General features: G+C 34.0%; 15 protein-coding genes and 1 long non-coding RNA gene across 17 annotated transcripts; 9 read left to right on the top strand and 7 right to left on the bottom strand.

The window, feature by feature from the left end:
- Positions 1 to 12,876: 12,876 nt before the first annotated feature.
- LOC112801898 (mediator of RNA polymerase II transcription subunit 33B) lies at positions 12,877 to 22,816 on the top strand. The gene is made up of 10 exons (XM_025844847.2): positions 12,877 to 13,890; positions 15,404 to 15,723; positions 15,839 to 15,930; positions 16,332 to 16,692; positions 17,470 to 17,680; positions 18,382 to 18,496; positions 18,659 to 18,820; positions 18,999 to 19,665; positions 21,032 to 21,238; positions 21,460 to 22,816. The coding sequence occupies exons 1-10, from the start codon at positions 13,136 to 13,138 to the stop codon at positions 22,578 to 22,580; spliced, it is 4,011 nt and encodes a 1,336-aa protein (XP_025700632.1). The 5' UTR covers positions 12,877 to 13,135; the 3' UTR covers positions 22,581 to 22,816.
- Positions 22,817 to 24,041: 1,225 nt separating this feature from the next.
- On the bottom strand, positions 24,042 to 24,581 carry LOC112803723 (uncharacterized). Its single transcript, XM_025847199.1, has one exon. It carries the CDS (start codon positions 24,579 to 24,581, stop codon positions 24,042 to 24,044), a length of 540 nt encoding a protein of 179 aa, XP_025702984.1.
- A 5,804-nt stretch (positions 24,582 to 30,385) lies between these two features.
- Positions 30,386 to 35,025, bottom strand: LOC112801897 (elongation factor Ts, mitochondrial). Its single transcript, XM_025844846.2, has 8 exons — positions 34,680 to 35,025; positions 34,271 to 34,443; positions 34,037 to 34,126; positions 33,463 to 33,637; positions 33,146 to 33,330; positions 31,954 to 32,079; positions 31,160 to 31,248; positions 30,386 to 30,924 (listed from the first exon to the last, which is right to left on the bottom strand). The coding sequence occupies exons 1-8, from the start codon at positions 34,957 to 34,959 to the stop codon at positions 30,882 to 30,884; spliced, it is 1,161 nt and encodes a 386-aa protein (XP_025700631.1). The 5' UTR covers positions 34,960 to 35,025; the 3' UTR covers positions 30,386 to 30,881.
- A 16,022-nt stretch (positions 35,026 to 51,047) lies between these two features.
- On the top strand, positions 51,048 to 57,916 carry LOC140173232 (uncharacterized). Its single transcript, XM_072196021.1, has 11 exons — positions 51,048 to 51,282; positions 51,447 to 51,707; positions 52,255 to 52,381; positions 52,458 to 52,540; positions 53,166 to 53,613; positions 53,736 to 54,150; positions 54,283 to 54,439; positions 54,769 to 55,400; positions 55,707 to 55,817; positions 57,046 to 57,086; positions 57,220 to 57,916. The coding sequence occupies exons 1-11, from the start codon at positions 51,048 to 51,050 to the stop codon at positions 57,914 to 57,916; spliced, it is 3,207 nt and encodes a 1,068-aa protein (XP_072052122.1).
- A 108-nt stretch (positions 57,917 to 58,024) lies between these two features.
- LOC140173231 (uncharacterized) lies at positions 58,025 to 58,900 on the top strand. The gene has a single exon (XM_072196020.1). The coding sequence runs from the start codon at positions 58,025 to 58,027 to the stop codon at positions 58,898 to 58,900; it is 876 nt and encodes a 291-aa protein (XP_072052121.1).
- A 204-nt stretch (positions 58,901 to 59,104) lies between these two features.
- Positions 59,105 to 61,943, bottom strand: LOC140184599 (uncharacterized). Its single transcript, XR_011881685.1, has 6 exons — positions 61,814 to 61,943; positions 61,525 to 61,690; positions 60,254 to 60,454; positions 60,032 to 60,159; positions 59,449 to 59,518; positions 59,105 to 59,338 (listed from the first exon to the last, which is right to left on the bottom strand). It is a non-coding gene; the product is annotated as an uncharacterized lncRNA (long non-coding RNA).
- A 9,202-nt stretch (positions 61,944 to 71,145) lies between these two features.
- On the bottom strand, positions 71,146 to 72,576 carry LOC112803722 (uncharacterized). The gene has a single exon (XM_025847198.2). The coding sequence runs from the start codon at positions 72,574 to 72,576 to the stop codon at positions 71,146 to 71,148; it is 1,431 nt and encodes a 476-aa protein (XP_025702983.2).
- Positions 72,577 to 73,989: 1,413 nt separating this feature from the next.
- Positions 73,990 to 76,765, top strand: LOC112801893 (eukaryotic translation initiation factor 5). The gene is made up of 2 exons (XM_025844842.3): positions 73,990 to 74,202; positions 74,853 to 76,765. Exon 2 carries the CDS (start codon positions 75,203 to 75,205, stop codon positions 76,529 to 76,531), a length of 1,329 nt encoding a protein of 442 aa, XP_025700627.1. The 5' UTR covers positions 73,990 to 74,202; positions 74,853 to 75,202; the 3' UTR covers positions 76,532 to 76,765.
- Positions 76,766 to 79,810: 3,045 nt separating this feature from the next.
- Positions 79,811 to 83,278, top strand: LOC112801895 (uncharacterized). Its single transcript, XM_025844845.3, has 10 exons — positions 79,811 to 80,027; positions 80,105 to 80,239; positions 80,333 to 80,435; positions 81,058 to 81,128; positions 81,233 to 81,337; positions 81,778 to 81,811; positions 81,929 to 82,029; positions 82,178 to 82,237; positions 82,293 to 82,493; positions 82,954 to 83,278. Exons 1-10 carry the CDS (start codon positions 79,869 to 79,871, stop codon positions 83,041 to 83,043), a joined length of 1,059 nt encoding a protein of 352 aa, XP_025700630.1. The 5' UTR covers positions 79,811 to 79,868; the 3' UTR covers positions 83,044 to 83,278.
- Positions 83,279 to 83,881: 603 nt separating this feature from the next.
- LOC112801894 (eukaryotic translation initiation factor 5) lies at positions 83,882 to 86,449 on the top strand. The gene is made up of 2 exons (XM_025844844.3): positions 83,882 to 84,048; positions 84,599 to 86,449. Exon 2 carries the CDS (start codon positions 84,929 to 84,931, stop codon positions 86,249 to 86,251), a length of 1,323 nt encoding a protein of 440 aa, XP_025700629.1. The 5' UTR covers positions 83,882 to 84,048; positions 84,599 to 84,928; the 3' UTR covers positions 86,252 to 86,449.
- Positions 86,450 to 88,721: 2,272 nt separating this feature from the next.
- Positions 88,722 to 90,142, top strand: LOC112801892 (heavy metal-associated isoprenylated plant protein 21). Its single transcript, XM_025844841.3, has 3 exons — positions 88,722 to 88,866; positions 89,034 to 89,109; positions 89,789 to 90,142. The coding sequence occupies exons 1-3, from the start codon at positions 88,795 to 88,797 to the stop codon at positions 90,082 to 90,084; spliced, it is 444 nt and encodes a 147-aa protein (XP_025700626.1). The 5' UTR covers positions 88,722 to 88,794; the 3' UTR covers positions 90,085 to 90,142.
- Positions 90,143 to 96,505: 6,363 nt separating this feature from the next.
- On the bottom strand, positions 96,506 to 99,610 carry LOC112801891 (actin-1). Its single transcript, XM_025844840.3, has 5 exons — positions 99,150 to 99,610; positions 98,368 to 98,443; positions 97,802 to 98,195; positions 96,946 to 97,559; positions 96,506 to 96,848 (listed from the first exon to the last, which is right to left on the bottom strand). The coding sequence occupies exons 2-5, from the start codon at positions 98,425 to 98,427 to the stop codon at positions 96,783 to 96,785; spliced, it is 1,134 nt and encodes a 377-aa protein (XP_025700625.1). The 5' UTR covers positions 98,428 to 98,443; positions 99,150 to 99,610; the 3' UTR covers positions 96,506 to 96,782.
- Positions 99,611 to 101,976: 2,366 nt separating this feature from the next.
- LOC112801889 (uncharacterized) lies at positions 101,977 to 104,354 on the bottom strand. Of its 2 annotated transcripts, none has more exons than XM_025844838.2 (4): positions 104,060 to 104,354; positions 103,799 to 103,868; positions 103,570 to 103,665; positions 101,977 to 102,237 (listed from the first exon to the last, which is right to left on the bottom strand). In XM_025844838.2, exons 1-4 carry the CDS (start codon positions 104,219 to 104,221, stop codon positions 102,167 to 102,169), a joined length of 399 nt encoding a protein of 132 aa, XP_025700623.1. In that variant the 5' UTR covers positions 104,222 to 104,354; the 3' UTR covers positions 101,977 to 102,166. The 2 variants fall into 2 exon arrangements, with proteins under 2 accessions (XP_025700623.1, XP_025700624.1); XM_025844839.2 differs by lacking the exon at positions 101,977 to 102,237 and adding an exon at positions 102,639 to 102,696 and having other exon boundaries at positions 104,060 to 104,301.
- Positions 104,355 to 109,657: 5,303 nt separating this feature from the next.
- On the top strand, positions 109,658 to 113,105 carry LOC112801888 (pyruvate kinase, cytosolic isozyme). The gene is made up of 4 exons (XM_025844837.3): positions 109,658 to 110,089; positions 110,191 to 110,458; positions 111,281 to 111,742; positions 112,022 to 113,105. Exons 2-4 carry the CDS (start codon positions 110,201 to 110,203, stop codon positions 112,832 to 112,834), a joined length of 1,533 nt encoding a protein of 510 aa, XP_025700622.1. The 5' UTR covers positions 109,658 to 110,089; positions 110,191 to 110,200; the 3' UTR covers positions 112,835 to 113,105.
- Positions 113,106 to 113,222: 117 nt separating this feature from the next.
- On the top strand, positions 113,223 to 115,704 carry LOC112801887 (uncharacterized). The gene is made up of 7 exons (XM_025844836.3): positions 113,223 to 113,866; positions 113,966 to 114,051; positions 114,170 to 114,248; positions 114,357 to 114,416; positions 114,755 to 114,876; positions 115,040 to 115,111; positions 115,273 to 115,704. The coding sequence occupies exons 1-7, from the start codon at positions 113,525 to 113,527 to the stop codon at positions 115,373 to 115,375; spliced, it is 864 nt and encodes a 287-aa protein (XP_025700621.1). The 5' UTR covers positions 113,223 to 113,524; the 3' UTR covers positions 115,376 to 115,704.
- An 18-nt stretch (positions 115,705 to 115,722) lies between these two features.
- Positions 115,723 to 124,228, bottom strand: LOC112801886 (katanin p80 WD40 repeat-containing subunit B1 homolog KTN80.3). The gene is made up of 19 exons (XM_025844835.3): positions 123,896 to 124,228; positions 123,547 to 123,726; positions 123,253 to 123,383; positions 123,005 to 123,122; positions 122,631 to 122,857; positions 121,480 to 121,582; positions 121,195 to 121,265; positions 121,002 to 121,076; positions 120,778 to 120,921; positions 120,455 to 120,674; positions 119,863 to 120,285; positions 119,302 to 119,361; positions 119,115 to 119,230; positions 118,610 to 118,735; positions 117,576 to 117,650; positions 117,347 to 117,459; positions 116,730 to 116,846; positions 116,555 to 116,623; positions 115,723 to 116,419 (listed from the first exon to the last, which is right to left on the bottom strand). The coding sequence occupies exons 2-19, from the start codon at positions 123,572 to 123,574 to the stop codon at positions 116,356 to 116,358; spliced, it is 2,280 nt and encodes a 759-aa protein (XP_025700620.1). The 5' UTR covers positions 123,575 to 123,726; positions 123,896 to 124,228; the 3' UTR covers positions 115,723 to 116,355.
- Positions 124,229 to 143,733: the final 19,505 nt, after the last annotated feature.

Below are 143,733 nucleotides of genomic sequence, written 5' to 3'. Positions count from 1 at the left end.
TCATGGATGCATACTCTGGTTACAACCAGATTCTAATGCACCCAGAAGACCAAAGCAAAATAGCTTTTATAACAGAGCATGGAAATTTTTGTTACAAAGTAATGCCTTTTGGCTTGAAGAATGCAGGGGCGATGTATCAAAGACTAATGGACAAGGTATTCCGACAGCAAATAGGTCGGAATATAGAAATTTATGTAGATGATATGGTAGCAAAAACGCCTGCACAAGGATCACATTGTGACGACCTGGCAGAAGTTTTCAGCCAAATCCGGGCATACAACATGAGGCTCAACCCGAACAAATGTGCCTTTAGAGTTCAAGGGGAAAAGTTTCTTGGCTTCATGCTAACCTCACGAGGGATAGAGGCCAACCCAGAAAAATGTAATGCAATACTAAACATGAAAAGCCCAAAGACATTAGAAGAGGTCCAACAACTAGCAGGGAGAGTAGCTGCCCTGTCACGCTTCCTACCTGCAGTGGCAAACTGATCTTATCACTTCTTCCAAACATTCTGTAAAGGTAAAAAATTCACATGGACAGAGGAATGCGAAAGTTCTTTTATGGAGCTCAAAGATCTCTTAACATCACCACCAATACTCCAGAGACCAGAAACAGGTAAACCATTGTATTTATATTTATCAGTATCTAACCATGCTGTAAGCTCGGTCCTAGTGATTGAAACAGGAAAAAAGCAAAACCCAGTGTACTTCATTAGTAGGGTATTACAACCAATAGAAACAAGGTACCCCAAAAATAGAATAGCTGGCGTTGGCATTAATTACCACAGCAAGGAGATTACAACACTACTTCTAGAGTCACACAATAATAGTACGAACAGACCAACCCCTAAGGTAGATATTAACCAGACCTGACCTGGCCCGACGATTAATCAAATGGTCCATCAAACTTTCGGAGTTTGACATTCAATACGAATCAAGGAAAACTCCAAAATCACAAGTACTTGCTGACTTTGTATCAGAGATGACCAATGAAACACAACATACAGAAGCCAATTGGAGTATGCATGTGGATGGAGCATCAAACAGAGAAGGCAGCGGAGCAAGGATACTTCTAAAGGAAGGAGAGAAGGTGATAGCCGAGCAATCACTACAGTTCCACTTCAACGCAAGCAACAACCAAGCGAAATATGAGGCTCTGCTAGTAGGATTGAAACTCGCCCAACAACTAAGGATACCCCGGATAATAGTTTACTGTGACTCTTCACGAGTAGTGATCAAATCAAGGGCGAGTACCAGGTAAAAGATCCTTTGTTAGAGAAATATTGGCTCATAACAAAGGATCTTATCTCAAAATTTAGCAAATTTGATATTATCCATGTAAACCAAGAACAAAACACCAGAGCCGATGTGTTATCTGAATTAGCCACAACAAGGCAAGCAGAAAACACGCCGGCGCTGTCTCAACTAACACTCCATAAGCCAAGCTTTGAGCAAGACACAATCTTAAGCATCATGCAGGTACAAGATTGGAGAACACCTTTTTCTCGATTACATCAACACAGGTGCCGTATCAAACGAGGAGCCAAACTTGCCTCTCTTCCGAAGAAGCGCAAGCTTCTACACAGTAGTAGGAAATACCCTATACAGATGAGGACACTCCCAACCAATCCTCAAATGCATCAGCAAGGATGAAGCTGAAAAAGTTATGGTAGAAACACACGAAGGGGTTTGTGAAAACCACATCGGCGGACGAGCGCTGGCCGCCAAAATATTACGAACAGGGTACTACTGGCCGACAATAAAAAGGGATTGTATTTCAAAAGTCAAGGCATACGACAATTGTCAAAAGTACGCCACCGTTTCAGAGATCCCAGCCGAAAAGCTCCACACCATAGAGGTAAGCTGGCCTTTCGATAGGTGGGGTGGGGATTGGACATCCTCAGACCTTTTTCGAAAGCGCCAGGCCAGGTAAACTTCCTTCTAGTATCAATAGACTATTTCTCCAAGTGGATAGAAGCACAACCACTAGCACACATAACGACATATAAGAGATCTTTCCTATGAAAAAATATTATATGTAGATATGGCATACCAAGAGAGATAATCTCGGATAACGGGAGACAATTCACAGATTACAAACTCGCTTCTTTCCTAACAAATTTCAAAATTATGCATCATTTTAGCTCAGTTGAACACCCACAGACCAACGAACAAGTTAAATAAGCTAATAGAGTTATCTTGCAGGGATTAAAGAAAAAGCTCGGTGAGGCAAAAGGCGAGTGGGCCGAGCTCATTCCAGAAATCTTGTGGAGTTACAATATTACGATACAATCCGCCACAGGAGAAACTCCCTTCAAACTAGTGTCTGGAGCAGAAGCACTAATCCCAATAGAGATCGGCATACCAACGTTAAGATCTGAGCTATACAATCCACAAAGCAATGTGCAAGCTAGGACGGCGGAACTAGACCTCGTAGAGGAAGAAAAAGATATCTCAGCCATAAGGCAACGAGCAACAAAGAGTTTCATCGAAAGAAGAAACAGCAAAAAGATCGTACTAAGGTCTTTTCATTAGGGAGACCTTGTACTCGGACGAACAGAGGAAACATGAAAGCCTCCAACGCACGAAAAATTAGCAGCAAACTAGGAAGGACCACTCCGAGTAACCAGAAATCTCGGAAAGGGGGCTTACAAGCTAGAAACCTTCAAGGGAGAACAGCTCCCAAGAACATGGAATGTAACATCATTAAGGAAATATCAATCATGATTATCCACTGTATTACGCGGATGAAGGTACTTTTTTCCCCTTCGAAGGTTTTTTCCCACACCACATGGGTTTTACTCGAAGAGGGTTTTAACGAGGGCCGACGCCCCAAATTATTGTACAAACGCCATTGCTATTGCAAAACAAAACTTTAGTGTTATCATAACCTTGATAACTAACATATCTTATAATAAAAAAGCTAACAGTCAAAACAAAACCAAGCTTCATACTCAAAAACCAGCAAACATAAGCCGAGAATAATACTCAAAAATATCCAAAAAGCAAAACAAACAGAGCTAAACACATGTCCAAGGCCAAAGAGCCATACATAAGTTTACTAAACAAAACATAAATAAACAGACCAACGCTGGACTCCTCACTATCATCTCCAGCAGCAGCCTCATCATCCATAAGCTGGCCATTCACAGCCACCTTGGTCTCATCAAGCTTTGTCACATCAGACTCAGGAAACAACACCCTGACCTGAGACACAGCACGTTCAAAGCCTTGCGTAAAGGCCTCATAGACCTCGGTCTCCAACTTTTTAACTCTTGACCCCAAGCGATCATTTTCAATCTTAACAGTCTTCACTTCTTCAGCAGAAGTAAGTTGAAGACGCCTTTCCTCAGCAAGCTCTGACTCCTTCAACCAGCTCGACAATAGTCTTCTCCTTTTTCTCCACAGCCGAGGATAGCTCGGCGACATCCATAGCAGCTTTATTTTCCTTTTCAAGAGCGAGCTCTTGAGCATGCCCAACGGCCACAATCCTAGCACCAATCACCTGCAGCATACAACAAAAGAGAAAACAATACAAATAAAAAATAACCAAACAAGAATACACATACCTGCAAAAAGCGACTTGTCCCAACATGACCAACTTCATTAATCATTTTCAGTTCATCAGGAAAATAGCAGAACTCATTAGCCATCACAGAGAAAGGATACAATTTTCCCCATAAAGATCGAGCATGCACGTTCCCCAGATAACCGTACAACCGCTTTTGCGACTCATACGTCGACTCCACCATCTGAAGCTCAGCAGGTGAATCCCTTTTAGCCTGAAGAGCTTCAACCTTTTCTCTCACATGACCCCTTTTTCGCTTGGGTCTATGGGACGGATCAGGAAGGCCTAAAACGACCTTCTCAGCATTAGTAGTTGATCCCTTCTTCTCAACTTTCTTTCTTTGATTGAAAAACGACTTCAGCCCAATAGTAGTAATAGGTGGCGCCTTATCACCTGCACAACAATCAACAAGATAAGAACACACGAGGACAAGACAGCAACAAAACAATAACAACTAATTTACCTAGGTAATTCAGAACAGCTCACCTATCAGTATCCCATTTTAACAACTCAGATACAGACAATAATCCTTTCGGACCTAACATTTCAAACAAAAACTCCATCACAATCTGATCATCGATAGACCTATCATCCACATCCAAGACTTGCATCGGATTGGGACACCATGACAAAGGAAATTTTTCCATAAGATACTCGTTCAAGTAAAAAGGAAACTCTTCAGGCACACTTCTAACCTTAACAAACATGGTTTTGAAATCCTTAAAAGAAGACTTGTAAAGACCAAAGATGACACGACGAGGATAGCTACTCAGGTTAACCCAAAGACCTCGACTAACTCCTTTAGCATGAAAAGTAAAAAGAACAACCAAAGAGATGGAGGCTGTTCAAGGAATTCCATCAGCACCTCAAAAGCTTCACAAACCCCCCACGAATTTGGATGAAGCTGACTAGGAGCACAATTCAACCAGAAAAGAACACCACACTCAAAATTGGTGAACGGGAGCCTAACACCTAACTCAGTGAACAAGCAACTGTACATGTAAAAAAAGGACCAATCATCACAACGATGGAAAACACGGTCACCATCCTCGCAAGGGAGTATTTCTATCCTAATACCACTACCACTTCTAACCCAAACATTGGAACCCAGTAACTCAACAGCTTCTCTATCACTAAACTGCGAAACAAAACCCCTAACCCTATCATCAACTGTAATGTCCTGAATTTTTTTTAAAACCTTTTATATTTGATTTTTTTATTACCATCCAACTCTCAAATTTTATCAAAATTCCTATACTACCCTTATTTCTTTTACCAAACCCAAACCTTAATTAACACCCAATTATCCCTTTGCCCCAAAGAAACCCTAGCCCCTTTCTTTTTCAGCAACACACACACACACACACACACACACACACACACACACACACACACACCTAACAGCAGCAGCTGGGAATGAAAGAAAAAAAAGAACCGATTGGAGAAGGGGGAAGGGAGAGCATGGAGAAGGGATCCGAGAGAGGAAGGGTACCGCGCTGTCACCAGCCACTGTCGTGCACCACCACCGCCGTCAAGATGCCGAGTCACCATGTAAGAAGAGGAAGATGTCGTCGCTGCTGCCATCATCGAGGGAGAGAGTGCGCATTGCGAGCCAGAGGTGCCGCAAGGAAGAAGATGAGCCGTTGTGATCCGCCACTGTCCAGCCACCGTCGAGCCAGGGTCTCCGTCGCACCTCACTACCCGTCACCGTCGAAGCTGCACCGTCATCATCGTGCCTTGTGTCACCGAAGGAGCCATCTCAGGGAAGGAGGCTTGACTATCGACTTTAGTAGTCATCTCGTCTGAGCTAGTTGCTCTTTTTATTTAGCTTGAATTTGTTTCGATTAAATACTCCATCCTTTTTTTCATTGCTTCTATCAAAGTTCCTTGATTTAGATTTCTTTATTAGGATGTGATTGACTTTTTTTTGTCACACTTCATTGTTTTTGTAGAGCTTAGTTACAATCTTATATATCCTTCCAAGTTCTTGCAAATGCCATCTATGATGTTTGCTTTTCGCTTCGTAAGTTTTGTATCATTTTGAGTAAACTTGACCTTGTTTCAGTGTCACATGTAATTCCTAGATATAACAAGCAATACGTTAATTTTTAGGACATGACTCGTAGGCTCGGAAGGCGAAACTTGTAAGTGTACGACGTCATAAGAAGATTATGAAGCAGGAGTGTTACGAGGAGGAAATTAAGGAGATATTGGTACAATTTGAAAGGTTAGTCCTGATGATTAACGTTCGAATGTACTTTGGAAATGATGAACAAAGTGAAAGGTGCTATGTATGTTTGAGTCATCAAGGGAATAAGAGTAGATGAAGGTTTGCCGCGTCGTTTTAATACAAACCTACTTTGTAACTTTTGCACCCCACTAAAAATTCTTTCTCGTGTTTGGTAAAGTGTTAAAATCACATAACATTTTGCATACTATATTAATTTTTTAGGGCAAAAATTTTTATAAGGGGGGTAGAATGTAATGTCCTGAAGTTTTTTTAAAACCTTTTATATTTGATTTCTTTTATTACCATCCAACCCTCCAATTTTATCAAAATTCATATACTACCCTTATTTCTTTTACCAAACCCAACCCTAATTAACACCCAATTATCCCTTTACCCCAAAGAAACCCTAGCCCTTTTCTTTTTCAATAACACACACACACACACACACACACACACACACACACACACACCCACCCACCCACCTAACAGCAGCAGCTGGGAATGAAAGAAAAAAAAGAACCGATTAGAGAAGAGGGAAGGGAGAGCACGGAGAAGGGATCCAAGAGAGGAAGGGTACCGCGCTGTCACCAGCCACTGTCGTGTACCACCACCGCCGTCAAGACGCCGAGCCACCACGCAATAAGAGGAAGAGATCGTCGCTGCTGCCATCGTCGAGGGAGAGAGTGCGCGTTGTGAGCCAGAGGCACCGCAAGGGAGAAGAGGAGCCGTTGTGCTCCGCGACTGTCCAACCACCGTCGAGCCAGGGTCTCCGTCGCACCTCACTACCTGTCACCGTCGAAGCTGCACCGTCGCCATCGTGCCTTGTGTCACCGAAGGAGCCGTCGCAGGGAAGGAGGCTTGACTGTCGCTAAAACCCACCACTTTAGTAACTGCTTCGGTCCCATTCACCCACCACAACCTCCTCTATTTTTGTCTGTGAAACAACACTGCCCTTGTTCCAGTTTTAATTCCAATTCTGCCATTTTTGAATATGTAATTCCTCCACCCTTGCTTTGCTGCCTTTTTTTATTTTTTTTGCTGTGATCTTCTAATTATTATAGCATATATCTCTGTCTTAGTTCTGTCGTAGTTTTGCCAAGGTATGTTTGAAAATTAAAGTTGGAGCTGCTGCTGCCTCCGTCCAAATTTTTGTGCTCTTTCGTACCCTTTAGTTCGGTACTCCAGATTTGGTATCTTCAGTCCCTTGAGACTAAGTTGTGAGTAGACTTTACATTTATAATTATTTGGTTTTACATCTATAATTATTTTGATATATGCTACTTGAATTTATGACTATACTTACAAGTTATTAACAAAGGATTTGAATTGATTTTAATAATGGATTTATTAGAATTAAATATTATTTTTGTGAAATTCGAATTTTTAATCTGCACATGAGACTATATATATGTTTGATGAAGTTTTGTATTATTTTAGAATATTCGATTTTATTGAATATGTGTTTTGAAACATTAAAGTATTGTGAATACTCACTCATATACTATGAATCTGTAAAGTATATTTGACATTTCATATGATTGAAAATGATTTTTGATAAGAGAGTATTATTTAATTTGATTTGATATTGTATATATTTGAAAGATTAAAGATTGGTTGTATTTGAAATTATATGTTTTGAATTGGTTTGGGAGACTCGTATTAGAAAACTGTAGTTAACAGCGGTTATGACGTTAACCTAGATGCATCTGGCTCAGACATCAGCTAGTAGGGGCGTTACTAGCCTAATGTGTAGGCCACACGTTGGATCTGTTATTCCGTACAAACACACTAGAGGAAAGGGCTACCCTTGGAGGTGGAGCCGCCCAAGTGTGGACTTTTGATTTGATTTTTGTATGAGAACTCCCTTATTGATTCACTTATTCATATAAATTATTATTTTCTAACTAAAATTATTTTCATAATAATGTTTAGATTGTCTCATGTGAATTATAGATGTAATGTCTAGTCACTGAGTTGTAAAACTCACTCCTTTTTTAAAAAATATTTTTTCAGGAATAAGTATTTGATTATGTGAGCCTTTCTATGCAAGAGTAATGATCTGCAATGGATTCTATTTCTTGTTGAGATCTTAGACATCATCTGCTCCATATGTCACAAGCAGGATCCATCTATATTTATTTATTTTATTTTTGTTAAATTATGTAATTATTCATTCTAGAAAGTGTAAATTTATCAAAAATTATTTGTAACCTTTTTATTTATTTTATATTCGAATCTGTTAGGCTTGCTAGGGAACTCTTTTTCTTGAGCGCCAGTCATGACTCATTTTGGGCTGTGACATTAACCCAGCCGTATAAATCACCTTCATTAGTGCAAACCTTTTCGCCTTCCATGAAGCAAAAACAAGAAAAACAAACAGAGGAAGAAGAGACAGAAAACACATATTAACGCTCACCTTTTTTGCTCATTTTTTCTTCTTCAGAAAAACAAACAATGTCAAAAACAACAAAGAGCAAATGTAGGAGGCATGCTCATTACAAGCACATAAGGCACATAAGGCAGTTACATCCGAAACGTCAACTCCCCATCCCAACCATTCAAAAACCCACAATCAAAACCCCTCAATCACACGGTCAGGGACTCCTTGGAAGACGCAGCGCATGTCAAATCAATCACTCATTAAAGTGCGAAGAACGAAGCAAGCATTTAAAGCTGCAAACGTTTCAAATCCAGCCATAGAACTAAGCCGAGCTTGGGGGGCTGAAGGGCACAGACGCAAAAACAAAATCCTTGGCCGAGGTATATGACAATACCGAGAAAAAAGCTCGCCTTCGTTCTGTTCAAACCAAGGCAAGCTTGGGGCTATGATACGTCCCGACATACCTCGGCCACCTAATAAGCTCGGAACGAAATCAGATAAGATCAGACCCACTTATCCGAAAATAAGAAACGTGCTTAAACAAATCTGATCACCAAAACAGAATATGATAACCAACCCACTAACTCGGACTTATCCACGGAAACGGTAAAACAGCGTCTATAAAGCCGAACTAGTATTCTCGGCTAAATGATCAGATTCTATTTTCAGTCTTCATATTTACTTAATACACTTACTAGAGATTATTACTGACTTGAGCATCGGAGTATCTTTTGAAGGTATTCCCGCCGCGGTGTTCGATCCTGGACGACTTATAGCTCTTCCTCTCTGCTGGCAGCTTGCTCAAAATTGCTAAAACTCCACCATCTCAGTACACGGACGAATCAGTATGTATTTAGAATTATATTATTTATTCTGTTTTAAAAAAATTAAAAAATAGAAAGGTTAATATTTGCATGTATTATATATAATATTTTAAATAAATTATATTTTTAAAATATTTTGATAAAAAATTATATTATATAATAATATCTTTAACAAAATTAGTTAATTAATAAATTTTGAATATAATAATCTAATTCTCTGTCAAGTAATATAAAATAAAATTTTAATTATTTTATATTTTTATGTTACAGTTTAAAATATTATTTTAATATAATTTGTTAATATTATAAAAAAATTTTGCATAATAATTATTCTTAATGAATAAAAAACATTCATATATTTTGTATTAATATATTTTATATTTAATTATTTAAGAATGAAATATTTTGTTATCATTTAAATTTTTGTATATTAAAATATTGTCATTTAAAGTATTTATTTATGTATTAGAATATTCTGTATTTATTTATATTAGCCTTTGATTTTCATCTAATAAAATCTAATAGTCTATATAAACATAGCACATCCAATAAACACATAATTATTGTGTTCATTTTAGACATATCCAATAGCAAAGTTCAAAGATACCTTGAGTTTATGATTTGGCTTAAAGTTCAAACATATCATGAGTTTATAATTTGACACTTTTTTAAATGAGTTATGCTACACATACAAGTTTTTTTTGACTTTTAAGTTGGGCCAAATCTAACAAAAATTACCTTCACTCACTGGAACGTGATAACATATGCGTCACTCAACCATTTCCAAAGCGCGTTCTCACTCACCATTATGGAAGACACTTCTTCTTCTTCACGTTTCTCCTTCTACTCCTCATCTTCCTTCTTCTTCTTCTCCTTCTTCTCTGTGTTTCCCATCCTTTTTCTTCGCGTGTTTCATCTTCATCGTTGTTTTTTTTATTACTGTTGCTGTTGCTGCATTTTTTTCTATTCCTCTTTCTATTGATTTTGCAACATTATGTATTTTTTTCTTCTTTGTTTGATTTTTTCTCCAAAAAAAATTATAAAAAAACGAAATAAGAATATGAGGAAGAAGAAGCAGTAGAAGATGAAGAGGAAGAAGTGGAAGAGTTATGAATTATACAGAACTTATTAGAATAAAAATACACTCAAATATTTTCGTGTTACACCCAAATTTGCTACAAATACAAAAAAATATTTTCTCTAATGCTTTGTTTTTTTCTTCTTCTTTTTTTTCCTTATTTCTTTCTTTCTTTTAGTTAAATGAATGTAAGTTTATCCTCTTCCAAGTAATTTTGTAGCATTATATATTTCTTTTTCTTCTTTGTTTGATTTTTTTGTTTTTATTCTTGTTAAGAGAGTAAAACAAGAAAAAACTTGAGAAGGTAAAATAAAAAGAAAAAAATGAATAAAAGAAGAAGAAGAAGAAGATGGTGATAATGATAAAAAAAAAGAAGAAACATTAGAAGATGAGAAGGAGGAAGAAGAAGAGTTTTAAATTATATGGAACTTATCAAAATAAAAATACACAAAAAATTCTTAAAATATACCAAAATATCTTCGTGTTATACCCAAATATCTTCGTACTACACCCAAATTTGCTGTAAAAAAATATTTCCTCTAATGTTATATTTTTTCTTTTAAATTGAACCACACCTTAGCCTTGGATTCAAAACAATAATCAATTTCGTTCTGATTCAATAGACAATCTGAACCTGAATTATTTATTATCTTCAATAATGAGATAACTGATGATGAAAGAGAAAGAGAAAAAGAAAAGAGGAGAAGAAATTTCAATGAAAAAAGAAGGAGGAATAGGAGGAGGAGGAAGAGGTGGTGTTAATGACGACGATAACGAGAGAAAAAATTACGAAAAAAAAGAAGAGATACGGAAAAAAATGTAAAAAGCGTGTGAATATAAATAACTTGTACATTTGTATGTGGAGAATAATTTTTTGAAATAATCTAAAAAATACACTTCATTTGAGGATCAATAGGTTATGTATTTTGATTCAATCCGACAATATCGTTCGTTATGATCTCCCTGAAACAATAGTCAATATGTACAATAATAATACAAGTCTGCCTTCTACATAATAAATACCAACAAAATAACATTTAGTTAAAAGACATATGCAAAAAAAAAAAAAAAAAGAAGAAGAAGCATGAGAAATCACATCTTGAATGTCAAGTAGTCCATAGTTCTTTATGGATGTTCTCTATGGATGTCTTTGGCATAATAAGAAGTGTATTAGTAAAAGTGGATCTGCCTTTTTTTAAATTGTATTATTATTTTAGAAAAAAAAATATACCATTAATCATTATAAAATTAAAATAGTGGAACTCACAAATAATAAATATTATAAATTTAAAGATAATTAAAACATTATTTTACTAGTTTACTAACATTGTCACTTTAAAATTTTTTTTCAACAAAATCTCACCACCAAAAAGAATTAGTGCCAACATACAATAAATTTCTCACAATTAACTTGTTGGCTATCTACCAAATCTAAAACATAGCCAGCAAAAATAGACAACATTTTAATATCATTTTTCACTTAGATGTCAAAATAAAAAAGTTTTTTAAAATTAATACATAATGTGACAATTTTTTTCTAATTTCTAATTTACCGTAGATTATGATTATGATTATAATTACGATTATGATAAACATATGTTTTGTTTTTTTTGTTGAATGATAAAATTCATGTTCTAGAAATAAAAGGTGGAAGTTTCACGGAACAAGTGAAAGCCATAAAATACATTTCTCATTAATGCTTATCATCTTATGCAATTGTCACCTAAAAAGAACACTTTTGAACTATTCATCAATCTTTATTGATAAAAAAATTGCTTCATAGATACTTAACTTGACAAGTATTATCTATTCGATATTTACATAATTATTTTACTGTAAAATCCTACCAAAACAAAAGTATCCAAATTCACATAATTTTTATAAAAAAAATAATAAAATAAATAAAAATAAAACCTTTAGAGCAGTTAATAAGAATAAAAACGAAGGAGAAAGACCAAGTTCAGAATTAGTGATAATGCAGAAGAACATAACGATGATGTCGAAACTTAATGCAGAAGTAGACTGGATATGTATGTGGTAGAATCGTGGTGCGACAACTCTGGCGATAAAAGTGAACTTCTAAAATATTAGATGAGTAAAAACGACGACAATGCAGAAACAAAAATAAAATACAACAATGCAAAAAAATCTAAAAGTGTGGTGCGATGGTGGTATAAAAAGACAATTGTCCTATTTAAAATTGTGATTAAAAAAAATATATATTAAAATATAAAAAATAACTTTTTAATTATTAAATTTTTTGGTAATTTAATTATTAAATTAAAAAAAGGCCAAATTATAAATATTTCTATGAAGATTAAACAGGTCCAAATTATAAAAATTTCTATGATAATTAATGTTACTCCCACATAAAAAAAAGTAATGAATCCGTTGCCTAATTTTTTATTTGTGCCACATTCTTAGAATATTGATATGTCACAGCTTGTATTATTACTTGTTGCTTCCTGTCATTGGAATTTTGGACAATTTTAAATGTTGTTGCTGTTATTAAAAGCATTGAAAAAAAAATATTCATATATCTTTAGTTATTTCTATTATTTAAAAAATTATTATTTTTGTACTCATCATATCGGACATAATCCCCAAAAAACATAAATATCCTATTCAAATCGAATCAGGTTGAGATTTAATCCAAATCTAATCCGGTCGGATCCACACACACTCCATAATATATTTTCCTTCCTCAAAATAAAAATAAAAAAGGAGACTATTTTTAAAAAATATTAATAATAAAAAACAAAGAAATAAAATTAAAAAAATCCGAGGTGAAGCGGCCGGACAGAGCGACGTCGTTTGAGGGTTGTCGTACGGAACACGCCCCCAAAGTTGACTCTTCAAACATCGAAATTCAGAGTCAAAACCATAAAAAAGAAGAAGAAAAAAAGAGGGGGAAAGAAAGGAAGAAGAAAATAGTAGCACACAGTGAATGATTCTTTGTGTAAGTGTGTTCAGAACACAACTCGAACACGAATAAGAATAAGAAGAAAGAAGAGAGAAGAAAGAATTGAAGAGTGTGAAAAACAATTCTAATTGTAATGGCGGAGAGTGGGGGTCGTAGTGTTAGTGCCAGTGTGTGGGAGGGTGTATTGGAGCTTACCAAGTGGGCGCAGCATCACAACACGGACCCACTATTATGGTCCATCCAGCTCACCTCCGCCCTCAACGCCGCCTCCGTCCGCCTCCCCTCGCCGGAGCTAGCCTACCGTCTCGTCTCCCACATCTGCTGGGAAAATCACGTGCCTATCACGTGGAAGCTTCTAGAAAAATCTATTTCCGTTAACATCGCTCCTCCGCTACTCGTCCTCTCTCTCCTCTCCTCCGCCGTCATCCCCTGTCGCCGCCTCCACCCCTCCGCCTTCCGCCTCTACCTCGACCTCCTCAACCGCCACGCCTTCTCTTCTCTCTCCTCCACAATAACTTCCCCTAACTACCGTACCGTTATGGATTCCGTTGACGCTGCACTTCAGTTGTCGAAGGTGTACGGTACTTGCAGCGAATCTGAGGATGGCGGCGCTGGCGGCGTTGTTATTGTTAGGTTCGTTTTTACGGTTGTGTGGCAGTTGGTGGAGGCGTCGTTGGAAGATGAAGGGTTGCTTGAGCACAAGCCTAGGTGGTGGATGAATAATAATGGAGGTTTGGGTGGTGACGGTGGTGGTGATGGCGGGAGCTACTTTTCCGAGCAGAAAGAGGGTTTGCAGCGGGCGAATACGGCAATGGCTATTGAGACAATTGCGAGGTTCATGAGTGACAAAGTAACTTCGAGAATACTTTCGCTGGTTCATCGAAACATGTAAGAAGCTTTTAGTTTTAGTTAAATTTGGAGTAAATGGCCAAATTAGTCACTGAAAATCATTCGTTTTTCAAATTGGTCTTTTAAAGATTTTTTTTTATTAAATTTGTTCTTTAAAGATTTTAAATTAGTCACTTTGTTGGTTGATGGTGTCAAAATTTGCTAATTGACACATTAAGTGACATTCCAGCACACATATGGAGTCTGAATTGACTATTAACGTAATAAGTTTATGAAATTAGATCAAAATAAAACCTAATTGTAGAGAAAACTTGAGACATTGAAATCTTTCAATTTGGAGTTGATTTTATCTAATTTTATAAACTAATAATGTTAATAGTCAATTAAGACTTCTAGGTGTGATGGGGTGTCACTTAACGTATAACATTAGTAAATTTTGACATTATCGACAAAGTGAGGGAAGGACTAACATGACTAATTTAAAATCTTTAAAGAACAAATTTGAATAAAAAAATCTTTCAGGACCAATTTGGAGAACGAGTGATTTTTTAGGGACTAATTTGATTATTTACTTGTTAAATTTGCTTCTTGTTTTTTGAATTTATTTCATGATTTTGGGGTTTAGTCAGTAGTAGTGGTTTTAGTCAACAGAGTTAACTGTAGTTGTTTGTGGTTTGTTCATACTTTCTTATCACTTGGCTTGGATTATGGGAATTTTATAGTTGCGAGTCATGTTTAAGGGAGTGCTTTCGTATAGATTGAAGCCTTCTTTCACTGTAACTAAAATATGAAGAGTTGGTTGATCATGCCTTTCTCCTTAGGTAAGGTCAAAACCAGTGAAAGGATGGCTTTGCCCCATAGTTAGTCTGCTCAATTAAGCTTGAGCTAGATGATACAAGGTTTAAATGGTTAATAGATTTCAAATATGGGTTTACACAGAGGAAGCTGAAGAAAAATATTTTGTTATATTCATTCAGAGAGAGGCTCTAGTGTTAATCATGACTCAAATTTTGGTGGTGTGTTAGTGCTTTGTTATCTCTTGGTTTGCATTCTAGAGTTTTCCATTAATGTGTCTTATTTAATCGAAATGCTAAATGGCTCGACAATATTGGTGGTACAAAATGATGTGTGAATAAAAAGATAAGTAATCAAGTTGTGTTGTTTGGCCACGGAGAATTTCTCTGTCATCAGCTAATGACTGCACTTAATCCTGATTGGTCGTCATACCTCTGTACCATATGCATGAATTTATTTTCGTGCCACTGATCAATGGTCCATCGTTAATTACTATGCGAGTAATTGATGAGCTCAGCCTTGTCTTGTTGTAGATTGAAGCAAGCCTGTATTCCAACCTAATCTTTTATGTTGATTCAGATTGTTCATCTCTGCTTCCTGTTTGTTAAGTAAGGTGAAATTAGGACTGGAAAAGATTTATCTCCAGTAGTGAATTAGGTCGAACTAGATTACCGAGGCTTAGTAGATTTCTTTTATTCTAGTGGTTTAGGCAGCAAAAAGAGAGAGGGCACGCTGATCTTTAATGTTTGTATTGTAGGCCAAATCATTGGGTGGCTTTTGTTCAACAACTACAGAGGCTTGCGGCAAATTCATTAGTTTTGAGGAACATGAAGCATGTTACTCCTGACTCCCTTTTACCTTTTGATTTGAAATCTAATAAAGGGTTTAAACTATTGTCTCCTGAATGCAAAACAACACGTAAATTGGAACTTAATGCAGTCATGGCAGCTGCTGCTGGATCTGTTCAATCCTGTAATGACACTTGGTCTTTGCTTTGGCTTCCTATTGATCTTGTTCTTGAAGATGCAATGGATGGAGATAATGTGGCAGAGACTAGTGTTGTTCAAGTTCTTTCTGGTATGAGTAAATCATGAATATTGAACTCTTCTAGGCTTTAAGATAGTTTCCATCCATATGACTCCCTCTCTTTCAGTATAATTATTTCTTGGTAAGTGGTATTTGCTTATTGCAGGTCTGGTGAAGGCTTTAAAAGCAGTTAATGGCTCTTCATGGCACAAGGCTTTTTTAGGATTATGGATTGCAGCACTACGACTTGTTCAAAGAGTAAGTACTGATCCTATGGATGTTGATAATCTAAAATTAGCTGGTTGGCAGGGATTTCTTTATATGATGAAAGGGATTTGTAGAAGGAAATGCACAAACATGATTTTATGATTTTGTGGATGGTGGGTGTGGATGGGGAGTTTGTGTATGAAATGCTAGACTAACTCAGTCATGTCTAAGATGGGGTCATATGATATATTTGGTCTTCCGAAAAAAAAAAGGAAAGGAAGACAAGACAGTATGTCATTTGGATACTACGTTTTTGTTTGTTTGGTTGGCAGGTTTAAATTTAATTGATTTACTGGCTCTGGACTGAATGCCAGTCACTGACCATGCGAATCTGCATGCAATTGGAATCTATCCATTCATATAATTCTGTTATCATTTTGGTGTTCATCTAGGAGCGGGATCCAAGTGAGGGTCCAGTACCCCGCCTTGATACTTGCTTGTGTATGCTATTATGCATTACAACCCTTGTGGTTGCTAATATCATCGAAGAAGAGGAAGGTGAACTGATGGAAGAAGCTGTACGTAGCCCTACTAATCAAAGTAAGGACAACCAGGCTTTGGGAGAGCGTCGTGAGGAACTGGTAACCTGTTTACAGCTATTGGGTAATTATGAGGGTTTACTGAATCCTCCTCAATCTGTTACCTCGGTAGCCAATCAGGCTGCTGCCAAAGCTGCTATGTTTGTATCAGGGCATGCTGTTGGTAATGGATACTTGGAATCCATGAACGTGAATGAGTTGCCTACAAACTACTGTAAGTAATTACTTCCAGAATTTGAATATGTAAAAAGTGTTTGTTACCTAAGGAACTCATGACAATAGTTGCAATTTGCTCTGTATCCTTTTGCTTGAGATATGTCCAGACCCTTCTCAGTTTCATTAATTTAATGGTTGGAATTTTATCTTGGTTCTGTGGGATTCTTTTATAATTTTGCTGTCAGTGTTTGTACTTTTTCGTTTCCTTCTTTTCATTTTCCCTTAGATGTGGTAGTTTGACAGTTCCAAAAAAATTAACTTGTAGGGGAAAAAACGAAGTTGAAGAAAATAGATACAATGTAAGATGAGAAAACAAATGAACAATAATCTTTTGATAAAAATTATTTTATTATTAACAAGTCTCATGTACTCACTAATGAATGTAAATTAAATATGTTATCCTTTTCCTAAAAAAATTATTTATGAATTGTTGAAAAAAACTTTTGGATACTCATTAATAAATTTCTTACATTGATCTCCTTATGATGAATTCAACTAAATTATGTATCTTTTTCTTAATAATAACTCAATCTTAGTAAATAATGTTCTCTTAATGTAAAATAAAATTAATATGTGGACAAACAAAATGAAACAAACTATAGGGTCAAACATATAACTTCCTATATATTTTGTAATAAATCCTAAAATATCAATGGGGGCATATGCCTACCGATACATCTAAATCCGTCCCTGGTAGTTACACAAGTCCTTTTCATGTTTGTATCCTCCAATTTTCACCACCTGTGTGAAACTTACTTTTTGCTTTTTCTTGTAGCTGGTAACTTGTGGCATCTGATTGTCGAGGCCTGTATTGCAAGAAAACTGATTGATACTACAGCTTATTTTTGGCCTGGTTATGTGAGTGCGGCTTACAATCAACTGCCTCACAGCATTCCTAACCATTTACCTAGCTGGTCATCATTGGTGAAGGGATCACCACTAACTCCTCAGTTGGTTAATGTCCTAGTGGCAACTCCTGCTTCCAGGTATTCTGCTACCTAATGTCAGTTTTATTTGTCCCTTTCTAAGGGATTCTTTGTATCCCATTCAGAGGAACTAGAGAGGTCTTTTGATACATGTCTATATATAGGCATATAGCTATTAGGAAGGTGACTGATCCTGTGGTTCTGTATTTCTTTTGTCTCATCAGTAAATTACTTTATAAAAAATATTTAGTTCCAAAATAATATTAGAAAGATGATAATGTGATAAGTCAAATACATAATATTGAACTAATACAGAAGTATCATAATTATATTGCATCTAATATAAAAGAAAAAAGAAATACCAAATTTGTTAAATTGTACCTTTTATTGATGCAGCCTGTGCAGGGTAGTTACTAGTCTATTTGCCTAATTAGACCTAGAAATCCTGGATATAAGGGTGTATTTCGTGTGGAAAATACTTGTTTTGTGGTTAAGAAAGATGGATATATAGATATTAGTTAAGACACATACACCTAAAGTATGCACTTACTCATGGGGACACATGCTTGAAAGTGGTAGTGGGTCTGATCAGCTGTAGTATTGCCTAATAAAACTGGCCTTCGGTTGTACCTTTCCATTCCTGAAATCATATGTTCAAGCACGCACACACCCACATACTCACATACACATACACGATGCTTTTTCTTGTATATTTACTAGTGGTAATACAACTGAATTTAAGCTCGTGGATTTAATGGAAGCTTAGCGGAGATTGAGAAAATATTTGAGCTTGCAAGAAATGGCTCGGATGAAGAGAAGTTATCTGCTGTTACTGTTCTTTGTGGGGCATCGCTAGTACGTGGTTGGAATGTGCAGGTAATCCTGAAGCCAATTTTTTTTTTCTGGATTTAGACAGCCTTGCAAGCCATAGACTAATTTTCGATCCCCCCTTCCCCTTCTCTCTCTTTGTGATATAGTTGTTCACTTTGTTCCCTTCCCTTTATTTTTATGTTATTACAATGATTGTGTTGTCTGCAGGAGCACATCATATTTTTCATCATAAACTTGCTGTCACTTGCAGTTCCTCCCAACTACTCTGGAAGTGAAAGCCATTTGATCAGCCATGCACCATTTTTGAATGTCCTCCTGGTAGGAACTTCATCCGTAGACAGTGTTCAGATGTTCTCCCTCCATGGTGCGGTATGTCCAAATTTAATTGCTTCTGTTTTCTGACTTGTGCATGACAAATAGGCTACAATAACCTTTTTACTTAAGAAAAGTAGGGGAATATCAAAAGTCTTGGGAAACCATTATTGTTGCTGCATAAAGCACTCAGCTTGTTTCTTGACTGTGTATTAGTTTTGCCATCTTCTTTTAGGTTCCTCTACTTGCAGCTGCACTAATGCCAATATGTGAGGTTTTTGGCTCATGTGTTCCTAATGTGTCATGGAGTTCTGCAAGTGGAGAAAAGAACTCTTGTCATGCAGTGTTCTCTAATGCATTTATTCTACTACTAAGGTTGTGGAGGTTCAATCATCCACCTATTGAACATGTAATGGCGGGTGCAGCATCTCCAGCATTTGGATCAAAGTTAGGTCCTGAGTACCTTCTATTGGTTCGGAATTGTGGCTTAGCAGAGTTTGGGAAATCACCAAAAGATCAGATAAGCAGCAGGAGATTTTCAAAAATGATTAGTCTTCCTCTAGAGCCCATAGTTATGGATTCTTTTCCAAAATTAAAAACTTGGTATCGACAACATCAAGAATGTATCGCATCAACCCGATCTGCTCTTGCTCCTGGAGGGCCTGTTTATCAGATTGCTGATTCACTACTAAGCATAATGTTCAGGAAAATAAATAGAAGTGGTCAGTCGTTGACTCCTTCAACTTCAGGAAGCAGTAATTCATCTAGTTCTTCACTGGATGATGCTTTGATGAAACTCAAGGTGCCAGCATGGGATATTCTTGAAGCAGTTCCGTTCGTTCTTGATGCTGCTCTTACAGCTTGTGCTCATGGAAGAGTTTCTCCCCGTGAATTGGCTACAGGTATTCATGTCTTTTAAATTGTGTATAATTGTGAGCTATTTCAGGATTATAGTGATTCAGGCCTTAACAAGTGAGAATGCAGAATTGAGGGGTAAGGGTGTTTTGTGAAAGGATCAAAGATGGTTGAATCTGTCACATTGATGATACATGGAGAATTGAATATAATCCAAAGATGGTTATATTAATAATATGAATTATTATTGTTATGATGATGATTTTTTATTGCATCATGGGCACATTTGATGTGAGGTCAAAAGTGACTGAAAGTGTAGAAGTGGTGGCTGTAAAAGGTCTTGTACTATAAATTTAATAATTGATTATTGCTCCTTTAAGGAACCATGCTTTTTTGTGTTAGACATGCAATGCTTCTTTGAGAGCCTATCTTGTCATTCATTCCACACTCAGTCACAAGAAGTAGGTAAAGAGATGTGAAGCTGGCCATATATTATGTCGTATGTTACTGAATTCTTATCTCCTAAAGTTGCTTTGGCTTTTGGATTTTGCTCAACTGAATTCTTATCTCTAAAGCTGCTTTGGCTTGTGAACTTGTTAATCTGGGTTTTTTTTCCGGCTCCTATCATATTCAGCCATATTGATATTCTTCAATGTAGGTGTAGATACAAAACCGATAGGGAAACCTTCAGAAATCAGGTCCTCACATCATATGGTTAATATATTTAAGCCTAAAATTTCTAGGATTCTAGGTTGGTGTTGTAACAATTGTGACCATAAGCTTCTCTCTTGTTTGGTTGACTGGGCACTGTTTTTCATGTTTTAATATACTATCTTTTTGGCCATATCTAGGACACTTGAGCCAAAACCTTTTCTTCAAGCATTCACATAATTTATTTGAAAGGGAGCCTTAAAGCAATGCTTAAGTTGTTTCTGTGTGACTTTAGGGTCGCAAGTTCAAGCTCTAGAATCAACCACTGACAATAGGTAGTCTACAACTCTACATTACACCATTTAGATGTAGTAATTCCCCTGCCTTACATAATGCAGGATGCTTGTGCATCAAATTGATCCTGTATTCACGTAATTATTTTCTCTAATAAGCCTGCTTCTTTCTGAGTTGGCATGGAGTAACTTGTTTGATTACTTTCTTTTAATATTTAATATAAGAACTTACTATTCGGGCATGTGATTAAATTTAGTTGAAGTAGACAAGTAGTTATAGTCAGGTGAAGTATATATATTAAACCAATCTACTGTAATATCATTCAGTTATTGAAATCCATTTCTCTGTTCGCTACTCTCATTTCCTAACAGTTTGCAAATGCAATATACATGGTTGGCAATGCTTATTTGTTGATTAAGTTTGTTAATATAAGCTCTATAATTGTTATGAGCTTGCTTTTTGTCCCAGGTCTCAAAGATCTTGCTGATTTTCTTCCGGCAACTTTGGCTACAACTGTAAGCTACTTATCAGCTGAAGTTACACGTGGCCTATGGAAGCCGGCTTTTATGAATGGAACTGATTGGCCTAGCCCTGCAGCAAATTTATCAACCGTGGACCAACAGATCAAGAAAATTTTAGCGGCCACAGGTGTTGATGTCCCAAGCCTTGCTATAGGTTAGTGTGATCTTTACATACTCCCCTTGAATTCAATTAATTTGACACGTAATTCTCTTCGGTAGTAGTTCATGGATGATGAATGAATTATCAATTAGCAAAGAGATGTATGATTATCCTAGAAATATCCACTTTTCTTGAGTTTGCGCACAGCTAAAATTTGTTTTTATTCTCTACTAAAATCAATCTGTTGACTTTATATTTTGATCTGTTGCATGTAGATGGCAGTGTTCCAGCTACACTTCCTTTGCCCTTGGCAGCTTTTCTAAGCCTTACCATAACATATAAACTGGACAAAAATACTGAGCGCATCCTTGTGTTGATTGGCCCGTCGTTGATTGCCCTTTCTGCTGGTTGCCCCTGGCCATGCATGCCCATTGTAGGTTCTTTGTGGGCTCAGAAGGTAAAGCGATGGAGTGACTTTTTTGTTTTCTCTGCTTCTAGAACCGTCTTCCACCACAGTAGGGATGCTGTAGTTCAGCTCCTAAAGAGTTGCTTTGCATCCACCCTAGGGCTTGATTCTGCCTGTCTTTATAAGAATGGTGGTGTTGGTGCCCTCCTTGGTCATGGCTTTGGTTCTCACATTTATGGCGGGATGTCCCCAGTTGCCCCTGGGATTCTCTACTTAAGAGTTCACAGGTCTATTAGAGACGTCATATTCTTGACAGAAGAGATTTTATCTCTTCTAATGCTTTCGGTGAGAGAGATAGTAACCGGCGAGTTGCTGAAGGGTAAACAGGAGAAGATAAAGAAGACCAAGCATGGAATGAGATATGGACATGTTTCTCTTGCTGCATCAATGACACGTGTCAAGCACGCCGCACTTCTGGGGGCTTCCTTTCTTTGGATATCTGGTGGTTCAGGTTTGGTTCAATCTTTGTTAACCGAAACTTTCCCTTCCTGGTTTTTATCAACTCTAGATTTTGAGCAGGAAGTTGGAGAGTCTGGAGTAAAGGTTGCCATGCTGAGAGGCTATGCACTGGCGTGTTTTGCTGTGCTAAGTGGGATGTTTGCTTGGGGAATAGACTCTTCGTCGCCCACATCGAGAAGGCGACCAAAGATTCTTGGGATCCATTTAGATTTTCTTGCCAACGCCATGAACAGTAAAGTATCACTGCGCTGTGATTATGCGACCTGGCGTGCTTATATGACTGGGTTCATAAGCTTGATTGTAAATTGCGCGCCTCTGTGGATCGAGGAACTTGATGTGGGTGTGTTGAAGAGAGTGAGCAAGGGATTAAGACAGTTCGACGAAGAAGATTTGGCACTGCGCCTTTTAGAAATCAAAGGCACAAGGGCCATGGGTGAGGTGGTTGAAATAATATGCCAAAGTAGGTTCTAACTGGTGCTCAGCGCTGCTGACCAAGACTTGATTATTTTTGCAGTTAGGGTATGTTGATATAATTCTTTCAGGATTATAGTATTTGATTTTCCACTTGCTGCTACTTTGTACATAGCCATGTAAATCTCATATATAGTGTCCCTTGAATTTGTACTGTTTTATATTTGCATCTCTCAATTAAACACGAAGTCACGAATTATTATTACATTATATATTGTTAGCAGATTTTGTTGGTAGTCATAGTGTAACGGCATTTTGTAGGGAATATTTTGTCACATGAACGTTTAAATTAATTGATGTCCCAAAGAAAAAAGAGTAAAAGAAAAAGAAAGAACCTTTAAACATTAATGTTAGGCAACTTGTAACTGTAATCTATCGATTACTTCTTTAATTTGTTCTAACCATTAATTACCATTCTGCCTTATTTAAAGTCTATATCTAATTGAGACACTATTACTTTTCTCTGTTCTTCGGTCAGAAATGTAAAATAATCCTGAGTTGTTGCTGCTGCTTTGCCCTTGTTTATTTATTCAGCTGCCCTTGTTTATTTATTTTTATTTTAAAGAAAAAAAAAACCTTGTTGTTCATATCCTGATCCAATACTATGGCCCCGGTCAAAACACACCAAAAGCTCCAATCTAAAGATTGGCCTTCGCTTCCCATCGACCTCCTCATAAGATGTCGGATTCAACGCAGACTCCTACTCAAAGAAGTCGGGCTTGAAGGATAGTTGGCAGATAACACTTATTCAAATAAGTAACTGCCCCTAAAATCTCTAAACCCATCTCCAGGAGCCATATCTTAACTTTTCTAAGATAAAGGGACGGTTATCACCTTAAAAAGTGGAACTACTCCAACGGTGGTGGTTATTGGATCACCATTATAAATACACTGACAATCTTCAGGTATCTCTAAGTTCCAATACTCTTTAAACATGCATAGACCATTTGCTGATTTAGGCATCGGAGTGTCTTTGCAGGTAGCACTCCCCATTCTTTCACACATACAAGTCGGACGGCGGCTTCCAACCCAAACCAAGTCGAAAACCACCTCCTCTTGACGCTTGGGCCATCCTTACAAACCCAATTCACTAACCTTAGATTACCCACGTAACACTTGTATTAAGAGAGCAGGTTGCAGTTTCTCAAATCAGATGTGGTAATAAAATTTGAATACCACATTAGAAAAAAAAATGAAAAAGAAGATACAAGTTGAACACTAGTGCCTTACAACTTACAATTCTGCTTAGAATTAAAAGCAAAAGCCTAGAAGGAATTGAAAGTTTTAGAGTGAAATCTAACAATTGAATAAAAGAATGGACTAATACTATCTGGTTTAAATATTAGTATTAGCAATACATACAATTCCAATCATAATTAACCTCTTTCCCACATATGATAATTTCCTTCACCACCACCACCACTTTCTTTCATAAACTCCATCTGGCATCTGCTACCCTATTCATCTTGAACACACAGGTTCTTCTGCTATGGTTTCAAGTAATGGCTTCTTTGACCTGCACAAGGACAATCTGTGCATAACCTCAGGGCTAGAATACTCTTCAATATCATCCAAATTCAACTTTGGTTGTGATGGTGATTCCATTATTCTCATATCATTCTCCCTCGAATCAGCATCATACTCTGGCATGATCATCCTAACCTTTCTACCACCAGATGCCCTTTTGGCGGCGGCATTTGCCGTGATCAACAAGGCACCCATATCAGCTGCTGAGACTGCTGAGTTTAGTTTCTTCATTGGAATCATTACATAGACATTGCTGAACTCAAGTTCTTCATCAGCATTCAGTGCTGAGAACCTTCTTCCAATCTGAAGAGATCTTGTGTTCACAACAAAGAAGCTTGGCATCTCAAGCATAAGCTCTGCTGCTTTGATTGGTTCTTGGAACTGCTGGATTTCCCCACTTGGGAAAATTACCTTTATGCCCCTCGAGTTCTTGCTTCCTGGTCCTGCTAAGGTGCAGGATATGTAGTTCCCCATGTTTGTGATTCTGCAATTTCACACACACCAAGAAGAAAATAGTTTGAAGATGGGTTTTTTGTTTTTGAGGTTTTTGAGGATCAAGTTATAAACTTTGGAACAAACAAGGTGTGTTTTTGAGACTTCCAAGTTTCAAAAAGGTGTTATTTATATCAGAGCCTAAGAATGTGTGTATAGGGTGTGAACAAGTCTATTTAGAAGTTTCATATATATTATTAGAACCTTTCAACCGTAGCCAGTGCCCAGTTGTTATTACAAGGTTGACATAGTGAGAGTCCGCGTTGGGATTAAAAATCCAACCCACAAGAACAATTAGTGATTAAAATAATAGAATGGGTTTAGATCAATGGAAGCTTCATTGCCATTTTGTGGTTTGTGATAGCCTATAGGGAGAGATATTTTATTGGTAATATTGTCACGCTTCTTGTTTAATCAAATACACTCATTAAAAAATATGTATTTATGTTTCTATACTCTAGAGTGAATTTTAAGTAAAACTAATTGTTAAAAATGACTTAACCATAATTGATTTTGAAATGAAATCATTTATGTTTAATAATTTATCTAATGCAACTTTAAAATTCCAATATTATATGTATACTTCACCTCAATCACATAAGCAAGAAATGATTTTGACTTCTATAATCAAATAACATGGGAAATTCAAAAAAAAAAAGAAAAAATCAATTTTGAGGTGTTCAAGTTAGTAGTAGTAGGTATTAGGTAATAGCGTTTTTGTTATCTCAAATAATTCTTTGGAGTGTAGGGGTAACCAACCATCAGGGAAGAAAAAAAGGAAAAATCAAATACATCGTCACCTTTATTCAATAGATACTTATTTGGTGGAGTTTATGATGAACATTACTTCACTTTAGTAACATTTAAAAATATTAAAATTAAGGTTATATTTTTATAATTTTATAATATTTTTATTTTTAAAATTTAAAAGTATTTCAGATATTAAAAAATACTTTAATTTTAGTAATATTTTTAAATACTACTAACATTGTTTACAATGATACTATGTGATCAAGTCATTTCGATAATCAAGTTGAATATTGATTCAATAATTTATTGATAGAGTGAAAATTAATTGAAGAATAAGACGGAGATGAATAAAAACAAATAAAAATTTTGATTAAATTTAATCATAAAAATAATTTATTTATCTAGTATTTTACAATTGCCTAACTTCCGTAATCACCATAATAATAACTAACATACTATGCATCTACTTATTTATGCCAATTTTTTTCCTTTCAATAAATATAAATTTAAGTGGTTAACATTGTGTTTATTGAAACAATTAAAAAAATTAAAAATTTTAAGTATAATTAGCTTTAAATAAAATTAATAATTAAAAATTATTAAATAATTTATAAATTTAATAAAATTATTATCTAATAATTTTTAATTATTAATTTTATATAAAGTTAATTATACCTAAATTTTTATCAAAAAAAAAAAAACTAGCATTTGTTTAGTTTGTTTTAGCAAGCCAGACAATATGATGGGTGGCTATGTAAGACTTGTGTGTGAATCAACGAACGCGTAAGACACAAACAAGTTGTGGAACTCGTAGTCCTATCTATCTCATCATTATTCATTATGATTATTGTGCTCATAGTCATAGGTGGTTTAAAGTTACCTTGACAACACAGGTCCCATTAACTCAGTTTAGTCATAGGTGGCTTGAGCACAAAACAAGGAAGAATATTCTATGTTCTGTTCCTAACCATAAAGTTGCATGTGAACTCACGGAATTGACCAATGACCATTTTACAATAAAAAAGAGTTCCAATTCTAAGTTTTGCGTGGCATCTATTATTTTGCAGTGTGAGTGTGAGAGACGGTGTCGGTTTGCTTGTGTGTTTGTAAGAGGTAGCAACTCATCAGCTTCACGAAAGGGTTGCCTCCATATTCCAACTTTCCTAACAGTAATTCCAGACTATCAAATTTTTATGTAATTAAATCCAATGAAATCATGATATATATATATATATATATATATGCAAAAATTTTTTGGATTTTTTCTTTTTTTTTCATTTTTTTATTTGATTTTTTATTTTTTTTCTTTTTCTTTTTTTTTTCATCATTATTATTATCGATATTGTTTTCTTCTCATACTTATATATTTTATTTTATTTTATTTATTTGTATATTTTTAAAAGAATTATGATGAAAAAGAATAAAAAAACAACACAAAAAATGATGATGGTGATGAAGACAAAAAAATATTCTGAAAATTTTTATATAAAATACATAAATAAATAAAAATAGTTGAAATTTATTATATAAAGCACCGTAATTATACCACGATAAACACATAATTTAAATTGATTTCCATATTACATTGCAAGACAATTATTATTTAGGACTTAAGAATATACAATTTAACTTTAAAATAAATTTATTTATATAAAATTCTCTATTTTTAAAATAAGAATATAGTAGTCAGATACAGAGAAATTTTGTATTAATAACAAGAAAAAAGAAGAATATATTGAGAGAAAGAAGAAAAGATAAATTATGAAAAAAAAGAAGTAGAAGAAGATATGTTGGAAAAAATTTGTTGTAAAAACTGAAAAATTTCGGTGTTATTTTTAGGAAATTTCAGTGCTATTTTTGTTTGTGATAACTTTTGATTAGATAAAAAAAATTGTGTCACTATTAAAAAATTGTGTCAAACTTAAAAAATTTTAGTGTTATTTTTTTGATAAATTTACACAATTAAAAACTCTCAACTTTCTCTTTTTTATTATCGTCATCGTCACTTTTTTTTTTATATTCTCTTTCTTGTTTTTCCGTCTTATAATTTTTTTTAATTTTTACCTACTTAAGAAGAATAAAAACCTGAAAAACAAAAAGATTAAATAAGAAGAGAAAGAAATAATAAATACTATAATAACACATGAAAGAAAAAAGAAGAAATAAAAAAAATTAAAGTAAAAACAACAGTAATAAAAGAATTATGAAAAAAAATATTATTTACACATTTTGTATAAATAATTTTACTGAATTTAAATCAATTTAATTAAATTTAATTGACAAAATACTGCAGAACTTCTTTTCTAATACATTCTTTTCTTCTATATAATATACATGGAATTAGAGCATGATTGAAAAGAATATTAATATGGTTTCTTTATTGTGATGATTATATGTTGAATATCTATATATGGTTTATTATTGGATGCCAACTCCAATTCATTCTCGTGAGTGGAAGGCCTCCCTGGCAATGTCACGGAGGAGGACCCATTATTTCAAGTCATGATTGATTAGCTTCTAAATGTTCCGTACACTCTTGCGGTGATAAGGTTTTTTTTTTTCTTTTTACAGGTACATAGCAGTAGCACAACCGCTTTTCTTTTTAATTTTTAAATATTTTTAAAAAAATTGAGTGAGTTGTGGGGTATGATGGAAAGGAAATCTCAGGTTGCCTTCTTAAGGGATCAATTATATTGCTTATAATGTCGTCACGTGATTCAGTGATGAGCCCATGCCACCAATCCATCACCAAAGTTTCGGAATTAGTTTCCCTGGCTTTTATAAATCAGAATAAATCTCATCAATTTATATATATGTACACGAATTTATATATGAGACACTCTACTATACATATTGAAGTTGTATAGAGAGAATATCTTTTTATAGTTATTTTTTATTATTTGATTGATGTTCAAAATGTGAATCCTAACTCCTAACTTTTTCAATTTTTTTTTATCTCATAAAAAAAATCTGTAAACTTACATTTTACCATATATATATATATATATATATATATATATATATATATATATATATATATATATATATATATATATATATATGTGTGTGTATGGTGAGGTCTCTGGTGGCCTAACAATAGGTGGCTAAGTATGGCCAAAAGGTTGACTAACCTTTTAATAAATGACACATGGCAAAGAATTTATTCATCATACATTTAAAGGAAATGTTGAGTGTAGTAAGTGCCATAAATTACTGATGGCAAAAAGGAAAATGCAATGCAAAAAACTGCTTTTGTCTTTTGGACCTTATAATAATTAAACCAAAAAAACTCTTGTTACTTTTAATTTTAAAAAAAATGATGATAATAAAAAAGAGAGATAGTTCACAAAAAAGAAAAAAAAACATATAAGATGATGAATTACTTTTTTTTAAATATATTATATTTGTGAAATATACTAATTTAATTATACATTTTTATTCATTTAAAAATAATTTTATCTATCCATAATAAATTTAAATGTTACTAAGATTTATTTTTATATTATTATATTATAATTATTTGAAAATAAAAAGATTAGAATATATTAAAAAATTATACCTTCGTAGCTTTTTGTTATCAATTATTTTAATTTTTTTTCTTTTTGTTTTGTTTTATAATTTCGTCCACTTTCAATTTTTTTTCAATGTAATTATTGCTCTTGAAAAATTATTTTAAAAACAAAAACATTAATATCTTAAATATGTAATATATATTCGATTTGTTTCTTTTATCTAGTTAGTTTAATATTTTTTAAAGTATTACCTAAAACTAAAAAAATAAATACTTATATGTAGTTATTTTCCTATAAAATTAATAGTTGAAAGCTATTACATAATAATTTATTCAAAATTTTAAATATATCAAATTATCTAAAATAACTATTAATTACATGTAAGTATTAATTTTTCAAGAGCAATAACTACATTGGAAAAAAAATTAAAAGCGGACGAAATTATAAAACAAAGCAAAAAAAAATTAAAATAATTGATAACAAAAAGCTACGAAGGTATAATTTTTTTAATATATTTTAATCTTTTTATTTTCAAATAATTATAACATAATAATATAAAAAATAAATCTTAGTAACATTTAAATTTATTATGAATAGATAAAACTATTTTTAAATGAATAAAAATGTGTAATTAAATTAGTATATTTCACAAATATAATATATTAAAAAAAAAGTAATTTATCATCTTATATGTTTTTTTTTTCCTTTTTGTGAGCTATCTCTCTTTTATTATCATCATTTGTTGTTTAAAATTAAAAGTAGCAAGAATTTTTTTGGTTTAATTATTATAAAGCTCAAGAGACAAAAACAAATTTTTGCATTGTATTTCCTTTTTTGCCATCAGTAATTTATGGTACTTACTACACTCAACATTCCCTTTAAATATATGATGAGTAAACTCTTTACCATATGTCATCTATTGAAAGGGTAGTCAACCTTTTGGCCATACTTAGCCACCTATTGTTAGGCCACCAGAGACCTCACCTATATATATATATACCACAATACATCCAAGCGAGGAATAATAATAATTGGTACAGCACTGGCAAAAACACTGTGCCAGCCTTTACATAAGAATATAGGGTTAGATTGCAAGTCCTTTTCGTTATGAAAACCTTATATGCCTTTCGAAGACATGAAATCCAATAATGACAACGACTCAAATACTTGTATAAGAAACATCTCTTTCTGGTTTCTTTTCCTTCGTCACTCAGCTCAGATTTTTTTTAACATCTTCATGAGAATTATTAGAACTCTAAAAGCATGAAATTCAAATGCTGCTTATAAATGTTTGTAAATAACTGTTTTTTGTAGTAGTTAAAAGGCCTACGAAAAAAAAGGGGGGGGGGGGAGAAGAAAATATATTCTTAAAATAATAAGTATAGGTCCACCCTGACAGAAAATAAAACATGACAACCGCACATGGCACATCTTAACAGAACTAGATAATGGTGTAATGTGCTGCATGTCAATATGAAAGGCATGCTTCGAAGATCTAATCTTAATAATGAATGAACCATGAAATGCTTAATAAAAAGAATAATGTGATTAAGAAGTTGAAACCTTGTATAGTTATATTACTTCATATAAAGATATAAACTAAACTAAGTCTGCTTCTAAAGAAGCTTTTGCCTTTTGGTTCAATCTAGAGAGTAGCTCAACATATCAATTTATTAGTAAGCTTTGTATCTTAAATTAAGAAGCTCAACTAAGGATACACAAACAAAACTTTGTAATTTGAAAATGGTACCAATGTGGTTTAACTACGCTTTCTTACTTGGCCTTTACGGATTATAGATCAGCAGAGTGCACTAGAATTTCAGAATATACTTATACAATCTTAAGTTCTTATGAAACCCACTGAAGTTTTCCACTGTGGAGCAAAATTTTCAACAGATGGAACATTCTTGGAACTTCCCTGGATTAACACATGGAAGACAAATGGTTGGATGAGCATGCACAAAACATGATCAGCTAGAGGGTAAACACCGTAACAACAAACCAGATGCATCATCTTGAATTAGGCAGCTTGAGCAACAGGCTCAGATGAATCTGTTTCTTGCCTGCAAATCGTGGATAGCCATTAAGATTAGTTAAAATCAATTAACAGGGAAAACAGCCATCCCGTTGCTAGAGACAAGTCCAACAACGGCCACTCAAAGTATACCCTGTTACTATATCATCCATGGATACCCCCAAAGCAAAAGTTGTACAGCAATTTTATTTATTTATTTGCATTAAGTAGTAGATAGTATACACTAAAATAAGAAGAAAAGAAAATTCGTGGGCAGGTTTCACCTTGCAATTCCTTCCCCAACTTCCATTCTGAGAAAGCTCACAACCCTCACAGGTGAACCCACCTCCTTGGATAGATTATCCAACACCGTCTGCAGAGTGCAAAAATTATTAGCTAATGAATGATCAAATAAACATACACTCCATAGATGGATCCTTCTCCATTCTTAAAAGACACAAAATATGTAAAATATTGAAAATAGAAAATACATAGCTAAAAAATAGTTTTTGCTCCTTTTATTAGATGGCTGAAATTATGGTCATGTTGGATCAGTTGGGTATAATTGGATCCAGATTAAAAATACTAGATTTTATTTCATCCATCCTCCATGAAAGGATTTAGGACTTGAATGATGTTGACAGGAACAAGTAACCTATGAAAATTCAGAGGAAGAGAACGAAACTTTTATGCACAAAGTCCACCATCATTTTTTTCCTTATTATTTTACACTGTAGTTGGCCAAGTCATAGTTTTCTTTTATAACAGCAAGAGTGAAATAATGAAATAAGTAACCAAAGTTCTCCTATTTTGCTAACAGAGTCATAGACACAATTATAGTTGCAATGTAAATGGTAATTGCCAACATATAATGGCATTTATCCCACTTTAATGTTAAACTGTAAAAGAAGATGGTGAAATTCTCTTTGGCTTTTAGTTTTTCAAAAAAGAGGATACTAGATTCTGACCAAACAGATGCATGGGTAGATTTTGTTTCTTTCACCAATCAAAATCATAAAGTGACCATAGCCTCAACTTTCTTAACAATCCTTATTAAACATAGAGAAACCTCACGTACCTTAACATTCATTGTATCATTCACAATAAACTTTTGCTCCATCAGCACAACTTCCTCAAGGTACTTGCGTAACCGTCCTTCTACCATTTTTTCTATGGCCATTTGGGACTTACCAGAGGCTTCAGCCTGAAATATTGAAAACCAGACCACAATCTTAACTTCAAGCTTTTATTCAGATTTTATAACGCCGCAAAGGAAAGCAACAGTCAGCAGGCCAACTAGAAAATTGAGATATCAGATATCCAACATGAGACAAGTATTGAGCAGATGGCATCTGCTGAACAGAATTTCTTGAATTCTGAATTCTAAAGGGATGTTAAAAAATTGGTTCATTCAAGAAGTTGAATTGGTCCAACCCACAACACTTGCTGAATCCACTAATAAAATGCTCTAACTCTTCAAGGCATCAATGTGAAACAACAACAACAACAACAATAAAGCCTTGTCCCACTAAGTGGGGTCGGCTACATGAATCAAACGACACCATTGTGCTCTGTCATGTATCATGTCTACAGAGAGACCGTTTACATGTAGATCTCATTTGACCGTTTACATGTAGATCTCAATGTGAAAGAGAAGAAGAAAAAATCAGAGTGACAAAAAGGATCTTTAGTCATCTATACTATTGTGCTCTGTCATGTATCATGTCTACAGAGAGACCGTTTACATGTAGATCTCATTTGACCGTTTACATGTAGATCTCAATGTGAAAGAGAAGAAGAAAAAATCAGAGTGACAAAAAGGATCTTTAGTCATCTACACTATAAAGGGGTTCTCATTCTTTTGTGGGTGTAGCTGACCATAGTCTGTAGAGAGACTGGTTAAGATGTCAGTTTGGCCAACTGAATCCAAACTATGCCAGTTAGATCTATTTACACCATACTAAACTACAAGCCAGCTTAAAGCACCAAGACCCGACCATACAGACTTAAATTAACCCTCTGAATGAAACCTAGGGCAGTTGCAAAAGGCAAGCTGCATCTATGCGATCACTGAGGTTTTCATACCAATTGATACAATAATTGAAGGGCTCGTTGACCTAAACTCAATTCATTACACCAAAATAATAATGAATTTCCATGTAATTCTTTAAAGATTAAAACTTACAACAGACCAATCTTATGGCTAGCAATTATAAACCATTTTATTGAGCATGGACCTATACTTGACTCCAAAAGAAATCAGAAAATACCTGAGATTTAAGAACTTCTCGTTCATTTTCTAATGCATCCAAGGACACAAGTTCTTTTGTTAAGAATAATGGTTTCGCTGCCACTACATGCATGGCCAATTCTGATCCAACACGTTGAATAGCATCCACTTGTGTTTTACCCTCATCTACTTCAAGAGACAAAACACCAGCAATGCGACCCAAACCTAATTAAACCCAACTAAGTTAGGATCCTTTTAGAGTCAAGTTTCTTAGCAGAAGATATAAAATAAAATTGTAATAGTTTTATTTCAAAACTTTTATGTCAGCTGTTTTGCATCCATACAGTTGTCCATTACCTGGTTGGGGACTGGTATGGAGATATGTAGATATAATACCCTGAGATGGTGCAGGCATCACATAACCTCTTCGAAGTTTAACATTTTCCCCCATCATTGCAGCTACTTCCGTAATCGCATTGTGAACACTTGTTTCTCCATTGATTTTGGGATGCTCAAGATTCAATGTCATCTCCTGGTGAAAGTAAGTGATTTAAATGATATGATAATGGCTTTCATTTCAACAGCAGATTAAGAATGACTAAAAGAAATCACATCAGATAACTAAACTATATACACAATAGGTAAGTTCACTGGGTCAAAAACTCAAAATATCGAATTGATTCGAATATTGGCCTATTGTTGTATGGTTGTTATGGTCTTGAATTGAACTAATAAAGATATGTTCGGTATTTTTTGAAATTAATCCATCCCAGAAATGCATCATGGTACACACATTCTCAAAAGTAAGAAAGCATTGCAAGACCCCTACAGCACAATAGACAAAACATAGGAAAAGTCTTTTACAGAATAATATCAATAAACAGAATTACTGATAACTAGGGTTTAGCGAGAGCAAATTTTGGTTACTTACCTCCAAAGACCCGGGTCCAACCTGAAAGGCACCAGAAACCAGTGGGGAAGTGTTTTCGACCAGCAAAGCTTTCTTTGCCAAAGACAATGCCTACAAGAAAGTAAGAACCCAGGAATCAACTATACAGTAAATTCATATAATTCATATAACAACACCTATAACTCACAAAGAAGTGGTCAATGTTAGAAAAAACCACAGCGAGTTCGAAGCAATTCACATTCCAAAGAAACTAACCAAATGCTGAAAAATCTCATTCCTCGCAACAAAGTCAGTCTCGCAGTTGAGTTCAATCAGTGCGGCCTTGGAGTCGTTTTGAGCAAGGGCAAGCAACCCTTCAGCTGCGGTCCGAGACGATTTCTTCGAGGCCAAAACCTTTCCCTTCTTCCTCAGTTCCTTCTGAGCCTCCTCTACACCATCACGTTCATTTCATGAGATCACTCATAACCAGTTCGTTATGGTCGTTACAGTTTCAGTTATTCCGTTATAACTAACTACACGGGGCCAGAACACAACGCAAACAAGCAGATAGAAGTAACCATACGCATTCAATTCGTTAATTAATCTTAATGTTTTATCACAGTAATCATATCTATTAATCGAATTCAATTATCAAAAGAATAATGATAAAAAATGAGATAATTACCAATATTCCAATCAGAATCGACGAGTGCGGCTTTGACGTCTTTGATGGGAGCGCTGGTTCGTTCTCTGAGTTGCTTGATGAGGTTCATTTGGTCGGAGGCGGAGACGCTGAAGCCTCTGAGAAAGGTGAAATGCGAGAGAAGCGAGTTCGATTCTGAGCGCTGAGATTGTGCGAAAGAAGGAGATTTGAAGGGGGAGAGAGAGTGGTAACGGCGCGGAGCAATAGTGGAAAGGTGCTTCGTGGTGATAGAGAGGCGTTTGGCGGCTGCGGAAAACGCCATAGTTGGAAAATGCGATTGTTGAGAGCTGAGACTTGAGAGTAGGGCCGTCAAAATGGGCTAAACCCATCGGGCCAGCCCGTTTATCCGTTTAAATGGGCGGGCTTTGCCCCTAAAATTAAGCCCGTTTAAATTTCGGGCTAAACGGGCTGAGCCCGATTAACCCGAAAAAATTGACGGGTTAAACGGGCTAGCCCGCGGGCTAAACGGGTGGCCCGTTCAATTTTTTTTCATTTTTTAAAAAAAAAGTAACACTTTTAGCTAATATTTTCCCGATTCGACCCGAAAATCCGACCCATCAACTAAAAAAATTTTTTTTTTAAATGGTTTTTGACCTAAAAGTGGTATTTTTTGTCAAAATATTTTTCAAAAAATAAAATAAAATGATAAACGGGCTGGCCCGTTTAACCCATCGGGCTGACTATAAACGGTCCGGGCTAAAAAATTTTGGCCCGCGAATAAAGCGGGCTTAAATGGGCCAGCCCGTTTAACCCATGGGCTTAATGGGCTGGGCCTAAATGGGCCGGGCTAGCCCGTTTGACAGCCCTACTTGAGAGTGAGTTGCCAAAGTGTCGAGTTACCTAGCTACTAGCTAGGGCGGGCGCAGAGGGAGGCAGAGACAGGGGGTGCAATGTCCGAATTGCCCACGATGGATGTTCAGTCATCACTGTTCAGGGCATAGTTGTCAAAATCGAACTGGTGATCGAACCGATCAAGTTATTGGGTTATTGGGTCATTGATTCAACCGGTGAGTTACTGGTTGAACCGGTTGATTCGGTACTATGCAAGGTTCTGAAAATCGGATTGGATCGGCCGGTTCGACCGGTTTAACCGCGAACTGGCAATGCAAGCGGTCTGGTCCTCTTGTAAAAATCGCAATTGAAAAAACCGCTGAAAAACCGATGAACCGGTCCGGTGACTGGCCGGTTCAAAAAAATGGCGTCGTTTTTAATTTAAACAAAAAAAAAAAGAAAGAAACAGATCCACTCCACCCAACCCCCCCTCTCTTCCCCCAATCATTCATTCATTTCACACTCACTCCCTGGAGAACTCTGAAGCAAAGGAACCCTAGCCCTCCATCGTCGCCGCCGTTCCAGTTCCTTAACGCCGCCGCCGTTACCAGTTCCTCAGCGCCGCCGCCGTCTCCAGTTCCTCAGCGCCGCCGCCGTCTCCAGTTCCTCAGCACCGCCGCTTTTTCCTCTTCCCTGTGTCCGGAATCCAGTAAGTCGGCAGGTCCTCTTCGGCTCTTCATCTTAACTCACCAAACCAATTACCAAAACCCGAGGCTCTCTCTGCATTTTGCAATGGTTCTGCCGCAGTGCTGCCGCCGTCCGTGCTGTCGGCGCCGTCCGTGGCCTGGCCCTCTCTTGTAGCTCGGCGTCCTGCTTTCCCGTCATCCGTCTGACCTCCGTGGCTTCTCTGTTTTGTTGGCTTGAAGCAAATTTCTGCCGTATCGCCGCTCGCCGTCGTCTCCCCGGTAGCCGTCGTCTCCCTGGTCGCCGTCCGTGCCTCCATCAAAGGTTAGTGTCTCTGTCTGTTTTGTTCGTGTCTCCGTCTTCTCTCCCCAGAGCCTCTGTTTGTTGATTTTTAATGTGAAATTGTGAAATTGATAATTTTTGCTGATTTTGTGCTGCTGCTCTTTCTTTGATTTCTGAAATTTTGGTTAAAATTTTCTTGCTGCTGCTAAAAATGAAAATGAAATCATTATTGGAAATTTTGTTTAGGGATTAGGGATTATTTGTTGCTGTTTGTAATGTTTGTTGAAATTTCAGGTTTAGTGTGATTAGGGATTACTTGTTGCTGTTTGGTACTTGTTGCTGCTGTTTTAGTGTTTTTTAACTTTTGAATCAACTGTTTTTGAATTTTTGTTGATAGATTTATCGATTTTAGTATTTAGGGTGATTATTTGTTGCTGTATTTTAATTTTAGTTGCTGATTGTTCTTGATTTCTGACTCTTTTTAGTATATTGTGCTGATTGTTCTTGATTTCTGGCTGTGTGAATGTTCTGATTTCTGGCTCTGTGAGTGTTGTTTTGTTTTTGTTTTAAGGCCTTATTTTGTGCTCAGTTTTCATTTTGTAGGAAATTTTTTGAGGTATATAAGAATTAAGAAGGAAGATTATCCCAACAGCTACTATGTTGATTGATTCTAGTCCCCCACAAGCTTAAAGAGAGGAACCCTTTATCATTGGTTAGTATAAGAAATAAATAATCTGAAAACTGTTGTTATTCCATTGTATTCAATTTGTGAACTTCCTCTGTTCAGTTTGTATAAGAAATAAATAATCTAAAATCTGTTAAATTGTTGTTCAATTTGTGAACTTCCTCCTGTTTAATTGTATTCCAAATTGTTAATTTGTGAACTTCCTCTGTTCAATTGAATTCCAATTTGCAATTTGTGAACAAATGGTTTAATTTCTGTTATGTTTAGTTTATGTGTGCTAACTACCTGTATTGTTTAATCAAGTTTGTAGGTATTCAGAACCTTATAAAAAGAAATGAGCAATTATATAGCTCAGAAAATCCTCCCAATGGTGTATCTTTACCTTTTATTCTGGTACAGGTATACCCGCATCCCACTGTCTCTTGTTTTTTGTTCAGTAGAACATGTTATTTTTTCCCCTTGGATCTTCATCTGTATAAGAATTCTTATTCTATATTTTGTTGTTGTTAACTCCCTAATTGGCATGTAGCAATCGGCTGAAATTGATTTTTTAGAATGTTGTTAGCTTATAATATAATGATAACATGTCTATTTTATTAGGTGAAATTGATGCTGATTTATTCAAAGTAGCGGTGGTAGTAATGGTCTTTATATCAAAGGTGGGAATGAAAGTGAAGATCATCCCACCGAAGCAGATTTGTAACAAGTTCTTGCAGACTTTGATGATTGATAAACCATGATGTTGGGATTTAATATTTAGATATGCTTTTATTACTATTTAACTTTTGAGTTTGGATTTTGATAAGATCATATATATGTATTTGGTTGAAGATATTTTATGTAGTGTTTTAAATTTCAAAGATATTTTAAGATTTATATTAGACTATAATTATATTTTAGGATGTGTATTTATAATTTATTTATTATTCTATTCTAAAACGGTTTTTTCGGTTGAACTACCGGTTAGACCGGTTAGACCAGTAAACAAGTGAACCAGTGACTAGAGCGGTTTGATGACCGGTCCGGTTTTCTAAACCTTGGTACTATGTAAATAAAAAATAAAAATAGTCAAAAATTTAAAATTATAATTTAAAATACATTTTTTTACTAATATTTTAAGAATATCAAGCTATTTTAAAATAATATAGATCATAATATGGACTAGAAATAATAAGTATTTTATTATTTTTATTCTATTATAAATATTTTTATTTTATTTTTATATTAAAATAACTATTATTTTAAATTTTAATAATTTATTAATTAGTTTATATCTATTATATTATTATATACTACAAATATTTATTAAAAAATAATATTAATAGATATTATATAATTATGAAAAAAATAAATTTATAACTAAATTTAAAATAAAGTATATAGAAGTAAATTATTTGATAAAAGATATGTATATATATTATAATTTGTATGAATTACTAATGAAAGTCATCACAGCCTAGTGGCTATGCATAGCGCGGGTTCTTAAGAGGGGAGGGGTTTGATTCCCATATCTATTTAATATTTTATTTAAATTTAGTTCCTAACCGGTTCGGTTGGACCAAACATTACCGAGTTCGACCGGTTTTCATCGGTTCGCAACGGGTTTAACCGGTTCATAGCGGGTTTATACCTTATTCGGTCCAAATATTAGACCAAACCGGTTGAGGATCCAATTTTTCGGTTGAATTGGCCGGTCCGGTCCGGTTTTGATAACACTGGTTCAGCGTACAGTTCATAATTTTTCAATTTTTTCAATGTGGAGGCTTAAATTTTATTTCGTGTATATAATTATTTGTTGGTCAGTAGACAGTGAGCACACATTTTTAAATAAAATTTAAATTCATGATAAATTAGTTATTACATATATTATGGTAGGATATTTTGTTGTGTTTTTACTTTTTATATATAAATTGTGTCAAGTTAGTAGGTTTTATGTGAAATTTTCTTTTAAACTCGTAAGTAAATTATGACAAGATCTCATAACGAGTTGCTTTTGTAATATACACTACTTTATAATGTTATTATTTATGAGTTAGAATAAATATTACAATTATTTTGATATAGATTCATGGATTAATAGTGCGAAATTTTCTTTAGACGATCTAAATGGTAATCACATACAAAAACAGGAAGATTTTATACAAAAATGTCAAACGATAGACGACAACTTCTTTCGAATTGACACGGTGGGGGATGTGACGGTGAGGTCGAGCACAGAACAATGGACGAGGGGGTGATTGCAGAGAGGTTAGATGGAGTATGGATGACGCTATGGATCTTTGAATTGAAGAAAGGTTATGCAAATGAAGATTAGCAATGTAGGATTTCTCTCTGTATATGGCATATGAAATGACTAAAAAATATAGATGAGAAATAGACTATTAAAGACAATTAAATAAATTTATAAATTTCAAGAATTAGCGAAAACGGAGTAAAAATTTCTACTCGAGTTCCCACACTTGTCTCGAAGAAATTTTATCCCCCGCCTTCATTCTCCAAGAAAAAATTCTCTATAATTGGATACTTACTCGAGCCATATTTTGCGGGAAATCTTGTCTCAAGAAGTTTTCACATTTCTGAATCCAACCTTCTACTAAGAGCAACCATCCTTATAACAAGGGAGAGAGTCGTTACAAAACTATAAGATGAGCTTCTTGTTGAAAGTGATTATGTATTTAGCTCATCTATAAATATCTTCTCATTTTAAATAGTTTTTATTCTAAGTTAGTTCTACAAAAATACAAGTTGATTTTAATATCGAAATTTTTTACAGATAGCTTTAACTACATTTTTAGGAGTGTCACCAAAATAATTCAGAGTCACCAACCATCTTCATTTCATGTTCAATTTCCATTACTAATTCGTGTAAATATCTTAGAATAATAATATTTTTAGTAAATCATGAAAGAATAAAATAATTTTAATAAATAGTAACATCATCATCTTATAATAATTTCAGTCCAATTATATAGTGTTTTTGGTAATTAAATCCAATTAAGTTAGTCAAAATTTAACAAAAATCATTTTCATCACACCAGTGTGTATTACACACGCATTTCAATAACGCAATTTCTTCGTCTTCGTCTTCTCCTTCTATTTCTCCATTTCCTCCTCCTCCTCATCCTCTTTCTTCTTTTTCGCCCACGCATATTCTTTTTCTTCTTTCATTATTGTAATCTCCAATAACACCAATATTTTGCTAACAAAAACCAACATTTTGAATTGAATTTGAATTTATATAATGGACAATATTTGGTTTATTTAGTATTATACAATAGTTTCGATTTGATAATATTTTTCATTCCTTCTAGATACAGGTGTTTCTGAATTTGAATTTTTATAACGAACAAATGTTCGGTTCATTTGGTATTATACAATGATGTCGCTTTAATAATATTTTCGGTTCATTTGTAGTCTAAGTGTGTTGTTGATGAATAATTTGTCCCAATAGTTGGAATGACTTTCAAGACAAATTGAATGGAATGGAATGAAATCTAATACAATTAAATAAAGTGATAATAAATAATTTCATTCTTTTTTGCTAAAAAAAGATTCAATCATTAACAAAAACACATTAAATTCATTTCTGAATCTAAATGAATCTCAATTAAACTAAGAAATAAATCGAAATTACTTAAGGAATAAAAATTTTGGTCAATACTTATCAGCAGCATCAATTAAACCTTAATTAACACACAAATGAACCGAAATAAATTAAGAAATGAAGCGAAATTATTTAACGATGGCAGTAGAAAAAATCAGAATTAATAAAGATGTTCACAAAATGTTGGTATTATTGGTGATGACGATAACGAAAAAGAAAAAAGAAGAAGATGCAACATCTATTAATATATAATAGGAGAGTAGTAGTGGGTTAGTTGTTTGACACGTGCAACTGTATACATTCGACAAGTGGTATATCTCATCAAGTGACACATAGCACTAAATTTCTACTGCCTATTTTGTGAATAAACAATTTTAAAGTAGTGCGACAAAGTATTCCTCCCGGAGCTTTCAATTTCAAACTTCTCTATATAAAGGTACCCAAACCTTTGTCATATCAGGTTTTGTTACACCAAAAAGTGTTTAGAGGAGAAAGATTACTTTACAAAAGTTAGTGGAATTCTCTCAGCTGATTGTTTAGCTTTCCATACCTGCATAAAGATGGTTGAGGTTTATGATATGTTAATGGATATTAATCCAAGAAAACTTGGATGGACATTTGAGGTTTATGTTGTCCATTTATGGGAACTCCCAAGCAAGTTTAAAGATAAGGAGATCAATGGCATAGAGATGACTCTGCAAGATATTAAGGCAAGTTGTTGTATTTAATTTTTTTATTTAGTTTATGGTTGTTTTAGACTTAACTTTCTAAGCATGATGTTTTCTCACTATTTAGGGTGGGAGGATCCAAGCTTCAATCCCCAAATATTTGGTCAAAAACTGGAGAGGAAAAATTGTACAGTTCAACATGTATGTCATGAGCAACTTTATTGTGGTGGATAAAATGGAGAAAGTCAAGACAATAACTAATAAATGGACTATAAACTTTTCAAATAGAACCTGAGTTGTTCCAGTAGTTCATCCAAGCTATCCACTTGAAGCATTTTGTTTTCAGCGTATTTCGGAGTTGCTGGCTGCTGACAAGCTTGATGACTCAATCTTAATAGGTTAGGCTTCAATTTCTGAGAATTTCTCAATAAAAAATAGTCCAAAAAGGGTTCAGTTTAACGTTTATACTTCTTTTAATCTCTTGATGTGGTGTAGATGTCATAGGTGAAGTGGTTGGAAAGGAAGATCCAAGGGAAATGATAACTAGCAAAGGAAAGGAGACTAAGCGTTTGGCTATTTTAATAGAAGACCTTGAGTAAGTTCATAAAAATGTGTAATCAAATGTTAGTCTTGCTTAGTTATTATCTCATTACCATACAAACTGATCTTGCTAACTGGTTTGCAGAAACAACAGTATTGGGTGTGTGTTGTTTGGACAAATGGTAGACCAGATTCTCCCACATCTCGAAGAAGAAAAGGTCGAACTACTGATAATAATTGCGCAGTTCTTTAGACCCAGAAGGTGGAATGGTAAGGTTTTAAAATATGAGCAGTTTTATGTTTCTAACTTGGTCCGATTTGAACTTTTTGTGTACATATGACTCACAATAATTTTATGCCTATTCTAGAAAAAACATCAGTGTAGAGTCACTTTGATGTATCAAGGCTACTTATTAATCCTGACATTAAAGAGGTTAAAGACTTCCGTAATAGGTTGGTGTGACTTTTCACCATGTATGATTTTGCAATTACAAAAATATTTTGATGACACTGTTTAACTTAAAAACCATGCTAATGTTCAAGCGGCTTTCTGAAAAACCATCTGGCTCAGCTAGAATTAGTCAGCTTTTCTCACATGGTCCGAGTTCCGGTATCAACGAGCTTAAAAGGGGTGATGTGGTGGTCAAAACAATAGAAGAAGCATTGAAGTCAACTCAGGCAGGTATAATATATTCAAGAAACAATTTAAACAATTACCTAAATCATGTATTTATATTTTGATACAATTGTCTCAAAAACAATGACTCAATGCTACTCAACTCATATGATCAGGAAGGACCTATATGGATTGCTGGTACTATTGTCTCAATTAACTCTGGCGAGGATGATTGGTTTTATAAATTGTGTCGAAAATGTTCGAAAAAAGTAAAAACTCCAATTGGTAACAGATATGAGTGCGGTAAATGTGGCCATACTCATGAAATCACTTAGGTGTGTTCTTAAGTACTAAATATTTCAGAGCAGATTTATTTAAATTGTATTGATTTCCTACCAAGTATTTCAGGTATAAAGTTGAGGTAATGGCATACAATGGAACAGGAAGTATAACTTTGCTAATGTGGGATAGGGAAATCGTTCAACTATGTGGGAAGCAAGCTGACCAAATCAAAGATGAAGTAGTAAGTCTAATGTGTTTTAATTTTCAGTTTGACAACTGTTTATCCATATACATAAAAAAAGATATTGAATTTTAATTGGGATCTGCTAAGGCTAATGAATCGGAAGGTTGCCCCCCAACCTTAGATGGTATGATGGATAGGATGCTACTTTTCAAGGTTAATGTCAAAGCTGCCAATATCAAGTAATATGACCAGGTTTATACAGTCATGAAAATCTGCGATGATGAGGAGATTGTAGAGATAAATCACTCTAAGAAAATGCATAATGTCACATCTGCTACTATAACTGTATGTGTTTAGGTTATATTTAATGCAAAGCAACTACGCAATTGTTATGTTATTGGGTGGCCTATAAATTCTAGGTAGGATTTACATGTGCCTCTTTGTAGGAGACTGGGTATAGTGATTCAATCGACATGTCGGCAGTTGTGGCCATTCGCAAGAATGATGCCGATTCTATGCTTTCTTTGGTGAGTTTAGACTTAAGTAACTATCCTTAAAAATTTGTGTTGACTGGCTACATTGTTTAATTGAAAAAAATTTTCATATATATGAATAGGATGGTGTTGAAGACAGTGTCACAAGCTTAAAGTACAAAACCCCGGCAAAAAGACCTTCTATTGGGACAAAGCAAGCTCTGCCTATAAACCTTGATAACGAAGATGAAATGGGGTTTTCAACAAATAAGTTTACTCGAAAGAATGGAAAGAGGTAGAAGAATCAAATTAGTGAGACTGAAAATTGACCTTGATGCAATTGTGCTTATATATTTTGGAATTGAGTAGTTGTTTAATTTTTATCAAAGGAACTGTGAATCATGTCCGGAGATAACATGATAATGTATTGAGGATTATATATTTTGGATTTGAGTAGTTTTTTGGTTTGTCTTAATTAGTTTCATTAATGATTTAGTTATAGATTTAATGGGCTAATATTAGGAGGATGGCAGCATATACCTAACTATTAGATGTTTTGTAGAAAAAATCTTTATTGATGGATTAATGCAGTACTTTTTAATAATAGCCTACTTCTATCTGGTGGTAGTGAAATTAAGTTGAAAGTACTTTACATTACACATCCAAACTATCCACATGCTTTAGCACACACCAATATTGGACTTTCAAAATAAGCAGAATGATTAATGTTTGCCACATGCAGCTGAATTATGTATAATCATAATAATATATAAAGCACAACTACTGAACTTAATATTTATATAAATACCATGGACTCACACCTCTTAAATTTGTTTTCACTATGCCTTTAAAGATTTGTATTTAACAAATAATGGGATTTATAAATAACCTAAAGTTATACATGGACCTGATAAATATCAGAGTATCAAGAACATTGTGAAATTACCTGTGCAATTAAATGACTATATCTTACATCTAGGTGTATAATGCAGTGGATGCAGTACCTGAACAAATTACATAAACATAATACACATCATATATCATATATTTAATAAAATACTAACTGTTAAGGGAATATGAAAAATTAATAATCACAAATAAGATGATCATCATAGGAGAAATCCATTCTTTAATATAGATTATATATGTATAAAAATAGCTTAGCCAATCACAAATAAGAGGCTCATCATAAAAGGAATTCATTCATAATTATATAATAAGTTTGTTGAAAATATTGTCTATCTGTAAGGTTTAGTTGACTGATATCCAAAAGTAAAATTTTATATATTTATTGATTTGACTAATAGAGTGAGTGTTATTATTTGGTGGTATAGTTATTCAAGGAGGAGTATAATGAGTATTGATTTTATATCGATGGCACTCATGTCTTACTATAATTGATGACTAATTTACATCAACAACAACAGGATCCCTTAATTGTGGGTTTGAAAGATTTTTCCTAAGAAACATGGAGGATAGAAATCTTATGAAAGAAGAGTTTAAACAGCCATGCATGGACAGTGGTTGCAATTTTACATTGATACACTATTTGTCAACAAGCAGCTATTTATAACTTAAAAAAAATACACAATAACAACATATATAACAGTAGGTGCTTACACTAATTTGTATAACTTACAAGGACTGGTGTGAGGTCCCGATATTGTTCACAATCAACAATCAATTTATGCCGTCTATTTTGACTTATATCACAAAATAATAAAAACCAATTCATATGAGTGCAAATTCAAAAGTTTCTTTATACTAAATGGTTAGTTGTCAATATCATTTATTGATATTTGTGTGACCAGTATATGATAAAAAGATACGATACAGATTGACCTATTGACATAAAAATAAATTGGAGATCTCCTTCAAAGGCATGCCCATCAGAAACTTTCCATGAAATAATTAATTGTGAATCTCATAAGGCTTCCTAGAGATGTGTTGTGGCAAAAAAGACAAGTAATATCAGTCAAATTGACTCACTACTCAACAAAATTCAAGGTTTTCCAACTCTTAGAACATGCTCATCACATAGATATTAAGTTATGGCAAGATAGGTTACTATTTGAAAGAATAACAACTAAAACCAATGCCATGTCAAAAAATATAATTTGTTGTTCCCTATTTTGAAATTAACATATCACAAAAAAAGGGAATCATGGGAGGATTCCATACTTTATCTGTTATGTATAGTGAAGTTTGTGGCTATATAAAAAATTTATTTGGCTAATACCAAAAATAATAGTTTCTATTGGGGAGTGATTCAAGTAGTTATTTTGCTAATATCACATAAGTTTGTATGTAGCTTGGAAACAAGTATACAAAATAGGCACTTGTGCAACAATCAATTATATCTTATTTAATATATAAGTAGGCTGAATGATAAATAAGAAAGTGCAAAATGAAGCCATAACTTTCTTTCACTTAAGGCTATTAGCATGAACAGACTTAATGGACAAGTATAAAAAAGCTGAAGAAATAGTCAATGATATGCGTAGTTCAGATGGTGAAAAAGTAATTTTCATGGATTGTAACTACTATATAGTATTATACAGAAGGTTTTTCGTTGAAGTATATCAAATTAAAGTAGTGGGTCAAAGTATAAACTGTGGTTTCAAGATATTACATATAATTATGGGGTTAATTTTTTTAGTTGTATCCAATTTCAATCCAATGTAGTGCTCTGAGTAGGTGGCATCAATTTGTATTTATACTTGAGATAAGTATACAGAATAGACACATGTCCAAGAGTCATTTCTACCTTATATAATAGATAAGGAAGATGAAAGATAAACAAAGAAGTGCAAAACGAAGCCTCTTTTACTATTACAAGAGAAGCGCTCCTTAGCAGCGCCCAATTTCCAGCGTCTCCCCAAACAGCTGTAGGTTGATGGAGGAGCTGCGGTTTTTGTAGCGGATCCTGTGTCCGTCAAAGACTGGACTCCATAGCTGCGATTTTATGCCTCAAACGCAGCAAATCATATAAAACTCTTTTGTGACAAAACAACCAAGGATTGGAGGAAACCAGATCCAATTTCCCTCGTTTACGCGCGAACCCAAAAGGGGGCAAAGGCGCCAATCACCAGGATCCAAGACTCACTCCCGCGGTATACATTCCTTCCATCAGCTGCAGCCGCCAATCGTTCTGGGTCACAGATTTGTTGAAGCTGCCGCATATCTCCTGCGTGCGAAAGGAGGGTGGATACGCACGTCTGTTGTTCGTTCCTCCGCTGTGCACGTCTCGGTGTCCTCGCGAGGCTTCTCGTCCGCCCCGGTGTCATCATCCTCAACCTTCTCCCCATACCCTGTTCTGCGCCGCTCGACCGCACCCTCTCCTCGCTGTCAGGTCAGCTCTCTTTACCTTTTGTTGCTCTTCCAATTTCATGTGTTGGTCTGGTACCTTCGTTTGAATTGAATAATTTTGATTGTAGATTGGATCTGTCTGTACCAAATTTGTTTACCCATCAGTTCCCAATTTGGTCCCTAAACTGGTTCGAACCTCAATCCCAATTCGGTCCCTAATCTATTCCCAATTTAATTATTCCCAATTCTTTGCTGAAAATATATGGATGATAATGGCTGCAATGTGAGGATGGATGTTAGGCTAGCTATATAGTTTGATTTGCTACTCAAAACCACCTAAAGCCATGTGATTAGTACCAATTATCCAAGAACACTCACAGGTTTTCCTTTTGTGGTATGTCAATGGAGCATGAAACCAAGTAAAAAATTTTTACTAGGAAAGAATCAAGCAAAAATAAAACAGAACAGAATAGTTATAAAACATAGTTCGGTGTTCTCTTTTTTTCCCCTGCTGATTGTATTTTCCGTCACATGAAACTGTTAGATACAACCATGATTGGGTTGAAAGAATTCTTAAAATGCATCAGATTTACAATGAGTTATATCTAAGCGTTATCTAATATCTAAGATCATGTGTGCTCTTTGTTAACATTTGTAGTAAAACTTCATGGCTAAGTTCATGTATGTAAGTGTGTTTTTATTTTAAAAAGTCTGACTCTGAATTGTATCCACATAAATATAATTCTGGCTGTGAATTGAGTATTTTTGCTGCTATTTTATCTTAACATATAACATTATTTAAATCACTATAATCTCTTTGGTTCTGGATACAAATCATCAGCTATGTCCATAATTGATGATTATGTTGCACTTTTATGATAGCTTAGAATTGCTTGCATAATTGTTAAGGATGATTTGTGAATATAAGATCCTTTTTTCTTGTCCATTTCACTACTTACATTTTCCTTCCTCAGGTCTCAGTATATAAGAATGATGAATGCTGTTTCATATAACTGAAAACAGGGTATTGAAATAAAACTTATGTATGTTTAGACGTTTTTGATAATAATAGGAAAGTTACATTTAAATATCAAAATTAAGTAAAAACCAGCAATGAGTCTTTATGGCAATTTTGTCCATTCCAAAATACAAAATGAATGAAAATAATAACCAATGAACACTGAAAACTCATAAGGCACTGATTAGCCTTTTATACTCTTCCAACCCTTTCCACATTTTAAAGTAACTGCATCATTCAGGGTGATTCCTTCCACTATCAGAATAGCCTCTTCAGAATCCTTGTTAGCTACAAAATTCACCAAAATAATAATTATTTTTACTTTAAATAATCATAAAGAATAAATATCCTTAAAAATATAAAAGAAAAATGATAAACTTGCATGACTTATAATACCTGGATTATAAGATTTTTAGCCAACTATCTAAATCTTCATCACATGCATCCTCATTTTTCATAGATACTAAGACCAAAATTAAATTTCATAGAGAATATAAAGGTTAAGGTGCTTTGTTTCTCATAGACCCATCGAATTAAACTTTTACAAAAACCTGTAACAAGAATAGCTATTTAATAAAAGAAACACCTTCAAATAAAAATGCTTATAGTCATTAACCATAACAATGCAGGAATACTATTCAACTAAAAGAATACAATTTAACTTATACACCTGTTGTTTTCAAAAAGTATGATATTTTAACTAGTGTTTTCTATATATTAAAAAAGAAGCACTACCGAATCAGTTAGCTAAACGATGATTTTTTTTTCTCGACCTTTTAAGAGGATTTTGGCCTGGGTTATTCAGTTCAAACTATTGGCTTACTTGTGTATGCATGTTGGTCATTTCTTTCATTTAAAAGGGAAATAGGGAATACATGTCAATAAACCTCATTAATTAAAGATGCAGGTTTTCCTGAGCAAATATACCCAAAAAGAAAAAAGTCCTCAGGTTTGGTAATGCTTAATTTCTATAAAACTTGGTAGATATTCCCGGTTTAGTGTGTCTTACTTCTAGCTTATTGTTGCTAGCGTGGGTGCATGTATTTAAGTAGCATTATGTTTAGTCTTCAGATTTTCTCAACTCTCATTTTTTTATTTATTTAACTGTAAAATTATTAAAATTCCTTTTTCTTATATGCTTATGTTTAGTTCTTCGATACTTTTGTCTCAAGTATGATTTTTAACTCTAACTATAACGTCTCTCTTCTTTTTTTTTCTATAAGGTTTTATTTTTCATTTCCGTTTTTTGGCTTTGGGACCAGCATTTCTTTATTCCAGTAATTTTTTTCTAAAGTGCAGAATTTCCCAATGAGTAAGCAACTTTTAATAAATATTCTTGTGTGATGAGTATTGTTCTGAAGGATATTATCTGTGTTTTGTGTTTTTTATTTTAAGAGTTATTGTCAGCATTTATTTTATAAGCTGAAATTTTTTTTGAATTTTCGGTATTCTATTATATCATTGAAGTATACATTGATAAGAGTTGGATTTCAAAGCCACAAATTGGTCCAGAGTATAGGGACGGTTTGAACAGATTCTTAGATTTCACATTTGCCAATGCATCATCCGATGGGATGATACATTGTCCATGTTCGAAATGTGGGTTCCGCCTTCTCCAAACTAGGGAGGATGCGTATGATCATTTGATAATAAAACATTTCCCCTCTACTTATACATTTTGGGTACATCACGGGGAGAGACGCGTGGCAGAGATCACTATTGAAAACCGAGAAGTAGAACCGGATAGAAACCTCAAAGACCCAATGATTGACATGGTTCAGGAGGCATTCAACTTCCCAGGACTTCATGGCGACGAACACGATTCAGTGAATGAACACGCTGGCGGGGATAGGGAGGAGTTGCCATACTTATCAAATGAAAGTAGTCGTGAGGTCCGCAACTTGCATGACCTGCTCGAAGATGGAGCGCAGGAGCTATACCCGGGATGTTCAAGGTTCTCTAAGCTGTCTTTCTTGGTAAGGCTATATCTTATAAAATCCTTGTGTGGAGTGAGCGACAAGGCCTTCGGAATGATACTGGAGTTGCTGGCGGATGCCTTTGAGCATGCAAAGATTCCGAGCACTATGCACGATGCCAAGAGGATCATAAGAAAGCTCGGTATCGCATACAAAAAGATAGATGCATGTCCAAATGACTGCATGCTATACCAGGGCAGCGACGAAGACTTGTCTAAATGCAAGCGATGTGGGACATCAAGATGGAAACAAAAGTTTAATAAAAACTCCAGAGTGAGGATCAACAGGGTTGTTAAGAAGAACAGAAAATCGCAAGCGGCGAAGACTCTTCGCTACTTCCCCCTTATTCCATGATTGCAGCAGCTCTACATGTCTGGTAAGACAGCCGCTGACATGTTGTGGCATAAGAGTGGGCATAGCTCTGACGGTATTTACCAGCATCCACGGGATGGCGACGCATGGAAGGCATTTGACAGAACTTATTCCGACTTCTCCAGCGATCCGTGCAGTGTTCGCCTAGCCTTGGCTAGCGATGGCTTTAACCCTTACGGAAACATGAGCTCGACGTACTCAATTTGGCTAGTGGTTCTTATTCTGTACAATCTGCCCCCTTGGATTTGCATGAAACCCTCCGCTTTTATCCTCTCCATGATTATTTCTGGGCCTAAAATGCCTGAAAATGATATAGATGTCTACTTACAGCTCTTGATCGATGAGTTGAAGCTGTTGTGAGTTGGTGTTGAAACGTATGATGCTTACACGAAAAAAACTTTCATGATGTATGCTGCGTTAATGTGGACAATCAGTGGCTTTCCTGGTTTAGGCAACTTGTCCGGGTGGAACACGTACGATGGGAGAGCTTGTCCTGTATGCAATTTGGATGCTGAGACTCACCGACTCACACACAGTCAAAAATGGTATTTCATGGGCCATCGTCGCTTTCTGAATCCTACCCACAGATATAGAAAGGACCGGGATAGATTTGATGGAAAGATAGAGGATAGAGGTCCACCTGTCAAACTGTCTGGTGGAGACATTGTAAGACAAATACAGGATGTGCATGTCCACCTTGGCAAAGTGCAATCGGTTACCGGAAAAAGGACACGTGGACAGCAAACCGCCGTACATCACGAGTCCCCCTTGGAAGAAGAGGAGTATATTCTTTGAGCTACCATACTGGGAAAACAATGGATTGCGTCACAACCTTGATGTGATGCACATAGAAAAGAATGTGTGCGACAACATAGTTTTCACCATAATGAACAAGAAAGGTAAATCTAAAGACCACCTTAAGGCAAGAAAGGACCTCCAATTGATGGGAATCAAGCATGATCTGTGGCCACGGGAAGATGGAAAGTACCCATCCGACATCTTCACTATGACCAATCCACAGAAAGATGTCTTTTTAAGGACTATCAAGAATGTGGTCTTTCCAGATGGGTACTCTAGCAACATTTTCTGCTGTGTTGACCTACGACAGCGCAAGATGTCGGGCTTGAAAAGCCACGACTGTCACATTATGATGGAGCATCTCATGCCAATTACGTTAAGGAATGCTTTGCCTGCCCCAGTATCCTCTGTCTTGGTGGATTTATCATCCTTTTTTCGCAGAATATCCAGTAAATCCATTGACCCTGAACAACTTTCTCTCCTTCAGGATCATGTGGTCCATACTCTGTGCCGCATGGAGAAGATTTTCCCCCATCTTTCTTCACTGTCATGGTGCACTTGACGGTACATCTGGTCAAGGAAGTGCGACTCGGTGGCCCAGTTCAATATCGGTGGATGTACCCAATTGAAAGGTACCTATGTCATCTCAAGCAGTTCGTGCGTAATAGATCACAACCGGAGGGCTCTATCGCAGAGGGATACTTATCAGAGGAGATTCTCATGTTCTGCTCAAGATACCTTGATCAGTGTAACGTTAATCAACTGAGAAAAATGTGATGAAAGATGTCAAAAATATGCAATGGCAGCAGGAAGGCAACAACCACTAATCCCACAAGCAAAAGGTAATTCAAGCGTATTTTCAACTAATAATCAATATATATATATATATATATATATATAGCAAGTCATGTAGTTTGTGTAATCAAATTAATGTCTTCCACCAGAGACAGCAAGGCATGCAAGGATGGAAAGAGCACTCAAATTAGCTAACAAGAAGCTAAACAAAGTATCTCAGACTCAAATAGGTAAAGCCGACTTATTGATAGTAATCCCCATTATTACTTGATTCAATATTTGATTCACAAAATTAATATGATGTGTAGTTTTTATTACATCTAAGTGTATGCCAATTTCTAATGATAACTTAACCTATTTAGTAAAAGGAACAAATTATACAATTACATCCAGTAAATCTACCATGGATTGGACTCCAATGAAAGTTAAAACAATCTATCCGAATATGAGTGATAAATTATTAGGACAAAAGTTGTTACGATAGATATGGATAAATGCAGATTCAAGGGATGGTGCAAAACATGTCTTTATATGTGAACCAATCACAGATACCAAAAATAATGTTCCAGCCACAGTCGAAGGGAGAACTATTTCATATAATTCCATGGACCAATATGCCAATACAAGGTGAGCAACGGAAAATACTACACATTATGTTTTAGTGCTTGATTAAACAAGTTAAGTGAAGCATTCCTGACAGCAGGTGTTTATTTATTAATATTATCACAGGGGTTGGTGATCACAATATATTTAGCAATGGTAGAGCATCGCAGAGAACAAAATCAGGTACCATTTAAAGCTTAAGTTATGAAATTTTAATTACCAATCATTAGTTTAAAACCTTTTGCATCGATTTAATTACCAGGAACAATTTTGTTAGCACATTATTAATAAGATTGCTATAAATAACAAAATATGAACAAACTATCTATTTATGTAGGTAGAAAGGCAAACCAAAGGTGTAACAAAGACTTTAATTGCAATGAACCTACAAACAAGATTATGAAGCAATTTAAAGTCATTATTTTGATTTTTAAATTCAAATCATTATAGCACAAGGTCCAATGCACATGAAGGCATATGAAATAGACTTTGGTTGTTCGGTACTTTAAGGTTCATGGAGTTTAGGGTTATCATAAGGTTTACTTAAAATGTTTTATTTAATCTAAGTACTTAATTTAGTCATTGAGTTTGTTATCATCGTTTAAATTGGACTGAATTATATAATTGATCCCTAAAAACCCTCGAATCATGCAGGTAAAAAGACATCCCAAAGGGTTAATAGACACATAAATTCTGGTGAACAAACAAATATGGGTATATGCACATGGCAATGTATTTTCATAAAAGGATGTTTGATCGAGGATTAAAAAGCAGATGACATAATGATTTCTAACCTGTGATTTACTAGATTTTGTAGAGTATTTGCATATGGGATATGCAACGTATGAATGTGAACATTGTGCTACTCTCTTTTGGTACGATCAGAGATCAAATAAGAATAACAACACAGCAGATCTTAAGTTCAATTTATGTTGTAAAGGAGGACAGGTGCAACTTCCACACCTACTAGAAGCCCCTAACGTGTTGTATGAGTTGTTGTTCAATAATACTCCCAAGAGTAAGCATTTTCGAGATAACATCAGATCATACAATAGCATGTTCCAGTTTACATCGATTGGTGCAAAGATAGATCGTGGTTTAAATACTTCCAGAGGTCTACCTACATTTACACTTTTTGGGGAGAACTATCATTTAATGGAAAGTCTCATACCGCCAGAAGGAAACGTCACAAAGTTTGCCCAATTGGATGTTTATGATACACTGAATGAGATAAAAAACCGCTTGGCTACTATCCGGTAAGTAGTAGGTGTATGATTTTATGTTGTACCATAAAACCCTTTCAAAATGTAGAACAAGTTTTGTTAGAGTATATTGCTATATTTAAATTATTATATATGCTGCTTTCATTACTTTATAGGGGTGAAGATAAAAAAGAAATACATGAAGACATTGTCAGAGACTTAAAGAAGATGCTAGATGAGAGCAATGTATTGGTAAAGGCGTTTCGCATGGTTAAGGATTCGGTCGCTAAAGATTCAAATACGACAGTCAAGCTCAGATTAATGGGCAAAAGAGGAAAAGATGGTAGAAGATACAACTTGCCTTCAACAGATGAAGTTGCCACATTAATTATGGGTGACTTTGATATAGATAAGACTGATAGGGATATTGTCGTCGAGACTCAAAGTGGAAGATTACAAAGGATCAACCAACTCAACCTAGCTTACCTGGGATTACAATATCCTTTGTTATTTCCTTTTGGAGAGGATGGATACAAAGAAGATATACCTCTCAATAAACATTATCAAAATGGTGGGAAAGGGCGCCAGGAGGTGTCAATGAGAGAATTCTTTGCATTTAGAATATAAGAAAGGTTATTTGCAAGGTGACTCTTCCAGCAATTTTTGGTTGATGGGCATTCCATGATTGAATCCTCTAGGTTAAACTATATAAGACTTGAACAGGAGAAATTCATATGTGAGATGTACAAAAGAATAAAGGAAGCAATTTTGAGTGGGGAAACAACACCGTCATCGCGCGGCAAACGTATTGTATTGCCTTCATCATTTATAGGAGGGCCAAGGTACATGATTCAAAACTATCAGGATGCAATGGCAATTTGTAAGGCGGTGGGTTATCCAGACCTCTTTATTACATTCACATGCAATCCTAAGTAGCCTAAGGTGGAAGACTTCCTTAAGAATAGAGAATTAAATGCAGAAGATAGACCTGACATAGTTTGCAGACCATTCAAGGCTAAATTGGATATATTGATTAAAGACATCTAAGCAAACAAAATTTTTGGCAAAGTTTGTGCAGGTAATGTTGATATTCGAAAAATTACAAGGTATTTAATTATACAAGTTGTAAAACAAATAATTACATGTTTCTTTGTTCAAGCCCCGAGATGTAATTGTGTGTATCTGATGGATAAATTATTATTCACGCAGTTGTATACACCATCAAATTTAAAAAAAGAGGACTACCACATGCACATATACTATTGTTCTTACACAAGGATGATAAGTATCCAACTGCTGAGGACATTGATAAAATCATCTCAGCTGAGATACCGGATAAGGAGCTAGATCCTGAATACTATGAAATTGTGGAGAAGCACATGACGCACGGTCCATGTGGGATGGCTAGGAAAGATTCACCATGTATGGAGAATGATAAGTGCATACGTCGCTTCCCCAAGAGATTCGTTAAGTGCTCAACTATTGATGATGATGGGTATCCAGTCTACAGACGCAGGAAAGATGGGAGGACTATAAACAAGTCTGGAGTTGATCTTGATAATCGATATGCGGTTCCATATAACAGGCTACTATTGATGAGATATAGGGCTCACATAAATGTTGGGTGGTGTAACCAATCAAGATCAATTAAGTATTTGTTCAAGTATGTTAATAAAGGTCATGATCATGTAACAGCTTTGTTCTACAAGAGTGCCACAAAGAATGCTGACCTGGACGAACACGACGAAGTTAGCATGTACTATGATTGCGGGTACATATCTCCCTGTGAGGCCGCTTGGAGGATCTTTGGTTATAACATACATTATAGAGATCCATCAGTGGTAAGACTAGGATTTCACTTACCCAACGAACAAAACGTGATATTTAAAGACCATGAAAACTTTGATGATGTGCTGAGAGAAATATCCGTGAAGGAATCCATGTTCCTAGGATGGTTTCAAGCAAACAAGGATTATACAGAAGCAAGAACACTAACGTATGCAGAGCTCCCCACTAAGTTTGTATGAAAGACAAAAGAAAGAGTGTGGTTGTCCCGAAAAATATATTTTGTGATTGGAAGAATTTTCTATGTGCTTCCAGGATCAGGTGAAAGATATTACTTAAGGCTTCTACTCAATTTTGTCAAGGGACCAACTTCTTTTGAGGATATCAGGACTATAGATGATGTGGTCTATGCTACTTTCAAAGACGCTTGTTATGCATGTGGCCTTTTAGAAGATGACAAGGAATATATTGAGGTAATCGAGGAAGCCAACCATTGGGGTTTAGGAACATATTTGAGAAAACTCTTTGCGACACTTTTATTTTCAAATTCGATGGATACACCAGAACATGTTTGGCAAAAGATATGGACTCTATTATGTGATGACATACTTCATAGGCAGCGAACACTTCTAGACAATTCAGGTAGCATGAAATTTATTTTACTCCAATTATGCATATTATACTCACTGTGGGACAGTTTTTTTAATACGTGAATATTTTTGTTACCCTGGCTATGTCACATTGGCATAATAAGTTATGACAAGTAGACCATTGATGTTAATACATTTACACAGAGAAAAAAAATAAACAATTTGTATAATAGGCTAGAACGAAGCATCGCATGACGTCCATATTTTAGGATAATTAGATGACGAAGATGTTAACTAAAGCCATATATCTTGTATTTTTTGCATGAGAAAAGTTATTTTTTTATATTATCATTAGAAAGATTTTTATGGTTTAAATTCACCAATGAAGTTTTTCTTATAATATTACAATTGTCAGTATTGCCACTATATTAGTTAATTCAAATATCTCAATTGAAATGGTGCTTTATATTATTAAATATGTCAGCTAGGCATGATCTATGATTTAGCTTTTTCAAGTAACTCGCATTTTTGACAAGTATATGTTGATTTTATGTCTTCTCTTAAGTGGTTAAAATATATGCCATAATACATCATAATAAGCTAAAACACATGAATTTGTGTCAATATTTTATATAGGCAGTGGCGGAATTAGAATTTTATAATTAGGGATGGCAAGTTCTTAAAACTCATGCTAAATCTACAATTTTTTTAGTTTTAGTTTTTTTTTTATAATTAACTTATTCTAAAAGCACTTTCTAAAATTATAATAATAAAAATTGTAGATATTGTATTATATTTTTAAAGCATTGAACAGACAAAAAATATGTATCTCCGCTAATTTATAATAAAATAAATTATTTAATCAAATTCTAACTTAAAAAAATATTATTGCGGACATAAAATGAAGAGAAGTACTTAATCTTATTATAATAGTTAACAAAATTAACATAATATATTTTTAGTAATAAATATTCAATCATTAATAAAAAAAATTAGTATACTCTATATAATTATTATACAAATTTATAACAAAAATATGTTTAACAAACTCAAAAACCTAAAAATAAATAATTAATAACTGAATATTTTTATGTAATTAAAAAATCTAAAGGGAGACTGTGGCCTATACAGACCTTCTTTGGTTCCGCCACTGTATGTAGGGAAAGAATGCATGTTTGATTTTAGTATAACAATAAAACAAATTGTCCGTATGTTGTTGAGTTATGGCAAATTAAGATATTTCTAATGTGATCAATCACTTATTCGATCATGTTAATTTTTTCAGGCTTACCACAGATTTAGTCCTTATTGAAGATGAGTTGAAGGAGTTGACACTAATAGAAATTGAAAAAATTCTGAACAGCTACAACAAGAGTCTTAGGAATTTTTCACCGATGCCAATTTCGGATATGAGTCAACTTAATAATCAAGTGTATGTTGATGGGACGAACAGACTAATTTGTGATGAGCTCCGATATGATAGAAGACAGCTAGCTTTAGATCATGCTTCTTACATGCAACAACTAACTGACGAGCAAAGAGTTGTGTATGAGCAAGTCATACAAGCAGTTCAAAGCAGCAAAGGGGGCGTATTCTTTTTGTATGGTTACGGTGGAACCGGAAAAACTTTTGTTTGGAAGACATTAGCATCTGCATTGAGATCAAGATCACAAGTTGTACTAACTATTGCATCAAGTGGGATTGCATCTCTTTTACTACCTGGTGGACGCACAACACACTCACGATTTACAATCCCACTCAATTTAGATGAATGCTCAACATGCATTATAAAACAGGGCAACGCATTAGCTGATTTGTTAATAAAGACTAAGCTAATTATTTGGGATGAGGCTCCTATGGTGAATAGATTTTGTATTGAGGCACTTGACAGGACAATGCGTGATATATTAAGATTCAGCAATCCAAACAGCCTTGATCAGCCTTTTGGAGGGAAGACATTGGTCTTTGGTGGTGACTTTTGACAGATTCTCCCAGTAATTCCTAAAGGGACTAGACAAGAAATTGTTAACGCCACTATAAACTCATCGTACATATGGGATAGTTGCAAGCTGTTGTTATTGACCAAAAACATGCGATTGAAAGCAGGTGACTCCCACACAAACTCATCCGAGTTAAAAGAGTTTGCTGACTGGATATTAGGTATTAGTGATGGTAGCCACGGAACACCAAGGGATTGTGGTGAGAGGATTGAAATCCCAGAAGACATCCTGGTTAAGGATTGGGATGACCCAATAGAGGCGATCTGTAAGGTAACATATCCAGAACTATTTTGCGGGAAAAATATTGATGAACATATTGAAGATAGAGCGATACTAGCGCCAACATTGCAAATAGTTGATGAGAACTACATGATGAGCTTAAACCCTACTGAAGCACAAACATATTACAGCTCAGACAAGGCATGCCCAACAGAATCCAACAATGACTTGTTGGCATCCATACACACACCAAAATTCCTAAACACAATCAAATGTTCAGGAGTTCCAAATCATGAGTTGACATTAAAGGTTAGAACCCCTATAATGTTACTGAGGAATATAGACCATTCTACAGGATTGTGCAATGGTACTCGCTTGGTTGTCACTAGGCTTGGGAAACACATCATTGAAGCATGTAGCAAGGTTGGGAAGAACAAAAGTCAGAAGGTGTTTATTCCTAGGATGACTCTAAGCCCATTGGATCATCGAATTCCATTCAAGTTCCATTGGAGACAGTTTCCTATAATGGTGTCTTATGCAATGACTATAAATAAGAGCCAAGGACAATCATTGTCAAAGGTTGGTTTATTACTCAGAAAGCCTATTTTTATTCATGGCCAGCTTTATGTCGCAGCATCTAGAGTAACAAATAGGCAAGGACTGAAGATACTATTGTGCCATGATGCTAATAACCGATCATATATAGACAATGTCGTATTCAAAGAAGTTTTTAGGAATGTTTGTTGAAGAGGACATCTTACAACAAGAAAGTTGCTTAACTCTGTGTTAATTTTGCATTAAACTGAGGCGAAATCATCGCATCAAATAGGTACTCCTTTTGCTCCAGTGTAGACTATTTAATTATGCAACCTTTAGACACATTTATGATATTTAAGTAACTAACTCAGGCATGTATCACTTAAATCTTAATTTGATATGACAGAATTTACCTAGTAGAATAATTTTCCTTAAAATTTGGAATCTCTTAACATCCTATCCCAACTGACCTGAAAAAACCAATAATCATTAGCCAAAACCTAGCTATGAATTGTCTTAAAAAAATTTATTAGTTTACAACCATAGTCTTATTAATTAATAATCAATCTGAAGCAACAACATATCCTTTTATTAATCTTCTATCAGCAGGCGTGAAATTCAATAGTAGAACTTGTGCATGCTTGAAATCTGCATTTCATCACAAAAAATGGCAAAGGAAAATGGAATAACATTATTAAGAATATAAACAAAGTTTGGACTATATTCAAAAATATATAAATAAATAAATTGATACTCACCTTCAAGGGCCTCCGTATAGCGTAGTAGTGATTCTCTAGCAGCTCCACATCTTAGATACGCTTTCACATTCTGCAGAAAACATAAAATGAGCTACACTTGACAAAATGGATACTTTTTATAGATGTATAAATATTAAGATTGTTAACACACAGCTAACAGACGTGCATTAACAAGAAAAAGAATACAAGCAATTTCGTAATCTCAAAGATCCCAGGAAACTATCGGAATATGGAAATGAACATTATGATCATTATGAAGAAAAAGAATATAAGCAATGAAATCAGGTCCATTTGAACTTCTCTGTCAATTGCAAAAGACAGATGTGCATTAGGTAACAGGATGTTACCGGCAGTTCTCAACATGTTAGAGGGTACTGTAACACTTTAAATAGGTTATCAAAGTTTAGAAAACAAGATTTGTAAAAAATGCTACTGTAACATGCTTATCTTCTCACATTCTTATCAATCAAAATTGTATTATTGCAGTCTTTTTCTGCTTGCTGAAAACTGCATATTTCATGTGAAACCGTTTAAATAAAGAAATACACAAAATACCAATTGGCAAATAGGAGAAACCTCATACCAGGCTAACTTTAAGTAAGCAGCCGCTCGGTTATAGTAGTAAGTCACATTCATGCCATTCAGTTTGATAGCCTCAGTGTAGTAATTGAGTGCCTTATTCCACTAGCTTCCTTTAAAGGCTGCATTTCCCTGAAGAATACGCCTTTTATCAGCTTATATCATATTATCCACCTTGCACATATAACGCAAGCTGCTGCTCTTAAAGTAGCAAGATAGAACAAACCTTCTCCTTTAGAAGCTCAGAAGTTTCAATGTTGTCATTGGTATCTGGTAATGGCAAAGAATAGGAGGCAACACTAACTTGCTCTTGAAGAGTTCAATACATATCCAACACCATATCAAGCAGAAATTTATCAGCCCCATGGAATGAGATGAATGAAACATAAACACAACCACCATTATGAGAACCTAATGGAACTGTAACCTGCAACAAATAGTATAAAAGTTAGCAAGCAGCTCAAGCAACGTTTCAAAACAAATGAAAATGAGAAAAGGAACAAGATCACCTCTAGCACCTAAAGATAGTAAATTACTTGACAACATCCAGACACGCTAGCAATGCTTGACAATGCAAAAGTTCTGACATAAAACTCAGAAGACAACCCTTACTTTGTATTAAGCTTTAATGGACAGTTTGCTATAGAAGGAATAACGAGTATTCCATCATCCTGAGGGACAACTAACCAAAATCAGGATGTGTTTAATTGGATGGGATGGAAAGTAGACTTGCCAAAATTTTTTGGTCATTTCATTGTAAAAATCAGAGATCTAAGTAATTTTAGCATAAATCGTGAAATTTCATGACAAGTCATGCCACTTATTCAAAAAATTAAATAACAAGAACAACTTACTACATTATTTTATTTTCTGTCTCCTATGATAGAGTTAAGATTAACATCACTAAAACCTTCAATATTGATAACACTAACTACAGAGCACAATGGATATAAATAAAAAATAAATACACATTTTATAGTACCTTTAGTAGACTTTGAAATGCAACTTGCATCTCAGTCTGGACTTTATACAAGGTTTTTATATTATCATGAGTAGCATTAACTATTAATAGCAGCAAAAACACGCTCAAAAACATCACGGCCTAATTTGGGTTTGATGGATTTGACCCAATCTTCATGATTGGTTTTAAATTTATATCTGAAATCAGATGAAGAAACACATTTCTAGAATAAATACATGCCATAATATTCTTTGTTTCTTATAGACAGAATATAAAACAATATAAGCATATGAATAAATCACACATCATTTACAGATCACAAAGCATTCTACAATTACCAAAAGAAGTAACCATTCATTGCAAAGTATGGTTCTTTTGAAACTAAAGTTCAAAATTGTTTGAGAGAAATATCCCAGGCAAAGGCGTCAATTAACAAACAAAAAAGTTTTTCTAATATCAAAATGAAGAATAGATAACCATATGGTACAACATTGTCTACTACAATAAACTAAATCACAAAGCATATAATAGAATACCTTGGGTTGAAAGCATAACTGCAGAAAGAGCTTTCAATATAGATGCTCCATTTTCTTGGTCTGTTCATGTTGGATGAAGCTTTAGGCTGGGCACTTTAGAAGTAATGTCCAAAGGATGAAAATTTTTCAACGCCAACAAGGAGTTAATCAGCACTTTAATACTCACCTTATCACACAACAAATACATTGTCATTTAAACAAGCGTTAGTTAAGATAATAAGGAGAGCACGTTGCAAATTACAATTAAACTTAGCCAAGATCTGAGATTTTTTATATGTGAAATACTTACTATGATAATTGATTAATACTTTAGCCCCCCTCTTTTCATTGTTGAACTGGATACCAAACAGTAGCTGCAGCACACCAGTTCAGATAAATCGGGTTTAGCTTATTTTGGGGCAAAAATGATTGTTGGCGCCGAGAATTTTGGGAAAGAAACATACTGTTTTTTTTAATTGCACCTACATGTCTTCTGATTGGTTGATATGCTTTAAATGACTCTTTCTCTCTCATTGGTTGGTGCACTTTAAAAGTCTTTTTTTTTAAATTTAATGTTAATTACTAATGGAGAGAATTTTTTTTTAATTTAATTTGGTCTCTAATTATATAATTTGTTATATCGTAATGTTTTAGTATTTTTTTTGTGCTCACGTAATCCAATCAATTTTATTTTGTAAGATTTAAAAATAAATAACAAAATAAAATATTAAATTATTCTATGTTAATTAATTAATTGTTAGATATCACGTAACAGTCATATGATTTTTGTTAACAAAACAATTAACTAGTGCATTTTGTGGCTTTAAAATAAAAAACACAAAATTTAAACAAAACAAATCTTAGAATTTAATTATTGACTTAAATTAGTTTAAAATTTTATTATGTAATCTTTACTTTATATTTTTTTTGTGATGACTTCATCCAATAATTATATGTCTCCTGATGGAATAAAGAAATTTTTGGTATATCCGTTGCTTACATTAAATTATTTTATCAGTTTGAAATAAGACAAATGATTATTATGAGAAGAGTAATTATTAGATTTCATGTTTGAATCATCAAATGGCCCGCGCGTAGCGCGAGTTATACACTAGTTGAAGAAGAAGAAGAAGCATGTGCGAATTTGAAAGAAGAAAAAGAAAAAAAAGGAGGAGAAAAAGAAGGAGGAAAAGAAGAAGAATCTGCGCAAATTTGGAAGAAGAAAAAGAAGAAGAAGAAAGACAAGAAAGAGGAGAAGGAGTGCGTGATTTGAAAAGTTATTATAACAACTTGGTTAAATTAATTAAGTATTTTGCTTAGATGTAAAGTTTTATTCTAATAATTTATATAAATTTATAATAAATGATATATGCATAATAAATTTTAGATTCTCACAATCTAATAAATATATATTTTATTTTATTTAACTGAAAAAGCCTAAAATATAGGTAAATTATATCTTGGAGTTTATTAAACTTACTCATATCAATACATTATTCTTTTATTTAATAAATATATTTCTATTATGTCATTAAATTAAAATAGATTAATAAAAAATTATTTTTCTGATCAAGTTTGTACCCTACCACACAGAGCTTTACACCTAAGATGTAAAACAGAAGTGGCGATGCGCTACGACCTCTAAAAATAAATTGTATACATATAATAGTAGAAAAAATATGATAAACTAGGAGCCTTGAAAAATGGGTAACCAAAATTCGTAAAATAAAAAGCGCAACGCTCAAGAAACGGAATTACTTGCGTGTTAAGAAACCTAAAGATTAGAGATATAAATAAGCGAAAGAGCGAAAAGAGAGTCAAGAATACAGTGAAACTAGCTCCTGACTCAACCTGTGAAGCCAAGGCTGGCCAGAGAATATTTACATACAAACATAAGTATCCCAAAAACCCAAAATACATAAATAAGTTCCCTAACTCTCCTGTAACCTCTATGAGGAATAAAATAATCAAGTTTCTTGGAGAGCAAGCTAAATACATATATACATATATACAAACAGAAACCCAAAATGCACCCAGGTACTACTCCGCTTCAGGATCCAGACGCCTAGTGAGGAGCCTCTCGACATGCATTTGAAAACAACAACACAGTATGGGATGAGAAACGGAGGTTCTCAGCATGGTAAAGGTTCCACACGTATAATAAATAAGGTCCTGAGAATGCCAGATGCAATCCTAGAACTCCGTCATAAAATTACATAACTTAGTTTCTAAGCAAAATCCATAATTAGGGGTAGGTAATCTAAGCATTCCTAAACTTACTCAAATTCAAACCTAACATAACCACCAACCCTTTTCACCCTTCCTCTGTTCCTCTGCCATCCATAAATCATACAGAGACAAGTAACCAAATAAGTTCACGCACAAGTAAGAAGCAGATAGTGCAAATAGCAAGAATAGCAGGTAGCAGGATATATATATTCAAGTAAGCATTCTCAGATAATGCATAGCAATCAAAACAAACAATGCACATGATGCATGCCTGTCCTATGGCTGATGAGGCTCATCTGTTGGTTATCTAGCCAACTCGACAAGTCCGAAAACCTTAGACTGTTCCCCGTCGCGCATCCCCATGAGTTTATGCATAGGTTTCACATTCATTTATCATTCAAATCACTCACTGGGGGCTATCCATACCCGGAAATTTATACGTGCCCGGTCACCCTTACGACGTAGGAACAACAGAGTATCGAGATTCAACTTGGAACACGTGGTGGCAAGCCATGGTTCTTACCCAGGAAAACTCGTATCTCAGATATCATTATTCATAAGTCATTTCATAGTCATAATCATTATTTAATCATTCATCAAAGCCATGGCAGTATAACTTCATTTACTTTCACACGTCTTCCTTAAAACTCATCACATTTTACCTCTTTCTTCATTCCTAAGTTACTCCAAATTCCTATCTTCTGCTAATTACTAAACTCACTAGTAAAATCTAGGGTTAACAGGGTAAAAATAGAGGTTTAAGAGTTAGAAATCATGTTTAGAATAGAAAAACACAGGTGCTGGAAACAGGGCGTGTGCGTACACACACATGTGTGCGTGTGCACAACCCAGAAAGAAAGCAGAATGTGTGCGTGCACACGGATGTGTGCGTGCGCACACATCACTAAGTGTGCATGCGCCTCACTTATGCTAGCGCCACCAACAGAAGGCCTATCCTGGTGTGTGCGCACGCACAAGGGCGTGCGTACGCACACTTTATGAAAAATACCAGGTGTGCATGCACACAGAGGCGTGCGTGCGCACAGAGGCGTGCGTGCGCACAGAGGCGTGCGTACGCACAAGTAAAATTTTGCTTCTGTTGGGTGCGTGCGTACAGACCTGTGTGTGGGCACACACCAGAAAATCTGATTCTGCTATAATATTCAAAATTCCAGTTTTTCGCTCCAAATTCCCGGCATCCATAACTTCCTCTACAGAATTCGGTTTTCCACAAACTTTATATCAATCTTAAGATTATTAGACACTCTTTAATTTAAAACAAACCTCATCTTTATTCAGAATTTGTAGAGCAAGATATGGACTACCAAAGTTCATTAAAATTCACATTTTACTAAAACATACCAAACCCCACTTTTACCAAATTCACATTCCTTACCCACAAAATCTGCACATATACCATATATCAAGCCCTATTCCATTATCACCAATCACTAGCACATCAATGCTCATACCATTCCACAAAATCCATACAATAATCCCAATATTCACCATTTCAACCACATTCTACAATCTTTAAACATTCTTTAGCTTACTCCTTTAATTCATTAATGACAACTCATAATTATCATTGACTAATCAACAAGCCATAATTACCAAAATCTCATCGACACATACCACAACATCATCAACTTATTATTAGTAACTCCAAAAACTCATTCAATGACACCAACAATTCATGCTATTCAATTCCAACACAAGCCCACTCATCAATTCATACAACATTATCACAAAGCTAAACATTCAATGCATTTGACCATTTCAAGTTATCCTATAATGCTCTAGCCTAAGTTTTCACAAAACCTTATATATTAAACACGCGAAACCTAAACCATACCTTAGCCGATTTTCGTGTATTTTTCCAAGGTAACCCACAAGGAAAGGTTGTAAGCCTCTCCCACCAAAAATTCAGCGACTAGAACTTTCACCAAGCTTCCAATTAAGCTTCCAACATCTCCAATCGTCTCATATTACATATTTACATGTACCTAACATAATTATTACAAGCATATTCCCAAAATTCAGTACCCAAAACACCAAATTAATGGATTAACTAGAGTTATAGGATTCTCACCTCACCAACGGAAAATTAGGACAAGACCCGGCAAGTCCACCAAGATAATATGATCCTAAACACCAAAATTGAACAAATTATAACATAATTGCTCATGAATTTTTGAATTTGGGAGAAGCTGGCTGAGAAGAAAATAGTGAGTTACCTACCAAATTGTTCCATGGGTTTTGTAGAGCTCGTCGCGGTGAACACATGGTCGCAAATGGTTCGTCAATTGGAGTTCAGAGCGAGAAGTTATATGAGATTGAAGTAAATTTAAGGGTTTTAAAACCCTTCCTCACCTTCCCTGGTGTTCTTCATCGTGGAGCAGCTGAAATGATGAAGATTGTGTTTCAACTTACTTATTTAATGAGCTAGTTGGGCCCACGGGTCCGGTTTGACCGGTTCGATCCGTTCGACCTAATTTTGGGTTAAATTTTTCGAAATTTGTGTTAAAATTATCGTTTGAAGAGCTCTATCCTATTTTATTATTGGATTTACTTTTTAAATTTTTCATATTTAAAATTTAATTTATTGACTAATTATTTACTAATTTCACAGGATTTACAAAGTTCAATCACAAAATTAAATTACTAAAAAGGGTATTTTGTTTTGGAATAAAATAAAATAAAACGGTTTCTGTCAATTTGTCCAAACAATATGATCTTTGACAAAAAAAAAATATTTCGGTCCTTAACTTTATATTTCGTCTGTTAACACAGTCTTTCTATCACTTTCGTCGTTAAAGAGTGATAAAACTTGCTAATGTATGCTGTTAAACTGCTGAAGTTGAGAATTTAGGATGATAAAATGAAAGTTAAATGTTATCCTAAATTGTTAAAAAGGACAGGAGCTTTTCTGTCCTCTTCCAATCCTAAGACTTCTTCCTAACTTTCTTTAATTTGTTAATAAATAATTATTTTTAAACAAAGCAATACACCTTTATATTATTTAAATACAAAAAACTCCTAGAATATGACAATGAAAAAGTATTTTAATATTTTTAAACTTTAGACCACAACTGAATACAAACAACATTAGTTGCATGTCAGACTAAGGATTACCCACAAAAAAAAGAAAAAGAGACATCAACACTTATCTCAACACTTTGTGGCATCCACAATACCGTCGAAGCTAAGTCAGCAGTGTCGTCTAATCTCCCTGAACTTCAATGTGAAAGGCTCCGTCAGCAAGTTTGTCAGCAAATAGTCAACACTTCCTTCCAATACCACACATTTACCAATATGTTGATGGAGAAGAAGGTTCCTCTACTAGAGTTTTTTTGTAATTGTCAGAGAGGGTCAAGGGGGTTTTATAGAAAAAGCTATAAGATGCAAAACGACAGAAATTATTTTCTATATGGAAACATGGGTGGTGTATTGGCTCGATATGGGTGAGAGGGGTGTTTTGCGGGAGGATGGTGTCACGGGCAACACGCCGGGGGCGTGATGGCTGAGCACGGTCAGCCACGTGGCGAAACCCTGGCAACACGCCGGGGGCGTGATGAACTGGCGAGAAGACAGCTGCCTGGCAACACGGGGGGGGGGGCGAGAAGCTGTGTATTCCGTGAAGCTTGTTGAGTTCCGAGGTGTGCAGCTTCACGGGGGGGCGTGTAGCAGGCCTGCCTGCCTGCAGGGAACACCCCCTCCCCGGTAACCAGCGCCCAACTCCCCTATATATTCATGTTCTTCCTCCATTGAAGAATAGAGAGTGTGCCATCAAAACTTGAAGCAAGATAGGAAAAAAAAAAGGCAGTGTGAGCCGTGTGTTTGAGTGAGTGTGAGTGTTAAAATAGAGTGTGGGTAGTTTGAATAATAGTAGTGGAAGTGAAGGTGTAATCAGTTGGGATACTTATAAAAAAAATTGTAGAAATATAAAAAAAAAATGGTACGTAATTATGCGGCGCCTGAAGATCATATTATCAACTATTTGGAGCATCCAATTTATGTAAGTTGATAAAATTTAATTTTTTATATGCTGAAGTTTTTTAAATATTGTTGTTGTTGTTAATATTTTATAAATTTAAAGAAGAAGGCCCATTTTATTTTATATTTTACGACTATGTTAGAAAAAATTTGAATCTGTAAAATATAATTATATTTTTTTTGTATGTAAATTTTTTTAGTATTATCGTATATTTTTTTCTGATTTTTGAATATATAAATTTTGTTATGATTATTAATGAAAGTAATGCATAAATAATAAATATTTGAAGTTTTTAAGATAAAATAATTTTCGGTATTTTTAAAAGATTAATAAGAATAAATAGATACATACATTGTATGAAGAATCGGCTCTGTGCACTTTCATTGAAAAAATATGAATGGAGGAGATACGTATTTTGCCAAATAAATAAATAAATGATATTAAAAATATTATTTATTTATTATAAAAAAATGCTTGACAGTAAACAAAAAAAATATGTAGCTTAGTGAATAAAACTATTTACAAATATTTATTTATTTATTTTAATTCAATAATATGTATAACCTATTTAAATTAACATTTTTTTAATGCAGCCTAACAGGAATTTGATGGTGCGTAAATTGGATCCGCCACAGACGTGGAATCCGATGGTGGAAAACTACCTACGCGCCACAGGATTTTACCACGTCTCTAAAATTGGGGTAATACGTGGATTTCACCCGCTATTAGCTACTCTGGTCGAAAGGTGGAGGCCAGAGACTCACACCTTCGTGTTGCCGGTGGGCGAGGTTACAGTGACATTGGAAGATGTTGCTTATATATTTGGCCTACCCATTGACGGCGAGGCTGTGAGTGGATGGACAGATAGTAGTGGTGACTTCGTGCAAAGCCAGAGCCACGCGATATTCGGTCGAGAGCCAGAAGTCAGTAGTTCTTCAAAATCCTATATAAAGCTGGGTTGGGTAAGACGTGTCAGAGACGCGGAGCCGTTAGACACTGAGGATTCTGTGAGGCGATATGTCAGATGTCATATCTTCTGTTTGTTTGGGTCGACATTATTCACGGATAAGTCGACCGCATACGCCCACGCGAAGTATCTACCACTGCTTCGAGATTTCGATCGGATCCATACTTATAGTTGGGGGTCAGCATGTCTTGCACATCTTTATAGGGCATTGTGCCGTGCATCACGGTTTGATACGAAGGAGATGGATGGACCTCTTAATTTGTTGTTTGTTTGGGCTTGGGAGCGAATGCCTTGTATTGCGCCCGTACCGAGGAACACCCTTCCACCCGCTGAGATACCAGTTGCAAAGAGGTAATAATTATTATTTTAGTCATGTGTTATATTCACGATGTATGTTTGATTAAGGGTTACATATGTAAATTTTTCCAATGAATTATGTTTCAGGTGGAGTCATTCGGCGCGCACCACAGCGTGGTCATCGAACATCGTAGTGACATTTATGCATCATATAGACTATATGCAGGAGGTAAATATTTATGGTTCTTGTGAATTCTATTTCCAAATATTAACGTTACGCTTCTGACAAATGAATTATGATTGGCAGTTTGAGTGGCGGCCGTACGCCGGATTGGTTATACCCGACGATCTACACGGACACCTTGATGTGTGTAACACCGTTGCTCCGTTATTGTCATTTGAGTGCATCGAATGGCACCCTGTGGACCAAGTGATGCGTCAGTTTGGGTATGCACAACCTACCCCGCAAGAAGCAAGGGAGATTCCAGTAGACCTGCATTGCATGGCTCTTCGCGGAGTGCAGCTTCATGAATGGACAGTTATTCATGGGGCATGGATAGGAGAGTGGGACAACAGGCAAAACACTCGGCTGCGGGATCTGCACCCCCTTCCGACTTGGGATTTTAGTCCGACCGCGGAGTATCGGGATTGGTACGTGCGCTCATATGGGCATCTGCTGAGATTGTCGGGGTACGTTCCTCAGGATCCACAGCCACCTGGACCACAGCCACCTGCCCAGGAGTTCGTTCCTCAGCAGCCACAGCCACATCAGCATGCAGTCTTTGAGCCGTTTCCATATTATGTACCACAGCCACCGGAGCACAGTCATGGTAGTCACCACTCTCAGGGCAGCCACCAACATCAGGGCAGCCACCACTCTCAGGGCAGCCACCACCATCAGGGTAGCCACCACTCTCAGCAGCCTATGCTTACGATTCCTTCCGGTCATGATTGGTTTGAGTTCTATGTTGGTGGTCACGGAGATCAGCAGCAACAGAATTGGGCCAACGCTAGTTTGGGTGGTTGGTCAGATTTTAGCGCCATGCATTCGCCGTCGGCGTCGGCCGCTCCACATAGGGCATCAGTAGGTGAGAGCCGTGGTTTGCAGGGTCATGGTAACGACCCCTCATCAGCGACTGCGTCATGTGACAGTGGTTTCCTTCGGCGGGATTACACAGTTGTTGATGACTACAACCCAGGTGCATCAGCTCCGACAGAGGCAGGTGGGTCCTCTACTCCGGCAGAGGCAGGTGGGTCGGTTGATCCGGCAGAGGGAGGTGGTTTGGCAGCTCCAGGTCACCCGTATGACCTACGAACAGAGCGAAATCCACCTGATAGGTATACTCCGTCGCGGTTCGGTCAGGGCATCATGGGTAAGGGACAACATTGGATGGCTGGAAAGAAGTGAGATTGGATTTAGGGTTTTTAGATTTAATTGTAACAATTAAGCTAATGTAATTCGTATGTTCAGTATGTTGACCTATGTAAAACGTAGTTAACGTTTCCTATGTTTACTTCACGAAAGCAGAAAATGATAATATCAAAAATACAAATATGACTAGTATGAAATTTAAAAATACAAAGACGACTAGTATGAAATTTAAAAATACAAACACGACTAGTTTGAAGTTTAAAAATCCAAACACGACTGCTAAACAATTTAAAGATACAAACACCACTACTAAGAAATTTAAAAATAAACACAAGACTAATAAGAAATTTAAAAATACAAACACGATTACTAGGAAATTTAAAAATAAACACACGACTACTAAGAAATTTAAAAATACAAACACGAAAAAAATAAACGTCATTCACCCCCACCACTCGGTCCAGCACGCTGAGGACATCGACTCCGACTATGACCCTGAGCACCAAAGAGACGGCATACCCGAGGACCACGCATGTCGCGTGAATCCATCTCGTTCAAGTACCGGGTCAATTTGGGGCGACCTTTCGACGTTCGTCTCAAGGCGGGATTAGCGACCAATGTGGGTCCCTCATATGCGGGCCATGTCTCGGGATCACCTAACGATGTAAACTCAAATTTATATACCTTACGAATCTCTGTCATCTTGTACACGTCATGCACATACAGCTGCTAATCGAGACGTTGGTTAGCATAACAAGCAATAACATGGCGACAAGGTAGTCATTTCACCTGAAAGTGCCCGCAGTCACAAGTCCGTCGCGCAAGGTCAACAACTGACACTTTCCTGCTAGCCATGTCGCGCACCTCAAACACCTCATTTCGTCTATCAAACCGGTGCACTACTATATTCCCAGCCTGATTCATATTTGCCTCTATCCACTGTTGTGCAAATACGGAGTAAGTAAACCCAGCCCGCCTGCGTTCGTGAGCCTCGGCACTCTTCCGTGTAAAAAGTTCATTTAACCGATAATATGTTGCTCGGACCAACGCCAGCACAGGTAGATTACGGGCACCCTTCAACACTGAGTTAATGCACTCGACAAGGTTGGTCATCATATGGCCCCATCGATGCCCCTCGTCGAATGCCAACACCCAATGTCTGAGTCCAATGGCATCGCACCACCTGGCATATGCCTCGCCTCGCTCTTCCAGCCTCTTATAGTTGATGTTGTACTCCTCCACCGTTCTTGAATACCCAATGTTGACAACAAGCTTCTGCAAGTGAGGGACTTTGAATGCTCTTAGGAAGTTGCTACCGATGTGCCTTATACAAAACATCCACCATGCTCTTGGAGGTTGCCAGTCACCTCCGGAACGATTTACTGCTGCCCGAATTGCCTCATGCCGATCTAAAATCATACCCACACCGTCTTTTCTAACAACATGCATTCGCAGATTTCTGAGAAAGAAGTGCCACGCATCAGCTGTCTCCCCTTCCACCAGCGCAAAAGCTATAGGCACAATGTTCTGGTTCCCATCTTGTGCAACAGCGACCAGGAGTGTTCCTTTGTATTTTCCGTATAAGTGTGTGCCGTCCACCTGAACTAGAGGCTTGCAATGCCTAAATGCCCTAACGCATGGATTGAAGCTCCAAAATACGCGATGAAGTATTTTTACACCTTGTGCCTCCTCATTCCCGTTGTACAGTAGGCGTGTTTCTATTTGCACAACTGACCCAGGTATCTTCTGAACCATGACCGAGAGCCACCATGGCAAGGCTTGGTACAAATCCTCCCAACCACCAAAAACCTTCGCTATGGACTTCTGCTTTGCCAACCAAGCCTTTCGGTAACTGATGGTATAGTTGAACCTTGACTGGACTTCCGCTATTATAGATTTCACCTTGATTGACGGGTCAGTCTCGACTAACGACATTATACTATCAGCAACGGTATCCGAGTCCAACTTGGAATGATCCTGTGAAATCGCTCCCATTGTGCACGTGTGCCTTCCATTGTATTTGCGTATCTCCCAACAATCTTTTTTCCGTATCAAGCTGCCTCGGATAAGCCAATCGCACCCATGCCCATACATCTTGCATTTTGCATAGAAGGTCTGTGGCTCAGACTCATACACATCGTAGTCAACTCCTCTAATGATAGTGTATCTTCTAATTGCAGCAACCACCGACTTCCTGGAACTGTATTCCATTCCAATCCGGAACTATCCGTCCTCAGGATCAGCAACGCCTACAGAAAGCGGAAAATCATCGTTCACTAATCATTCCAAACGTATCAATTACCAAAAACGTATTATTCATGCATGACGTACCTATGTTTGCATATTCCGGAAATTCCGGTGCATGCATGACGTCGAGATCCAACTCACGCATGAATGGTGGCACGTCCATCGGTTGACTGCTCGAGGGATGAAGCACTATATTCTCCGTTGCTGTCTCAACTCCCACATCACCATCCTCGTCTTCATCCCCGGCTTCGTAAGTGGTTTCGAAGTCCTCTTCGCTGTCACTATTCATTCCCTCGTACACTGCAGCTCTATCATCCTCTATATCTAAAACATTTTGAATCCCTTCCGTCTCTACGCTTTCAAACTCAACATATAGCTCAATCTGTGGCTGTCGCATCTGAGTCTGTCGGTAAATTTGAAACATATTCTGCATACTCCCTTCGTCAGTGATTGGCATGGTGTCAAACTGTATTAGACCACCAAAAATTACAACTGGATTCCGGTAAAAAATTCTGCTCACTCTCATTAACGTACCGTTCTCCATGCTTTGACAAAGACCGTTCTGAAGCTCCATTAACGTCATGGTGCATGGAACCACAAACGAAAATGGATTCTGACAGACAAACCTCACGCCCTCACGAGTATTGCGTATTATTTCACCGTTGCGATACACCACCAAGTTTGTGGTACCCTCCATTGCACTCCCAACACTCACAAAACACTCAAAGAACACTCACACACTCTTCCTCAAAATGAAAATGCAGCCCAGCACTGCCTATATATAGATGAGAGCATTCACCACGCCTGCCCCGTGCTGCCCGTCGCAGCCAATCAAATGTCGCCACGTGTCAGCACGCCCCTGTGTGCTGAGTCAGCACGCCTCCCACGTGCTAGGGCCAACTCAGCACGCCCCCCGTGCTGAGTCAACACGCCCCCGGCGTGATTCGAGCTCCGACCAACGACGTAACGCCACGTCTCTTCACGCCCCCTGTGTGTAGCAGGCAACACGCCCTCTGCGTGTTGACCTTGTATTACAGACGTCCATAACACAGTAATACACATGGTTCTTCCATTACTAGCCAAATCACCATCAGCTTTTCCATAAGTAAATTCTTGAGTCAAAACGAAACGTCTTCTAGGAATAGTAAAATGGCATTGTTTGTGCTCACATAAAAAAAGATAGATAAGTCTCTATTTTAAGTTAAAGTAAATTATTTTTTTATAAAAAATCACGTTATCAATTGTCATCTAAACATATGGACAAGAGGCGAATTGGTACTTTACTCCGTATGTGAATGTGTATTGGTCAAAGAAAAACCTACTGTGTAATTTTAATAAGGCTATAGGGTGTAAGTGTAATTTGTTTTAAAAGATATGATTGAAAAAAAATTGACGAGAGTGCAATATTATTTATGTTTTTTCTAAAAAAAGAAATAAAAATAACTAACCTGGGAAGGGTCATATATAAGGGAGACGTTGCACCTTGTGTGATTAATTTGATTTGAGCCGCAGCAGCTTCTCGTCTTTTCGCTTCCTGAAACCTCTCTTTACTCTCTCCCATCAATTTTCGATATCCCCTTAACATTGCAGGTAACCCTAACCCCTCTTTTTCTTATTGCTTTCGTTCGTTCATAGTTCTACGTACCTTAAATTCTTGCGGTTTTGCATCGTATGATTTGGACATAATCGCATACTTCTTCGTTATAATGGATGATTTACCATTCTCCTTACATTATCTAGTTTGATGATTTTTCCACTGACCTCAATCGAAGTACCATTAAACAAGTACCATTCTTTGGGAATCAGTCCTTTTAATATGTTCTACGTTTCTTGATTTATCTGTTTCAACGATCTACAAGTTGCCTCGTTGTTGTCGTTGTTGTTTTGTATATATATATATATATATATATATATATATATATTGTATTGTGATTATTATTGGAAGAAACAAATGTAATGGTTATTGCTTATTTATTTATTTGTTTGTTTGATTGATTTTTATGAAGCTCCTTTTTGTTAGCTTTCTAACGTAACTGATTTGGTAGCGTGTATGTTTTATTGGCTTCTGTTGAAAAACAAAAAGCATATATGGTTTTCCATTTACATAGCTCCAAACCGTTCAATTGTACAATAACAATTATTGCTAAAGATGGTTTGTGCAAAGTGGAATACAAACACGCTATGAAATACCTCTATGATAAAAGTATTAACATCTTTATATATCCTTGTTCCTGCCTCAGGATTCCTGCATTCTGCAATAGTAGATTCCAAGGTGGAAGGTGTCACGTTGAATTTTCTTTCATGTTTGAACGGGGCAATACCCATTTGGGAGCAATTGAGTTGCTTGGGGAGCGTTTTTCTTCGCCGAGGAAAAAGGATAAGCCTGTGTTGCCAGCAAGATCAAGCTGCATGCATTACAAGCTGTACCAGCAACAACACGCTACCTTCCATTGTTACTGTTGGCAGCCTTCTCTGATTGCTCAAAGAGCGGACCTCTGATTACCAGCAACTTGTCATCATACTTGGAATTTCTGCATCGTCTACCTGACTGTGTTTGGTTGTCTTTGCAAATTTCGTTGTTGAAGCCATCATGGCCTTACAAAACATTGGTGCTGCAAACAGTGATGATGCCTTCTATAGGTATAAGATGCCCAAAATGATTACCAAAATCGAGGGTAGAGGGAATGGCATCAAGACAAATATTGTCAATATGGTTGATATTGCCAAGGCATTGGCAAGGCCAGCCTCTTACACAACCAAGTACTTTGGGTGTGAACTTGGAGCCCAGTCAAAGTTTGATGAGAAATCTGGTACTTCTCATGTTAATGGGGCACACGACACTGCAAAACTTGCTGGTCTTCTTGAGAACTTCATCAAGAAATTTGTTCAATGTTATGGTTGTGGAAACCCCGAAACGGAGATATTGATTACCAAGAACCAAATGATTCAACTGAACTGTGCTGCCTGTGGTTTTGTGTCAGATGTGGATATGAGGGACAAGCTGACTACGTTTATTCTGAAAAACCCTCCTGAAACAAAGAAAGGATCCAAAGACAAGAAGGCCATGAGAAGAGCTGAGAAGGAGAGATTGAAGGAAGGTGAGATGGCTGATGAGGAGCAGAAGAAAATCAAGAAGGAGGTTAAGAAGAAAGGCTCTTCGACTTCCAAGGATGGTACTACAAAGTCAACCCCTAAGAAGAAAGCAAGTGCCTCTGATGATGACCATGTATCTCCTACTCACAGTCAAGTGGATGAGAAAGAAGATGCTTCTCAGGAGGAAGATGGCGATGATGACATCCAATGGCAAACGGATACATCGCTAGAGGCTGCTCGCCAACGCATTCAAGAACAGCTAAGTGCTGTAACAGCTGATATGGTCATGCTCTCCACAAATGAGCCTGAGAAGAATGGAAAAACAGCAACCAAGGCAAGCAACGGTTCTGAAAATGGTGACTCACATAACTACAGTACACTTGTTGGAGAAGTGAAGGCAATTCTGAATAAAGGTATTGTAGCAAAGGATTTGCATTCCCATCTGGCAGCACTTCCTGCATCTGCACAGGACAAGACAAATGCTCTATTTGAGGCCTTATTTGAGGGCATTGAGAAAGGATTTGCAAAAGAAGTGATCAAGAAGAAGAGCTACCTTGCTGCCGGAGTTTCTAAGGAGGAGGGGTCACAGTTACTCCTGCTTAGTGCAATTGAGGCTTTCTGTCTCAACTCTACTTCCAGTGCTCTGAAGGAAGCTGCTCTTATTTTGAAGGCTCTGTATGATGCTGATCTGTTGGACGAAGAGAACATATTGCAATGGTACCAAGACGGATTGAAGGGCAAAAACAAGGACTCTAAGATTTGGAAGAATGTTAAACCTTTCATTGATTGGCTTCAGAGTGCGGAATCAGAATCAGAGGAAGAATGATGTCCTCAAACTGTGTTGTGCTTCTATTTCATTGCTGTGTTCTTTGATTTCAAATAAAAGGGTCATGTTGTATTGTGGCCTAGTGTGCTGTGTTGCTGAACCTTGTCATGTGTGTCGTGTCTGGATTTGGTATCAGTCAGATTAGATATTCTCCTCTTTAGTATTATTGTTGCCTCTTTATGTTTTGGTTATCAACTTATCATTATTATGACTTAAACTGGATATTCTTCTGCAGTGTTGTCGTCTTTCTTTATTTTTTATTTTTTTTGGTTGCTTATGCATGCATGAACTTTACCATTCCAAATGATTATTTACTTTCCTCCTTCGTTGGTTCCTACTTCCCAAGCAAGGAATTGATTGTGCGTGCTTCTCACAAACATGTAATAAAACCAATGTCGGATTGGGAAGAGAATATGTGCCACCGGCACTATATGATATAAGTATATACATTATCATCCTGTGCTTTGTGAATGGTGATCAAGGTTCGAGCCACCTGTATTTGTTTTAGTTTGACTGGATCTCGACATATTCTAGTACCACGAGAAATAGATACTTGGCCCTTGTAAATAGCAATGGAATTCCAACATTCATTTTTCGATAAAATAATTTACAAAATAAATAACTGTCATTTGGCTTTCTGAAAACGATTACTATTTTTTTTATATGTTAGCAAAATGACTTATGTATTTGATATTTGTATAATTATTTAGGAGATACGTAAAAAAATTGAGGGGAACTTGAATTTCTAGATTTTAGTTTTTTTTTCTGTAAAAAAAATTTCCACTTGCATAAAAGAATCACAAAGAAGATGAAAAATATAATATTTTTTAAATTTAGATCTTCTAAAGTTTGAATTTCACTTTAGAGAGTAAAGTGTGATCTCTCATTATTTATTTCATAGGTGGGACCAAGAATAAATATGAGAGAAAAACTATTTAAAAATAGAAGATCACACTTTACTCTCTAAAGTAAAAATTTAAAATTTAGAGGATCCAAATTCTTTCTAAATAAACTTGAAAGAAATAGTGTTAAAATTCAACTTCTAAAGCCTTTAATAATACGTATCCTCATATTTAGTGTATTTTGTTTTCTGAACATAATCTGAGAAAATTGTTATTTTATTTATCTTGGAGTCTATTTTGTCAAAAAAAATTTGGATTCTAAAAACAAGACTAAATATACTTACACAAAAAAAGAGTTTGACAAAAAGAAATAACTTTGGATCAAAGAACTTCTATGTCAATTTAAGTAAATATTATACCATTGAATAACTTTTTGTTGATTAATTTTTTAAAAAAACAAACGTTATATTAGAAGCTTATATTATAAATAATCTCTTAAAAAATTTTATGTCAATCTAAATTATTTGTTATACAATAATCAATTATTTAAATACATGTGAATTACATACATTTAGAGTCTACTTAAATTTTCCGTAATTTATCTCAAGTCATACCACAGATTTCATCAAAATTTTGAATTTAGTTATGCTCACACGAGAGTAATTTTTCTAAAATATCATATCATGAAATATCAACATATACCTTTTCCTTTTCTTTGGTCTTCATATAATGTACTCTTAAAAATAAAATCGAATGAATTAGCTTAACTATTAACTAAATTTTTACCGTAATCTCTTTTATTTACATTTGTTATTATTTTAGTCTTTTAAATTTAAAATTTATTATACTATAACTAAAATCACATTACTTTATTATATATATATCAAGTTTATGTATTAGTTATTTTATAAATATTTTATGATGAGTAAAAATCTTTAAGAGTATAATTATAAAAAAATTATTTAAAATTAAAGTAATGTGCTCGTTTAGAAACCTTTAAAAGTAATTTTTTTAAACTTTTGACTTATGAAAAATAGTAGTATTAATGTCTTATGTAATTTTCAAAAACAAATTGCAACTTTCTAAGAAACTATTTAGGAACTTATAGAGAAGTTTAAAAAAATGACTTCTCTCGTAATACTACTACTTTTATCATATTTCTATAAAATAAGCACTTTTAGAACTAAATACTCAAATACAAAATAACTTATTTATAAGCTACTTTTAATATAATCATTTATTGTTTAAGCCATTTTTAAGGAACTTAATTAAACTGTTTAACCAAACTGGGTGTTAAGTGTAATTTACTTAAATGTGATTAAAAAATAATTGAATAATTATGTACCGTAAAAGATTGATATTGGTAAAGGATAAAATTAAATTTATTTCTATATATTATTTTTGTCCCCAACGTTTTCATCCTATCTAAGTTCCTAGTTTCAAAATGTCTGCCGCCGTTAACAGATTCCTAATGGGGATAACATTAAGTCAATTTTGAAACGTTAGGGACTTATAGGACAATTCAAATGCTAGGGACAACTTTAAAACTTACTCCCAAACGTTGAGAACAAAAACGATACTTTACTCTTCTTCTAAAATATCAGAAATATCAACATATACCTTTTCCTTTTCTTTGGTCTTCATATCATGAACTCTTAAAAATAAAATTGAATGAATTAGCTTAACTAAATTTTTATAGTGGTATATTTCATTTACATTTGTTATTATTTTAGTTTTTCAGATTCAAAATTTGTTATACTAGTTTTTGAAATCGAATTTTAGGTACCATATTAGTCCATGAATTCTTTTTTATATTGAATCAACGAATGAAATGCAAGCTAACTCTGACTTACCATATTAAACACAGAGCTAAATAATGTCGTTTCGTTATGGAGGATAAGGAGAAATAAAACAGTTTGCACATCATATAAACTCTTCTTTGTTTTTTTGTTTTTTTTTCTTGTTTAAACGCCAAAATATAACAAAGTCGTTTAATTCTGTGTCTAATGTGGCAAGTTAGAGTCAATTCAGTACTTTATTCGCTAATTCAGTGTTAGAAAGAGTGTAGTAAAAACTAACATAGGACTCAAAACTAAATCTCAAATACCAGTACTATAAATTTTGAATTTAAAAAATTAAAATAATAAAAATAAAAAATTTTAAAAACTACTTTAAAAATGGTGAGTACTATAGTACTTTTATTATAATACCTAAATTGCCTAACTTCTCTTTTAAAATAAAAAATAAATCATATAAAATTTATTAAATATTATTTATTTATTTTTTTCAGTAACTTAAACACACCATAGCTTTTACCTTTAAAAATTTAGTCGAATTAGGATGCACCACAACCTCAATAAAAGTAAGTAGCCCTGGCCCAACAAGGCCCAGCAGGCCAGCACAATATGTTTTTGTACTCACTTGAACACCCGAGATGGATTAGCCTTGAGCCTTGTGGCTTTTGCACCCCCACCTCGTTCTCACTCAGAAACACAATGTTTCGACGATTATGCTGCCTACAGAGCACTCCTACACCCTCTCTCACATTTTCTTCCAACAAGAAGCCCCTCGTTCTCTTGGGAGCACCTCAGGTCTCAGCTATTGTCCTCGATGCCCTCCTCAATGCTTCTTCTTCCCCTCATTCTTCATTCCAGGTACTCCTCCCCAAATCTTCTTCATTCTTCCATATTCTATTACTATTTCATCGGTAGTAATAGTTATTGTTGTTTAGGTTGCAGCTATTGTTACTCAGCCAGCTGCTAGAAGGGATAGGGGTAAGAAACTGATGCCCTCTCCATTGGCCAGTTATGCTCTTGATAGAGGCTTCTCTTCCGATCTCATCTTCACCCCTGAACGAGCCGGAGAGGTAACTAACTAACTAACTCTCTAACTAACTGTTTATTGTATTGCTCCCTTTTTTTGCCAAAATAATTAGGCATTGTTTATTACTTTAATACAGGATGCTTTCTTGTCGAATTTGAAAGCTTTACAGCCGGAGCTATGTGTTACCGCCGCGTATGGGAACATTTTGCCTACCAAGTTTCTAGATATTCCGGCATTGGGTTTGTTTTTTTCTTTTATTTTAATTTATTTGCTGCTGCCATGGTGCCATTGACTTTATTTTGTGTCTGATTATGAGTATGAGTCATTAGCTCCATGGGCCATTTCAATTTGCATTTAATTGTTAAATTATTAGGATTCCTAGCACCTTTTTTTTTTGGTGTATAAGACTTGATGCTACCCGGTCTATGTTTACATAGGCCGGTCTCAAGCCTGGATGAATGAGTAGGATTGTTAAGCTTGCGAGTTGCAACTGCTAACGTAAAACTATGTCGCATTCCAATGCATGGACATGATAGAATAACGTCTTTGGATCTATGTAGGGTACTAGGGTTGTTAGGCCTGTGATAGCCAACGTAAAATTTCGTTGTATCCCAATGCATGGACACGATGCAATGATGTCTTTGATCCATGTAGCCGACCCCAGAAAAGGCTTTGTTAAGTTATAAGACTTGATGTTTGTGATACCAATTTACCAGTAATTTGTAGATCATGAACCTCTCTTTACATTTTAATTGGGAAACGTCCAAAATAAAGTTACTTGAACAATTTATAGCTGACATTGAATGGATTTGAGGTCTGATAAACATAAGTGTTTCTGAATTACACTTGCAAATATCTCAGGAACTGTCAATATTCATCCTAGCCTGTTGCCACTGTATCGTGGTGCTGCACCTGTTCAAAGAGCATTACAGGTTTTTCTTTGTGTCAATTTTGTTCAATACTCCAGTTCCGAATACAATTACTTCCTTTATTTCACAAAATCTGTTTTTGGTTCTATGTGTTGTCTTTGTACTAGGATGGTGTTAAAGAAACTGGAGTATCATTAGCATTCACTGTCCGTGAACTGGATGCTGGACCTATTATTGCTAGCGAAACCGTTGAAGTTGATGATCAAATAAAGGTATGGTTTTCTGGCTTCTCTTTGTGCTACAAAAGTTGTCAATGTGATCCCATGAGCTTATTACTTTATCTCTGGAAAAGATTAATGCCCTTATATTTAATATCTTTAGGCCTAGTTGTTTTGAGAGCTTTAGCAGTTGGTTTCAGTGAGAAATACTGGATGCTGGTGCATATTATGTTCATGGTATTTGTTATTTGCTCTTTTACCATATTAAATTAGAACATATAGTAAGTTTTATTTAGGCCTTCACATTTTCTACTGATGAAACTTGCTAAGTTTATATTGACAGAAATACACAAACATATATACAAAAAGTACACTGTAATATTTTCATGTTGTTCCTATTTGTAGCTGTATTGTTTTTGTCCAGTCATTGTGGTACAAGGCAGCTACTGCTTTTTTTCTCCTTGCTTTTGACAAATCTTTAGATATCTATGTAGGCACCCAATTTGCTTGAGCTCCTCTTTTATAAAGGCAAGTTATGCTTTGCATTCCACTGATCATTTTTCCTATGCTGTAGTGATTATTCTTATTCAGACATTTGCAAGTTTTGGTTACCGAATGAATTCATATCTTCATTTGATGAAACAGGTTCCGAACTTCTGATTAGGGAACTTCCTTCCATATTTGATGGATCAGCAAGTGTTAATGCACAACCTCAAGATCATTCCAAGGCTACACTGGCTCCAAAGGTAGTGTTAGTCCTGCTTCTGTTACTTGGTCCGAAATAGATATGAGTTGTGCCATCGATATTATATCAGATAATATAGGATTCATCGGCTTTATTTTGATGTTGCGTATAAGATATCCCTCTTATTCTGGTTTTTCTACTTTATGCAGATAAGCCAAGATGAGTCGTGGCTAGTCTTTGATCAAGAAGCATCGGTTCTACATAATAAGGTAATCTTCATGATCTTAATTGAACTGTTGCAGTTGTGACATAAAACAATTTTAGGTTCGTGCGTTTTCAGGATGGCCGGGAACAAGAGCAAAAGTTCAAGTAGTGGAGAAAAATGGTGAACAGAAAACTTTGGATATGAAAATTATAACCACCCGAGTTCACAGTCACGAAAGCGTACCGTCCAATGAAGCAGATGACATTGCATTTGTCGAGGGGGCATTGGTGTTTCCATGTGGAAAGGGCACCAACCTTGAGGTATGTCTCGCAATCATGATTGAAGTTTCTTAGCGGAAGCTGCTTTACTTTATATCTTCTTTAATAGGAAAATCGCAATGCAATATTTAGTATAGTTCATTCATGAGCGCTGATAAACAAGTTGCTATTTGAGGAAATTTCAGTCATATCGCACTATGTTGCATCTTAAGACTAATAAAAACAATATACACTTTACAATAACAATTAGTGTTGGATGTAATGGTAATGTCTCAACACAGAATCTCTCTAATTTAGTAATTCTTTATATATTGAAACTTCTGAAGATACTGTAATGTTCTTTTCTTCATTTCATGATTAACAAGCATTGAGGAAATACTGCTGTTTTATAATATGAAAATGCACTTTTTCACACAAATTTAGCATATCTTTGTGTCTGCAATCAAATATACCCTCAAATTCAACATCTTCATTCTGAATTCAGTGATGTTGTACCCTTCAGGTGTTGGAACTTCAACTTCCAGGGAAAAAGGTAGTAACTGCAGCTGCTTTTTGGAATGGACTGAGGGGCCAGAAGCTAAAGAAATTATGAGACATGGTTTTGTCACACACAAGGTTGTTTAGGAAAATTGATTCATTTTCTTTTAGTGAAATTATTTTTTCTTCTTTGTCCATTTTTTGTATGATTTATTATGTATAAGAAACTTTCAACATCTGTGATTCTCTTTAGGAAGTGAGCTTCGCAACTTAGCATAATTTTTTTTTGTATCTGTAATTTAAAGTATACACCCTTTATACCATGATGATGGTCACTTTTTGAGTTTTTATTTTATTTTATATTATATTAACTTAGATGTTAAGTTCCCTCAAAATTTAATAAATTTGAGTTAGTTAATGTAGTTATCCAACAAAGCAAGAAACTTCATTGCCATAAATATTTATAAGTACAATCAATTAGTTATAAACTTTTTTAACTTTCCGTTGATGTTTTATCTTGCTTTTTTGATTTGTTAAACACTTAAACTAAATGACAATAAGGTATTAAATACGGAAGTATGGATTAATTGTCAGTAGTTGCTTAATCAATTCAACTACTTAGCTTCAACTTTTAAGCATTGTAACTAATTTTAGCTAATATAATGTGGGGGGTAACTATCATAGTTAGGTTGTTAGGGCTGTTATGACATTAAATTTCATGTAGATAAAATCTAAGCCTAATTGAGTTGTTAATTGTTATTTAAAGTGAAACACTGAAACCCCCTAACTAAATCGCGATAATTGTAATTGTACGTATTTTTATGTAAGACATTATACAAATACTTGATTATATATGATCATATTAGAGATAATTTAAAATTACACAATATTAAAGATAAGATTTTTATAGATATGATAAAGATTTTATAAGATTTTTAAAAAAATAAAGATGAAAAATCTCAAGTTGTTAACTCGGAGAGACCTATAAAAAGGAGACGTAGGCGTGTGTTGCATTCATTCTTTGTTTATTGATTTGAGGCGCAGCAACTTCTCTCCGTTTTTCTCTGAACCCTTCTCTCTTCTCTCTCTCTCTCTCTTCGATCTCCTCTCAGCCTTGCAGGTAACCCTAGTTCCCTTTCTCTCTCTTTTTCATTCAATTCCATCGCTGTTTTTCTTCGTTCTATTTCCTATGCCTAGATCTAATTGAAGTCACATAGTTCGTCATTATTCATCAATGATCATCATTAATATTCATCTCTTTACGTTATTGACTTTGATGCGATCCGTTTCGGTTCAGAATAATAATCTTCTTAGCATGTCTTATGTTTCTCGATTTATCTATTTCAACGATCTGTATGTTATCTAGTTAGTTTAGTTTTTTTTTTTTAATTCGATGAAAACATGTATAGATTATAATGATTGCTTGTTTCTTTTGTTAATTACTTTGCAGTTGTGTTAATAATTAATATTAATAATTAGTATCTATTGTGGCTTATCTGTTTGATAGAACGTTTGGCTTTCGTTTTGCTTAGCACCAAACCGTTCTGTTGAGAAAAAGTTAACCATGGTTTGGAGCTATGCAAAGTGAAATCCGAATTGAGTTGAGATAGCAACATACTTTAGGTATTAATTATTGACATTATGTATATTGGCCTTGTAATTTGGCATAGGACTCCTGCATTCTGCGATAGCAGATTCCAAGGTGGAAGGTGTCACGTTGAACTCTTTCATGTTTGAACGGGCCATTACCCATTTGGGAGCAATTGAATTGCTAGGAGAACGTTTTTCTTCTTCAAGAAAAAAGAATAAGCCCACATTGTCAACAAGATCAAGCTGTATGCATTGCGAGCTGCACAGGGAACAACAGGAAGTACGTTGTTGGCAGCTTTCTCTGATTGCACAAAGAAGATCCCTCTGATAACAAGCCACTGGCCATCATACTTGGAATTCCAACTTTTGCAACCTAATTGTTTGTTTATCCATCTTTTCAACTTTTCATCATGGCCTTACAGAACATTGGTGCTGCAAACAGTGATGATGCCTTCTATAGGTATAAGATGCCCAAAATGATTACCAAAATCGAGGGTAGAGGGAATGGCATCAAGACAAATATTGTCAATATGGTTGATATTGCCAAGGCATTGGCAAGGCCAGCCTCTTACACAACCAAGTACTTTGGGTGTGAACTTGGAGCCCAGTCAAAGTTTGATGAGAAATCTGGTACTTCTCATGTTAATGGAGCGCACGACACTGCAAAACTTGCTGGCCTTCTTGAGAACTTCATCAAGAAATTTGTTCAATGTTATGGTTGTGGAAACCCCGAAACGGAGATATTGATTACCAAGAGCCAAATGATCCAGCTGAAATGTGCTGCCTGTGGTTTTGTGTCGGATGTGGATATGAGGGACAAGCTGACTACGTTTATTCTGAAGAACCCTCCGGAAACAAAGAAAGGATCCAAAGACAAGAAGGCCATGAGAAGAGCTGAGAAGGAGAGATTGAAGGAAGGTGAGATGGCTGATGAGGAGCAGAAGAAAATCAAAAAGGAGGTTAAGAAGAAAGGCTCATCTACCGTGAAGGATGGCTCTACAAAGCCATCCACTAAGAAGAAAGCAAGTGCCTCCGACGATGACCATGTATCTCCTACTCACAGTCAAGTGGATGAGAAAGAAGATGCTTCTCAGGAAGATGGCGATGATGACATCCAATGGCAAACAGATACATCACTAGAGGCTGCTCACCAACGCATTCAAGAACAGCTAAGTGCTGTAACAGCTGATATGGTCATGCTCTCCACAAATGAGCCGGAGAAGAATGGAAAAATAGCAACCAAGGCAAGCAATGGTTCTCAAAATGGTGACTCACCTAACTATAGTACACTTGTTGAAGTGAAGGCAATTCTGAATAAAGGTGTTGGGGCAAAGGATTTGCAGTCTCATCTGGCAGCACTTCCTGCATCTGCTCAAGACAAGACAAATGCTCTATTTGAGGCCTTATTTGAGGGCATCGAGAAAGGATTTGGAAAGGAAGTGATCAAGAAGAAGAGTTACCTTGCCGCTGCAGTCTCTATGGAGGAAGGATCACAGTTACTGTTGCTTGGTGCAATTGAGGCTTTCTGTATGAAGTCTACTTCCAGTGCTCTGAAGGAAGTTGCCCTTATTTTGAAGGCTCTGTATGATGCTGATGTACTGGAGGAAGAGAACGTATTGCAGTGGTATCAAGTTGGGACGAAGGGCGTTAACAAGGACTCTAAGATATGGAAGAATGCCAAACCCTTCATTGATTGGCTTCAAAGTGCGGAATCAGAGTCAGAGGAAGAATGACATGCTTTAATTGCATTGTGTTCCTGTTTCATTGCTTATGTCATTGATTTCAAATAAAGGGTCTAGTTGCAGTGTGTTCTATTGTGTCGTGGTTTATGTGTGCTTGTCTTTGTGGATTTGATCATTTAAATAGTCATTGTGAGCCAATACTGGATATTCTTCTATCATAATGTTATTCTATATTTTGGTTGCTTATCACCTTATGTATGCGTTTGCTTAATTGTTTTTATCTCTACGTGTACTTGCAAAAGATAATCCTATAACTCACTTTTAGCAAACCTTGGAAGAGTTGAAGACTTGATTGAAAACTCTGATAAGAAAGAAACTAGTGTATAGTTTAGGTTAGAAATACGAAGAAACGGAGATGCGATTTTCCAGCAGACAACAAATCAGCATTGTTGACTCCAAAAGATATAAAAAAGAGAAAGTCTAGAAACTAATTAGGGGGACCAACTAATTCAGCCAACTACAATGTGGGTCACAACAAAAAGGCCTAATAACCCAAAAAAACACCTTATAACATTACCCAAACCTATTAAAAGTTATTAATAAAAAGTAAGAAAAATACAAAATTTATCTTTTAAATTATAAAAAATATATACGAAAGATATAAACCAAAGAGAAAACAAAATCAACGTGAGACACTCAATGCCTACTCTCTCCCCTTGCTCAGGGTATTCCCTTTTTTTTTTCCATGGTCTTGTTGTAGATATAGATAGAAAACAATATGAAAGACGAAAGTAGCCCAACTAGGCCCAGCATGGCAAAAACTTTTAATTGCCTCTAATGTTTCTGAAGTACAAGAAATGCAGGTTAATCAACATTTCTTGCAGCATCTTTTTGGAATGGGTTGGGGAGCCAGAAACTACTTCAAATTATGTTCTGCCGGTTTAGTTCATTTATCTTTTTTCCCCATTCTTCGTTCAATTTTGTATGATATTATGTATAACTAACCATCAATAAACAGCTTTTAATTTTCTTTATTAGAAAGGCATCTCTAAGTCCATTAGTATTATAGACAAGCAATATTAATCTGTGCAAAGATATTAATTCCATGAAAATCATCCACCTGCCCAAATGCCAAAGAAGAAAAATCAAACACCAAACAAGTCAACCAAGATATGTGTGATCATGGACTAGAGTTGCACAACTCTCATATTATTTAAGTGCTCAAAGGAAAGTAACAAAACATAATAAATAGGGTCACAATTATATATTCTACTATTTACGTTGAAGGTGGGACGGTGATGGATCAATAACAATAATCAATATCAATATTTATCCTTATTGTGGAAATTAAAGTAATTACATTATATTCATATCCATATCCACTCCATCAACAACTATTTGTGGTTTTTTGCCGTTACGCCGCTCTGGTTTTTAATTTCTTCTTTCTTGATAGTATTTTAAATCATATCTCAAAATTTCATAATAGATAGCATTGATTATAGTTCTCAATTTCGGCCATGTAGAATAACTTACATTCATACTAGGTTGCTTTTTAAAAGAGGTTTTGCACACATATAATAATGAAGGAAAATAAAATGGAAATATCTGTAAAAGATTAAAGCAATTATTATTCGTATGAAAATATTTTCATATAAAAACAATAATTGAGATATGAATATATGCGAAATAATTTAGTTAAATTATCGAACCGTTTCTTATTAATTATGTGAAATCTTGGTTAATTAGTATCACTTCAATTCAACTTTAATTACACGTGCCAATTAATCTACTTATCTTTATTTATGTTATAGCTTAAAAAATTAATATAATAAAAACATCGATAGAGAAAATAAAAGAATTCAATTTTAGCATACTCTAAAAACTAATTTTGTAATTTGTAGTGGAATGGTACGGTTGATTATTAGCGGGGAGTATTACATAATGATCTTATTATGTAGAGTCCTCGTAGGGAGTAGGGATAATAAATATCTCATGTCATGAAATCATTCATTCTAAAAAGTTTAAACTAATTTTGGGATTCATTAAGAAAACCAGTCAAAACTTGCCTTATTTAATATTCATTAATTGTTGCGACAATTAATGAATACTAAATAAAGTAAATTATGACTGTTTTTTACTGATTTTCTTTGGTTATCAAACATTTTCGAAAAAGAGAGTATATAAGTTTAATATGTATACCTGTTGAATTATTATAGAGAAGAAAATAAAGACACTCTCATTGAACAAAAATAATGAAAGACAACACAAAATTACTTTTAAAAAAATTTTGAAATACAGATTTAATTTCTACATATTAAAAAAAATGAATGAATATGATGTAAAGATAGGGCCAAGAGTCTCATAATTCATTATATATTATATATTATATTATCTGGAAACACATACCTTAGAATATGCGCATAGGGACATATATGTCCCCATCAATAATTCAGGGTTTATTTACAATAATATAATTTTATTATATTCATGAAACCCCTTTTTGCCTCCTATAAATATAAACACACCACTCTCCCCCTTCCTTATTATTATTGCTTTGCTTTTTCATTTGTGGAAGGAATTGAAAAGAAAGAAAAATGGGTGCACTTGATTACCTCTCTAACTTTTGCACTGTAACCACCACTAGGTCCAAGCACAAAGCAATGCAGGTATGCTACCAAAACTCATCAAATAATACACCCCAATAAATAAAAATCTTTAATTTCCCTTTAGCTTTGCATTTTCTTCTTAATTTCCTTCACTTCTTTTTTTTCCCTAAAGCATGATGAGTTGTTATGATTTTTTTCTTATAATATATAACTATTATATGTTTCAGACTGTTGAGATCAAAGTGAAAATGGACTGTGATGGTTGTGAAAGAAGAGTCAGAAATGCAGTTACTTCAATGAAAGGTTCCATTCTATGTTCTCTTCAAACTTGTTTGCATTGCATGACAAGAAGCCATGCAGATGCAGGAGCATTTATTGTATTATATACTTCTGATATCATCAAATATTCAACTTTTTTATTTTTCTTTTTACTAATCTATATATAACAGGTTAAAGTTAAAAATAACATGATTGTTTTTGAGATGATTACTTTTTATATAGTTCTATAACTTGGTTATAAAACTACATGTTAATATATTTATTATAATGACATTAACCTAACATGTTATACGATGGATTTTTTTTTCTCTTTCATTTTCAGCATCAAAATTTTAATATTGTTTTTTAATTTTTTCGTGACACCAAAAATTAATGTTATATCCTAATATTTTTAAATTAATATTAATTTTATTTGAATTCTTAAACACTTACTAAAATTATAAAAAAAAATAAAAAATAAAAACTATATGAATACCATCAAAATTATAAATTTAACCGAAATACGTACTTAACCATTTATTGATATATTTTTTTTATAAATTAAAATTTTTAGAATAAATAATTTTATGATAGATATTAAAAAAAAGGTGTAGCATGTTAAACTACCCATAATAGACTTGTATAGATTAGCAAATTTCTATAAATAATGATGTTTTAATGCATAATTAGTTATTATGATTAGCATATAATGAATATATGGCAGGAGTAAAATCAGTGGAAGTGAACAGAGAAGAAAGCCATGTGGTAGTGAGTGGATATGTAGATCCAAACAAGGTGTTAAAGAGAGTGAGGAGCACCGGAAAAGTAAGAGCAAAGTTCTGGCCATATGTGGAGCAGCACCTTGTTTCTTATCCTTATGCCACCGGTGCCTATTCCAAAAGGGCTCCTTCTGGCTATGTCCGCAATGTTGATCAAGCTTTTCCTTCTTCTCATGATCCTCAAGACAAAGTTGCTGACTTTTTCAGTGATGAAAATGTCCATGCATGCTCTATCATGTAATCCTCATATATCTAATTAATATTAATAATATTGTTATAAGACAAAATTATTACACTCATTTCATCTTAATTTGTATGATGTTACTGTGCAACAACGCTGCTTAAATTGGCTTCATAGCATATAATGTTTACAAAAAGAGATACATTAGTGTTATATATTTTTTTAGAAATTAAAAAAAAATAATTTTAATGTATTGACGTGTAAAATCTTTTTCAATAATATTTATGCGATTTATTTTTGAAGTAATAAATTTAAAAATTAGTTACTTCTCCTGATGTGATCGATAATGCATTATTGGTTATTAGTAAAAAAAATATTCTTACACCGAATAATATATAAAAATTAAAGGTTTAATTATTATTCTTGTTAATTTCTATAGTTTTACCAAATTTTTTATTAGATCTTTATACTTTTTTTAATTGAGTCTTTATACTGCTTTTAATTTTATAATTAAGTAAATTTTCATGTCAAAAATGTTAAAATTAATATAATATTTCTCTTAAAATATATATGGTTAAAAATTTAATAGATTTTTAGTTATAAATACCTTTAATTTACGAATAAATATTTATTTAACTCTAACATATTTTACACTAAAAAATATCTAATTATAAAATTAAAAATAATATAAAAATTTAATTAAAAAAAATATGTATAAAAATTTAATTAAAAATTTGTTAAAACTATAACGACTAACCATTGATATAAATCTGTAACGTAACCATAGTAAAGGAGGGTAAAAACAAATCATTATTAAGGGCTAAACATGCCATATAAATAAATATAAGAATGCCTAAACTTATTGTTGCATCTCCAATTAGAATACCAACAGTATGCATGAGGAACCCTAAATAATGTTGTTGTATATGTGAACTCTTCAGACCACAACATTCAAAGTTTGAAATCATATTGATTTTTAGTTTATGCTACTTTGTTGTGTCAATTTCAAATGGTGTATGATGCATGTATGGAGAAGAGTCCATGCATGAATGTGTTCATGTCATTGAATGTGACTAGTTAGTGTCAAGTTTCAACCATGGTTTCACTTTTAAGAGAGAAACAAAAACTTTGATGTTCCATGCTAGCTAGCTGTATATACATGCTCAATAATTGTGCTTGTGTAGTTAATATATAAAACGCTGATGAGATAGCATTCTTATATATTTATGACCATCAACATAGAAATATAGGTACTACTACTTTAGTTTAGATTAAGTTTTAATTTTTTTTTCTCAAACATTTAGAATATCTTATCTTTTATTTTGTTTTTCAAATATTTTATTTCATTTTATTTTTATCTTTTTATCACAATTAACTTCTTCCTTTGTTATTATTATTTTTTATTCTTCTGTCACTCTCATTTGGAAGAAATCATATTTTTAAAAGAACAAATTATTTTTATTAGTAAATTAAAATAGTATAAAATAAAATATTTAAAATAAAAATAAAAAATTTTAAAAATTAATAACAAAATTAAAATTTAACTTAAATATTAGAAACTAAAATAATAATTTATCATAAAATATAATACATAATTTACATTCACCATGAGAAACCCTAGTCACATGTATGGGTAGCTAGATATTAATTAATTGGGTAAACTAATATAGTAAGAACTCAACACACAAAGTGAGCAGTACTAGTAACAAGACATAATTGACAAATAAGAATGAAAACAGCAACTTGTCCTATATTCATAGCTTAATTTATTGGAGCCAATAAGAAGAACCAACAATAAAAGTAACAAAGTAGTAAAATACTATTCTTCATAAATCATAATTGCTCTATTTGTCTGTGTCTTTCAGAATATCAATCTCTCTAATAAGTAACCCTATGAAGAGGCTTTTCAGAGATCTATGTAGGAGATCCGTATAATTTTGTTTGTAATTTCATAAATCATATCACAATAACCTATATATAGAATTCTATTATGCATGTAAAGACCAGTACAAATAAATCGCTTCATGTGACATGCAATGGACAATTATTGTACATAATTAAGTTGCTAACTTAGCTTTTCTATTTAATTTACATATAATATCATAGGAAAAATATAAAGTGCCAATATATTATCTATCTGCCAACTTATTCTCAATAATAATTTATTATTATATTTTAATTACAATTATTAGTATTAATATGTATAAGGAGACACATCTATAAAGATATTTTTATTAGACATAGCTATAAAAAAACATTTCTATTGAATATATCTACAAAGATATTTTTATTAAACACAGTCACAAATAAAAATTAGCAGAATTATTTACTTTTAACTAAATATCATAAGAAAAAGCTAAATCACAATCCATCCCATTAGATAACCAATAAAAATTTTAAAAATGAATTTTAAATTTTGGCAAAATATAAAAAAAAAATTGAATATCTAAGAACCATTTCCCAAATTAAATAGCTCCACCAATAAAACTAATTATTCAGAGGCCCCGCCAATTAGTTCTCCAAACAATGCAAGTTGAAGATAATTTTAGAACAAGCTTCCATAAATTTAGGCTTTATTTGATATTGGAATGACGTAGCTATCATCAGCCAACATCACACACATCCCTAGCTACAAATCTTGATTTCACTTTTATTAATAATTTATTTATTTTGTTAACAAGAGGCAGGCTTAGTGTATTTTGAATCTGGTGTATAAATAATCATTTCATATCTTTTTGAAATAAACAACTATATTATCCTCTACCTTTTTATATACTCTTTGCACAATCAATAATCAACTAATCCGCCGCTATACATACATATAATAATTTCCAGTTAATTGGTTACTATACACTTTTAGTAAATATATTGGATAAAACTTAATTAGTCATTATTTACTCAAGAGTAAGAAAAATCCTAATTAATTTTGATAAATTATGTATAAAATATTTTATATAATCATTTAATTAAAATTACTTTTTAATGATTATTCATATGATGAATATTATTAAAATTGAAATAATTATATTTTTAATGACAAAACACAATAAATAATTTGTACATTAATGGTGTATAAAACTTTGAAGATAATAGATAATTAAATTAAATACATTTATTATATAACAATATTTAACTAGATATTTATGTAACAACTTTTTATTAACAGTAAACATGAATTAAATATAATTTCATATACAGGTGTTGCATTATTGCATAATTATAAAGATGGGACGCATGCTTGCTTTATTGATATAACAAATGCCAAAAGGTTGGGATATATGAATCACTATGATAAGGATCAGCGCCCCTTAGGGTTTAAAATGGACCAAATCAAAGGCTTATCATTACTATTATTGTAAAAAAAGAAGCTTCTCCTATAAAGGAGTTAAAGTGATTTTTTTTTAAGACCCTTGATACAAAGGTAACAATTTAAAGTTTTAAACTATACAACTTAGATTTCACTATTCATCTTTTAAGATCCTTATTATTTTTTTTAATGTTAACTACATTGTCAACTCTATCTTCTTTCTGAATTATTAACAAGATGTGTTTATTTATGAAATTCACCGCCCAAAAGAAAAAAGAAAATATAAATCATATGTAATACTTTCAGCTATGTGTGTATGGAAAGTGTCAGTTTAGAAGATTTAATTTAACTACTAAAAGAAAATAAGTTTTAAACAACTTAAACCAACAAAAACTTGATGGTATATTTTATTTTCTTTTACAATACATACATGGTGAAAACTGAGAATATATCAAGGAAAAACTTCAAATTAAACACAATAATAAAATATACCATCAGAATTCGGCTGTGAATTATTGAACCATAAACATGTTGTGTATAAAGGTGGGGCATACAGTGTTCTTTTTAACCAAAGAATTTATTTCAATTTAGTCATCACTTTCGGTTTGTTTCCATTTGCAATCTGAATAATTGATTAAACATTAAAAGTTACTAGGTCCCCACGAACGATACCTAGTGCCAACTTTGGCCCGTAATAATTTGTTATAAAAAAAAAAAAAAAAGAACTTACTTAAAAAACTGAGAATCCATGAAAATAAGGGGAAAAAACTAGATACACATGAAAAGTTAAATACTTAATTAACACGTATCAAAATTATTAAGTAGCTCCGTCCTTTATATTACACCACAAATAAGATATTAATAGATTACGTATTAATGTCATTATTTAGATCACTGAACAATTAACATGGCAAATACAGTAATGTGTTAGTACTTAGTAATCACCTAAACTTTTTCTAATATTGAAGCCTATAAATTAAGGTAGATGAAAATGTGACATTTTAATTTAAATTTGACCAATTCAAAAACGATGATTCACATAATTAACTTAACAAAAGTATCCCATCTAAAATTCGTTTTTTTTTTTTTTTGGTCAAGTGGATTGGACAACCCCCAATCCTAGGCATTACACCCATGTATTACACACTCACACAACACACTCACACACACTACATGGGTATTACTAACATGGGTTCTATATTCCTCACTGAGGATTCGAACCCGGGTGCAGCTCCCAGCGAGGCAGATGATGCTGCCACTGATCCAAGGCCTCGGCTGCCATCTAAAATTCGTTAAACCATTTTATGCAAGTGTCTAAAAATTAAATGTTACATTGCAACCACTCTAGATTTTTCCCAAGCAGAAATTAATTGGGCCTGGCAATTATAGAGCTACCCTGCTGGATCATAATAATAATAATTTAAAATACCAATAGCATTATGGTACTAAACGGGCTTCATAAGAAACAAAAACAAGAACTGTTTTTTGCATTTTGAAAAAACAAAACTTGTGGGCAAATAAGCAACCCAAACAGCCCAAATCCACTATTTTCCCAGAATGCTTCATCCATGTGAACAAGAATTTGATTTCCTAATTTCCCCAAAACAATTTGTCTCCTCTGAAGAACAGAATAAGTGAATATAATCCATTATAAGTAGTAGTCATTAGTATATAAGATTCTTCAATGTAGCAATCCTATGCAACTAATTAACGAATTTGAAAATAAATGGAAAATGGGTGTTATGAGATTGAGAGCATCACCATTATGCATGCGGTCCCCAACACTTGTTGTTTTAATGGGGGCATTTCCATGGTTGCACATGCTATTCCATGCTCACCTATCTTTATCTATTCATATTAACATTTTAGGAACTACTCATTTGATGTTACCTATTCTTTTTTCTAAAAATATTTACATTAATGGCAATAAAGTTTGAAACCTAAAAGAGCCCATGTGTATTGGAGTACTGATCAATCAATTTTAAAATATGTGATACATAGTATCCACCCAAAAAAAAAAAATTGAAAAGCTTGGTAAGGAATAGATTTGAATCTCATAAGGAGATAAATTTGATTCTCACCTTGTCATACAAATCATTTTGATAGATGATTCTCGTAAGTACATAAAAGAAGTATATTCTAATTCTGGTAGAATGATCGGCGTTAAATTTATCTAAATCTTTTAATATAAAAAATAAAATCATACATAATTGTTTTATTTGGATATACATAGCTTTATTCTATTTTTTTTTTCCGAGACTGGTGTTGTTCTAATTTCTTTTTCTTTGAATTAATGAAGCTAGAGAATCTACTTAACAGAATTCTATCACGTAGGTTCTCTGGCTTAATTATGAATGACACAGTAATGTGCTTTTTTAAGGCCCTTAAATGTGTTGTTGTATCCTTCCAGAAACTTGAGAGGTGCTTGAAAATTGGAGGGCATAGATCTTTGTCAATCTCCTTTTTCTTTCTCTTTGTATTATTTGGTATTCAACCTTACTCCACTAGTAAGTAGCAACTGAGTAGGAGTGTAGTCTCAGTTACTCATATTTGCTTCTGTTAGTGTTCATAATGTGCTACGTGAAGCAATCGTGTAATAAAGACTTGGCGTAGCAAATAAGGATAATGGTTAGTTGGTATGACTAGCCCAAAAAAATTGGATGATCCTTTCTTGCATTCAATGTGGAGCATAGGCTTCCCCCTCAAGCTCTTAAAGGAAACTATTGAGTATATTGTATATGGCAGTAAATGAGTAATCAACCACTCAAACTTTATTTCAACATCTATGTTTTCATAGTAACTTGTCATTTAAAAAATAAATGTGCATGGAGGCTGTTTTAAGCAAATCAAAATTGAAACAGTTTGCCACTTCTTCTGGTCATTAAATCAGCTCATATTTCTCTGTATGTTATCTGAGTTAATATCTATATACTTTAATCTATTTTTATTTTTGGGTAGGGATAGTTTAATTCAAATTATTTGCCAGATGTACTTCCCTTGGAAACTAGGTATAAACATACGGTCGGCAAGCATTTCATTTCCATTTTGAACTTTCTTAATTTGTGCATTGACCACAGAAGAAATGATATCAAACTTAGCCCTAATAGCCATTAGCCAATCGCCTTTGCTTGCCAAGAGAGAAAAATACGAAACTCAAAAAGGAAGAGGATATAATTTAAGCATAAAGAGGGCACGCAAGCTTTAGTTCATTGGATACTGGATAGTCTCAGCTAACCTCATACGCATAATGAATGTCAAAAAAGAACTTATCAAATATATAACAGTACTTAAAAAGAATTGGACCATTTTGAAAATCAACTCCTCGCCTTCTCCAAATCCACTCCAGAGAATAACATGAACGGATAACAAAAGCTAGAATATAAAAAAAGGGTTACAAAGCGGCACTTCTTCCTGAGGAACAAGACAGCAGTCTCTCTCTTCCTTTAACATCTTAGAAGCACTTTCTATGAACAATTGATGGTCCAGATTCATCATACTCAGCCTTTGCAATCCACATCTGCAATCAAAAGAAAAATTTTCACTTTTCAGCAATCATACACATCAATGGCATTTATCTCAAAGAGAAAAATGAAGAACCAAAGAACAGGACAAACCTGCTGGAAGGTGCTGAGGGATGCCAAGATGGAACCACCGATCCAGACACTGTATTTCCTCTCGGGTGGTGCTACCACCTTAATCTTCATGCTGCTGGGAGCTAATGCGGAGATTTCCTTGCTCATCCTGTCAGCAATGCCAGGGAACATGGTTGTACCACCAGAAAGGACAATGTTACCATACAAGTCCTTCCTTATGTCGACATCACACTTCATGATGGAGTTGTATGTTGTCTCATGAATACCCGCTGCTTCCATACCCACCATGGATGGTTGGAACAAGACCTCCGGACACCTGAAACGCTCAGCGCCAATGGTGATGACCTGTCCATCAGGCAACTCGTAGCTCTTCTCCACTGCGGAGCTGGTCTTGGCTGTCTCCAGCTCTTGCTCATAGTCGAGGGCAATGTAAGCCAGCTTTTCCTTCATATCCCTCACAATTTCACGCTCTGCTGAGGTGGTGAATGAGTAACCACGCTCAGTCAGAATCTTCATCAAGAAATCAGTCAGGTCACGACCGGCCAAATCTAGACGAAGGATAGCATGTGGGAGGGCATAACCCTCATAGATGGGGACTGTGTGGCTGACACCATCACCAGAATCCAACACAATACCTGCAAAAAGAAGGAAAAAAATCATTTATGGAACAATGAATATATCCACAATAGAGGTGCACCTCTTGGTTGAGGAAGAAATTTATAGTTTTAAACAATTTTCTATGACCAAGTTTATCCCATGGTAGGTGCATGTTGTCATATCATTTTGTCACAATCTCATCTCTGCAAATATGCTCAAAAAGTCAAAATACAACAACCCAACCCAAATCATAACCGAACAATTTTCAAGAATTGCTTACCAGTTGTACGACCACTAGCATACAGTGAAAGAACAGCCTGAATGGCAACATACATAGCAGGGGCATTAAAAGTCTCAAACATGATCTGGGTCATCTTTTCACGATTTGCCTTGGGGTTAAGAGGAGCCTCAGTCAACAGAACTGGATGCTCTTCGGGGGCCACACGAAGCTCGTTGTAGAAGGTATGATGCCAAATCTTCTCCATATCATCCCAATTGCTAACAATACCGTGCTCAATTGGATACTTGAGAGTCAAAATACCTCTCTTGGATTGAGCTTCATCACCAACATAAGCATCTTTTTGGCCCATGCCAACCATCACACCAGTGTGACGGGGACGACCAACAATACTGGGAAACACAGCACGTGGGGCATCATCTCCAGCAAACCCTGCCTGAAAACAGATACATTTGCAAATCCATTCTCTCATTCTTATCTCGGATTAACCATAGCAATGTTAATGCCCCCAAAAAAGAGTAACTTGAAAAACATTATGAAAAATAGATCCATCTTGTTTGGATTTCAAAATAAGCTAATCCAAACACACAATTTTATCTATATCGTACCTTAACCATTCCAGTTCCATTGTCACAAACAAGAGGTTGAATGTCCTCGGCTTCTGCCATCTTTTAATGATATATGCTGCATAAATAACCAACATTCATCAACACAAATGCACCATTTCTACAAACAAAGTTAGCATCTGGGAAAAGCTAATGCATGAGTGATCTATCAACCAATAATGCATTTATCCTTCTTTTTCATTTGAATAAATTAAATTAAATTAAAATAATAAGAATGCATGAGTGATCGATCATCCAATTACACATTTCCCCTTTCGTATTTCACTGAATCATTTTTTTTTTCAAAAAAAGAAACAAAATCAACATAGAAGACATCAATTACTCACTCCCGAATTAAGACAAATCAGATACAGTTATCGAGATATTGATTTCAAAAAATATCCACAAAATAATTAATAATATGTAAATCAGGTCCAATTTCAATTTTCATTCAGTTCTTCTAATGCATAGTCACATTATTCCAAACGCAGAGAATGCGATCCTCGATTTCGAGCTACAAATCAACCTAGAAAGATGACGCAATGCAATCTAACATGACAGATCTAGTCACATCCACAACAAATCTAAACAACTATGACCTAATTAACCAATCCAAATCCAAATCTGAAAACGTAGATTCACGCACATTGCACTAAAAATGCTAAACGAACAGATAAAAACACCGAATGCTGATTCACGAAAATGACAACGGTTTTTCCGATGGATTGAAATGAGAAAACGACGAGACATGAAATGAGATTCAGAGCAGAGAGATCGATGATTACCTTTTGGAAATGCGGAGGAGAAGAGAAGAGAGCGAGAGAGCGAACGTGAGAGAGAGAAAGAGAGAGTCTCTGAGTGAGCCTAAACACACAACACAATTGAATATAACAAGCTTCACAGTGAATCTGGACCGTTGGATTTCATCTTGTCATTTTTTCCCTTTATTTAAATTTAGTGAGAAATTTTGAGAAATTAACGGAGGAACAACACAATACAACTCTTTTCTCCCTATTTTTTTATTCTTATTTTTAATATAATTTAGTTTTCATTTGCTCCCTAACTAATATGCTCCAATTCTAAAAGAGAAGAGAAATTAACGGTGCTTCCAATATTAAATAATGGATAACGTTAATTTCAGTTTTCAGATAGTAATTTTGTTATTTTCCTTTTTTACAAAATCCAAATGCAACTCGCTTTCACTAAAATGATACCCATCCCCAAGCTATTCTTACTCTCCAATGTCCAAAAAAGAAAGGACATAAAAAAGATATATGAAAGCATCTCAACTTGTAGGCTGTTTTTTTAATATGGAAATTAATATTTTATTATTTTCGGTTATAAAAAAATGGTGTGTTTTAATTTAATATGAAAGTAATTACAAATTAGGAGTCAGATTTGTATTTTAAAAAAATTTACAAAATTAAAATTCACACGTTTGATTTTATGTTACTTTACAAATCGAATGAATAAGTTTTGTATTTTAAAAATTAAAAAAAAATAAACTTTACAAATTAGAGGATTAGATTTGTGATCTCTATATGAAAAAAAAACACATCAAATTTCATATATTATTAAAAAATATTACTATAAACTCAATATCAGAATTAAAAACTCCACATTCTATCTTCCTTTTTTTAGCAACAAAAATAATATATATTTAATTTTTTATGGTATTTTTTAATCTTCTAGGTTAAAAATTAATCTATTGCAAGTCTGAATTTTATTTAAGAGTTTGTCGATGACTAATAAATTGTTGTATATATGATGAGATTCGAATTTCGAATATTTATTTAAGCAAGTGAATTAGCTAACTATTTGACAGTAATTTTAATTTATAATTTTTTTGAAGTTTTTTTTTGGTAGAATTTTTTCCTCTAATTATGGAGTGGGGAGCACCAAAGATTCTAGAGACATGGTGACTTTAGCCTTTTGGGATATGCAAAAACCTTAGCTTTTTTGTGTATTGATTCAGCTTTTAATTTAATATCATGCAACTTTACAATAAAAATGTGTTAGCTACAGGACCCCACATTGAGCAACCACAATAGTTGTATACCACTCTGTCAAAAGGGCATTGTAATGTGAGATTTAAAGAGTTGCCAGCCAAGGATTGAAAGAGAGAGGAAGCTAAATTATGTGACCCATTTGAGTTTTGAGACTAGTTGATCTTACAATGGCAGGCTTTAGGTACAATTACAATGTGAGTAACCATGATTTTTATTGGAGATTATGATATGCCACACTCCAAAAGTGCTCTCAAGTTTTAGCTTCTAAAACTAAAAAGTGAACCAAACTTTGGCATGTGCCACTGGAAAGTGTGATTAATAAAATGGTCCAAGTTTATACATGCTCTCACATGATAAAATTACATCATTTAAATGACTGGGAGATAAAATCATAAGTCAATACATCACCATAAATCTAAGCTTCCTATGGTCCGTTGCTCAATAGAAGTTGACTAAAGCCAATGTACACAATCGTTTTCTTCAGAGTAAATGTTTTGCACCACCTTGTGGTTGTGGAATACTTGATGTTATTAGCCACAAAATTTGATGTTTAGAAAAGGTCCTTACCATTTATTACAGTAAAACCAAAAACCTAAATATTCTCTAGTTTTATTTCAATTGCTTAAAAAGCTGAAATGTTAAGGGTGTTGAGAATACAGATATCTGTCCACCAATGCATATTCTCCACCAGATTTTCATGGGATTAATTTCATTCATGTAACTACTACCTTGTTTTCCTCAAGCACATGATTTCCATTTTTTTTGCCCCTATTTTTTTCTACAGATCAACATTCTTCCACAAAGAACTCTTGTCCTCCAAAGGAGTATTATTATGTACGAAAAATATATGTTGGATTTCAACTTTCACGTGATACAAGAAAATAAATTGATGTTAGGATTTTTTGGTCAACGTATTGATTATGGGAATTTTTGGTCAACGTATTGATGTTGGGTTTCTCATGTAAAAGCGAGACAAACCCAACAAATATTCAGGGCCCGTAATTCACTCTAAAGGGCCCTTATGCAATTAAAACTGGCATCTACGTTATATAAATCCTATTCCCAAATCAAAGAAAACCCCCCTATTCATTAAATTCCCAAAAAAAGGTCACTTTATTTTTTTTCTTCTATAGGATTTGTTAAGGAATTTTTAAAAAATTAACCAACAAAATAAAGAATGAGTAAAATTTAAAAGTTTAAATTATTATTAGATAGAGTCCAAAATAAAAAATACATATGCTAATTATTGACTTAAAAAATTTGATTTCTAATATTTTCACATGTAAAATATAACTATAAAGCAGACACGATTGAATTATTGCAAGGTTAGAAATATTTAATTTTTAATAACTAATTAAAAGAATTGAATTTAATTGATTTAATTTTAGTATGACACAAGTATTATGGTTCAAATATTTAAATTTGGCATTCTCTCATTCATTTATAAAATACATTTATGCAAGGGTGCAGTAAAATGTACGAGGTAGATATTTTGAAGGAAAAAGAAATCCATGAAATTTGATACTTGTATAACTCTTCTTCAAGAAACTCTTTCTAATAGGTTTAGCCAGATCGATTCTTCTGACTTCCATTGGTCAATCCAGGTGAAAATATATGAATATATATAGACCATATCAAAATTCAAGGATTAAAACATTTTACATCATTCTACTTTGCCTCTTCTTGCACTAAATTACCATGTAGAAAAAAGAAGAAAAAGATGAAAGGGAGAAAACAAAGGATAGAGAAAAAACAAGAGTAAGAAAAAAATTAATATAAAATATTTTTCATGTCTATTCCACCATAGCATCAGCCGAAGTCTCAGCAGCAGCAGCAGACACATTAGATTTTCTTTTGTTCTTCCCTGCATGAAAGGCACCAGAGACATCAATTAAACATCACAAAGCAGACAATATGAAAAGACAAATTTGGTCAACAATTTGACAATTTTGTTTCTAGAATGTTTAAATACAACTGAACTACTACTCGCTAATTCCTACTCATAAATTCTCAATTTGCCAAACTTCCCAGACCCCAGCACACTTAATTTAACATAGTCCAACAAAGTAATCACCAACTATTCTACATAGTTTGCAGCGAGATACTACCATGTGGTCAGGATAGAACACGTCACTTTGCTTATGCAGTTATGCAAGTGATTGATGAAAAATATTCATGATACTCACAACCACAACTCAAACGCATAACAAGTACATAGTTATCAAAATTCAAAACAGGTGCATTTTTTTGTTATTTCAACCTCACATTGATCAGGTATGCCTAGGGTATGCATTAGAATGAGCCAGCATGGGTCAGCTACCAGCTGCAAGGGAGGGGAAATTTACTCATGAGAGGAGGAGCTATCCTCCGTCAAGGAATGAGGGTAAAATTGGCGTAAAAGAAACTTGTGAAGTCACCAAGTACCATAAGGCTTTTTTTGCCACGATAAATACATTCAGCAAAATGAGAGTTAGATTCAAACAAATAGTGAATCGCATAAGGGCTTCACCATTTTACTTTCACCCTTGATTTCAAACTCCTTTCACACCATGTACAAGAAGATCAAGAAGGATTGATCTCTGTTGAATTAAGTATTTATCACTAGGTAAAAGCTATATTTGTTTGTAAAGGTACAACTTCTTCCTATAGATATAATTCGTACATTCTATCAAGCATCAAGGGGATGCATCAATATACCTATTGTGGGCACCTTATATCAACAATTTCAAGGGAGATAGATACTAAAAAAAAATGAACAATCTTGGTCCAAAAAAGAAATTGGTCCATATGCATGCATATCTTTGTCCTCTATCATGGAAGTATGACAAGCATTATAAAGGTGTGATGAAACCATGACACATTCATTGAGAAGACCTTTGAAGTTGGGACTAGTATTCTTGAGGTTTAGAAATTTGAGTTGATGAGCTGTGTAGTTATTCCTTTCATTGATAACTAGATGGGAATGATCAAGTTGAGATCAATCATGTTAGTATAAAACTTTAATTGTTTCTTGCTTGGTGTATGCATACAACACTACAGCCTCTATCAAAACCTAAGAATGTTCACTTTGAGTTTTATGGAACTTGGAGCTTGTATGTTGCACTATGTTATGCACTAAATTTTATATATTACAGCCATTTGCATTCGGACTTTCGCAACATTTACATATGAAATATCAATAAGCATGAAAGCTAACCTTTGCCTTTGTGCTTCTTCAGTTGCTTAAGTTTCAAGCTCTTCTTCAAGTGAAATTTTCCTGAAGATTTACTACTACTATCTTTGGCCTCCCCAGCTGGAAGGAAAATCAAACACAACATTTATTTACTCTGCTAGCCAAAGTTATGCAATCAAAACAATGATCCAGTTAAAAATACACGTCCAAAACGAGAAAAAAAAAACATTAATTTGAAGCCAAAAATCGATACCTGCTTCGGCAACTGCCATTTGCACATCTTCCATGCTCACCAAGCCTTTCTCCAAGGCTTCCTTTTGCTCCTGAAGTTAATTCCAATGAACACATAAATCAATAATAAGACAGTGATTACTCAACTTCAGATATTAGAACAAACTACAAACAGAGTTTGTAACTGCTTAACTAACAATTATACAACAGAATAACTGACTAACTAACTCAGAATAACAAAATTCCGATGAGAGAGAGAGAACAGAGTAGAGAGTGCATATACTCGGCGCCATTGTTTGAAGAGCTTGCGTTTGCGCTTGCCGGAGAGGGAGGAGGGTTGGTCCTTGACCTTGAGCTTTCCGGTGACAGGGTCGCCGTGAATCTTCCTCTTCCTCTCGGCGATCGAGGCTCTCCTCTGCTTCTGCACCACATTGAACTTCGCCATCCTCTTCGATTCTTTCTCTTTCGCGACCCAAACCCTAATTCCCTGCTCCGCTATTCTTTCCACTCCATTTAACTATTTCCAATATTATAATAAATAATTTTATCATTTATTTATTATTGGATTTATCCCTCCACATTTTTTTAAATAAGATTGTCTTTATTTTTGTGGAAAATAAACACAAAATGCTACTAATAATTAGCTAGTTTTAAGTGAATTTAGTAAGTAATCATACCAAGAATGAAAGTACTAACGAGAAACAATTAAGACTTGATGGAAATATGAAAATACAATTTAATACTTCTGGCGTTCTAATTTTTTTTTAAGTTAAGAATAAGATTTAAATTAACAATTTTTAAATGAATATAAAGAAATATGTTATTTGAATTATAATTTGTATTTTTTAGATAAATATAAAAAAATTATGTTATTTAAACTATAACTCGTTGGTTATTATATTTTTTATCAATTAATCGTTTCTTATGCACTTAATAATACATTAAAATATAATGAGTATTCTTGTGTATGACTATTAGTATAAATGATTAGATTCATTGAGTATTTTCATCAAATATATTTGCTTTGCAAGACTAATATATATGTTTCCATCCAATTAACCAGTCTTCAACACACCTAAACTAATTGAGTGTATAGTTGAACAAGTTTTTTCCAAATAAAAAATCAATAGATGTCTATATCCAACTTCAATTATGGCCAAGCATTACATAAATGAATTATCACAATCGGACACATTATCAACTAATAAAAATATTTGTAAGCATGTAAAATTTTACTTTTTATTTTTAATATGGAGAAAAATTTGGTGTGTTGTAATGTTATGAAAAACACAAATATTTTACCTGTATGTAATATTAGGAGAACACAATTCAAACTGAAAAAGTTAAAGATAGAAACTCGAACGATCCGACTAAAAGGAGTAATCCAGACCATCTGATTTGTGATTGTCCAGCCACATGGCGTGCGCTCGTTGCTTTTCAAAATAGTGTCCCTTATACTAATATGCTTTCTGATTATGTAAGTTTAGTTTTTAAATTTTTTTATATTTCAGATTTATTATTATTTTAAAAATTTAAGAATATATATTTAAATGAAGTAAATATTATATTTTATAGAGTTAATATTATTTTTGTTAGGAAGTGAATTTAGGAACATATAAGTTAAGATTGTGATCATCGTTAGAACTTAAGAATTTATTATTGAGTCTATATATATGGGATGTATATATACAGTTGTAGTTGATTAGTGAACTTTTTAATTAATAATAATATTTAAATTGATTTAATCTCATAGATTAGTAAAAATAATATATGTTTAAGAATTTTTTATAATAATTTTAGAAATTATAATTAATTATTAAGTTTAAGTTGAATAATTTTTGAAAATGGTTCGGAGAATTTAGAGTAAATTAGGTAGAATTTTTTGTAATAAATTTTTGTTTGTTGTTAGATTTTTAATTGAAATAAATATGTTAGTGTAGCTGAGGACATTGTTATTAAAAACAGATCGAACTGGACCGGTCGGTTCGATTAAAAAATCGGTGAATTAGACTCAAAATCGGTCCGATCCGATTATGTGACCACATAAATCAATGAATTAGTCAAGTATAGAATGAGCCGGTCAAATTCGATAAGACCGATTCGAACGAACCGTCTAAGTTTCAAAATTTTTTAAAATGTGGAAGATGGGATTCAAACCCCCTCTTCAAGGAAAAAAATGATACTCACAACCACCGGACTGTTAAACTTGTTATTAATATATGCAAATTAATATATATATATATATATATATCTTTCAGCAAATAACTTACGTCTATTTAATTTAGTTTATTTTAGTTATAAACTCATTCATTCTTAAAATAATTATATTTTTAGTTAACAATAATTATAGACTCACTTATTTTTTTATAATTATATAGTGTCTGTTAATATTATTTTTCAATAGATATTTTTTATTTGAATGGGATTTAGTAAAATTATATATCATAGCTTTGCGATTTGAATTATTATGTCTTATTTAGTTAATGGTGGAAATTATTTAAATTATATATCATAGATAATTATTATCTTTTAGTAGTAAATTAGTCATTGTTAATGAGTTGACTAATAATCTTATATGTTTTTGTAGAGTTTACGGTATCTGACATGTGATCATCCACTCTCTCCGGATCGGTACAATGATAGGGTTGAGAAGCATTTACGGTTTACTGGTTTCTTGCATGTTTCCCAAATTGGAGTAGTTCAATGTCAAAAAGCACTGGTAAATGCACTAGTCGAAAAATGGCATTCAGATACACATACCTTTCACCTTCCTGTTGGTGAATGTGCTGTGACACTAGAAGATGTTGTTGTTATCCTTGGTCTTCCAACAGACGGTCCTCCAGTCACAGGGATGACTATGAGTAGTTTTAAAGCCTTAGAGACGGAGTGTTTGCAGCAATTTGGGGTTGCACCAAGGAAGTCGGACTGTAGAGCAAGCTGCATAAGACTGATCTGGCTTCGAGATCTAAAAGAAAGATTACAGTTGGTTGACAAAACTAGCATGCAGAGGTATGTGAAGTGCCAATTTATGTTATTATTTGGTACAGTCTTGTTTGGTGACAAGTCTGGGGCATCTGTGCACTGAAAGTTCTTGCATTTGCTTCGTGATTTTGGCAGTATCAGGCAGTACAGTTGGGCATCTGCATGCCTGGCACACCTGTACAGGTTATTATGCAGGGCATCTCGTTTCAATTGTAAGAAAATTGATGGTCCGCTAACACTTCTGCTAACCTGGGCTTGGATCTGTCTCCCATATCTAGCTCTGGTTCCTCGGAAACCCCGCAGTTTTCCGCTTGCAAACAGGTAACATTATCTTACAATTACATCCTATATTCATATATAGAAAGGAATTGTGTTAATGAATTAAGTCATATTAGGTGGTGTAACTGGGAGCGTGGAGACCGGCGCTTTAGGTATCTTACACTTGAGCATTTTAGGAAAGCCTTGGATGATCTCCAGGAAGGCCAGGTGTGTAGTTATTAAAGAAGTATTTGATTCGGATTTAATGTTAATGTTAACTGGTTTGTAATAATCTGTTTCCTTTATTTTTTGCAGTTTGTATGGCTTGCTTATGCTGTTGATCGCATTGATCCGGATATAATTCCTGCAGATATCTACATGCACTCGGTTGTGTGGAGCGCTACGGTGTCGTTAATGTCTTTTGAAATCATTGAGTGGCATGCAACCGATAGGTTTAGGAGACAGTTTGGTTTCGTTCAGGGAGTTCCTCATCAGGAACGGAATCTTGACAAGGCACACAGAATGGTCCTGACTGGTCTTAAGAATCTTGAATGGGTCACGGCCACAACTTATTCGTTTTGGGTGATGCAGTGGACAAACAGGTATAACCACATTCTTACTGAGTTTTCCATGCCTCCACAGCATCCATTGGATATTTACATATATTGGTACCATGCAAGATATAGCAACCACTTGAACCTGTCGGATCGTGTGGGTCAAGAGAATGATGAGGGTAATCAAGTCATGGATGATGACAATGAAGAACAGGAGCCACAGTCACCTCCACATCTACCTCCACCTCCACCTACACAAGAACGACCGCAATTTTCAAACCCATATGTACCTGAAACATAGTTTACCACATCATATCCAATATAGCAGCAGTATTGGGGTACTCCACAGCTTGACTCAAGAGATGGAACATCTTTTAGCTAGTTACTTGAATTCGCTGCAAAAGCAAGCCAATCACAGTATGACCATCAGCCTGATATCATGGCTGGTAGGTATTCTTTGGACGCAATGCATCCAATCACAGTATTTTAGCCGTAGCATAAATATTTAATACACAAATATTTAATAAGTGCAATTAAAAGTAAATCAATCCACAATACATCAATCTTAGTATAATTAATAAACACTAATTAAAAGCATAAGCACATAAATAAATACTAAATAATAAACACTAATTATTATTTAACTTCATCATTAACTAACTACAAATAATGTTATTAACTAAACAAACACACAAACAAATGCTAACTGCATATATCATTACATATCACGTAACTATTTGTTCACATCGATCAATATAAATTATTATAAAATTCTAATCCTTCGTGTATATCTAGGCAATTACGTACCTGCATTCATATACTCTAGAAATTTCGGAGCATACATGGCTTTCAAGTTCAAAACTCGCATAAAAGACGACTCCTCAAACAGATGTTTATTTGCGAGTGCATTTGTCACGTCAATTACATTTGGTACCACAGTGCCTTTACCTTGGTCTTCGTCTCCAGAGCCACTCTAATATGCTTAATAACAGAAATATCCTATATGAATGTTATAAGTATAATACCTTAAATTTAAACATACATAGAAGTAATGCATTGTGCTCATACAAAAACATCTTTGACAGTAGATTGTTATATTTTCCAAAGGCATGTCAAATCTTCTTAAGTAGAGATAAAAAAATTAGTTAAAATTAGTCATAAAAAGCGTCATCCTTCATTCATATCTTAAGAAAAGGATTTTGTTATGCATTTAAAGAATGAAAAATCCTACTGTGATAACACCAAAATTGTCATTAGGGAATGACATCGATCATCGATGTGGACTCCTCTTACCAGCAACAGGTGTCTAGAAAATAACATGTTATGCCTACGTTAGTTTTATTGTTCCCACTTCTCTGTATAGCAAGGCAACATTTACATAAGATTGTAGTAGGCATGTTAATGATTTGTTAATGAAATGATGAAATCAACCGAACTAAATGCAAACAAAAAATTTCAGGATAAAATTAAATATAATTAAATATTAAGAGTATTTTAAAAAAAATATTAAAAATAAAAAATTTTTATTTAACTCTTATTTTTATTATCAGTATTTTATTATTTTACTAATTAATTATTTAATTAAAAATATATAAATTAATATATATAAATATATAATAAATTAATTTTTTTTTTCGGTCATACAAACACACTTGTACACATTAACTTAACCACCACTACTAAAATTCGAACCTGTGGAGCTTTAGTTTGAGACAAATACTTTTGTCACTGTATCACATGACTTTAATTTTTTATTTTTGTTTAAACTATGAGTAGTGTGATCATGGCATCATGGTTTTGGTTAATAATAAACTAGTTACGGTCGACATATAGAATGTGAGTAACGAACAGTATTGCAACTTACAAGGGCAGAAACCGTGAGGCGCACACCGAAGGCGACGTGGAACATCCAGATTCCAACAGTCCAAATCAGTGGGGTTCCTTGGTCTCCAGCCCACAGTCTTGGGCTTTTCTCCTTTTCCTTCTTTTTCAAAATCAAAATAAAGCTCATGCCATACCAATACTACCGCCACATCATGTAACCATGACACAAAAATATATATACAAATTTATTAACAGCAACTTTGGACAGTTCATTAACATACTAAAATTTTTATATTTTATTAATTTTTGCATACATACACATATAAAATAGAATAATTTATCAAAGGAATATCCGTTTATGAAAAACAGCATCCGCAAACTTTTCCTTGAAAATGAAGATTAAAAAAAAAAGAATATTCCGAAATGGAGGAATGACCGGTGACTGAGGTGACTTTCAGCTTGAACCAAACAAACGCCCACAAAATCACAAAAAAACCACCCCTAACTCTTAAGTCTTAACTCACAGTTTCACTTTATTTCTCTCTATTTTTTAACTATAAGCAATGCCCCCAATCACAAAACACAACAACATCACCATCATAACATAGCAAGCAAACACAAATATCAATCCCTTCCTAACCCTTCCCAGATTCACTCACACACACACACACACTTTGCATTTTAACAAACACAAGGTATGCACTTTTATTTCTATTGGAATATTCATGTTCAGTTGTGCACTACTCTTACTTACATACTATTTTTATTTTATTTTTTTAATTTTGTGTGTGTTTAGGAGTGAGGAGATGTCAAACATAGACATAGAAGGGATCTTGAAGCAGTTGCCACACGATGGCCGAGTTCCGAAGACGAAGATCGTGTGCACGCTTGGACCCGCTTCCAGATCCGTTGAGATGCTCGAGAAGCTTCTAAGGGCTGGCATGAACGTTGCCAGGTTCAATTTCTCCCATGGCACCCACGAGTACCATCAGCAGACTCTTGATACTCTCAGGATTGCCATGCACAACACTGGTATCCTCTGTGCCGTCATGCTTGACACCAAGGTCTACTTTTCTTTCCTTTTTTTTTTCTTTTTCATTTAGTTATGATGATTGATATGCTTGTTAAGTTTTTTAGATTCTTTGTGCTGTTTTTTAATTTTGTTTGGTTGTACTGGTTCTATGGGTGTTGTTAATATGTTAATATTGATGTTTTGGTTGCTTGATCTGATTAGACTGGGTTACTAGCTGAGTGATTCTGATGCTTCAACTGAAGAGATACCCCAACTTGCTTTATGGGTAGCTCAGTTTGTAATTGGCATGATTAAGTGAAATGTGGAGTGGGATATATATATAAAAGCGATTACTATTACTGCTTTTGTAGAGTGCATTCTCCCTTCTGGATTTTCGGGAAGTTAAGCGGTTTATGTGAGGGCAGTGAAATGGTCCTGTTGATGGAATTTTATTACACTTTTGAGTTGATTTCTGAAGTAAACACGCATTTCCTGTTGTTGATTCATTATGTTTGTGCTCGGCTTAACCTCGAAGGAATGCCATTTTAGTCAAGATATTGCAATTCTTTTTTAGTTCATGAAAGAGGATTGCGTCGCCGCAATCAGGGATACTACCAAGGATAAGCATATCTATATCCATTTCTCATGTTTACCCCCTCTAAATTCTTGTTTGGCTCTGCAGTCTATTGCATTTTGGGGGTTTTGAATTATTAGAACAGCTTAGACCACTATCTGTTTTAATGCTAATGGTTTTTTATTTTAGGTAAAAAATATATGAAGTACTAATGTGTTTTCTTGTAGCAAGATTTTTTTTTCTTGAGCAATAAATTATTAACTGTTCCATGTACATCTGCCTTCTGCTGGATTTTTATAGGGCCCTGAGATTCGAACTGGTTTTCTAAAAGATGGAAAACCTATTCAACTTAAGGAAGGACAAGAAATCACCATTACTACGGATTATACTATTAAGGGTGATCCAGAGATGATATCAATGAGTTACAAGAAGCTGCCTATTGATTTGAAGCCCGGAAATGTCATATTGTGTTCTGATGGAACAATCACCCTCACTGTCTTATCCTGTGACCCGGGTGCTGGTACTGTTAAGTGCCGTTGTGAAAACACTGCCATGCTGGGTGAGAGGAAAAATGTTAATCTTCCTGGTGTTGTGGTGGATCTTCCCACTCTTACTGAGAAGGATAAGGAAGACATTCTTCAATGGGGTGTCCCTAACAAGATTGACATGATTGCTCTATCATTTGTTCGTAAGGGTTCAGATCTTGTGAATGTCCGGAAGGTTCTTGGACAACATGCAAAGCATATTATGTTGATGTCAAAGGTACTTTGTTGTGTTCTTATACAACTTCTGTCGTACTAACCTTATGCTAGACAGGTCTTATATTTACATGTGAGCCATTTCTGCTTAATATATGGTTTCTTTGGTTGATTTCATCTCACATTCATCTTCGTTATAAAAAAAGTTGCATGCTGGTTTGTGTTTTGCATTTTTTGAAGAAATACTCGTGAGTTTGCTTTTCTTCCATATGCTAACGTTGCTGTTCTTTTAATTGCCAAATCGTGACTGAGTTTTTAAATCATGTTGTGGAATATTCCTAAGGTTGAGAATCAGGAGGGAGTCATGAATTTTGATGATATTCTGCGTGAGACCGATGCATTCATGGTTGCTCGTGGTGACCTTGGAATGGAGATCCCAGTAGAAAAGATTTTCCTGGCGCAGAAAATGATGATATACAAGTGTAATCATGCTGGAAAACCTGTTGTCACTGCTACCCAGATGCTTGAATCAATGATCAAGTCTCCCCGGCCAACCCGAGCTGAAGCAACTGATGTTGCCAATGCCGTTCTTGATGGCACAGATTGTGTCATGCTTAGTGGTGAGAGTGCAGCCGGGGCTTACCCTGAGCTCGCTGTGAAAATCATGGCCCGGATCTGTATTGAGGCAGAATCATCACTAGATTACAATGCAATCTTCAAGGAGATGATAAGGGCTACTCCTCTACCGATGAGTCCATTGGAAAGTCTTGCATCATCCGCAGTCCGCACGGCGAACAAGGCCAAAGCCAAACTCATCGTTGTGCTGACACGTGGTGGCACTACAGCCAAGTTGGTCGCCAAGTATAGGCCGGCTGTTCCAATATTGTCAGTGGTGGTTCCGGTTTTGACAACTGACTCATTCGACTGGAGCATCAGTGACGAGACACCAGCAAGGCACAGCTTAATATACAGAGGCTTGATTCCTGTATTGGCTGAGGGATCTGCAAAAGCCACTGATGCAGAATCTACAGAAGTGATTCTTGAAGCTGCTCTTAAGTCTGCAACTCAAAAAGGGCTTTGCAAGCCTGGTGATGCAGTTGTTGCACTACATCGCATTGGAGTTGCCTCTGTTATTAAGATCTGCATAGTTAAATGATTCAATCCAAGATATGATGCTGAAATGTGTTATTTGCCCTGAGAGGCACCAACTCATGAAGGGTTATGTTTTGGCTTTTATTTATTATTAAAACTTTTGTGGTGTCTGTTCTTCCATAAGATGAAGGATTTAACCTATTAGCTTTAGAAAAGCAGGTTTTTGTATTCTCTGTTGATAAGAGGAATACCTATAAATTTCGGATTGGTATGAAAATAAACAAACATGTATTATTATCCTTGCATTTTGAGATATGATAACTTGTGTTATCCTATTGAATGTAGTGGAGTAGTGGAGTACTTTGATTTTGATATTACATTATTATGAATATTAAGAATTTAATTTTGATGTACCAAAGGATTATTTATACAAGTTAGTCTAAGTCTAAGTTAAGACTCATTAGTTGAAGTACTGCATCAAATTGTTCTCTAATGAATAAATTAATTAATAACAAAAGAAATTGACAAATTTCTAAAATATTAGATAATTATTTTTTTAATAAAATAAGGTAAATTAGTTCATAATATATATAAAAATATAATATTATAAAATATTGAAAGCTAATTAGTTATTTTATAAAAAAAAAAAAATTGTCCGATATGGAAAATATTATTTTGTATTCCAACTTCCAAGTGAAGAGATAGGTAGATATTTGAGAAAAGAGTGCGATAGTTTGACAGAAGAAGGAAGATAATGGCTATGGCTTCCGGATGTAGCTGCCGCTTGCAGTGGCACTGCCCCAACACCAACACTAACACACACTCCAATTCGTCCCTTCTTCCTATGAGGCGCCCTCTTCTCCTTTCAGTTTCTGCATCTTCTTCAGATGAAGGGGTGAATATCAAAGGCTCAGGAACCAGCGCCAGAACTCGAAGGCTTCTCAGAATCCGCGAAGAGAAGCAACAAAGAGAGCATGAGCGCATTCATAACTACCCCTCTTGGGCTAAGGTTCTCGAAGATGCTTGCAAAGACGACACTGAGCTCCGTGCTGTTCTTGGAGACAGCATTGGAAACCCCGAACTCATGCGCAAACGGGTACAACTAAGTTTCAATCTTTTTTTTTTTTTTTTCATTTTGGAGTTCAAAATCACTTTTTTATTTCTGGGGGTTCGTTTTTCTTCACTAACATTGTAGGTTGAAGATAGAGTTCGGAAGAAAGGTAGAGACTTTCGTAAGTCTAAGACGGGTTCTGTTGTTGCTTTCAAAGTTTCATTTAGAGAGTAAGTTAACAACTTCATCTCTTCCTTAATCTCTATGTATATGAATGCAAAGTAAGATGTGGAGTTTTTTCGTTTGTTTAGTTTTAGTTGTCATAATTTGATTATTTGGTTGTTGCAGCTTCAATCCAACTGATTCACATATTTGGTTTGAATTCTATGGATCACCATCTGATAAGGATGTTAATCTACTTGGTAGTGTAAGTGTTCCATACTTCCATTTCGCTCCTTAAGATTTTCGAATTTTGAATGTGTAGCTACTAGCTAGCGAGTTACATATGATCTGATTCTTGTAAAAAAATATGCAGGTTATTCAATCATGGTATGTCTTGGGTCGCCTCGGTGCCTTCAATTCTTCAAATTTGCAGGTTAGGATTCTAGTAGCTTCTAGTTATCTTTACCTTGGTAGTGTTATTGGACTTGTGTTAGTTTTATTTCTTTTTTCCTCTTTTTCTTGGACTAGTTACATGTATTACTTATCATTAGTATTGGATTTTAAAGCTTGGTATGAAATGGGAGTTTCACGTTCACCGTCATCTCTTTGATCACTCATCATGTCATAATGTGTTCTGCATTATCTTCTACAGTTCTTATGGTAGTTTCAACATGGTTAAAAGCTAGGGCATCATCCGGCTTGTGTTAATGAATAATCATATATAGCTGTTACCTTTTAACAAAGAATTAAAGCATCTTCAATTCATGGCAGATGGCAAATTCGTCAATGGAGTATGATCCTCTATATGATGCAGACAAGGGTTTTAAAGTGATGCCGTCATCTTTTCATGATATTGGCGACGTAGAGTTCCAGGATAACTGGGGACGTGTTTGGTATAATATCTAGAACTTTGTTCTTATTTCCCCTCCTTTATTTTAGATACATGGAACCCATGTATGAAAATTTTTGCCCAATTCTTACTTGTTACCTTTGAGTCAGCCATACCATGGCATGAATTATGTGATTTGATAAACATTTAAAACATGTTTCTTACAGGGTGGACCTGGGTACAGCTGATTATTTTGGTCTTGATGTGCTTCTCAACTGCCTTACTGGCTTAAGCTCAGAGTAAGTTTAAATACTAAATGACATGCAAATGCAATACTCTTTTTCATTTCTTTTTCTGTTACTTTTTTGTACATACTCCACTCTGGGTATGTACAAAAAAGTAACAGTAGATAATGAACATTGAAGAGCATTAAATTTATTTATGGATGAATATATACCAGGTACCTTGGTATCCAGCAGGTTGTATTTGGTGGCCGGTGCATGGGTGATTGGGAAGAGGGGATGAAAAACCCTGATTATGGTTACAAATACTTCAAGATCTGAAGCAAGTTGTTGGTTCAGTTCCTTGCAATCTCACATTGGATGTGGTTCAAAGATAAGAAAAGTTTTCCGGAGGTTCAGTCGCATTAACATTGATGGGATCATCTTCCAAGGTTTTTGCACCATCCATTGGTTTTGGTCTGAATACTTGACCTGCATTACTATTGTTGGCAGAGCCGTTTCATTATATAATTTGATGTCACACTAATATGACTAATTGGGTACCGAGAAGTGTAAAAGTGTAATGAGTAGTGATAGATAGCCAGCAAGAATTGTTGCAGTCTTCATGAGATAAATGGATATTGTTGAATGAGCAATTGAATTAACCCGTATACTATGAAAGCAACTCGTCGGGGGCAACGATAAACAAAGTGCATATATTCATTTCATACATTACAAATTAAATTCGAGTTCGCCTGAAAAAGATAGAACCAAAAGCTGTGATTTCATGCATTGAAATCATACAAGAATATCTGCATAACAAATAAGACATATGAACAACGCCACCACTCAAATTATGTATGCACAGCACTTAGGAAGAACCGCTACAAAAATCATGACAAATTCTCAAATAACATTAGATCATTCATAGGAGTATCTTTTGCACTACACAATAGAGGTCAGTCGTCAAACTGGGGTGAGATCTTTACATCAAGCAGATGACAAATAAGGTTATAGTTGTCAGAACTATGCAGCCATCAGTAGAGGGTGAGTGACAAGACATGTCTCAAAGCCTTGGCTTGTGTCGTAGAATCAGTAGTTAACTGTGCCTCCACTCTTATCATGAATGTGAGCACCAATTATCGGTGTTTTCACTTGCCATGAATCTGAAGGCCTAACCAATACATGGCTTCTTCATCCAAGTGCAGTCAAAACCTATCCGGTGACTTATGTAGAGGTTGAAATCTTTAAAATGCACAAACCCCTATTAGCACCCCTGAAACTTTTGAGCAGCACATGAAGAAATAAGTGAATACACGGAATCATGAAACATCCTGAAGAGCCAGATTTAATTCGTGCGCTGACTTTGCGATTGATCCTCCTCTTCTACAGACAATAAAAAACGAGAAGATTATCCAATGCTTGATATAGGATTTTCATGCTAATTGTTTTTATGTATTAGCAATTAATATTAATGAAAGGAAAATGAAGAAAAGCAAATGAACAAAGTAGAATGGATACCTTGTAAGAGAAGGTAAAAAATGTTTGACCTTTTCAAGCTCTACAAAGCACGCGTTGCAACGTTCTAGCCTGGTCCTCATTAAGAAGCAAAAAAAAAAAAAAAAGAAAAAGATTGAGTCGATATACAATATATACAAGACATGAAATAAGAAAACCAAGATGGTAAAATTAACACCTTTTCTCTGCTTCAATATCAACACCAACGGATGGTGCAGCTGATACGGCCGAATAAATCATAGAACCGAAAGTTCTGACCAGCTTCAATAGCATTTCTAACGATATTTCTAGATGTCTACAGACATACAAATATCAGATTGTCAATAACATGTAACAAAATCTTGTAGTTTTACGTTACAAATGCATGCAAATAGAGCAAATGTGGAAAATCCCAGGTGTTATTTTAGTTTAAAACCACAAAACTGATAACAATATTGTAACCACAATAAAAACTAAAAGGTTAAAATGATTCACGTGATGCGTTCACAGCTGATCTAACATATAACTCCAAATTATTTTGCCAGTGGTTGGTTGCAGAATTTTATAAGAAAAATGATCAAACACTCAAGAAATAAGTTAGACATCTTTTAGCTATGATGGAAACAAGGAAGATAAAATTGACATAACACAAAAAGCATTGATTTCATAAACCATATATCTCTATCTTTATATTTTCCCTTTTCTCATTAAAGTGATTCAAAGAAGTAAAAGGATCTAATCCCACAGCACCACACTTGTCCAGCACGGCATAAAAAGTGCTGCCTTGAATCAGATGGCAGAAGAGGAGATGCTTACCTGTCCATTTGACTTTGTAGAAGGTCAGTCAGTGGTGGCAGCAGACCAGTGCACACATCAAGCGTAACAATATCCATTTTTTCCGTTATGACACTAACAACATCAGCAATCACCTGGAATAAATAATTAATATCTTGAGTATCAAGTGTTTGGTAAAATATAATATGATCATCAATACCACAAGTGAGAACACATATAGTAATATTGGAAAGCGACTGAAAATGCTCACAGCATGATCATTCATCTTCGACACTGCATCAATGGCCTCCTTAACATCATTTCTTTGCCACCATCTGTAGACCACCTGCAATATGTTCCTTATAAAGTAAGTAAATTTATAACCAGTGATAGGTTTGGTTCAGTCCCAACCCTACCCCCCCCCCCACCCCCTCCCTCCCCCTTTCTTCTCCCCAAACAGCAAAACCCAAAAAGAAAACGTTATTTCTGTTACAGAAAACATTTTTTTGTCAAGGGAATAGGTTTTGTAGGAAAACAACGGATTGTTCTTGTTCAGGAACTCTATAGGGAAGTATAGAACCTATAAAACATTTAACTCAACCCCCTTCCCCCCCAAAAAAAAACCACCACAAAAAGAAAAGAGAAATAAAAATTCAAAATTGTTCAGTTGGTTGCAGTGATTTGTTGTCTAACCATCTATTGTTAAAAAGGGATTATTATAGTACTTTAAAAAATTGCAGGGTGCCAATACCGTTATGTTGGCGTGGTTGAAAAATTGCCGTGTGTCCCATCAACTAAAATTATTTGTTTTTAAAAATTAAAAAATTTAAAAACAAATCTTAAACCATTAATTAGATTAAGTGTACCAATACCCATATAAAGAGAAGGGTAAGAAATCACTTATTTATAAAGTATAGTAGAATTTCACAGAAAAATGTTAACCACTACAGACTACATCCTGGATAAAATTGTCTTAGGCTCCTATAATCTTAAACACTGCTTAGGTACAGCTAATTAAGAATGATTTTTTCTTTTGAGACACCTTTTTATGCACATGCAAGTTTATTTGTAGTTTCTGTTACTTGAATTAATTTACTTCTTTTATCCAAAGAGATGAACAAATAAAAAGGTGAAACACTTTTTGCTCTTTGTTGTTTAGCTTCACAACCCAGATTGATTGACAATTTATTAAATGACATGCAAGGATTCTTGATCACAAGGGGCACAAGATAGTTAATATATAAGTCAACGCAGATTCAAGTGACTTAATAAAAACTCATCATGATTAAAAGTTCAGATACCTACTTGTAACTTGGCTGAGCGAGCCTGCATTGAACTGAGAAATTGATCGTGCTGTTCCATCACATCAGCAATAGAATCTTCATCACTAGCAGAAACTGTGGCCTTCTCGGTGGATATAGAAGGTTCTCTCTGTTTAGCTTTGAGAAATTAGGGAATATCCTCAAGGAAATCAAAATGAGAAAAGAAAAGCAAAAAAAAAGAAAAATGGGGCCCACACACACTATAAAAAATGCCAGGGCTAAGAAATCTATCCCCAACACAATGACATCAGATATTAAATTTCTTTTAAAACCATGAATGCTGCAAGTGTACCACGATTGTCTTGATTCTTTATTCAAAATAATGAAAACTTTTGCAAATGCTGACATGTAAGTTTGAGCATATCCGTACTCCTTCAAAAACTAATATCTTTTGTGTTCTTTTTGAGCTATGTAGTTGTTAACAATGCTATCATCCATTGATAATCATCTCTAAGGTAAGGAAGAGTTGATAGGAAACAGTTTGATACCCCACTGAAAGGAAGCTGTACAGATGATATTCTCCTGTGTGAAATTCCTGGCCTAGGTCCTTCATAATTAAGAGATCGTTCTCTCTTTTCCAAATTGAGAAGTGAGCGCATTCTCCCTACATATTTTAAAGAGTGTCAATTGAGAATCCATACATATATATGATATGAACACCTTCTACAAGCATACCTCCTCTTTGTACTTCGACAGAAGATATGTCTCTACTCAATTTCTGCCCCCGAGATTCATCTAGAGCAAGATAGAACTCACATCAGTAAATTCCATCAAACAGATTACAAGAATAAAAGTTTAACTAACAAATTATCATCAATCATTATACTAAGCACAACATGGTACAGTGGCAATCATCCATGCTCTATGGCAAAATTAATAACTGCATATTATCTAGTCTTGGGCTAATGGTGGTTCGAAGTATATTAAGAAAGGATTATAGATTAGTAAAAGTTAATATCTATCTTTGGAATTTGGAGCTCCTCTTTGTAGCAAAGAACTCACGTAAAGACAAGGTCGTTTTGTTGGGACAGACATGTTGAGCACAAATTCATTTCCAACTATGTTTATCAAGTATACTCCATAAATATTGATCCTTGAATAACAAGCAACCTTGTACATGGAGGATTTTGTACAAGATACAAAGCTGATACACAACACTCAGCTTTATCAAGTATTAAATGTGTCAATTGCAACATGGTATCATAGTTAAAGCCGTATTCAGAGAAATAAGAATACCTTGCGTTGAGTTTACTACAACTGGGAAATTATTTTTATCTTCAAAACCACTTAATTCACTACCCTTGGAAGCTGCAGATTCAGTTACAGGACTGAGGCGTAACTTATCCACATCATCTCTGTTGTTTGGAGACTTGCGTATATCTGCTGCCTTTGACTGCAAAGAGAATGGCATTGTTCTTTCAACAATACCGGCTTCTTTTCTGGAATCTACTATAAGCTCTGGCCTCACGCTAGTTCTGGGGACAATTACAGGTATAATATCTGGTTTATTGATAAGTGGTACATTGGATGTTATATGAGACTTCAAAGAGCTCCTCTTCTGAGCTGCATTAATCACTGCTGTTGAACCACCAGATGCTGCTGACTTGGGACCAGAGTTCAAATTGATCCTTTGAGGAGTACTTGGTGCACTTCCTGTGGCTTCATGCAAACCATAAATGAAAGTAATGAGGAAGTTTAGATATAATAGGCCATAGTATCCAAATGGATTGGAATCATGGAGGTATTAAACAAACAATCAATCAAGCAAATGCCAGAAAGTCACCAAAAGAAAACATCAGTGAAGAAAAAGAAGAGAAAGGATACATACATGTCAAAGATTTTCCCTCCTTCAAGGGATCTGGATCTTGAGTAACTGACAACCTTCCAAGAGATTTTGTTTCCTTTAGTAATGGATCTGGATTTTGAGAAACAGATAGCCTAGGCTTAGCTGTGATCTCATTCAGTACAGCCATATTTCCACTTGATGATTTAGTTTCTGAATGCCCATTTAGTTTGTTTCCTTTACTAAGTGCATATGGTTCAATGCGCTGGACAATAAGTCAAATATAAAATGGTCCATTAGCATGAAATTTCATCAAATACAACCATTATTAGATGCAGCAACTTTTGTGTTAAAGTAAATGTATTTACCGAAATGTCCACAACCCAGACTCCCACACAACTTTGATTGTATGAGCAACCAAGAAGTTTCCCTTCATGAACATTAAGATCTGACAATTTAGACCAACCCACTTCCACCATATCATGACATCTTATAGGCTCCCAAGAGAAAACCTACACAGAAGAAGGTGGTACATTGCTAACTTGATAAATGATTACATCAAATGAATGAATGAACTAACAATGGAGCGTACCTTCAAACTCTCATGTAAACCACAAAGTAGGGTCCTCCCATCAGGACTGAAAGTAAGTGAACGAACTCCAGTTGTCTACAGTACAGATAATATAAATACTTCAGCTTACCCAAAAATTCTTAAATACAACTTGCATGATAAACCCCCCATTACCAGAGTAAATAACAAAATTGCCCTAAAAAACAAAGAGTACCTCTGGACCAGCTGAACCGATAAGCTCAAAGGTTTCAAGGTCCCAAAATTTAACTGTCCTATCTGCAGAACCTGGGCACAGAAAGGAAGGTACAAAATAACAATTACACTTGAATTGCCTACCCACATGCTATTAGCTTATGCTAAACTGCATTTATGACAGTACACCTAATTTAACAAGTCATGCTCAAATAAGAACCAACCCATGCTGTTTCCTATCTAAGTAGGATCATGATGCTTCTCACCACCAGCTAGTGAAACATAATGTCATAAAGGTAAGACTAACCTGTTGCCAGTAGAAACTCACTGGGATGAAAATCTATACACTGGACCTGGCCCTCATGGCACTTAAAATCGTGCAAGAGTTTTCCAGCAGTCAGATCCCATAACTGCAGAAGTATATTGGGAAAAAAAAATCAACAGTGTCTTCTAAACAACAAAGTGCAGTAAGAGAAATATAGGCCTATTCCCCAAGATGTGAAAGGCCATGGCGTCATTACTCATTACCCAGTGTTCAACACATCATCCCATCGCTGAAATTTTTAACTCGTGCATAAATGCACAACAGATAAAATAACAATGTAGCCTTCTTCTAACTTGTAAATGGTTATAAGGATCAAACAAAAACTATTATATCTATTTGTGAACTATATCTATAAACAAATCATTTGTATGTAGGTCCTTCTTAATGATTTTGTCTTGGCCTCCCCTTCTATTTTGAGCTCCTATCTGTCTAATCTCTTCTTCATGTACAGGCATTATATTATATGTATTCTCTAACATGAACAAACCACCAATGGTGTATTTGTACCATATTTTCCACAATAAGTGCAAACCCAACTTTCTCTCTATGCTTTCATTCCTAATCATAGTTCATATATAATGTGTCCACTCATCAATGCAATATTGATCTATAAAAAGATTTCTTGAGCACCAAACATTTGTATCAGACATGTTATTTTCTGCCTTACTTTGATGTGTTTCCTCATATGCAACAAATACAACATTTTGTGATTCATCAAATCATTGTGTATGTGACCAAAATGCATTTTATTATATATTCGGTCCAATGTAATTTAGAACTTCATACCTCCATACTTAATTATTTAATTTAGAGTAAACTAACTATTTTGTCCCTCAAAAATACATGTGACATCAATAGGGTACTTAAAAGAATTTTTTAAGTTTAGTCCCTGTAACATACAAGAGCTATTGGTTTAGTCTCTATAAAGCATTTTATATATCAGTTTAATCCCAACAAAATAAACACAAAATTGGCCCTGGAACTAAATTGATAAAAATATATATATTTTCAAGACCAAACTAACATTACATATATTTTTAAGGGTTTAAATAGATAGTTTAGTCTTTAATTAATTGATCATAACAACCTTGGTATGAATTTGATGATAGCAGAAAAGGGAAAGCAACTCTAACCTTCACAGTGTGGTCCTCTCCACCTGAAACAACCCATCGTCCATCTGGAGTAAACCTAATTGCATTTACCCCACGCGTATGGCCCTTGTAAGTATGGATGCAACCCTTCTTTCTGATGTCCCATATCTTAAGATTAGTGTCTAGAGAACCAGATGCAAAGAACTCTCCAAAAGGATGGAAGTCCACTGATGTACAATTGGACCTATGACCAGTAAGAGTACGAACAACTACCAAAGAAACATCACAATCCAAACAACAGTATATCAGTATGAGTACAAATTTTAAAAGTAAATATAATGTTTTATGAGACTACTTATATCTCTTTTCATCTATGTTTTCATATTGCTAAAGGAAATGAGCAAGCAACAACATACTCTTTGCCTCCTCCAAGTCCCAAAGTTTTATAGTGCCACTAGCAGCTCCGGCGGCTACCAACACTTCAGAGGAATCAAAGCTTACAGAATCTATCCCACTAGTATGCCCTGACAAACTCTGCAAAGATGCCAAAAAAGTACAGCTCTCAAAGAAAAGTAGATAAAAACAAGCATCCCACATTTTCTATTAAAAACATAAGAATACATAAAAAAAAGGTTGAAAAAGACTAGGGAAGAGTAGCACAAACCAGTATAGCATTAGGTTTGCCAATAGCCCAAAGATTGACCTTGTGATCTTCACCACCAGTGACAAGAACCCTAGACGATTTCCTCCCAATTTTAAGACAGTTCACAGTGGAAGCATGCGCCACAAATTCCTCTGCACACAACTAATCAAGGACCTCACAACTCACAAAAACAAAACCATAAACATAACAATGCAGCTTGAGACACAAGCACACAGAGATCTATTCAATATTCTAGTAAAACGTAAGTAGCTGAAATTGAAATTTCACAGATCAAATAAACACATTGAAGGATACGCAGCTTGTAGGCGCGTTTAGTAGTCATCAGTGGCACACAAAGCAGCAAACAGATATTAACGGAAAAATCGAAAACCCTAACAAATTCTCTCTACTCGAACCATTCGAGAGAGAGAAAAAACACAGATCCAAACTCAGCAGTCTGCTTCTAGAAGATTCTAGATCTTCGTTTACAATCAGCTGCCGACAAAAAAACACAAAAAATGAAAAAATGCACGACTTAATAATTAATATTCAAAAAATAAATAATAAAATATTGAAAATAGATCAGAAGGAACAGTGAAACTAAAGAAAGAAGAAGCTGACGGAAGTTGTTGCTTGAGAATTGAAAGCAGAAAGAATAAGTTACATTTAACTTGGAGAAGCAGAGAGTGGCGCATAAGCATGAAAAAGAAGGTTAAGTTCTTAGGTGGCGGAAGAAGCAAAGCATGTAAGGTTAAGTGAAACGGCGTCGTTTAGCGGCGGTGAGGGGTGGTTAACAATGGAGGTGCATTTGAGTGGTGAGGCAGAGGGATCTGTTAGAGAGAGAGAAGAAGAAGCGCGTTTGTGTTTCACGAAGTGTGCGTGAGAGTGTAATGAATGAATGAATGATGATGGAAATGGAGTTAATGCTTTGTGTTTCAAATTAACCTGAGAGTGGGAAGAACGGAAAGGAGAGGACTCATGAAGGGTCAATTTCTGTAATTTTCTGAATTTTCAGGATGTATTCAGTAAATACATGAAAGCTACCTTCCACGTTTTTCTTATTTCATTTTTTTTTTTCACATTTTCTTGTACAAATGTTTTTTGAAGCAATTTTTAGAGTAAACTGTACATTTTGGTATGCCTTCGCTCTATATTTTCTTTATAAATGATGTGTATTTTTTATTAATTAAAAAATCATTTAAATATATAATTAATTAACAATAATAATCGTAATTTTATATGAATATAACAAATATTTAGTATATTATTATCAAACTAACCATTGAAATTTTTGTGTTAATTCATCCTTAACAAATAAATCTCTTATCTTTTAGCATTTAATTTAAAAGTAATATTACATATCCAACAAATATTATCACTTTTAGTCAATACTTGGTCAATAATAATTTATACTTATATTTATCGGAATTTGACATACAAAAAATATATAATTTGTACCTATGTATACTATAATTTGTACATATGAATCAATGCTATTTGTATTGATATTAAGTAAAATATCGTTTTTATCTCCAACGTTTGGAATAAGTCCAAAGTTGTCCCTAACATTCAATCGTCCTATTTAAATTCTTAACGTTTTAAAATTGATTCAATGTTGTCCTGCCGTTCAGGATCCGTTAACAGAATTGGCGGCGGAACAAAATTGAGACGATTTTGAAAACGTTAGAGACTTAAATAGGACGAAAACGTTGGAGACAAAAACAATACATAGAAATAAATTTTAATTTTATCTTTCAATAATATCAATTTTTTACTGTACATAGTATTCAATCATTTTTTAATTACATTTAAGTAAATTGCACTTAATCACATTACTTTCATTATAAATAAATTTATTTTTTTATAATTTTACACTTAAAGTAATGTAATTCTTTTATAAATAAATAAATTTTACGCTTTCATTCTAAATAAATAATATAATAAATAATATAATGTGATTAGAATGAAAAATGTAAAATTATAAAAAAATATAAGTAATGTGATGAAGTAATGAAAGTAAAATTACAATATTTAAAATAAAAGTATAAAATTTATTTATGTATAAAAAAATTACATTATTTTAAGTGTAAAATAATAAAAAATTAATTTATTTAGAATAAAAATATAAAATTATAAAAAAAGTATAAGTAATGTGATTAAATAGTGAAAGTAAAATTATATTATTTAAAATAAAAGTGTAAAATTTATTTATTTATAAAAAAATTACATTATTTTAAGAGTAAAATTATAAAAAAAACTAATTTATTTAGAATGAAAGTAATGCGATTAACTATAATTTACTTAGATGTGATTAAAAAAATTAAATACTATGTATAGTAAAAAATTGATATTATTGAATGATAAAATTAAAATTTATTTTTGTGTATCGTTTTTGTCCCAACGTTTTCATCTTATTTAAGTTCCTAACTTTTAAAATTGTCTCAATTTTGTTTTGCCGCCAATTCTGTTGACAGATCCCTACGGCAGGACAACATTGAGCCAATTTTTAAATTACATGACTTAAATAGGATGATTAAAATATTAGGGACAACTTTAGGACTTATTCCAAATATTATGAACAAAAATAATACTTTATTCTATTCATATTTCACTGAATTTGTACACATAAATTAATAAAACTTATTTATTAAAAATAATTTAATATTTATATTGATCAAATAATAGTAAAATATACTAAAAATTGGTGGTGCCAATTTTTTTTTTTTTAATTTAATGTCTTTGTCCAACAAATGATAACAACAGTAATAACAAAAATTTTAGAGGGAATAAATTTTTAGTCAATCGTTGGTTGACATATTAATTTTTTATATTTTATTAATTTTTAAATACATAAATTGATATAATTTATACTCACATTATAGAAAATTTGCATATAAATTGATAGGAAATGCGTATATAAAAGATTGTAATGTTTCACCTGATTAATATTGATTGAATTAAATTTTTCTGTTAAAATATTAGGTTATTGACAGTTTAATCTTCGTTTTTAGTGAATTAAAATTTTCTTTTTAAAGTAGAAAATAAATAAAAGATTGTAATATTTCACCTTATTAATATTGAGTGAATTAGATTTTTCTTTTAAACTATTAGGTTATTGACAATTTAATCTTCGCTTTTAGTGAATTTGTTTGTCGAGTAGAACTAATTTTTTAAATGCCAAAAAATAAAAAGCACCGTTCGAAATATTATTTTATCAGAAAACTAATTGTTTTGTGGGGTTCAAATCAATGGTTTTCTGATTTTCTCCGTAACTTTAGTTCATATACTATAGCATCCCAAATTTAAATTGAGTCGCTGTATCATTATCATAGGGTCAGAAAATACCATATTCTTTCATAAAGACTCTAACCACTAGGCCACTACCCAAGTTTTTTTCAGCTTCCTAATATTTTGGAGGGAGTAAATGCAGTTATGCAGTAAAAAACAAACCAACCCTTGCTAGTTGCTACCATTTCAGGGTATGGCAAGTACACAATCATTTAGACATTAAAAATTGAAGAATGATCATGGCAATTTAAATAGTAAATATATATTTCATTCATAGTTCTATTTATGATTTTTTATAAATGACATTATCAAAATTGGAGTGACAATATTTAATTATCTATTATATTGATATTGAATTGAATTAGCAAATTTATTATTTATACCATTGTTTTATGTGTTTAACATATTTGAAAGTACTTTTATATTAAATTTATTTTATATTATCCATAATACCACGTCAGAATGAGATTAAACAAAACAATAAAAACAAATATGATTTATGATTTGTCCTAAATTTGAAAGAAGGAAATTAAAATCATAAAAAAATATAATAATATCGTGGTTTTAATTAATGAAGAACTGAAAGAAACAGCTATTAGGTAGCGTTTGGTGGAGAGACAGAAATAAAAAGACTGAGACTAAAAGAGACAGCGTTTGTTTTCAGGTACTGAGGTAGAGACTGAGAGACTGAGACTCAATATTATGTTTGTTAGTTCAGAGACTGATACTAAAATTTTTGTCTCTGTCTCCAAAATTTCAGTATTTCAGTGCCTCCAAAAAGTAGGGACACAGGGGACTGAAATTTTTAGAGATGGAGACTGAAACTTTAATAACATTTTATACCTAAAATACTTTCATTTCAATTAATTAATTCCAATTTTATCCTTTGTGCAAATTAAATTAGAGTTTCATTCTTGTTTCAATTCCTGTCTCCCATTTTGCACTAAATAGAATACTGAAATTTGTTTCAATCCCTGTCTAGCGTAATTAGAATTTCATTCTTGTTTCAATTTCTGTCTCCCTTTTGCACCAAACAGAATACTAAGATTTGTTTCAATCCCTGTCTCTTAGTCTCTATCTCTCAGTCTCAGTCTTTCTGTCTCTGTCTCTCCACGAAACGCTAGACAGGGATTATTTACTATTTTTTACTAAAAATATAAAAAAATTCACTATTTTTTACTAAAAAATAAATTATTTTATCATTCATGAGTTTTAGAAGGGATGAAGATAAACAAAAATTAGTCTTAGTTTATATATTTTAGTACGCTGTGAATACTCATTCTATGATTTGCTATTTAGTCTCATTTTAATAATAAATACAAATAAAAAATTATTACATGCATATTTATATTTTTTATTTTATTCATCAAAATTATGATGCTATCACTATTATTTATCCAATCAATCAACTATAAAATATAAATAGTTTTTATTTTTTGGCATAAAACAACAAAGTTGCACAAATAAAAAAAATTCATTTAGCTAGAATCTCAAATGCAAATCAGCAGCAAAGAACACAACTCATGTTCCAAACTCTCCGAATCTCTTTTGTATGGTTGATATAAATAAAAGAGAATGAAGTGATTTTTAAAGAGAAAAATATATCATTTAGTGAACTTTTGGCTAAAAATAAATTATTTTATTATTTATATAATTTAATACTCTGAGTATTGTATTTTTTTATTTGTAATTTAGTCTCACTTTTAATAATAAATATAAATAAAAAATTTATTACATGTATATTTATATTTTTTAAATTATATTGTGAAATGATAAATTAAATTTTTTTTATTTATGATATTATTTAAATAGTATATACCATTAATTATTTGTTTTGTAATTATTTTTTAGATAAAAATTAGTTTTACTATTTGTTTTCATACTCAACGTAAACCGCTGCTGTCTCTAGCGGTTTACATACGTAAATTAATGCACATAAATCGCTAGTAGCGGTTTATGACCAATCATAATCATGCAGAAACCGCGGCAGGCAACAGCGATTTCCATGCTACCACAACTCAACGTAATCCGCGGCTGGCAGCAGCGGATTTTGTGTTTGTGTAAACCGCTACTGACAGTAGCGGTTTCTATAGATATGTGAAATAATGCATTTGCGTCTTCGTTTTGAAAACAATGTATTTGCGTAATTTTGAAGGTAAAATAATTTATTTAGGTGAATTACCCTATAAAATATATATTAAAATATATAAAATTATACATATATTTATACATAAAATTATAATAATTTATTTAATAAAATTATAATAATTTATTTAATGACCTTTTTATATTACATAATATTTTTAAAAAACACAATAGGATAATAATTTCCCATTAACACACTATTGGTATTTATAATTGAACAATAACTTCAATTAGAATGTCTATAATAACTTTTTTAAAGAAAAAGAAAAAATCTCGTGTGCATTTTTAGTTCTGCTGTTGTTGCCTTTAACACACTCTGTTCCCTCCAAGTAAATCAAAATTGAAAAGAGCACCATAACCCCTTTGCTTCCTGTGGACTCTCTTCTTCACCTTTTTCCTCACCTTTTTAAATTTCTCCATTCTTTAATGATTCATTTCGGAGTCATAATGATTAGAATGAATAAAGCTATATATGGCAACCTATTTTTATCTATAATTTAATCAAAAGATAAACCAAGGTCAAATGGATCTTGCTTTCTGTTAAATTTTAAAAAGAAATGACAAAAAAAAAAACTTAGGTGATTGAAGGTATCTTTAAACATCATCCAAACAACGGTATATATAATAGGCGTTGGAAACTTCAAATTTAAAACAACTAGGGTAATCAATCTTACACAATTATATAACTTTATTACTACCAAAATTAAAAACACTAATTAACACGTGGAAGATGAGTAAACAACGAATTTAATGTGTTTGAAACACTTGAGATTTTAGTTGACTTCCCTAAAATAATTTGGTCATAGCAAAACTGAGTAGAAAATATATTTTTAAAGGAAAAAAAATTATATACATGAGAATGGTAAAGTCAGACTTTTAAAATTAAGATACAACTTAAAAGTTTTTTTTTTTCTTTTCAATGGTTAAAGTAATAATTAAGGAATGGATTAAATTCATAATAGGCTAGCTAAAATAAATGACTTACATGTGGTAGAGTAGATTTTTTTTTAAGATATAAATTTTTATTAATAGAAAAAAAAAAGTAGAACTGTCCATTACTACTAAAATTAAAGAAAAAAAATACATATTATGATGTTTATATATACTTGCCTAACTTACTAAAAAAAATAAAAATTAATATTTAAATTAAAAATATAAAAATAAATAATTTTTTAATATTTAAAACTTACCATAAAAGACAAGTTCGACAAATTCGACACCAAAATTACAGGCACCACAGAATTTACCAAAAAAAAAAGATATTAACCCAAACAAAAACTTCAGTAAATAAAGATAAGAACAAGTGTTTTCTTAAACGAAAGAGAGAATGGTATTATCCAATTTAAAAATAAAGAGAGATAAAAAGTTGTTGTATTTTATCGCAAAACTTGTGGGCTAAAGAGAGAATTTCTGCAGGGCTGTTTGTGCTAAAAAATCCAAGATTTTCGTTTCTTCCACATGAACCAAAGGAAAATAGCAAGAAGTTGGGGATGGGTCCATCGGGTGGGGCTGGATTTAAGGGCTTTCATGGATGATATCCACCATTAGATGATATAATACTCTACCACACAAAACCTTACGTTTAAGTCGTAAAGCAAAGGTGGTGATATATTACGACCTCTAAAAATAAAATATGTACATAAATATGATTGAAAGAATTCATATCTAGGAGTCTTGGAGAATAAGCTAAACAAAAGTAAAAACAGAAAATCGTGTCACACTCGCATGGATAATCGTAAAACAGATAGATAAAATCAAAAGAAGACTAAAAATACAATATACTGAAGTTCCAAAATGTAGATATCAAGTTCCAAACTCGACTTGCGAAGTTAAGGCTAGCCAGAATATGTAATTATATTTATAAATACAACCCAAAATGAAACTCACACTACAGAATAAACACCTGTTTCTCCAAGTCAATTTCTACAGGAAAAAAATACAAAACATACATGCGGAGATTCTATATACATATATACATAGCTTAAAACAAATTATAATAGTCAAAAGACAGTTCTTCGCTTGTAAGGAGGGTCTCCAGATGCTCAACGAGGTGCCTCTTTACCTGCATATGAAAAACAACAGAATTATGTATGGAACGAGAACAGTGGGTTCTTAGCATGGTAAAGGTGCCCGCATAGTTAATATAAAAGGTCTCGGAAAAGTCAGATGCATTCCTAGAATTTCGACACTCAAATTAATCTTAAAATTTATTCTAAACCAGTAATATCAATAATCTAACTAAAGGATCCTAACCCTATTCTAACTCTGCATCTTCTGTCTACTCTAAACTCCCAAATCACCGGTGGAACAACTTTCCTTCACTCCTCTGCCAAGAGAGGGTCTTTCAGAAGTATATACATATGATTCAAACAAGGAAAACGCAGATAAAGGTGCAATTACAGCAAGTAGAACAAGTAGCAGAAAATCAAAGTTAAGCAATTAAGCAAACCAAAACAATACACACTCAAGCAAAACATTCAAATATACATGATTTATGCTTGTCCTATGGCTAATGAGTCTCATCTGTCGGTTATATAGCCAACCTGACATGTCCTGCTAGTTAACCATTGGACAGTCCTTCTGTGCGCGCATTTTCAAGCTCAAAAATAATATCCATGGAGTCAAACTCCAAACTCAATAATATAATATTCCATGAAGTTAAACTCTAGGCTCAATAATATAATATTCCATGGAGTCATATTCCAAACTTTTATATATATATATATATATATATATATATATATATGCCCATGGAAAAACCCGGAGAGTTAAAGTACCCGATCACATCTTGCGATAGAGGGTCAACAATCAGTCTCAATGTCATCATCATTCATAAAAAACTCATAGTGTTAAACCTTAAAATGGTCCTTGAGATTAGCGTCGTGCACTAAAATCGTCCCTAAGATTCTAATTGCACTAATTACGTCATTGAGATTGACAAAAATGTACCACGTTAGTCCCTGATTAATTTTCTATTAACGACATGATGACATGGCTTGATGACGTGGATTGTTGGTGACACGTGTCACTACATGGTTTGGCCACGTGTAATGGTATGATGAGGTGTTGACTAGTGACACGTGGCATGCTGATGTGGATAGTTGTGCCACGTGTTACAATGTTATTTGGCCATGTGTCTTTTTTGTGCCACGTGTCGCAACAGTATTCGTCCATGTGTCATCCATTATGTCATCATAGTAGATGCATCAACTTAGTCCCCCACTTTGCATTAAGTGACTCATTTTAGTTTCTGAAATTAAATGTCGTGCACCAAACTAGTCCCTTTACTAATTTTTTTCTCCTTTTTTCTATAAATTCAAAATTCTCAATATCTTTGAATCCATTAATTTCAATTCTATTTTTTCACATGTTATTTAAATACAAGTGCTTTTATAAAATATTTTTTCTCTTGCGAGTATCTTAACCGCCATCTTGGAGTTGACTTGAAGACATTTCAAGCACCTCCACTACCATCTTCAACCTCTTTTGTCTAGATTGAAGAGGTCAGAGATGGTAGTGATGGTACTTGAATTACCTTCAGTCTAGCCTATTTACACACAATGGAAACGTGTATTTCATAAAAATAAAAAATATGTATTTTAATTCTTGATTTCTTGTTAAAAACACATTTTTTAAAGAAAAAATGTGTCCAATCAATCATATAATTTTTTTATAACAACATATTTATATATTACAAAATTTACTAATGTTAAATTTTTATAGAAAAAATTATATAATTAAAACTAAAATCTTAAATTTTTTTATATAAAAGCACTTATATTTAAACAATATGTGAAAAAAATAGAATTGAAATTAGTGCATCCAAAATATTGAAAATTTTAAATTTTTAAAAAACTGAGAAAAAAATTGGTGAAGGGACTAGTTTGGTTCACGACATTCAATTTCATGGACTAAAATGAGTCACTTAATACAAAGTGAGGGACTAATTTTGTTCATCTACAACGATGACATAATGGATAACACGTGCACGAATTCTGTTGCGACACGTGGCACAACCATCCACATCAGCATGTCACGTATCACTGGTTAACACATCATCATACCATTGCACGTGACCAAATCATGAAGTGATACGTGTTACTAATAGCCCACATTATCAAGCTATGTCATCATGTCGTTAATGAAAAATGGGTAACGGACTAACATGGTGCACTTTTGTTAATCTCAGAGACGTAATTTGTGCAATTAAAATCTCAGGGACAATGTTAGTGCACGATGCCAATCTCAAAGACCATTTTGAATTTAACTCAAAATTCATACTCAAAATTTTATTCATTATTTTCTAAACAAATCAAACTAAAAATGTAATCATTTTCTTAATAACTCAAAATCAAATCATAGAATCATTAAACCCAAATCTTTTTAAATAACCACTTCAAATGAAACCTCCAATTTTCATAAAAATTTCGGCGGCATCTCCTCTAAAACTTAGACTTTTGCCACCTCAAGGGTCCCAACCACCAAACCAAACACCTCTCGGTCATTCAAATCATTTTCGATATCAAATTATTTCAAAATCAAACCAATTCTAATATTAAATCTTTTCCAAAAACCAACCAACTCCAATAGCAAACCATTTATAAAATTGAATCACACATTACATACCATATACAATCCATCAATAATTCATTGAGTGTATTCCTAACTTAAGGTCTTCTACCCTAAGTCTTCACGTGACATTAAACATTAACTACGAAAAACCAAAATCATACCTTGATCAATTTCTTCCCAAGCTTGGGATACCTCAAAAACTCTCCTTTCACAAGCTCCAAGTTTCCAAATGTCAATTTCTCAAACTTAATTACCAGATTTCATTCCAAACCGCCAAATTGAACTCCAAATCAACCAAAACACAATCTAATTCATACAATATCCCTATAATCATCATATGGTTCACTAATTCAATTATTCACAAGGGTTCAACAATTTCTTACCTTATCCATAGATTAATTGGACAAAACTCAGTAATTTTTCACTGCTAGAGTTCACTTAAACTATCAAAATCATTCAATTCCTCAATATCCAAACTCAAAATTTACGAAATTAAGGAAAGAACTGGATGAGAAATAAAATTTTTTTACCACTTTGTTCGGACAAAATTGAAGAGAATTTTGTGACGAACACGTAGTCACTGACGACTCGTCAATCGGAGCTTCTGATTGAAAGTTATGGACGATTGAATTTTTGGAGACGTTAGGGTTAGGTTTTAACGTAATTTTCTCCCTTCTGTGTGCTTCCACTAAAGCAGTGGGCAAGAAGGGTTGGTAATTAAGTTTATATAAGTGGGTCTTGGGCTCGGTTTGATCTGTTGGTTTAGTTTTGTGCCAAAATCTTTAAAGTTAGTGTTAAAATTTATATTCTTAATATTTCTACTCCTCTAGATTATAAATATTGATTTTACTAATTTTTTAAATAATAATTAATTTATTAGCTAATTATTTATTTATTTTGTGGGGTTTACAGGTGAAGGGACCAGAAGGAAAAGTTGCTAGCAACTTGATTTGTATTTCTTGTTGGGTTTGGTTTCTCTTTCACTGTAATCCACCTTCCCACTTGATCCACCTTGAGCCATTCACCCACCATGTCTTCTCTAATTTTGTTCGCAACTGTGTCTTCTAAGAGCACCACATATTTTGGGCCCGTGGCCAAGGTGAGCACAATACGTGCAAAATATACTGATCCTTTCATATTGTAAGCCAATTTCCATCATTTTCTAGTCATAGCTTTTTAGTTTCGAACTATCTCGCACGATCTTTTCTCCATCAATCATAATATTTTCCTTAAGAATTCTAGACTCTTTTTTCCGGACATCAAATATTCCAACATCCAGAAATTCTCCCAACTTTCCTAGCTTTTTTGCCATGTCTAGAGTTTTATAGCATTCCAGTACTCCCATAGTTAAACCCACATTGGAAACAACGTGATCTTCAACTTTGACGATGTATCTGTTTCTGTCCATCTCCTAACATGCAAAATATAATCTTTGAATAACCATGGGTTCTCCTCTCAATTCTCAGTGCATCTACTTTTTCATAAAAAAGAGAATTGGAACTGGTTGCCTCCTTTTCCTGCAACCCTAAAGCCTTCGGGTTTATTCCAGATTGTGCGCAATGCGTTTTCCATAGTTCCATGGAGAAGTATTTTATTGCAAAAACTCTGCCCAACAAGCTTTTAGAACACACGTTTACTCTGTTAGAGAAATCTTCCTTAACAAATTTCACTGCATCCTCCTCATCTTTTTCATTGTTGACTAAGTGTGGATCAGGATTCCTATTTGTTGTTGCCATTCCAATCTGATTAGTGAGTGATATGAGTTTTTGATTGAAAATTTGTGTCATTGACTGCCGTCAATATGACACTAAGAAAGCCCTAGCATAGCACTTGGTCAAACCCTAATAGGCACTTTGAGTTTATAGAAAAATGTTATATTATAATTGGTAGAATATATTAGGATCAATTAGTATTTATTAGAATTATTTAACATATCTAAATATTTATTATAGGATATTACATAATTGTTATTTCAATTCTCTTAATACCCATACATATCATTTTATATTGTGTTATTCTACACAACGTGAATACACTCAAACCTTTTTTCTATTATTCTCTCTTATCTTTCTAATATGGTATTAGAGCCATGATATTCTCCTTGAAGAGAATAAGTTATTTTTCTTATGATGAAATCACATATTTTTTACACTTTTCCTCTTTGCCATTTTTTCTTACCTTTTGTCACTCTTTTAATGTTTTTTCACCTCATCAATTAGTCTATCCTCTCTATTTTGTGTCTTTCCGAGTCTAATAAATCAAACACCATTGTCATCCATTACTTACCTATTCTCATGAAAAAACTATATATTTTTTATCAATTTCCAATAATTCATCATCCTCTGGCATTTTACCATTTCTTCGCAATTTTCTCACCTTTTCGAAAATTTTTGGACAATTCGCCATCTTTTCGACAGTTCCTCTACACTTTTTTTTGTGGCAGTTTCACCTGTACTTTTGTTGCGACAGTTTTGTCGGTGCTTTCGTTGCGACAGTTTTGTCTGCGCTTTCGTTGCGGTAGTTTCGTCTGCGCTTACTTGCAGCAGCTTTGTCTGCGCTTGCTTGCGACAGTTTCATCTGTGTTTCGTTCTGATAGTTTTATTTACATTCTGGTCTGGTAGTTTACACTCGTCCCATTAGTTTATGCAGTTTTTTTCTATATTTTGTGGTTTTAAATAAGTTTGAAACTCAGGTTGTCACTTGAGTTTTTGGGAGTTGTTAGAATATATTATCATCAACTAGCATTCATTAGAATTATTTAACATATCTAAATATTTATTATAAGATTACATCTTTATTATTTCAATTCGATCCTCTTAACACGTATAAATACCTTTCTATATTATATCATTTTACATAACTTGAATATACTCAAACCTTTTTTCTATCGTTTTTTCTTACCTTTTTAATAATGATGTGTATACAAGGAATAGGACCAAGAGACAAGGAGTCCTGGTAGTGGAATGCGAGTATACAATAAAAGATAAAGATAAAAAGGGAATGCTTTAAAGAGTGGTCTTTATGCCGGAATGCAGATAATTGGGAAAAATATAAGGCGGCTAAGAAAGAGACAAAAGTGGCTGTAAGTGAAGCAAGAACAAGAGCATATGAGGGTCTCTACCAATCTTTGGGCACGAAAAAAGGAGAAAAATGTATATATAGAATCGCAAAGAGCCGGGAAAGAAGAACGAGAGATTTGAATTAGGTTAAGTGCATAAAGGATAAGGATGGAGATGTGTTGGCTCAAGAGGAGAAGATTAATGAAAGGTGGAAGAGCTACTTCTACGAGTTATTTAATGAGGGACAAAAGACTTTTTCGAGCCTTGGTCGATTATGCACAAGGGAAGAAGATCAAAACTTTGACTACTATCGAAGGATTCGAGACTTCGAGGTAAAAGAGGCTCTAAAGCAGATGAAAAATGGCAGGACAGTAGGACCTGATAATATCCCGATTGAGGTTTGGAAGGTTCTTGGAGAAAAAGGCATCAACTGGTTAACCAAGCTTTTTAATGAGATTTTAAGGTCAAAGAAGATGCCTGATGAGTGGAGAAAGAGCACCTTGGTACCTATCTACAAGAATAAGGGGGATATAAAAAGTTGCAGAAACTATAGAGGGATTAAGCTTATGAGTCATACTATGAAGTTATGGGAAAGGATGATAGAACAGAGGTTGAAAAAAGAGACACGAGTAACAGAGAACCAATTTGGATTTATGCCAGGCAGATCTACCACTGAAGCGATATACCTATTAAGAAGGATGATGGAGATGTATCATAGTAATAAAAGGGATCTACATATGGTGTTTATTGATTTGGAAAAAGCGTATGATAGGGTACCAAGGGAGGTCTTTAGAAAAGAGGAGAGTAAGGATCGCATATATTCGGGCAATTAAAGACATGTATGATGGGGCCACAACTAGTGTGAAGACTCAAGGTGGTGTGACAGAGGAATTCCCTATTGGTATAGGATTGCACCAGGGATCATCCTTAAGTCCATACCTTTTCACATTAGTCTTGGAAGTACTCACAGAGTACATCCAAGAGCCTGTGCCATGGTGCATGCTTTTTGCCGATGATATCATCATTATGGGAGAGTCAATGGAAGACCTAAATAAGAAGTTGGAGTTTTGGAGAGAAGCTTTAGAAGTGTATGGTCTGTGCATAAGCCGTAGCAAGACGGAATATATAGAATGTAAGTTCAGTCTGAGAAGGAAAAACCCCAATATAGAGGTGAAGATTGGAGAAAACATCCTACGAAAAGTTAAAAGTTTTAAGTATATTGGGTGCATCATACAGGATAATGGAGAGATTGAACATGATGTAAATCATAGGATCCAAGCAGGTTGGTCAAAATGGCGGAGTGCATCTGGTTTTATATGCGACAAAAAAGTACCTCTAAAACTTAAAGGTAAATTCTATCGCACCGCTATAAGACCGGCTATGCTGTATGGTACGGAGTGTTGGGCGGCTAAAGGGGAGCACGAACATAAGCTGAGTATGGCAGAGATGAAGATGTTGAGATGGATGAGTGGTCATACGCGATTGGATAAAATAAGGAATGAAGATATAAGGGAAAGAGTTGGAGTAGCACCCATTGTGAAAAAGATGGTTGAATCGCGTCTCAGGTGGTTTGGACATGTGAGAAGAAGACTGATAGAATATCCAGTCAGGAGGGTGGATGAGATGGAAGATGGACAAAAGGCAAAAGGCAGAGGAAGACCTAAGAAGACTATCTATGAGGTGGTCAAACGAGATCTACATGTAAACGGTCTCTCTGTAAACATGATACATGACAGAGCACAATAACATTGTTTGATTTATGTAGCCGACTCCACTTAATGGGACAAGGCTTTGTTGTTGTTGTTTGTTTGTTTGTTTTAACAATGATGTGTAGATAAATATTATATCACAAACACATAGTTGCATGCCTTTATTAGGAAAAATTTCTTAATACACTATTTTAAATGTTTAAGATTGGTTGTGTTAAATTTATATAATATGTTTGAGGAACTTTTTCAATAGTTATATATAAAACTATATTTAGTGAACGGGAGTGCACCATCAGCGTCACTCAGGTGGCTTCAATCCATTGATCTTCAGCACCTTCAATCCAATAACATTCCTTTACTAACACAGGACTATAACTTCTATGGCGGAGAACTCAAGAATGAGGGAGAATGTATAGGAATGCTAATAAAACAGAAGTTCCGATATTATGAAGATTTAATAAAACATAACTATAATAATGAAATTGAGAGAAATTGTGAATTACATTATTAAAAGCTTAGCAATCAAAACAGAATGAGAATATATGAAGACTACACGATATTTATATAATATTTTTATTCTTTTACATTCTCAGCTAATTTTTTATCTATAGCAATTCAGCCACTAAATCTTCCATTCTAACACACACTTTTCAATTAATTTTTTGTATAATTCTTGTGGAAGAAATTAGCTTAACTATTAATTGAATGTCATTAAAAATAACTAAAAGATGAAATATTTATTTGATTAACGTAAATGCTAAAAAGTTGTGTATAATAAAAACATTAAGGCACAAACTATTAAATATAATGCACATAAAAATCAGTATGCAAAAAAAATAAGTTAATATTTTGCGATAAACTCATAATTGCCATTTATAGATTCTATATTTTTTTGAGATAAATTAAAATCTGTATTTAACTAAATATATATAAATGTCTAATATGTAGTATTACTTTCAATTCACAAACTTCTATAGAATTATAAGTATAAAAATTTTAAATCCCAATCTTCTTACTAACTCGTCTATTTTGATTATGGAATAAAAGTCTCAAGCATGCATAATTCTCGGTAAAGAAGAAATTGTAGCTACTCCTATTTGACTTTGATCGAGATTAATCATGTAGCTACTCTTGTTTAATGTTTATCTAGCATAGTTATTTATTTTTTATTATCCATGACATTCAAAATCTTTTAAAATTTAAAAGTTAATTATAATTAATTTTAAAAGAATATAATATTTGTAAATATAAAAAATAGGTTTAATTACTATTTCTATAGTTTCATCAAATTTTTAATTAGGTCCATGTACTTTTTTTCCTTTCAATTGAGTTCCTACACTATCTTAATTTTGTAATTAAGTCCTTCCTAATGTAAAAAATATTAAAATTAACTGAATATTTCTTCGTAAATTGAAGGTTTTATAATTAAAAACTTAATTAAATTTTGAGCGCATGTATTTTGGTAAAAATAGTATAGGACCCAATTGAAAGAAAAAAAAGTATAAGGATCTAATTAAAAAGAGTCCCGCTAGAGAGACAATGAGGTATCTATACAATATGTACAATGTGCTATTTATTTGGCCCAATATGAATTAATAATGTAAATTAAACATCATTATTCCTAATTTTTAGTTGCTTCTACCCTCAATTTACCCCAAATTCTTTAACATTAACCCTTCATCATCCACCATTACCTACTTTCCAAAAAATCTCATTGTTTGTTCCACAGAAAAACCCCCTTTCTTCGCTGCCCCACCATGTGCGCAGCAACCTGCGTCCTACCGCTCTATTTCTGCGCGACGTGTAGCCTCCGTTCTTGCCGACCGGAACTGTCGCGCTCCGCCTCCATCACTCCTCACGCGCCGAAACCTGCAACTGTCAGCGTCGCCGACGTGAGTTGCAGTCCCGAACCCGCGCTCGCATCATCCCAGCGCTGCTGTCTGAGTCTTGTTGGATTACTCGAAGAATAAAACATCAACGAAAACTGAGAAAATGAACATCCAAAATCATACAAAAACGAACATCCAATGTGAACATGTATAAATTATAACCAGCAATCATCGTCTACAACTAAGCACCCAATAATAATCATTCACGTTCATAGAGAAAGTGAACATCCGATGACAGGAAGAAGATACAAACCGGCTGCAATGGGGGCTCTGGACGTCCGGGTTGCTGCGGTGCTGCGAGCTCGACTCACACAATATGCGCGTCCTCCCTACGTATGGTGGCATGTGCGGACGACGGCGCCAGGCGGAAGAGTGTCGGCGCGATGTCCGACGGTGACTAGTAACTGTGGCAGCACTGTACTAACTTTTGTTTCAAAGAGAGAGTGAGAGAAGAGTTTACACCGTATTGAGAGAGGAAGATAATCCTAATTTGATTATGATAGGAATCATGATTTGATTCAAATTTTAAATGAGAAACTACTCAAAATTAATTAATTGCCATAACTAACGAAAATCATAATTTGATTCAAAATTTAAATTGGAAACTACTCAAAATTAATTAATTGCCTCTAATTTAATTCTAATTTTAATTTAACCCCATTATACACATTGTATAAAACATACATTGGCTCCTCATACTTTTTCAATTAAAAATTTGGTAAAACTATAAGGATCAATAGAATAATTAAACTTAAAAAATAATAAGAGTAAAATTAATAAATATGAAGATAAAATAATTATGATAAAAAAAATTACATTATATATATAAGAGACATTAACTACGTGAGATAGTAAATTTTAATTGGTTATTCACCAAATAAATTGATGAATTATGAAAATGGTATATTATATATATATTAAAAATTAGTTATCAAATTAAATATTATATATTTATAAGTATTATTTTTTACATATTAAAAATCAGATCATATCAAAATTTTTGGCTGAATTAGTATGGATAAAAAATTAGCTGAGAATATAAAAATGCTTCATAAATATAGTGTACTCTTTATGTACTTTCATCCCGTTCACAATTGATCTTATTAATTTGTTAATTTGATAAATTATTATTTTAATGTTGTTCTTGACCTTTTGATTGTGAATTTATATTGCTGTAAATAACTATTTGGTGTTTATTTTAGTTGAATATGCTTATTGAAATTATGAATTTTAGTATGAATATTTTTGTTGAAATAGATGATGTTGAATAAGGAATTTAAAATTTATGAATTTGTTGATTCTTGAATATGAATTTTCGAATTTGTTGATTTTTTTACTGTGTATCTGTTTAGGTTTATAATTGTTTTTGTTGTGTTGCTGTGAATTTAGGGTTGTTGATGAGAAATAGAAGAAAGAAGAAGTAGACGCCCTCACTCAAGGGATCGAGAAACATAAACCAAGCAATTGGAGGAATATTTTAAATGATCCGGAGTTTGCACACGACCTGGCTTCACGTGACAACAAACAGATCAAGGTAAAAATTTTAGAAAACCGAGTCTAAGAGATTATGTTTTTAATTTTTGTTGTTTTGTGTAATTAAAAAATTCCTGAATACACTATTTTAAATGTTTAAGATTGGTCGTGTTAAATTTAAATAATATGTTTGAGAAACTTTTGCAAATATAGTGTACTCTTCATGTACTCTCGTTTACATTATTAAGCCTTCACATTATAATAAAAATGAATTTTAGCAATAAACTTTTAGCAACAATAAAATAATAGTCACTGTTTCTTTTATTTAAGTTATGTTTTTATGGCTATTATATATTTGCCATTAATACTATATATTATAATGACAATTATTATTGTCACTAAAAAATACATAAAAAAGTTTAAAAACAAAATTTTAGTGACAATTATATATTTGACACTATTATTATATATTATAATAGTAATTATTATTATTGCAACTAAATTATTATTTATTTTAACTTTTTGTTTTAATTTTTTTAAATTAATACTGGCAATTATTTAATTGCCACTAAAATTTTATTATAATATTTTATTTAATTTCCTAAATTGCAACTCCATCGAAGAAAGAAAGAACCCTTAACTCTTTCCTAAAAATTCACTCCATCGAAATTTGCACACGACTACAACAAAGAAGTTTTAGAAAACTGAGTCTAAGAGTTTATGGTTTTTAATAATTTTTATTGTTTTGTGTAATCCAGGATAAATGGAGAAAAGTTTTTTAATACATTATTTTGAATGTTTAAGATTGGTTGTGTTAAATTTAAATAATATGTTTGAGGAACTTTTAAAAATATAGTGTACTTTTTATGTACTCTTATTCTATTTATATTACTAAGCCTCTACATTACAAGAAAAATGAGTTTTAGCAACAATAACGTAATAGTCATTGTTTCTTTTATTTAAGTTATGTTTTTATGGCTGTTATATATTTGCTATTAATACTATATATTATAATGACAATTATTATTATTGTCACTAAAAAATACATTAAAAAAAGTTTAAAAACAAAATTTTAGTGACAATTATATATTTGACACTATTATTATCTATTATAATAGTAATTATTATTATTGCAACTAAATTATTATTTATTTTAATTTTTTGTTTTAATTTTTTTAAATTAATACTGGCAATTATTTAATTGCCACTAAAATTTTATTATAATATTTTATTTAATTTTCTAAATTGCAAATCTATCGAATAAAGAAAGAACCTTTATCTCGGATAACCCAAAAAACCCACTCTATCTCAACTTTTTCTAATGACAACCACATATTACCACCGTCACGGGCCTTGCCATCATCGACGATCGTCACTTATCATCCTACACGCACATCTGTCTTCCTGTTTTCACGCTCGGCTTCAAATCTTGGTCAAATCCGTGCCAGATCCACTCAGATCCGCGTCGCTGTTCTAGACAGCAAATAGTGTTGCCGTTATCATCTCAGTCGTTGTTGCCCTTGCCGTTATAGTCGCCAACTTTTGTTGTTTTCGCTGTCACATTTGCCCTTCATTGATACCATCGTAGCAATTCGTTGTAGCAAGTAACTCTTATGCGCATTCTCTTTATTTTGTCCTATCTCGTTTTGTTTTTATTTTACTTTTGCCTATGATTTGATTTGTGTTTCTACGGTTGTTTGAAGTGAAAATACACATTCTCTTTATTCTCACTATTTAAATTGATAATGTGTTTAATTGCTTCATTTATTCAGTATAGTTTCATAATTTCTCTTCATTTGTGTCTATGCGCTTGTTTAATTGCTTGAATATTGTGTTTGATTAATATAATTACTATTTAAATTTTTTATTTTAGATACATTTAACACTATATTGTGCAATTTGGTGTATTCATGATGATAGTTTTGTTAGTAGCATTTTTCTATGATGGGTTCAAGTTATTTATCATAGATGATAGATAGATAGGTAAATTAAATCAATAGCTGGGACACAATGTTTTCCGGTAAAATAAGTTCAGAGTTAGTTATCATAGATGATAGATAGATAGATAAATAGGTATAAATTGCCGGTAAAATAGATTTTGACAGCAATAGTAATGGCTAGGGGTGTTCAAAATAGATCCAGACCTAACTGAAAAAATAAAAAATCGAAAAAATTGAAAAAAAAAACGTGTTTTGCAGTTTTTTGCGGTTCGGTTCAGTTTTCGGTTCTGACTAGGAAAACCTAACCGAATCGAACCGAACCGGTGGAGTAAAAAACCCTAAAAAACCAACCCCACTCCCCCTCCCCCACCCCCACCCCACCCCACTCCAATTCCCTTGAGCGCAAGTCCTGAGCCCTAACCCCATG

This window comes from Arachis hypogaea, chromosome 5 (assembly GCF_003086295.3).
Source record: "Arachis hypogaea cultivar Tifrunner chromosome 5, arahy.Tifrunner.gnm2.J5K5, whole genome shotgun sequence".
Lineage (NCBI taxonomy): Eukaryota > Viridiplantae > Streptophyta > Magnoliopsida > Fabales > Fabaceae > Arachis > Arachis hypogaea.
Note: the sequence above shows the minus strand (reverse complement) of the source record. Positions and strands in the feature narration are given on the sequence as shown.

Bases quoted from the DNA above. Each gene is read 5' to 3' on its own strand.
- LOC112801887 (XM_025844836.3), top strand. From the start codon at position 113,525: ATGGCTATGGCTTCCGGATGTAGCTGCCGCTTGCAGTGGCACTGCCCC. The intron at 113,867-113,965 runs GTACAACTAAGT...CTAACATTGTAG, and splicing joins CCGAACTCATGCGCAAACGG to GTTGAAGATAGAGTTCGGAA. The intron at 115,112-115,272 runs GTAAGTTTAAAT...AATATATACCAG, and splicing joins CTTACTGGCTTAAGCTCAGA to GTACCTTGGTATCCAGCAGG.
- LOC112801892 (XM_025844841.3), top strand. From the start codon at position 88,795: ATGGGTGCACTTGATTACCTCTCTAACTTTTGCACTGTAACCACCACT. The intron at 88,867-89,033 runs GTATGCTACCAA...TATATGTTTCAG, and splicing joins CCAAGCACAAAGCAATGCAG to ACTGTTGAGATCAAAGTGAA. The intron at 89,110-89,788 runs GTTCCATTCTAT...AATATATGGCAG, and splicing joins TGCAGTTACTTCAATGAAAG to GAGTAAAATCAGTGGAAGTG.
- LOC112801898 (XM_025844847.2), top strand. From the start codon at position 13,136: ATGGCGGAGAGTGGGGGTCGTAGTGTTAGTGCCAGTGTGTGGGAGGGT. The intron at 13,891-15,403 runs GTAAGAAGCTTT...TTTGTATTGTAG, and splicing joins TCGCTGGTTCATCGAAACAT to GCCAAATCATTGGGTGGCTT. The intron at 21,239-21,459 runs GTTAGTGTGATC...TGTTGCATGTAG, and splicing joins TGTCCCAAGCCTTGCTATAG to ATGGCAGTGTTCCAGCTACA.
- LOC112801886 (XM_025844835.3), bottom strand. From the start codon at position 123,574: ATGACTACTAAACGCGCCTACAAGCTGC. The intron at 117,651-118,609 runs GTAGGTATCTGA...AACATATTGCAG, and splicing joins CTCGCTCAGCCAAGTTACAA to GTGGTCTACAGATGGTGGCA. The intron at 116,420-116,554 runs GTATCCATTCTA...TATTGTCTGTAG, and splicing joins TTTTTACCTTCTCTTACAAG to AAGAGGAGGATCAATCGCAA.
- LOC112801894 (XM_025844844.3), top strand. From the start codon at position 84,929: ATGGCCTTACAGAACATTGGTGCTGCAAACAGTGATGATGCCTTCTAT.
- LOC112801888 (XM_025844837.3), top strand. From the start codon at position 110,201: ATGTCAAACATAGACATAGAAGGGATCTTGAAGCAGTTGCCACACGAT. The intron at 110,459-111,280 runs GTCTACTTTTCT...GGATTTTTATAG, and splicing joins CCGTCATGCTTGACACCAAG to GGCCCTGAGATTCGAACTGG. The intron at 111,743-112,021 runs GTACTTTGTTGT...AATATTCCTAAG, and splicing joins ATATTATGTTGATGTCAAAG to GTTGAGAATCAGGAGGGAGT.
- LOC112801897 (XM_025844846.2), bottom strand. From the start codon at position 34,959: ATGGCGTTTTCCGCAGCCGCCAAACGCCTCTCTATCACCACGAAGCAC. The intron at 34,127-34,270 runs GTTAGTTTCTTT...ACTTTCTTGTAG, and splicing joins ATGAGATTTTTCAGCATTTG to GCATTGTCTTTGGCAAAGAA. The intron at 33,638-34,036 runs GTAAGTAACCAA...TACTTTCACCAG, and splicing joins TTGGACCCGGGTCTTTGGAG to GAGATGACATTGAATCTTGA.
- LOC112803723 (XM_025847199.1), bottom strand. From the start codon at position 24,581: ATGGGGAACTACATATCCTGCACCTTAGCAGGACCAGGAAGCAAGAAC.
- LOC140173232 (XM_072196021.1), top strand. From the start codon at position 51,048: ATGAACAAGAAAGGTAAATCTAAAGACCACCTTAAGGCAAGAAAGGAC. The intron at 51,283-51,446 runs GCTTGAAAAGCC...TCTCTCCTTCAG, and splicing joins ACGACAGCGCAAGATGTCGG to GATCATGTGGTCCATACTCT. The intron at 52,541-53,165 runs GTACCATTTAAA...GTGATTTACTAG, and splicing joins ATCGCAGAGAACAAAATCAG to ATTTTGTAGAGTATTTGCAT.
- LOC112801893 (XM_025844842.3), top strand. From the start codon at position 75,203: ATGGCCTTACAAAACATTGGTGCTGCAAACAGTGATGATGCCTTCTAT.
- LOC140173231 (XM_072196020.1), top strand. From the start codon at position 58,025: ATGCGATTGAAAGCAGGTGACTCCCACACAAACTCATCCGAGTTAAAA.
- LOC112803722 (XM_025847198.2), bottom strand. From the start codon at position 72,576: ATGGAATACAGTTCCAGGAAGTCGGTGGTTGCTGCAATTAGAAGATAC.
- LOC112801889 (XM_025844838.2), bottom strand. From the start codon at position 104,221: ATGGCGAAGTTCAATGTGGTGCAGAAGCAGAGGAGAGCCTCGATCGCC. The intron at 103,869-104,059 runs GTATATGCACTC...AATTAACTTCAG, and splicing joins TCTTCAAACAATGGCGCCGA to GAGCAAAAGGAAGCCTTGGA. The intron at 102,238-103,569 runs GTTAGCTTTCAT...CCTTTCATGCAG, and splicing joins GAAGAAGCACAAAGGCAAAG to GGAAGAACAAAAGAAAATCT.
- LOC112801891 (XM_025844840.3), bottom strand. From the start codon at position 98,427: ATGGCAGAAGCCGAGGACATTCAACCTCTTGTTTGTGACAATGGAACT. The intron at 97,560-97,801 runs GTAAGCAATTCT...TTCTTTTTGCAG, and splicing joins TGCTAGTGGTCGTACAACTG to GTATTGTGTTGGATTCTGGT. The intron at 96,849-96,945 runs GTTTGTCCTGTT...TTTTGATTGCAG, and splicing joins CCCTCAGCACCTTCCAGCAG to ATGTGGATTGCAAAGGCTGA.
- LOC112801895 (XM_025844845.3), top strand. From the start codon at position 79,869: ATGTTTCGACGATTATGCTGCCTACAGAGCACTCCTACACCCTCTCTC. The intron at 80,240-80,332 runs GTAACTAACTAA...ACTTTAATACAG, and splicing joins CCCCTGAACGAGCCGGAGAG to GATGCTTTCTTGTCGAATTT. The intron at 80,436-81,057 runs GTTTGTTTTTTT...CAAATATCTCAG, and splicing joins TCTAGATATTCCGGCATTGG to GAACTGTCAATATTCATCCT.